This window comes from Ahaetulla prasina, chromosome 3 (assembly GCF_028640845.1).
Source record: "Ahaetulla prasina isolate Xishuangbanna chromosome 3, ASM2864084v1, whole genome shotgun sequence".
NCBI lineage: Eukaryota > Metazoa > Chordata > Lepidosauria > Squamata > Colubridae > Ahaetulla > Ahaetulla prasina.
In genome coordinates this window covers 143,339,643-143,461,146 of record NC_080541.1, presented here as the reverse complement: position 1 = coordinate 143,461,146, position 121,504 = coordinate 143,339,643, and the positions used below count along the sequence as shown (strand labels likewise).

General features: G+C 37.7%; 1 protein-coding gene and 1 long non-coding RNA gene across 6 annotated transcripts; one reads left to right on the top strand and one right to left on the bottom strand.

Moving 5' to 3' along the window:
* Positions 1–2,699: 2,699 nt before the first annotated feature.
* Positions 2,700–49,984, bottom strand: SLC44A3 (solute carrier family 44 member 3). 5 transcript variants are annotated; one of them, XM_058176102.1, is made up of 16 exons: positions 49,512–49,971; positions 42,073–42,180; positions 38,554–38,696; positions 38,008–38,153; positions 37,377–37,470; positions 36,671–36,840; positions 34,136–34,225; positions 31,696–31,820; positions 29,905–30,091; positions 26,391–26,556; positions 15,892–16,048; positions 13,286–13,369; positions 8,937–9,074; positions 7,882–8,118; positions 6,728–6,823; positions 2,700–2,902 (listed from the first exon to the last, which is right to left on the bottom strand). In XM_058176102.1, the coding sequence occupies exons 1-16, from the start codon at positions 49,536–49,538 to the stop codon at positions 2,897–2,899; spliced, it is 1,974 nt and encodes a 657-aa protein (XP_058032085.1). In that variant the 5' UTR covers positions 49,539–49,971; the 3' UTR covers positions 2,700–2,896. The 5 variants fall into 5 exon arrangements, 3 of the variants coding, with proteins under 3 accessions (XP_058032085.1, XP_058032087.1, XP_058032086.1); XR_009154294.1 differs by lacking the exon at positions 6,728–6,823 and having other exon boundaries at positions 7,882–7,985; positions 49,512–49,984; XM_058176104.1 differs by lacking the exon at positions 6,728–6,823 and having other exon boundaries at positions 49,512–49,984.
* Positions 49,959–105,827, top strand: LOC131194745 (uncharacterized). Its single transcript, XR_009154295.1, has 3 exons — positions 49,959–50,065; positions 68,716–68,837; positions 105,657–105,827. It is a non-coding gene; the product is annotated as an uncharacterized LOC131194745 (long non-coding RNA).
* The last annotated feature ends 15,677 nt before the right edge of the window (positions 105,828–121,504 follow it).

Here is a 121,504-nt window from a genome sequence, read left to right as displayed (position 1 = left end):
GAAGTGCAACACCGAAATAGGATTCTATTTAACTAACATTGCTGCTGATTAAGATGTCAATTTGCCTATTAGAAAATGCTACCCTAGTTAAATCACTTCTTTAAAAAAATTAGTTTTTCTGAAAGTATTGGATGTAGAGGCCACACTATCAAACTTTATAATGCCATTTTCTTTTGCTACCAAAGGATTTCTCCAATCTAACAACCATTCTTTGGGTTCAATTGCAGGTTTAATAGAAGACACATTTATTGGATTCTATTGGTGATTTTTTTTAGCTTGCCTGTTACATTGAAAATTTGAAAGTAATATCCCAGAATTTCTATATGAAATACTAAGGGGCTGCAAATTCCTAATTCAAAACTTTATTTCAAGGGTGATTTTGATACCCTGGGGATTCCAAATCAGTTTTCCAATTTCATCTGAAGGTATTTTGCGGGTAAACAAGTATCTTTTCTCCAAATCAAATCAGATTCGACTCACACAGATCTATAAACCCATCTTTCTTACAGAATTTCAAGAAAATTCTATCATCCCCTTCAGACTTTGTAAGTGTATCATTTTATTTATCAGATTGCCCAAGTGTATCATTTTATTTATCAGATCTGTCCATCTGTTGGGAGGAGGGGATTGGATTTATGAAAGCATACTTGTGGGACCCTCACAAAATGGCTGCTGGGTGTGTGTCAGAAATTACCCGTTTATTAAAAGCCAACATATTGCATTTTTGTTCAGTTTTTCATCCTCCTTCCCACTGATGGTCATAAGCGCTTCCAAATATAGTAAAACTTCACCATAATGAACAAGTCACAGGAAGGTTATACAAGTTAACTCTGCATGTGTGAAATCTAACTTTGTCGTTTCCTTCAGTTTATGTCATTTGCCTAAGTATGGGGTTGAAGTAAATAGCATCACTTGTATTAAAACATTTATATAACAGACAGTGCTTTCATAATATCTGAAATCTGCTAACCCAAGGATTTATTCCAGAGAACTTTAGTCATCCATCCTTTATTTTCTATAAATGACTTGGAGGTCACCAAGGGTCCCATGACATTCTGGTAAAAAACATCCTTGGTATCGTACCAGGTTTCCATTTAAAAGTATTTTTACAATATACATGCAACCCCCTACCCTAAGCATTCCTACAGTGTCTTCAATGTATTCTCAGCAGATATACATACGTACATTATTTTTGCAATTCAGCAGTTTCTGGTGCTTCTGCAGTCTTAGAACACATTCCTTTTCAATGAATAGAGTCTTAAGAAATGATTGCACAATCGTCTTGATTCTACTTGCTGCTTAACAAGTTTTGACAAGGACATTTTCCCCCAAATCAAACTTTAGAATCCAATTGTAAATACTGTACATATTTGAGGTGGACAATTTGAGGGGTCTTTCCAACCACATATCCCACAATTTTCTGCTGTTGCCAGACCTGTCTAAGAATATTGTCACTGATATTCCGCATGAAAACATCCATTTTTTGTACTACTTGTTTTGTTTTTTAAGTAGTCAAAGGCTTGAAAATGCCATATACTCTCCAAAGATATTGCTGTCCCAACACACTTAAGATTCTTAGAAACACTAGAAAGGCTGTCTACTCTTGATCCATAGGGAGCGGGATTACTCCCATTTCTCTTCTGCATAGTTACAAATAAGAAATGTATTGTGTCACTCTCGTAGCCTTGAAAATTAGGATTTGATTAAGTTGAAATTAATAGTGAAGTAAAGGAAGTCCTCAACTTACGACCGTAATGGAGCCTGCTATATATCTCACTGTTTTTTATCAGCCATTTTTTGCCAAAAACCAAAAATGCCAGTTTTCGGCAAAAACATAAACACGGGCCAGTTGCTGAGTGCCTGACATGCACCTGACTGGGGGGCACATCCACCAGAACTTTGGAACCAGGTGTAAGTAGCCCTGTAGAGCAGGGGTCTCCAACTTTGGTCCCTTCTTCAGCCAGCTTTGCTGGCTGAGGGACTCTGGGAGTTGAAGTCCACAAGTCTTAAAGGGACCAAGGTTGGAGACCCCTGCTGTAGAGGTCTGTCATGATTTCTAACGGTCTAAGTGACCTGTCACAAATCAAGGACTACCTGTGCACAGTTACATCTAAATACTCAGAAAAAAGGCATACGAGTAAACGCATTACTTCTGTGATATTAAAGCACATGATCCTCCCCATGCAATCTCTCTTTGTTCATATAATTTATAGTGAAGTGGTTAATTTTTCTATAGGTTCTCTAATATTAAATTTGTCCAATTTATATATCCGCCCATCTCACCAAACAAATGATTCTGGGCAGGTACAACACATTCTTGGTTTTTAACATTAAAAAATCTCTGAATTATCGTTTTCATTTTTGGGATGTTTGAAAATAAAACCAGGGTTCCTACTGAGCTGCTCTTCACAGAGGATGTACAACAAAAAAACCTATATGGTCATCTAAAAAAAAGCACCTTCATCTCCCAATGCATTCTTTAGTAGAATAAAATAGTTGCTGTGCCACTGTGTCTGAGAAAACAGCAGAACTTGTGTAGCAACACAATTCCCTCGACTTACGCACTTGGATGCAACATTTCAATTGAAATAAGAGAGGATGGAACTTGTGACACTGGAACAGATGTGTAGTCATTTTGGCAATGTAGTTAAGAATTGATACCTACGATCTAAATGAAATATATAAAATGGACACCAGAGTTGATGATTAATATACTTTAATAAAATATCTTAAATAAATTCTTAACAAAAATCATAAAAGCTGAAGACAATTTTCACAAGTGAAAGTGGACCAATTCATCTCTTTTAGTGCAAAATATACAAATCAATTCAGGAAATTCATTTCCCCTGATCTTCATCTTATCTTTGCTGCATGTAGTTTTAAAGCCATCTCAATATCAGCTCTACAATAAGGAAAATAAAATATGAAATTAGCCATAACAACAAAAGCGTCTGTAAACAACAGGAAAAAAAAGTTTTAGTATAACAATATTTTTGTATTCTGTCATTGCATATGTTAACTTTTTGAGGATTTTTTGGATGGAGGCAGAAATGCATAAAGAGCTGCATATGATGAAATAAGCCAAGCAGAGGCATACATAAACCTAATCAACTTAAAACCACAGATTCTATGCAGCACAACCTGCCTACTGTATGCTATTTCCAAACTTCTAAAAAAGGCAGAAGGACCTAAGCCCTCGAGTGTGCAGCATGAACAAAAAAAAATTAAATCCAGAAATATGACCCCTACGTGCAGATTTTCTTTTCTGGCATGAATAATTTTGGCAGAAAAATGATGGCTGCTACTGGAAATCCCCTGACAGCAAAATGATACTTTGGAAGCATCACAATGGCTTATTTTGCTCAAATGCAAAAAAAAAAAAAAAAAAAAAAAAGAACGAAAGAAAGAAAAGAAAAGAAAAGAAAAGAAAAAAAAGGCTGCACAGATGTTACTTAAAAAATTATGTTACTATTTTACAGTGAAATTATGTATTTGAAGTGGACTTTATGACACTTGGGAAAAGATTAACGCAGCCAGCAATGCAGTGATCATACCAGTGTTAATGTTAACAACTTAATACTACTGGAACCTTGTTATTTTTGCCTTCTTGTATTAATATATCTCTTAATATATCTCTCATAACTTTCCAAGTAACAACTTTCCAAACTTTCTAAACCCCCAGAAATCAAGGAATTCTGCTTCCAGTTCATCCCACTGTGAATTCTTTCTACCACAGAGGTTCCCAATCTTTTTCGGTTTGCGGCTCCCATAACACTTCGGATTTTTTCCGCGGCTCCCTTAATAGGTACATCCGATTTTTTTTTTAATTTTTGTCTTTTTAAGGATTTGGAAATCTACTTTTTAGATCGTTAAGGTTAGGTTAATTGAAAAATAAATTAAATATGAGCTTTAAATTCACAATTTATTGAACATCGTTTAATGATTTAAAATTATTAATGGGATGGATGGGCTTGTTGTTCGCTGCACAACTTCTCAAATCTTGGAATAAAATTGGAAATAGCGACTCTCATTTCTTGCTCGACGTTAATTTTTGAGCGATATTTACTTTTTATTACCGCGACTGCCGAAAACCCAGTCAAGACAAATAGGACGTTGCAAAAGGAATTAATATTCTTAGGGCTTTGCAACTAAGCAGTGGGTATTCCTCTTTACTGATATCCAAAATCAGAAAGTTCCATGCTAACAAATTTTAACTTCAATGTTGTGTCGCAAGACAACTCAATAAGAGATTCTTCTTCTGTAGAGGTAAATTCTGATGGAGCTTTGGCTCTAAATGGGTCTTGAATCCAAGTAAATTTTTCAATGTTATCTGCTTCAAAGTATTTTTGAAACCATTTGATAAGCTGAGATAAATGATCTTCAAAAAGAGATTTTAAATTGCAAGACAAACTGATTTCATTGGAGGTTAAAAACTGGTGCAACAAGGGAAAGCAATCATTAAGATCATCTTCATTAATTTTTAGTTTCCATAGCTGTAATTTTTTTCTGAAAGCTGAAATCTTTTCTGTTAACTTTAAAATGTGCATATTGCCTCCTTGTAAAGAGAGATTCAACACATTCAACTTTTCAAAGATATCACATAGGTATGCGAGTTTAATCAAAAAGTCTGTTTCTACAAAGTGTTTGGCATACTCATGTTTTTCTTCTTCAAGGAAAGTGTATATTTCTTGCCGTAATTGGAACGTACGAGACAATACACCCCCGCGAGAAAGCCATCGTGAGTGGCAGTAGTACAACAAAGATGTGTATTCACCTCCCATATCTTCACACATTCTTTTAAAAAATCTTGCTTTTAGTGGCCGTGTTTTTATATAGTTTACTATATTTACCACACGTTCTAAAACTATATTTAGTGGAGGACTTATATACTTTGATGCAAGTGCTTCTTTGTGAATGATGCAATGGGTCCAAACTGAATCTGGAGCTTTGTTTCGAATAAGCGCCTGCAATCCTCCATAAGAGCCGGACATCGAACGACCACCGTCAGTACAGACGCCAACGCACTTTGTCCAGTCTAAATTATTTTCAACCATAAATATATTCAGGATCTCGAACAAATCCTGAGCCTTTGTACTTCCAGTAATACTTTTACAAAAGAGAAGGTCCTCAACGATTGAATTACCATCTAAGAACCGTACGTAACAAATCAAGTGTGCGTCCTTATTATTGTCTGTGGCCTCATCGAGTTGCAGTCCATATTCACTTCCTTTTAATTTTTCAATTAATTGTGCATTGAGATCCTCCCCCATGTGCTGAATTCTGCGACTGATTGTATTGTTAGACAAAGGGACATTTGAAAGTAGTTTCACGATTCCCCAATCATATTGTTCACTAAATCTACAGCAGCCGGTAGAATGAGTTGCTCAGCAATAGTATGGGGCTTTTTACACTTAGCAACTCTATATGCAACTTTGTATGATGCTAGCAAAGCATTATTTGGTATTGACATATGTTTATAAATGCTGCCTTTTTGTTGTTTTAATTCCATTAACTTTCTTTTAAAAAAGTTGTGAGGTTTACCAACAAAGTTAGAATGGTTGGTTTCTAAATGTCGTTTTAACTTACTTGGAAGCATACATTCCGGTGCCAAAACTTTCATGCACAATACACACTGTGGTCTCTCTTTATCATTTTCGTTTATTGATGTAAAGCCAAAATCCAAGTAACTGTCGTCATATTTACGACGTTTTCGCTTCTCGGAACCCTTGCCACTAGTTTGTGGAACTTCGTCTATAGATTTAGCACTGATTATTCAAGTTTAATAAGAATTTGTCCATTTTAGGGTGATCAGAAAAATAGCTTTTGAAAAGTAACTTAACCACCACACTATTAAGTTAGCCCAACAAACAAAAACTTATGCGAGCACTGAGAAGGTGATAACAAACGAATAGAAATCTGACTTGTAACTGCGCATGCGCACTAGACGTTTCAGAAATGGCGCATCAGCGTTAGACCCAGCGGGCGCAGATATTAATTGAATATTTCGCGGCGCCCTTATGATGATAGCGCGGCTCCCTGGGAAGCCGCGGCTCACACTTTGGGAATCACTGTTCTACCAGATACTTAGGTTTGGTCATTCTGGTTAAAAATTACACTGGAGTGATTTAGTTAAAAAAAAACATACTCCTATGTTCTATTCGATCTAGATTTCATATCAAGGGAGGTAATACAGGTAAGTCCTCAATTTACAACCACAATTGAGCCAAAAATTTACCTTGCTCAGTGAGAAATACGTTAAATGATTTTGACCCATTTTACGACTTTTCTCACCACATTTAAGTGAATCACTGCAGTTCTTAAATTAGTAACACATTTGTTAAGTGAACCTGTTTTTCCCATTGACTTCGATTGTCAGATCATAAAAGGTCATCACATAATTCTGGGACACTGCAACCGTCATAAATATGAGTCAGTTGTCAAACATCCGAATGTAAATCACCTGACCATAGGGATGCTGCAACAGTTGTAAGTGTGAAAAATGGTCATAAGTAACTTTTTTCAGTGTCCTTGTAACTTTGAACGGTCAGTAAATGAACTGTTGTTATGAGGAGGATTACCTGTGCCATATACAAGAACAGGTAACTCCCTCCTCCTCTTTGCTACTGACCCACATTTGACTGGGAGATTTGTTATCAAATGTTTAGCAATGATCAACCCAGGGCAATCAACAATATCTACTGACATTTAGAATTGGTTTGTCTCTTACCATAAGCTGCAATTCAATGTTGTATTCATTGTTATAAAATATTCTTCTATTTCTTTCTTTGATCTTTGCAAGCTTGCTGTTCTGATAGACAAAATTCTGCAAATAATAGCAATACATTATCCAAACTTATTATATTTAATACTATTATTATTTGAGCAACCTCAAATCAATAGATTATCAAGCCAATATTAAAACTTTAACACTACTAAATTTTAACCAAAAGTTCTTTGTATTCTGGGATGAAACATATATCCCATAGCAAATGAAATTATATATTCTTGATGGGTAAAAAAAGAATACATGAAACAAAAACGGTAACAGAACGAATTTCCTATAAAATGCTGTTTTATTTGTCCTACAAAACGATTACATATGACATATTTTGTTGCACAAATTTAAAACTAAGATAACTTTCCATCAATATAGAAAATATGTAATTAAGCCACAGGTCTAGATAAAATGATTCTGAGCAATAGAATCTATAGGTCTAGTTTTAAGAGCATCGGGTGGGGTTTTAAATAAGAAATCCAAAGTATACTTAAAAGAAATCCACCCCCATTAAATGGGACTTATATGTAATTAATGCGATTTAGCACTGCAATTATTATCTTGAAAAGTTTAAAACAGATGTTTAGAAAATCACATTAAATGCCTAGTCTATAGACATAGCATTTGACATCAACAGGAAAAATCTTTTCATTAATACATTTTTTTTAACAGTTCAAATAAAAAATGGCTCAATTATCTGAAAAACATTAAATAAGAAATCCTGTTGGAGAATAATAGTAAGCTTTAGTTTTCGGGGAAAATATCTAAAGGAATGTGAGATGAAAAGAAAATAGTTGTACAATTGTGACTGATGGTTTTTTTTAACAACTATAATTTAGTGGGGAAAATTCTTGAAGTTTATCTTTATGACAGTCACTGAAGCATCTATGAAATTCTGAAAATCTAGAATATGTTCTAATAGAAACTCCTATAAGAAAGTGGAATAAGTTTCACAATATATTTGCCACCATGAATCAACTAGAAAATAGAACACTAAACTGGATGAGAATACAGGTATGTCCTAAAAATGTTTACTATCAACTTTTGACAAAACTACCTCATTTTAAAGAATTAAGACATTATAAACTGCATTTGGGAGCGCTTACCATTAAATCCTGATCCATTAGGTAGGGTTTATCTGAAGAGCCATCATTTGTTTCTACATCAACAGCAAAGCAAAGGAAAAGAACATCCACTGTAGTCTGAAATACTGATAAGAAGTTATGGGCAATGAAATAAGCCAAAACAGCAACCAGCAGCAGTGGCAAGGCCCAAACTTTTAATTCCTGGTGGTAGTTAAATGCCATCAAGCCCCCAAAAACGGTGAAACATGCTACGAACACCTATATTAGGATAAAATCAGACATATTTTAAAAGGTAACTCATCCAAAGAAGGTACCAACTGTATGTTAATGCTTATTATTAGGGTTGCTTGGATAGTGAGATGGACATATAAATGTAAATAAATAAGTGAATTAGTATTAAGATTAGGACTGTTTTCAAAAATCTGCTGGGACATTTTCAACTAAACCTTCCATGTTGTCTCAATCATTATCAACTATTTTCTTCATTTTTGTCTGGCCTTCCAGTCCTGCCATATGTTGCTTTAAGTTAACGGAAAAAAATATCTTCATTGTTTTAGTTCATTCCATGAATAAATCTGGGTTTCACATGAATCTATCTCTTCTTCCCGTCACTTGAACAATTGTTATCTTCTTTGAACTTTCCCCCCTCTAAATTCACAGATTTCCATTGTGATGGAAGCTACATCGTGGTGCGGGAACTACTGTAAGTCCCCATTGGATACCACATGTATGTACCAATTGTAGGTCTAATCTGGCTACAAACACATATTATGAACAGATGAATAAAAAAAAATAAGGGGAGTGGGTGGGTGGGTTCTGCCCACAGAAGGATCCAAGGCTAACATAACACCTCAATGCACACTATATATTGACACAATTACTAGCCCAAACAATACTTTCGCACTTGCTCTGTGATCAAGTCTTAAACATGGCCATGGATATCATATATATTTTACTGGCTTCCAGAGGACAATTTAATTTCCATAAAATATGAATTTAACCTTGAATCTGACTGAGGCATCATATGGACTAAACAAGATTTTCAATGAGGAAAAAAAAGGTTAATAAAGTTTTACCTTTGCAAGAAAGACAGCAAAGTCACTGAAGCTGTTGACTGCCATGGTGCTAGTTACGTTTTTTGATAAAATTACACTGGCATCTTTAGCCGAAGTACAAAAATTTGTCCCATTTATGATAGTTGCCGCATATGCGTTCTGCAATCAGAAAATTGATAAAATAGCAGAAGTAACAAGACAGTAGTAAGTATTTGGCCAAATTTATTTTTATAAATATCTATATTTTATCATACTGTGGAAATGAAATTACTTGCATAACTTTTAATCCAATTCTCAAAACCTATATATCATTCAATTAAAAATATTTTTAATATGAGGACAATCTTTTCTCTAGTTTATTTAGAACTGTGGAGATCAGTAAGCTTCATTTCTCAAGAACCAAAATAATTAAGCATATAAATAGGAATACCCAAAAGTCTACAACTACTTTTGCCAATAAGCTATAAACATCCTTATTTTATGTGGTGAAAAATAAGCCACTCGTCCTCTTTAAAAGAAGAATTTTCATGCTGGCATATTTAATAAGTACTTAATAAGTCCGCAAAAATTATTCTTAAAACAAAATGTGTAGTCTTCTAATGCTCAATTTGGAATTAAAATTCTGATTGTGGGCATGAATGGGACTGAAAATGCTCTCAGCATCTGTTTAAATACATCCTTCAACAACCTAAGATTAATATTCTGTTTCTACTTTTTTCCTGTGCTTAGTTCTTTGGAACCTATGAAAATTAAGTCAATGTACACAATGATTTATTTTCATATGAGAGTTGGGAAATATTAATACAGAAATATAAATCCACATGTCTATAATAAATCGTATTAAAATAATACAGTGTAAAACACACATACATGAAATCAGTTGTAATCCATGAAACTTCTACATAATATTTATGCTGCCATGGGGCCTATGACAATGACCTCCTGAACATACAATAGTGTATCAACAATTTAAAAAACCCAATCCCATCATCTAAAATATTGTGCTATTAATTAGCTCAACTTAAATATTTTAGTACTTTTAAAGAAATACATTCCAACATGGAGCTTTAATAGATATTATTCAACATCTTTCTTCATGGGATGAATTTTCTAAAAAGAAATTTGTGGGGATTTTGTCTTCTTCCTAATACAACTGCTTGCAATTTACTCCCAAGGACTGATAACATCTTGAACATTATACGATGGGTCAGAGGATGAAACAGCAAACAAGGGACCTCTTTCCCATTTCAACTAATTTTCTTTTCTCTCTAATTGCCTTCTGCATCCTAATTCAAGCTCCCACCCTTGGGAGCAGATTCCAGGTGTGCATAATCTAAAGTCAAGAAAAGGCAAAAAACAAAACAAAACAAAAACCTAGCATACAAATCCTTGAACTCTAAATAGCTATCTAGTAATAGTTACAATACTCTAGAACTAATACTTAAGTACAATATTTTATAAACTGAAGCAGCAGTCAAGATAAACACTGAAAGGAACAAACATTGATTCTCCTAATAATTAATATAATAATAACAACAGAGTTGGAAGGGACCTTAGAGGCCTTCTAGTCCAACCCCCTACCCAGGCAGGAAACCCTAAGTTTCCTAAGTTGATTAAGTTAAGGGCATTTTGTTAAGATTTAAATCTTTGTCTAATTTATGTATCATAACTAAGTTATCTTGATTAAGGGAACATCACAAAAAAGTAAGCTTCAGATATTGATAGTTTATATTTACTCTGGTTTTCAGAGTAAATTACTCTGGGTTTCACTCTTTTTTCCCCATTAATATGCATGGGAACCAAAGAAACAGATAAATAAGGAATGGGGTTATTTACATGCTTAAAGTTTACTAGGCAAAGAAAATGTTTAGGAAAAATACATCTACACTTCCCAACACAAACAGAATGTCAAAGGTCTTGGAAAAACTGACCTGATAGCTTCATGAGAAATGCTACATGGCACAGGTCCAACACTTGAAAAATCCTTCTTGTGAAAAATAATTGCTACTTTGCGTGACAGCCAAATTCTATCTTCCATTCTAAGATTCTAAAAATTATCCCAGTGAATGGAAGAGCACCACACCACCAGAATCTTCTTTAGAAAGAAACCGAAAACACAACTACACCCAGCTTCCAATCCACAGCCTGCCTGCATTTTTAGAGTGGTTGGCTATTTCTCACTATGTAGAGAGCTCTCCCAGAGACCTAATGGTGCAGCAAAATGAAAAAGTAATGATCCAGAAACTCTTGACAGATGGAAGCCATAGAAGGAAGTAGTTTTGTTTTATAGCAGTAAAGAAAAATATTAATGGGATAATAACATAGTCTCTTTCAGATATGCGCAGGGAACAAAATGGTTTTAGCTTAAAATAGCAAGATTATTTGTCTTGTCCCCTGCATACAATGTGAACATACGCACCCCAGCTCTTAACTGCATTTGGAGTGTATTACGCTGGACACTGGAAAGAATACCAGTCAATACAGCTTCCCAAAGTACTCATAAATTGCTAGATTGACTTTAAGCATTATTACTAAGAAATCTCTCAAATTAAGAGAGAACAAAACAACTGTATCTCTAGAACAGAAGTAGAACAAAATTATAAAAAACCTACAAGACAACAAATCTCCTGTAACCTTAAGTAGGTAATTATTTTCCTCTTTTGTCTTAGTGCCCCCCCCATACCTTCCAGACGTTTAGCCATCATTAATATGTAACCTTCTCTTGCTGCTGCCCAAACTAGGCAACTCCAGGGGCAGACGGAAGGGCTATAAAGTAAAGTATGTCTAATTAAAGTATCCCCTTTGTGATTCAAATTCCAAACAGTCCCTGCTGCTTGGACTCACCACATTGGGATTTGAAAAAAAAACCCTGGCGCTGTAATTATTGGGGAAAGTTTTATTAAACAGGATTCAGTTTATGGGCAATCCTAGCGCCTTCTTTCATGTCTTCCAGCTTCAGTACCTGTTCTGCAAATTCTAAATTTTCCAGCAACACAGGAAATTCAGAAAACAAGATTAAATGATCTAACTCATCGGGCTGGTACTGCAGAGAGTAGGCAGTCTTGCGGATATCCACGGTCTCAGCCATAAACGGATTAATAGGTTAAAACCAGCACGTTAAATTGCATCCAGAAACCATCTGGTAAACAATGCAGGATCTGCAAACTAGGCGTTATATGCTCCTAATGGCAGCAGCCAGAAAATATGCAGGCCATACATTCCGGACCAACTGTGGTTTCCAAAAAGTTTTAAAGGCAGACTCAAATTGTGCACTTTACTGTGGTCAAATTAGGTGGTTTATATCATGCCATATATGTAAATAAAGTCCCATGAAGATGTATCTAGAAGCATCCCCAAGCCATGAAAGCCATTTCTTGTGGCTGGGCAGAGCAGCTGGAACCCCTTAATAAAGACCACCACTCCTCCACACAAACTACCTACTAACTATTTAAGTTTATTGCCTTTTATAATATCTATCATATGGCCAGATATTAATTAACATTTCTACTGCTTCAACTGAAAAGAGTGCCTTCCACTGCTGAAATTACTTCTAAATTGCCTTCATCTTCCAATTGTCATCTCCCCTATTTTCCTTACTGCATTAAACAAGGAAATAATGTTTCACTCACACGAATATTGAACATGCTGTCTCACTGATTTTAATTTCTTTCCCACCAGAAAAAGCAACAGGAGAATGTTTCCTTTATGTCAAAGAATGGCAAGCAGCAGTCTTTAGTCAAAATAAGAGGAAGGCAGGAAACCAATCTGCCCATGTGTAAAAATTAGGACTCAAAGTAGTAATTATATTATTATATTAATGTACATTCCACCGAAGTCTAAAATAATTCTGGGGAAACACATCTGAAAAAAATGTATGGAATAATGATATATATTCCCAGATTACAGAGTAGGATAGAAATAATGCCATGAATGACACTGATTCCAATGAAGGAGTTTCCTTTTAGATTTTTACAGAAGCCGATTATATTATCATTTTGCGGACTATAATTCACTAGGTGCTTATGTCTGGCAGAACGAAATAATCATATTTAGATCCATTCTAGTTTAGTCATGTTAGTTAAATCAGTCATTATAAATCACAGTAGCTATTCTACCCCCCACGTATCAATGAATAGGCCTATTGAACTCAATGTGATTGATTTCAACTAAGATTTATAACACAGTCCTGCATGCTTTCTATAAAATCAGCTGGAATGAAAAGGGAAAAGGGTTCTTAAATAAAGATCATCTTTCTTTGCTAATTGTCACAAAACTGGGATAGTAACTGCCTTGGACACATTACTGATCAGCATTTCTTTTTCTTTTTCATGTTTTCATTTTTATGCATGTGATAAATTTATATAATGTACCTGGTTTAAACATCCGAGAAATCTTTCTAGGCACCAGAAACTGCAAAAACAGCATTTGAAAATACACCTTGCACACACATTCTCCTGGGGGAGGGGAAAAGCACAAGTTGCAAATTAATTATCAAAGATGCCAGAATCTGAAAAGCAAATGTTTCAGATTCTTCTAATCTAACACTTCACTTCCCATGCACAGAATATAAGATTCATATTCATCAATTATATTCATAATTCATGAAATAGCTTGAAAAGACTTTGGAATCTTGAAATTAAAGCTCCTGCAATGATAGATAGCAGCTTTGGTACTTATTTTATTTTAGAAATATAGGCTATTTTTCAATCTCGGAAATACATACCTAGTATTTTCAAATGTAATTTTCCCTTATTTCAGGACTATTTTCAGAGACAAGTATCAAATTTCTCTGACATAAATTTATTTATTTATTTATCCACATTTCTGTCGTGTCCATCTCCCTCAAAGAGTTAACATCTTCTTTACCATTCATCACCCAAACTAGGTACGTGTCTACATTGCAGCCATACCAAAGAGACTTCTGTTTTAATTTTTAGATTAATAATAAGCCTTGAACTATAATATATAATATTTCCCCTTTCTCACGGAGAAAATTTCTTCTTTTTGCCCTGTTCACTGCACTGCTTTTTCTTTTCTACCGGTGTTTCTGCAACATTTGCATCTTTTATTTTATTGCTTCTTTCTGAGGAAGTAAGCTAAGCAATTCCAGGCAAATAAAGTACGTTTAAATGAAGTAAAGTCAGATTTAATAATTGGAATCATTCATGACAATCAGACAAGTTTGATGATAGAACACTATACATGAATACGTAAACAAGTTCACCATTATTGTTGAAATACATTTAAGGGATCTTCCAGCAATATAGTGAGTAATTTTGGTTCTTCTACAAAACATGTCATTCATTTGCTAATGAACCAGAATAAAGGAATACAGTATCTAAAACACTACAGGGAATCTTTTGAGTTATTATGATTGTAATGGAGTCTGCCCATTATGGCCGTAAATAATGATCGTAAAATTCATGTGAGCAACCCAATTTTACACTTTTTTGCAGCAGTTGTTAAGTGAGTGCAGGGGTCATAAAACAAACACTGTGGTCATTAAATAAACAAAGGTTCGCTATGGGTTTAGTTCTGCCAAAAACCAGATGTGCTGGTTTTCAGCAGAAATGTCATAAACATCACCCATGATTTTGCAAATGGTTCCGGTTACATGACTGGGGGTGGGCTGGGGGGTGGGGTATAGGGTGGTGCAGAAACTCACCATCAGAACTTTGGATCTGGGTGGTAAGTCCCCTTTTTAGGGTCCATAGTAACTTTGAATGGCCGCTAAGCAACCAATTGTAAGTCAATTACTATCTGCATCACCAAACAATTTTATATATATAACTCATTTATGAAGTGTTATGAATCCAAAGAAATATTGACCAAGGTCATGCAACACATTCATTTGGAATTCAGGCTAATCAGATCCATGGAAATCACCAATTAAGAATAGAATAGAATAGAATAGAATAGAATAGAATAGAATAGAATAGAATAGAATAGAATAGAATAGAATAGAATAGAATTTTTTATTGGCCAAGTGTGATTGGACACACAAGGAATTTGTCTTGGTGCATATGCTCTCAGTGTACATAAAAGAAAAGATACATTCATCAAGGTTAATTGATTCATTGCCTGGCCCTCTTCTTCCTGGCTGGCATCAGAGTAAACTTCATGAGTTTACTCATGAGTTTTTTTAAAAACCTTAAGAAATAGATGAAGAGTGCCCCGATTATGGCCAAAATTACTAAGAAGGGAAAGTAAATGTCTAATCCTCCCTTTGCTTCCCCCCCCACAAGTTAAAATTCCATCATATGCACTTATGGAAAATGTCAATATGGTGAAGGAGTAGTAGTAGTTTTGGCTTGTCATGCAGATACACCCAATCAAACTACATCATTAGTTTGCAAAATATTATCAAAGAATACTTGTCTTTCCTTGACACCTAAATTATAGCTAAGGACAACATGAATGAGAAAGATGCAAGCCTGCACATTATTTTCCTGCTACTTTCTGGTTAACTTGATCTATGAGTATAAACTTAATATTGCATACTAGTCAACCTTAAATTTTAATATATGAAGTTCTGGAAGTCTCTTTCATTTTGTCTCACTGGAACTTTAAGTACTCCAGGGGTCATGATACGTTTAGATGAACAAAGTTGAAACATCAATCCACATACTCTCCATTTCTGGCCCACTCGTAATAGACATTTTCATCTTCCCCTCAAAGATAGTTAGTCCCTTAGCCTAAACAGACTTTTTTCGTTTGTGCAGTATTTTTTTCTAGCTATTAGGGATTAGGAGCAAATCATGAGGATATGAATCCTTTTCATAGTAAGTCTGTTACAATGGAATTTATTGCTTTTTAAGCTGTTGCCTGCTGAGATAAGACTAAGTAATAAAGTCCAATATAAAAGTAAGCAAATAAAGAAAGACTGCATTTGCATTCCTTACTTAGATATTACATTTCTACATTTATTTGCCCAATTGCTATGCTGCGGTGTTAGAAATAGAAAGTAGGAGCCTACCTTATTTTTCAGAAAGTTATAAAGAGACAATAGAATAATCCTTGGGACTCTCATGAGTGGGATTATAAGGGACCCTTTCACAACTGTTCCCAGATGATAACAAAAAAGAACCGATATGGAACACAGGATTGGGTGACTTGATAGTTTACTCTTATTTCTACAATGAAAAATAAGCAAGCATGAAAAACTGTACAGAAAATGAAACATAAACACAATATAACTATCAGAAACTTCATCCAATAGTTTGTTCCAAGTGTTTACAGTACTCCATTTTCTAATGCACTAAAAATGAATTGGGGTTTTATCCTTGCAAAAATCTCCAAGTCACTGAATGAATTGGGCGGCCATATACATTTTGTTAATAAATAAATAAAATAACACTTTTGATCAATTTAAATTTTGTATCATTTTATCATTTCCATTCATTCAGTCAATTCCATTTCAGAAGCTATATGATACAGGTAGCCCTCGATTTACAACAGTTCATTTAGTGACCGTTCGAAGTTACAAAAGCGACTTATGACCATTTTTCACACTTAACGACTGTTGTACCATCTCCATGGTCACATGATAAAAATTCAGATGCTTCATATTTATGACCATTGCTGTGTCCCAAGGTCATAGGATCACCTTTTGTGACCTTCTGACAAGTAAAGTAAACGGGGAAGCCAAATTCACTTAACAACCGTGTCACTAACTTAACAACTGAAGTGATTCACTTAACAACCGTGGCAGGAAAGGTCATAAAATGGGACAAAACTCACTTAACCAATGTCTCACTTAGCAACAGAAATTTTGGGCTCAATTGTGATCGTAAACCAAGGTCTACCTGTATCTTCCCCTTTTTCAACAGACCCAAAACAAACCTCAAGATGTATGAAAATCTGTTAAGGCAGATTTAGAGGCCTTGGAGTGAAGTTAGATAGCTGGCAGTGATTGAGAATAAAGGCAAAAGAGACGAGAATCGTCAGTGGGAACAGCAAAGGACATGCAATGCAGCTCCTAGTTCAGGTCTTGGTGGGTTCAATAGTGGGGAAAGGCCCTAAGAGAAACTTCCAGAATCTAAATGTTTTGCTTCTAAGTAGAAAGTAACTTACTGAGGTCCAAATGTGTATAAATAATCACAAAATACTGTACAACATCTCATACATGGACAAACTGCATTTATAATTGAGTGAGAAGTTTTCCTCTTTCAAATTCAATTCCTTTTCTGACACATTTTGAGAAAGGAAAAAATTGTGCGTACTACAGACCTCCCTTAAAAATGAACACAAATGAACAATGAAAACCATATAGTGAAGCTATTTTTTAATAAAGATATAAAAAAAATAAAAAACCCTGAATTTTGAATCCTTCCCTGGATTCTGCCTGCATCTTCTCAAAGCTCAGTTTGGAAAAACCTGCTGTAGAGGTTATTTTCCCATAGGAAAGGGAGCGACTATTACTCAGCTAGCATGAAGGAGGGGAAAAATGAAGACTTAAAACTTCTGAACAGGAGAAAGCAGGAGAGTTGACTGTTGAAGGTTTACTGTTTCCACACAAATTATCATGGGGCAGATCTACTCTTTACAGACAATTTTCATGGTAAGGCTCAAAAGAGAGAGAAAGTAGCCATGTGCAAAGAGAATCAGCCAAGCCAAGAGGGAAAATGCCAAATAGTGTAATTTCCACTCCATCTATCTCCAAGTAATCTCAGGTGAAACCTACCTACTTTGTAATCTAGGCGTCCTTCTGGATGCACGGCTGTTGTTAGAACATATGACAGCCGTCGCCAGAGGAGCTTTTTATCAGGTACGCCTGATACGCCAGTTACGTCCCTTCTTGGACCGGGATTCCCTATGCACAGTCACTCACGCCCTCGTCACTTCCCGTCTGGATTACTGCAATGCTCTCTACATGGGGCTCCCCTTGAAGAGTACCCGGAGGCTCCAGCTGGTCCAGAATGCAGCCGCGCGGGTGATTGAGGGAGCGACTCGAAGCTCCCATATAACACCTATCCTGCACAGACTGCACTGGCTGCCGGTTGCCTTCCGGGTGCAATTCAAGGTATTGGTTCTCACCTTTAAAGTGCTCCATGGCTTAGGACCGGGTTACTTACGGGACCGCCTCCTGCTATCGGTGGCTTCCCATCGACCAGTGCGCTCCCACACAGAGGGCCTTCTCAGGGTGCCATCGGCCAGACAATGTCGACTGGCGACTCCCAGGGGGAGGGCCTTTTCTGTGGGGGCTCCAGCCCTCTGGAACGAGCTACCCCCAGGGATACGCCAACTTCCTGACCTCCGGGCCTTCTGGCGTGAGTTGAAAACTCTTTTATTCCATCGTGCAGGACTGGCCTAATAGTTTTAATGGGGATTTTAATAGTTTTTAGTATATTCAGACTATCTAAATTATTCTTTTAAATGTGTTTTTAATTTTTGTATTTATTGTTCTTAGTTGGCTGTAAACCGCCCTGAGTCCTTCGGGAGAAGGGCGGTATAGAAATTGAATAAACATTAACATTAACATTACTTAGCCGTCATGAAAGCTGGCTAGGTAGCTGTGTGAGCCAGTCACTCCCTCTCAGCCCAACTCATCTCACAAGATTATTGTTATAAAAATAGGAGAAGGAAGGTGTATTAGCTTCTCAGAGTCACCTTGAATAGCAAGATGGGCAGCAAATAAATTTAATAATGGATTAATAATTAAGAAAAATTATGACAATGAAACATGCCCTTCATCCTTGCAACAATGTTGACAGACTCTACTTACAAAAGAAAATAGGTGGGCATGGAATGTTCCAAATACATCAGAATAATAGAGTAATAGAAAATGAAGACGTGCTCTGGGACTTCAGAATTCAAACAAGCAGCACCTGCCACACAATACCCCAGACTTAACAACTGTCGATAAGAATGACAAAAATGTCTGGATAGTGGTCATGGCATTATCTGGAAACAGTGAAACAGAAGAGAAAGAACTGAAGAAAATCATGAAATACAAAGATTGCAAATAGAAATAGACTGACTGTGGCAAAAGAAAGCAAAGATAGTAGCAATATGAGCCCTGGTGGTGTAGTGGTTAGAACGCAGTATTGCAGGCTGACTCTGCCCACAGCCAGGTGTTCGATTCTGACCGGCTCAAGGTTGAGTCAGCCTTCCATTCTTCTGAGGTTGGTAAAATGAGGAGCCAGATCGTTAGGGACAATATGCTGACTCTGTGAAACGCTTAAGAGAGTGCTATAAAGCAGTGGTTCCCAACCTTTCTGGCTCCAAGGACTGGCAGCAGGGGCAGAGGATGGTTTCGTGTGTGCAACCTAATTGTTGTGACCCAGGTTCCCGGACTCGGACTCCTGGAGGAGGAGGATTCAGAAAGTGAGGAAGAGGAACTGGCAAGTCCTGCTTCGCCTGGGCCCTCTCCCTCCCTGGCACCCACCCAGGAGGAGGAGGAGGGGCTGGCAAGGCCTGATTCCCCCGGGCCTTCTTCTGATTTGGCAATGCCCCAGGAACAGTCTTGGCTTGATGCAAGACTGCGCAGACATGACCAGTACGCGCAGCAGAGGCGGTGTTGGGACAAAGTCAAAGAATGATGAGTCACAGAGTGACACTCACAGGGGCTATAAAGCAGGAGGCAGAACTTCCTGGCTTTTTGTCTTGGACCAAGCAATGAATTTGCGCGGGCAAACTGTCATGATAGAAGAATCTGTTTGTGAGTGAATCGTGCTTTATCTATAATTTTCTGGTTATCTCCAGGGATTTTGGCAGGCGTGTGGGGAGACATCTCTGTGCCAGAAGGAATTCAGCCAAATGTAAATAAATTGGGAAAAGGCCTTTGACTGACTTTTTGTGGGGAGTGATGGGAGGGAGGAAACAGAACACTAATCCTATGCATGTGCATGCGCAAATGAAGCTTCATGCGTTCGCCCATTGCTTGTGAAGCCTTTGAGGCTTTTTAAAAAAATAAAAATGGTAAAAGAAGAACAAATTACCAGTAAATAAAGTAAGAAAAACAGAATTTAGAATAAAGCACACTCCTATTTAGCCAATACTGAATACTACAACATAGTGAAGTAAACTAAACTAGATTCAAGAAAACTTATTTTGCCAGGGCAAAAGAACACCCACTAAAATGTCTGTTCTAACATAAATTCCCAAGGACCCACAAAAATTTCTTATTGCTACACTACAGCTAAATGGCTGTACTGCTTTCCTGTGTTTCAGTATTTTCAATAGGAAATACCATAAAAGTGGTATGCATATATTTTAGTTACCAACCTACAAGTCTATTTAAGGATAACCACTGGATTTTTGTAAAAAATAATCGTTAACATATTTTAAATGGTTTTAATTCTCTGTTTGAAATAGTTTTTTTAAACCTCAGCTTCAATTGAGATAAATCAAAATGCCTCTTAATAAGCACTCACATTTGAAATTTCACATTAACATCTGAAGATATGATTTCACAGTTAAATTAATACAGAAACCAAGTGTACAATATTTGATATAAATGAGGGATTATGCATTCATTAGTAGTTAATTTCTTACGGACATTAAAAGAAGAAATTGTCTTTGCTTGATTACATATTACTTGTAAGATTAGATAATTAATGTGCACAAACTGTATGTTCTGAAATGTCTAGGAAAAGGTCTAGAAATTCCTTAAGTGATTCTAACCCATAATTTCCTTGCCTCTTTCTTGGCAAGGAAAAATGGGAAAAGACCCGATACTCTTCTCTGAATCTAAAATCAAGCCAAATATATAAAAGGTATAAAGCACTCAATCCTTAGCAGAAATAATAGGGACTTAAAGAATGCCATCAGCTGGTCTACTGACACATATAATCTTCTCTAGCATTGCAGATTCAAGGTCATGTAATATGCTGAGGCTAGAAACTAGGGCAATTCTCATGGTGTTTCTAGTAGTGCAATCATGTAAATCAGAGGTTCCCAATCTTTTTCGCCCGCGGCTCCCCCGGAAATCCGACCTGCAACTGCGCATGCGCACCAGACGCGCCCGCGGCTCCCCGGAAATCCGACCTGCAACTGCGCATGCGCACCAGACGCCCCAGAAATGGCGCATCAGCGCCGGACCCAGCGGGCGCAGATATTCCGCGGCGCCCCCATGACGATAGCGCGGCTCCCTGGGGAGCCGCGGCTCACAGTTTGGGAATCACTGATGTAAATATTGCATGACATTTAAGAGGAGTTGAAGTAAACACCACTATGAGAAAATGCTTCTGAGCTGCTGTCTTAGCAACATTTTCCTAAAAACTGTCTTTATGATTGATATGCGCTTTATTGTTCTTACTGTTACGATTTTTAAAAATACATTAATAACATTTGCTCTTTGTTTAAACCTGAGAGATATTTAATCCTAAAGCAGCAGCTTTACAAGTTTAAAGCTAGCTTCCAGTATTCCTACTACGGATTTTAGTAGGAGAGAATTACATAGTGCTTATTTTCCTCAGAGACCCTTAACTATCAAGCAATTTTTGCTACAAAATAGTACTGGGAAGAATATTATTCAAATTTTAGAAATGGTGATATAGGATAAAAGTCTTCCCCCAATGAGAATCAATGAATGTGATGGCTGAGTTGGGATCTCAGTGCATATTTATTGAAGTACTCTGCCAAACAATCAAGTTTCCAAAAATATATTATCTGTTAAAAGTAAAATTCTAGCTATATATTTGAATATGCAGAGCCTACTCCCACAAACTATATAGCAATACTGTTATCTGAACCCCTCGTTTTCATTACAGTTTCTAAGGAATGCATCTTTCATCAAAATAAAAAATAAAAAAGCAAAGCATGTTTCATTATTATTGTTTTAGGTCAAACAGATGTCTCCTGCAATAGGTAATCCAGCTGAAACAACTCACAACCCTCCCCAGTTTAATTCTGCTTAGGAGAAAAGAGCAGAGTGCCTAATGGCTTGTGTAGTAAGGAAGCAGATTTGTAAAACTAAAACCTCTCCAGTTTCCTGTAACTGCTTACTAGCTAAAAAAGAAAGCTTTACACAGACTGCGATAAACAAAAGCTCTTGTTCACGTCCCTCCCACAAAGTATGTGAATAACGTTGCTGTTTTTTCTTTTCTATATTTATAACATTGTTCTACTGTATCGATTCATCTCATTTTCTACAAGCTGACAAAGCAAATAATAGGAAGAGAGATCAACACCAGGGGGACTGCACATTTCCCTCTGGAAGTGTAAGGTTTTCAATTCAAATGCCTATCCTGTAACTTTTACAGTTATCAGTGGTATTAAGAGAGTCAAATTTAGTTCTGACATGATGTAATCATATTTGAAAGAGATTCAAACAAATGGCAAAAACAGAAAAGTATTCATTAGAGGAAATATTGGTCAAATCAACATTTCTTGCCGGAATTAAACTAGTCCCAAATTATTTATCCGATACATTCTGGTTAAAAGGATGATTATAGGATGCGGTATTAAAAATTAATGTTTTATGAAAATTTTGCTATAATTCTGTGTGTTCTAAAAGTACTGTATTTTTCAGACTATAAGATGCTCCGGACTATAAGACAGATCTAGATTTTGGGGAGGAAAACAAGAAAAAAAATCTACCTCTGAATAATTTGCCTCCTTGCAGCAAATAGCCTGGTCAGCTTCAGCACATCCTAATTTAGCACGAGCATCTGATTGGCTGTTGGATCTGCCTCTCGGAATACCGCCTATCAGCTGTTCCAGGCTGCAGGGATTGCCACCCAGCGCCACTGCCGCCTATCGCTGCCTCTGTGTGCCCATTTTCGGCCTCTGTGCATCCTGTTTTCAGCCCATTCCAGGTGATGGGGATAGGCGGCGATGGCGATCCCATCACCTGGAACGGGTCGAAAATAGGGCACACAGAGGTGGCAATAGGCAGCAGCAGTGATGGGTAGTGGCGATCCTCGCAGCCTGGAATAACTGATAAGCGGTATTCTGGGAGGCAGATCCACCCGCCAATCAGCTGCTTGTGCTAAATCAGGCTGTTCTGAAGCGGACCAGGCTATTTGCTGCAAGGAGGCAAATTGCTGGGAGGCAGAGGCCGAAGGTTGGGGCTGGCGGATAGGCAGGGCTTCGGCTGCATTTGTTGTATAAGACACACAGACATTTCCACCCACTTTTGGAGAGGAGAAAGTGTGTCTTATACACCCAAAAATACGGTATCTTACACAGTATTTGTCCTGTGTAGATGCTCAGATTCCTTAGTTATGTTATAAAAAGAATGTGTCTGAAAAATGAAACTTTTTCAGACACAAGACATAATATTTACATTTCTTTGCAAACTGAATACAAATCTAAATTACTTATTTTGTAGTAAAACAAAATTAAAATATTACGCATCACTGGATATAATTAGTGTGTAATTCTTTCTTTCTCCTCACCAAGCTACCGAAGTAAAATAATTATACCATGCTGAGATTTTACGAAAATTATGAAACGGAAAGAATTTAACCAAAATCCTTCATATCCAACGGGTGAGGCACCCCTGCTATAAATAGAACTGAAACCTTATGAAGTAGTGATTCTGTAATGCATGAGCTCAACACAATGTTACATTGCTTAACACAATGTAAGCTGCCCTGAGTCTTTGGAGAAGGGCGGGATATAAATTAAAACAACAACAACAACAACAACAACAACAAAAAACCCTAGGGCATTTCGTAAGGAAGCAGACAAATAGCAACAATACTTTACCAGGGTCCTCTTCTGCATCTTTTCTTAACTTTCCAAGCTTAGTTTACACTCATAGGATTGATTGGCGATTCCCATTCTGGGTACAAATGAGCTATTGAGCCATGTTTAAAGACAGAACCACGTGCCAAATGAACCTAGTATTCATAATCCAACAAATCAGCATCCTACAGACCAGGGGTAGTCAACCTTTTTATACCTACTGACCACTTTTGTATCTCTGTTAGTAGTAAAATTTTCTAACTGCCCACCGGTTCCACAGTAATGCGCTGTGTATCGTCTTCTGTGCATGCCTCTTGCACATCATGGATTGGGTTGGGGGGGGTGCCAGGTACCAGCTCTGCCTGTCTGTTACAGCTGGATGGTGTGGAGGGAGATGCGTGAGCTATTCTGGGACGAGGCTCTTTTGTTTGCAGTCACACTATAGCGCCATTTAGTTTCACTTATGTAACACGAACTAAATATATGCGCGGGCGATACAAATAGTATATTTTCAGAAATTTAAATTGTCACGGGGAATTTTATGAAACCCTAATGAAAATGTTTTTAAATAATGCTATAAAAGTTTTTTAAAAAGTCAATTAAATTTAAAAAAGGGAAAGTGCTTCAGTATCCCTGAAAACCCCTACCGCCCACCATGAAAACTGGAATGCACACTAGTGGGCGGTAAGGACCAGGTTGACTACCACTGCTACAGACTAACCATTCTGTGTAAGCCGGGCACATTAATTCAAACACATAAATCTGTTTACCTATGCAAGAGGATGAGAAACACAGGACAAAATCTAAATCTATTAATATAACTTAAAGCACATCGTGCTATTAACCAAATAGTAAAACATAAAAATCAGAATTCCAGTTCTAATTGTGGATAATCTCCAAGTTTCACTGAAACAATGGAGAACTGTGAAGCTTTTGGGGGTACAGAATATTTCAACATTTACAATATTTAATGAACAAGAAGCTTTTAGGGACTGCTATCTGATAAATTCTTCTGATACTACAGGTAGGCCTCGAGATATGACCATAATTGAGCCCAAAATTTCTTTTGCTAAGCAAGACAGTTGTTAAGTGAATTTTGCCATTTTACAACAATTCTTGCCACAGTTGTTAAGTGAATCACTGCACTTGGTAAGTTGGTATCACGGTGGTTAAGTGAATCTGGCTTTCCCACTGACTCTGCTTGTCAGGTGGCAAAAGACCCTGGAAAACTGCAACCATCATAAACACATACCAGTTGCCAAGTGTCTGAATTTTGATCACATGACCATGGGGATACTGCAATGGTCATGTGAAAAATGGTCATAAACCACTTTTTTCAGTGCCACTGTAACGTCAAAGAGTCACTAAACGAATGGTTGTTAAGTGGAGAACTATGTATAATTTATTCCAGGCTGAAACTCAATAAACCGTTGCTTGGATTGTAGTTTAATTGATCTCCCTCTTCCTTTTTGATAGAATTTCTAGAACGTAGAGCCTTATCACACACATTCACTCTCTAATGCACATACACACATATAATACACATGCTAAAAAAACCAGCAACTTATTGTATATTAAACAGACCAACAAATCTTATAGATTAGTTATTATTATTTCAAAATGAAACAGCAAACTTGATTGATTTAATTCTAAATAACTGCTTGTATCATTTATGAGTCTGATTTCTCACTTGTAAGTTAAAAGCATCTACTTTGGTTTTCTAACTAACTCTTGTGTTATGTTTCAAAACAATATGCAATTATTTTTTATGAGAAATGATAAGTAAACATGAATGGCTAATTTATCATATTAGAATTTTCTCAAAGAAAGTGAAAAATAAACTCAAAGATTTGACAATAAAAATTTTACTTATCGCTGGTCTTCTTATAAACAATTATCAGAAAGATCTGAAGTGAATAAAAGATATGACTGTTTGAACATAGGACTGAGTTTGAAACAGAACTATATATTAATGATTAAAATGTTATTGCTAAAATGTATAAACTTTTGTTGAAATATGTGACAAAAGAAAAAGTAAAAGAACGTATGATCTATGGTTGACTGGAAACACTTTTTTTTGCACAAAACTGAAAAGAATGCACTTATGATTTGTTGTTTTGATTAGAAAAAATGGCTACAAGGAAAAAGTTAGCTTTTTTTAATAACCATAAGGCAGAGGAAATCAGAACTTCCTCATATTTTCTGTACTTTTGTTTTTTCTTCCTCTCTCTTCTCCTTATTCTGTATTAGTTTGTTAGTTTTATATTCTTTTAAATATTTTTAATAAAATGTATATAAAACACAATCTGCGCTCATTTAACTATGGTTTAATAACAACCTTGGATTACAAACATGATTTGAGCTTTCTGGATACAAACAAATCATTAATTTAAAGCCCACTCTAATTTGTATCCAATGGAATGAAAACTGCTATTAGCTGAAAACAGCAAATGTTTCTCATCTTTTCCCCAAAGTCATGCCAGAATAGCATAAGTAGTGTGGGAAAGTCCAGAAGTCTGAATCCTGTTGATGTACTACTAAATTATAGATTGTTAGGCATGAATGAAGCCACTGAATTAATGAGACAAGCAAGATTTGAAAGAAAGCCACTTAGTTCACAGAATAGAACATCAACCAATAAAGATCAACTGCTCTCATCACATTCCTCAATAATTATATAATTCTGTTTATACTTACAGAGAAAGGAATCCACTGACTTTGAGAGGGCTTGTTTATATGTGCTTACAGGATTGTTCGATTCCCCCCCCCAATCTCTTAAAAATACAGTAAAAGTAAGCTAAGAAACACGTTTTTGGCAATTAGATTAACTGTTGTACATACCGGTTGAAGAAGCAAGCAACTACAGTCCCAGCCACAGTCATCTGCTGACATGCTAGAATAAATTCACTTGTCCAGATAAGCCCCAGTAAATGATACCACCACATGTAGCGGATTCCAAATCGAATTTTGTATTTCACTTGGCCTCCTGAAATGACTTGTGCACTGCCTATAAATTTAAGGCACAAGAATAGAAATCAATATTCTTCTACTGTCCTTTTTTTAGCTTATTCAACTGTTACTCAACCAATTGTTTATCGCATTTTAGAAACAATTTATAATGAAAATATTTGAAACTAATTATAGAATAAAAATTAAGACAATAAAAATGAATAAAAAGATAAATGTCAGACTAAGACACAATGTTTATGCTAAAATAAAAAATAAATATAATGGATAGGTTTAAAAAAAGGAACAATGTACAGCCACAAAATGTTTAAGTTACATCAAAATGAGCTACAATTATAAACTTTTAAAACACTGAGACAGCTTTGTATCGGGGTGAAATGCTCCTGGATTGGACCGGATCGTGTGATCCGGTAGTGATCGTGGCCGGTGGTTTGGCAATCAGGTAGCGATAGTGGATTGAAGCTCAGCCCACCCGCCCGGGTGTCATTACTTCCTGGTAATGAAGGTAAAAGATGTGTTTTTAACCTTCTGTGCATGCACAGCTTTTGCACATGTGCAGAAGGTCTGTGCGCTCATGTGACGCGCGGGCAGGCGGCGCGTCCACTTCCGAACTGGTAAGAAAGGTAAGTAGATTTCACCCCTGCTTTGTATATAGAGGTACAAAGAAAGCTACATAACAATTGCAATTGTGACTAGCAACTCCTTTTTATTAGGTGAAGTGGTCGCTAAGTGAAACAGCAACGAAACAGTCATTAAATATGAACTGCCTCTATCAATTATAACTTAAGATATTAAATATAGCTAACATAAAGCTCAACATTCCATGGAGAGAAAACAAAGATTTATAAAATTGAAAGGATTTCAAAAGCATACAAGAATATGCATCTATACTAGAAAATGCATACATAGAAAAAAGGCTGAATACCTTACCCTGGGAAATTTCCTGAATACCTTACCCTGGGAAAGAAATGCAAAACAAACAAGGAAACTTTCTAATAGATCTAGTGGCTGTTACCGTTCTATCAATTTCAGACATTAACATGTCCATTATGAATTAGAACCTCTAACTGCTTCTAAATGGATGGCTGGGCAGGGACTGAAAGAGAAAAAGCTTTATAAGTATTCTAAGCGAAGCACATTGTCTAGGAAATATGTGACCTTCAAATCACACTCCTACATATAAAGGCAAGCTAGCTGTCTTTTCAAGGTTATAGAAAGTGTTTCCTTGTAACCTAACAACACATTAGCTAAAGTCAGCTAAAGGAAAACTGCACACGACCATTGATAATGCCAATTTTCTTTTTCAGTCACACACATCTATTAATCTGTATTTCCATATTAAAGTGACAGAACACGATAAATAGTGTTATTTAAAAATACCTACTAGAGGTTTAAGTGGTAGAACAGAAAGAGCAGCATTTAATGTTAGTTTTCAGAACCCCCACTTCAAGCAATGGTTTGGCTTAGATGCTCATACAAGGAGCAAACCACATCCATTAGATTTATGGCATTGAGTCCAGAGCTACTTGAATCCTGAAACCTAAACCAGCATCATAATTAGATTTGGATTGGATCAGAGCAAGGTCACTTGAAAATAAGGCACATATCCCACCAAATGACTAGCATTGTGGATCAAAGTCCACATTTTTTTTTTCAGGAGGATGGTATCTGCCAGGGACACCTACATGGATATAGGTTTCACTGTAATATGGAAAATAAATGTCCATGCTATTTTACAAATCACCGTTTTCATTATCCTAATAATTCCCAGCTTGTAATAAAATTAATTATAATGCTTCACTCACTTCAATCCATAGTGTATTCTAGAGTCATTTTTAAATATCAATAAATAATTTCCCTCGTGGCTTTTATTCTTGCAGAATGGTTTCATTATTTAAATTTGGTATTTAAATCCTAGCATTGGCATTCCTTTTGGAGAAGGACACAGCGGCAGCATATAAAACTAACTTATAAAAAATATTATAAAAAATAATTGCTACCAACTTGCCTTCCATAGAGGACCTGTATACTGCACGAATCAAGAAGAGGGCTGTGAAAATATTTGCAGATCCCTCGCATCCTGGACATAAACTGTTTCAACTCCTACCCTCAAAACGACGCTATAGAGCACTGCACACCAGAACAACAAGACACAAGAACAGTTTTTTCCCAAAGGCCATCACTCTGCTAAACAAATAATTCCCTCAACACTGTCAGACTATTTACTGAATCTGCACTACTATTAATCATTTCATAGTTCATATCGCCAATCGCTTTCCACTTATGACTGTATGACTATAACTTGTTGCTGGCAATCCTTATGATTTATATTGATATATTGACCATCAATTGTGTTGTAAATATTGTACCTTGATGAACGTATCTTTTCTTTTATGTACACTGAGAGCATATGCACCAAGACAAATTCCTTGTGTGTCCAATCACACTTGGCCAATAAAATTCTATTCTATTCTATTCTATTCTAACTTGCATGGATAGTACATCAAGTTCTATCTTACACAATGTAATTTTAACTAGCTGGGGAAAATGAGGAAAACTTCATATAGCAGAAACAATACTAACAGGCGTATCTGTTCAGCTGCCAAGTTTTGATAATAGAAGAGCATCATTGTGACTTTATCCTTCAATGTTCTTTTTTTTAATTTGGGAAGGTTTGGGGATGTATCTACATCAACTGAATAGTTTTACAATTACTTTTTTATTTTGAAGTTTTGCAACTAGAAACAAAATTAAGTAATAATTGTTTCTTCACACTAAAGAGGCACTTAGTTGGCTGACTGTTAATTTTGCATTGCTATTGTATTCTCATACAATTGTACTCATACTAATCCTTACCTTATATATGATCTGTAGACTTCTAACCCTCTCCTTTATTTCCATAGTCGAAATAAAATACTGCCTTATTGGGTGTATTAAATCATACAATTAAAATTAATAAGTTTCCTTAATTCAAGCAATACTACACATTTTGAAGAAGTACGGGTTCATCAGTTTAATGTCTTGACTCAAGACCATAACCACCCAAGCCTCCTTAATTGCAACTATTTTCTCTTTTTGTAGGAAATGCTGTTTTTATCTTAAGGTCAAATAACAGGAGACCAAGAGAAGTAAATACACATGGCTAGGATATGCTGTTCATAAAATGACAAGCCAATCTATAATAATCAAATAACAATCAATGTAGGGTTTAGCTTGACTGGTTCTAGATCCATAGTAGAGTATTTTGCAACTCTAGAAAACAAAATAGCTTGTGCAACACTCATGCGCAAACATATTTACATACCTTGGGACAATTTTAATAACTTTTGATAATCAGAGAAAAATGAGATATTTATGTAGCAAAGAGAATTGATGTAACATTACTGACCTGCAGTTCCTAAGCTAAGGAGCACAGCCACCCAGTACACCCAGAATACAATAAGTATTACAAACGTCCAAATAGGCTGAAAATACAAAAAGGGGGCTTTGCCAATTATTTTATTGGCAACCTGAAAGAGCTGAATAATGAAGTGAATCTTCTTCCTTAATAACACTATCAGGACAATTAGAATCACCTATAAAAAGAAAAATAATGCATTAGAATGTTTCTATTACCAAATGAGAATCAAGTCTAGGAACTGTACCTAATTTTTCATTTGTCCACTAACCAAATAATTTTGAGATGGGTAGTCTTACAAATCTACATTATAAATGCACCAACATAGAGATAAAAATTTCAATACCATTATCATTGTTTTGCACCACACTTCTGCCCAAGAAAATGTGTAGAAGATACACTGTGAAAACCATAGATTCTATACAGAAAAGGCTCAAACATAACTTCAACAAATGAGTAAGTTTTGTTAGATACTTCTTTTTTAAAAAGTTTTCTTACTGATCTAAATATAAATAGCTACAATTATACAGCAGGAAAAGTCAACAATATAAAGACCAGTCATATGTATGATTAAAAATGAGGTGCAGTTTGTTTGATCTGTCACTTCTCAGACACTGAAAGATCATTAACAGTACAATGCTAAAAATGTTAAGTAAAAAAATTTATTCAAAAGATACTTTTGTGTATTGTTAATGCAGCTGTCTTCCTTGAGATAACTGCTGCCCCCTTGTGAAAAAACATTGCTACTACTGAAGCTTGGTGCCCAAGTTTTTGATGACACAGAAGCCTAATTCACATTGGTACAATCCACAAGTGCAGCAGCTGTGTGTTTTCTCTCTCTACAACTTAAATATGTCCTATTCCATTGTACCCTGACATTCATTAACTGGTAGAATCAAGTAATTTGATTTTAAAAACAAATACATTCCTAACCCTATTACTACAAGGTTTGAGTCAGTCATGTACAGTGTATTTTACATCAAGTTCCATTATTGACTAACTGGATTTTCTAAGTGTCTTCACTAAAGATTCTGAAAATTACAGATTAATTTAAAAAAAAAGTTGCATCCAGGCATCTCTGAAATCTGACTTATTTGGATATTATGACGGATGCTATTACTTTTCATGTATCAGTCCTCTTAAATAATTAAATAAAATCTTAGCAGGATTAATATAAGAAGGGTATAGTAATAAACAAATATGTCAATCAAATATAATTTGAAAAGTTTCAGATTGATGTACAAGAGATGTATTTATGACTTAAAACAACAACACCTTAGGTCAGGGGTGTCAAACTCACATCGTCACGTGATGTATCAGGACTTGCCCCCCCTTCACTAAACCGGACGTGGGCATGGTCAGCGTGTGACGCATCCAGTCCACAGGCCGCGAGTTTGACAACCCTGCCTTAGGTGGATCAGGTATTCACAGCAGGATCCAAGGTAACTGGACAGCACCATCTTTCCTAGCATTCACTAGTGAGCAACAGATAGAAGACAGAAGGTGCATGTTTCTGTTATTGTTGTTCAATAATAGCCATTATCAAGGAAAGATAATTAATCTGCAGCAAATGCCGATTTGTGTATATTCAACTGCACTAACACTGGCTTTTTACAGGTTATGCATACCTACTAGAAGCAATTTAATTGCTAAAGGCAAATAAAAATAAGAAATTAACTGTAGGCTGTCAGTTTAGCAAATACTTTTGATGAAGTCCTATCTTATTCTATATTAAATAAAGTATCCATAGAATATTAGTGATAATATACATAAATGCCTTACCGCAATAACTGAAGATATAATAAAAAGTCCATATAATAATTTCATATTTTCTTTTTCAGTTTCTAATTCTATGCTGGGCCCACTGCTGTTATTGTAATAAAGCCACCACATAACACCTGAGACAACTAGAACAAACACAGAAATCCAGCAATGTTTATTTAATTTAAAAGATAAATGGCACATTAAGCTTATCATCAAGCATTTACTCGGCATGATTCAACTGCAGTTCCAAAGAGACTAAAAAATTAGGTTAATACAAAAAAAGGTAACACAAACTAAAATTCTACTCTAGTTTGCATTTTTGTGACACAATAATATTGAGGCATATTACCTTCTATTCCAATTACCTGCTAAAGATGTTTGATTGTAACTGGGTTCTTATGAAGACACATGGGTTTGCATCTCCTTACAGCAAGGGTGTTAAACTTGCGGCCTGTAGCCCAGATGCGTCACACGCTGGCCACATCCAGTTTAGCGAAAGGGAAAAAGTCACAATACGTCATGTGACAACTCCGTGATGACGCGAGTTTGACACCCCTGCCTTAGAGAATCTTCAGCCAAGGAATTTTGGTTATCAGGGTCTAGAAGAAGATACTTTTCTGCCACAGCTCCTGCCCTCTGGAACATCTTGCCCCAGGAAGTCAGATCTGCTCCTCCCCTTTTGGCCTTGAACACCTGGTTGTGCCAGCTAGCCTGGAGCCCCAATTGGGGTGTGGCATTTTGGAGGTGGCTAATGGAGTAGGTAACATCCACTCTTCCCTGTGCACACTTTGCTCCCTCTCTTCTCCATCCTGCTTAATTTTATTTTAATTGAATTTTTAAATTTAAGCTCTTCATGTATTGTTTTAATATTTTACAGTGCATTTTAATCAATGCCTGTAAGCTACCCAGAGTCACCTTAGGCGAGATGGGCAGCATGCAAGTTTAATAATAAATAATGCTGGTTACAGATCATTCTTGAGTAGTAGAAAGATTGTTGGAAAGATAGTAGGAAGAACCACTAACTGGTTTAAATGAAAATCAAAAGCAACTTTTTGAGAGGAAACTTTAGGCAGAAATCACTTCCTCTCTGTGGAAGTGTGGAACTGAATGTCTACACAAGGAAAACTTGGAAAGCTCATGTGAGTTTCAGTAAAACATTTTTCTCAGTTTCCTACAATTCTTACTGTAATATGTGGTAGAATTAGGTAAGATTTCAGGTTCTTGGTAATGTAGCATGTTTTTTAGCTGCTGAAAAAGCTGATCTATTACTCCACAATTTAGCAATAAGGGAGAGGTTCAATTTCCCCCCTCCCAAATTTTATTTCATAGAACAGGGCGATCTATCCACAGTGACTTATCTTATCCTGCATTCTAAGAGACAGGACAGTCACTTGTCTTGAATTGTGGAGCAGGGGGTTGGACTAAAAAATCTCCAAGGTCTTTAGGTTTTCTTTTTGTAAAATGGAACAAAATAAATATATAAATAAAAAGTGAAATAAATAGTATTTATTTCACCACCACCTGCACTCTGAAAAACACTTACCACATTTTTTGAACTATAAGACACACTTTTCCCTCCCCAAAAAGTGGGTGGAAATGTGTGTGTGTCTTATAGACCGAATACGGCCCTGTTTTTGGCCTCCCAACCCCCCCCCCCACGTCCTGTTTTCACCAAAAATGAGTCTGTTTTTGGCTAAAACGGGACTTGTGAAGGGTTTGGAAGGCCTGCCAAGTGCACCTGGGGGCTGAGGAGGGCAAAAATGGGACGTGCAGAGGGCTTGGGAGGCCTGCAGAATGCACCTGGGGGCTGGGGAGGGCAAAAACAGGACATGTGGGGGGTTTGGGAGGGCAAAAATGGGATGCGCAGAGGGTTTGGGAGGCCTGCAGAGTGCTCCTGGGGGCTGGGGAAGGCAAAAACCAGATGCGCGAAGGCCAAAAACTGTTTTTTTTCTTGTTTTCCTCTTCGAAATCTAGGTGCGTCTTATGCCGGTGAAAAATACGGCATGTTAAACATGTTCAAAAGAGTCAGGAATGCTTGATCAAATAATTAAGAAGAGAGCAAGAGTTCTCCAAGTTTTCTTATGCTTCTGAGTCCCTTCAGATGTCAGAGACTTTCATATTCCAAGTACATGTTGGAGTACTAACCTACAAATCCTATTGAAGTTATTTTTCATTTGCTAGTAAACTAGATGTCAGAAGAATCAGATCTATTTTTTCATTGAATCACTTTATTAGTGGTTTTTGAATGAAATATAGAAAGAACCATGAATGTTCAATTTTTTTTCTGCAAGTAGCTCTTTACATTGTAAGATTTCTGATTATGTTTTTTCAGGATGTGGGAGATTTTCATCAGGATTAAAGGAAGTGGAAAAACCCTCATGTTCATGTATAGCTGATAAAATAATTTGGTATGAAGGCCAGTTTTCCTAAATTGTAAAATAAATTATATTATACTTACATAATAATCCAAATACAAACAGTGTAAGAAAAATATGGACCACGAGCATATTGATGCATCTGAAGGATAACATCATTAGGGCAGACAAAACTGCAATGAAAATAATGGAATAGATTGCTTATTTTAACAAGCTAATTAAGTGGAGTACATGGAAAATTTCTTTGTATCTAAGAGATGGAAATTGCATTTCTTGCCAATTTAATTGCCAAATATTACAGGATCCAATAGCAGACTTACTATGCACATGCGGTCTTTGAGTTTAACAATAAATTCTATATATCGTCATGCAGGTCTTATTACTTTAAAATAGAAATTAATGCAATTCGGTACCATATTTTTATTTAGATTCTATTATACTCATTATTGTTTATTTTTAAGGATACATGATCAACTTTCCAATTTTCTTATGCTGTTCATTTCATTTTCATTGCCTTTGCAGAATTATTTCCCTCTTTGTAAAAAATGAATTGCATACTGCAATTTTAAAATATCATGTATTAATCTTTCTGAATCAACAAAAAGTGTACATGATAATCATTCATAAATATGTAGGTGCATATATGTCTGTAAGAATCATGTGAGTGTGTATTTACATTAGCAGATTATCAATTGCTAAAGTCTGAAAGAAAGTAAAAAACATAATTTAGAAAAAGGGTTAGAATTCATAATATTTCAATAATGATTAAAGTACAGGTAGTCCTTGTTTACCAACAATAACTCGGGCTGAGAATTCTAACAAATGTGATCATAAAGTTCACCATCACATGATTCCACCAATTTATGACATTTCTGACAGTCTCAGTTGCTGCTATTAAATTAAGCGAATCCTGTGTCTCACATCTGATAGTCATTTTGTGACCTCCTGTTGGCTTCCCCCTTGTTGGAAGCCATCAATGAAGGTTGCAAATGGTGTTCACGTAATCGTGGGAGTCTATGATCGCTATAATTGTGAGTTGGTTGCCAAGAATCCGAATCGTATTACTGCTGCAATGGATGCAACCATGAAGACCTGTTCTAAGTCTCTCTCATTCATCACTATAATTTCAAAGTCACTGTACGAGTGACTGTTAACTGAGAACTACCTGTATTCTCTTTCTTGAAAAACTAGCATCTTAAAAACATGAAACCTAGTTCTTAGGAGAATTCTTATTATTAAAACGTTTTTGTTTTTTATTAATCGTATCAATTAATATTAAGATAAATGTGTTTTCTTACTTTACTTTGATATTCATATTGAATATCAAACTACTGAATAGAACTATATGCTCACAAGCACTTTCAATTTATACCCAAATCTCATTTGCTGCTCAATTCTGAATGTGTTAGAACACGGTGTCAAACTTGCAGTCTCACATTGCTGTCATGTGACATTTTGCAACATTCTTCCCATTCGTGGAGCTGGGGTGGGCGTGGCCTGTGCGTGACGCATCCAGCCTGCGGGCCGCCAATTTGACACCCCTGTGTTTAGAATGAAATTTTTTGACTACTGGTAGTAATTATCATGCACACCAGAGGTGGTATTCAGCCAGTTCACACTGTTTCATGCGAACCGTTGGTGGAAATTTGGCCAAGGTTGCCGAACCAGTAGCAATGGCCAGCTGCCCACAGGAACTGGTCTCCCTTGCTCACCCCGGTCACCATGTTTGACGCTGCCATGTTCTTTGCGCACACCCACCCCATTGCCTTGCAAGTCCAATGGGATGCGCATGTGTAAAGAACATGGCGGTGACAGCAGCAGCTTTTTCTGAGACCTCTGATACTTTTCAGCAGCCTGCAGCCAGGTGCTGCCTCTTTGAGAGCCACTTTCCAGCAGCATTGGCTAGCTGGGGGCCGCCAAAAATCCAGTCAGTTTGCCTTCTGGACCAGCCGCTGCGGAAGATAAGCAGACTGAAAAGAGGCGGTGGTGGGGGAGGAAGCGGGGCTAGGGCCAGGGCTGCTGAGGGGAAACGGGGGTGATTGGCGAAGGAAGGGCGGGGGTAGATAGATGGAAATTCCCAAAAATTTTCTACCTTTTCCTGTGGGCGTGGCTAGGTGGGGGGGGTCATGTGACTGCATGGGTGTGAGTGACATCACGTTGACCACGCCCACTCAGTCACATGCCCCCACCTAGCCACACCCACCCAACTGGTAGCGAAAATTTTTGAAACTCATCATTGATGCACACCATAAAGTGAAATTCTTCCCAGCAGCAGCAGTTTTATGAACAGATTTTGTAAAAATTACATATGAGCTCCTATTCATTCTCTAGTAGATTTTTTAAAATATACCATTCAGAGAAATTTCTATAATTCAAAAGTTTGCACACCTTTCTGGATTCATCTGGCCAGTCTTATAAAGGCTTGGCTATGATTTTGGATAGATTTTGTGTTTTTATCCCACTAAATATATGATCAGATATATTTTTCTTCAGGGGGAATTTTGCCTTTATTTGTTTGAAGATAAATAACAGCAAAGTTGCATATATCTTGTAATACACTAACTTTTTAAAAGATAAATATAAATAATGTTTACATGAAATAAACAGACTCAACTTACCTAATGAAAGGATGCACAGTCCCGTTACCGTATCTCTTCCTGCCATAAGCCCACCCAGAATACGATGAAAGTAGTCCACCTCATTTACCACATCTATTAACACAGGTGCGAAATTGGAATAGCATTGGACGTTCCGTGGAATACATCGATTAAACAGCGGAAAAGATAAACTGGGACAATTAAAAAAATATATATAATAAATGTTAAAAAATGAACACACTGGAATGAAAGTCACACACTCCCTCGTACCTTCATATACACTTTCCCATACTGTGTACAGCCTTCCTCTGCACCCCTTCTGACATCCTCCCCACCTGGTAGCAGCCACTTATTGCCTGGGACTTGCAACTTCCTGCTGGCTTTCCCATTGTTTGTGGGAATCTAGCAATAAATTGTTTCGTCTAACAACTGTAGAATTCAGTGAATGATGGCAAGTGGACTGCAGAGATTGCTATCGCTAAGCAATGTAGTTCAATTGCTAAGGAATATAGTTACAACTACATTGCTTAGCGATGGAAATTCCTGTCACAAGTGGCATTGGGAGTCAAGGACTATCTGTAGAGTGCTTAGAATATGCAGAATATTTTAAATATTCCTTCCTTGAAACTACTGAGTTTTGTTCTGAAAAAGAGCAACTTTTCAATGCAAAACTAGTGAACTGAATGTGTTTCATTCTATGTAAATAAATACCCACGATTGTCCTTACCTTGGTGGCACTGGTAGGGCGGGACAAAGTTCAGAAGCTTTGGATCCATGTATACAACTGCTAGCATTCAAACTGTAAACGCAAAGGCAAGATCCTAGAGAAAACAAACCCATAAAATAGATTCATAATCATCACAGTATTGGAATTATTTTTACTGATTTGTTATATTTTTTTAAGGAAAATATAGATCACACTTCATAATTTTTTAAAGATTAAAGTTATAGCAAAACTAAAATATAATTAAAAGACATAAAAATGAAAAAAGAAGAAAGCAGAATCAGTAAACTGGGCAAAATATTCATTTTATTACAAAAAATTATTATTGATAATTTTAAAGCCCATGTTAATTTTTTAGAAATTTTAATAAGCAATTGGTCCCATAACTCTGACCATCTTAAAGAAACTATTGTGTGATGTAGAATGGCAATAAAATAATGTTTATATGAAATCAATAATTTTATTCAATCTTTTATTAATTAAGCAAATATACACACACACACACATATACATACATACATATACACATATATACATATACGTATACGTATACACATACATATATATATTAGGTAAAGATAAATATATAAACAAAACCTTGCATATAACGGAACTCATATATTTGTCCTCATACCATTGTTATTTGCAAATAGCTGGATATCTTCCAAATAGTTCAGTTGCTCCTGTGGACAGCTTGATACACATAATGCAATTGATCTGATGTTTTTGATGTTGAAGTTTTTTCCCCCAAAACCACATGCATTCAAATAGAATACAAATCTAAGGATGGGAGAGAAAGTATTTAAGAATCAAAATGTGCGTTTTACTTTACCTACAAGTTTTACCTATGCATTGCAAGCAGATTTTTTAAAAACTGAAACCAAAAATGAATTTCTATTTGTTTCATATTGCATACTTCTGCAATTTTGTTCTGACCAATACTGTATATAGGATAAATTCTAATAATATATTAAACAAAAAGATGATTTTAAGGCTTAAGAGGATTTCCAAATATATTGAATCTTAGCAAAATATTGTTGTTGCTTTGGGATATTTACGCATTTTTTTTCTTTGTGTAAAATACCTGTAGCCACACCAATTATGGATTTCTGAGGAATCAAATTTCACTTCAAATATAATGGAGATAATGTTAAAATAGTATAAATGATAATTTGCTCACTTTTTGTTTCTCATATCTTGTCCTGACAAAGGTGCACCAACCACAGGTGTGTTCCTCCGACCACAAACATTTCCATAGCTATCATATCCAAATATAAGCCTTTCTGTAGCTCCAGCTGTTACAGCATAGCCTGTTATAAACATCTGTAAGCATATGCACATTACTTTATTCTTGGGATTCACATCGATCTGCCACACTTACTATATATCATTCCTTCTACTGAATATTAAGGGTTAACTATTTCACCCTTTAAGTATATTTATGCTTCCTTTACAATGCAATTACGTCAAGTGAAGCATTTATCAGAAACTGTAACAGATTATTAGATACGCATTTGGTCTATACTTTTCCATTACCTTCTGGTTTGTTCAGAAATATATGGTGCTTTTCCTAACTCAAATCCACAAGCCACTTAAGTGACCTCAATAGCTGATAAGATCAGCTTAAAGAATCCCAGATAATCACAAACAGCAAAGTTACTGACAACTGGATTCTCAACTATTTCCAGGAATCAGTAATTATACTGAAAAACAGTTTCGCTTTACATATTTAGTGTTTACAATTCCATAAACTTTTTGGATGAAGAGAAGAAAATAGGAAAGATAACAAAATATTCTGCTTACAGTTATAGGGAGATATATGATAAAGTTAAAACATTTTCTTCTCTGCTAATATGGAGAACTTTTTAATAATTTATTATATTTATATAATAGTTTATAATATATAATATATAATTTTATAATAGTTTAGAAAAGAAAACTTTATAAATAAAACTTTATAATATAATAGCCAATAAAAAAATTCTATTCTATTCTGTTTAACTTATCAGGAAAGGCAAAGAATATTTATTGATACCCATAAAATCTCTCCTCCAAATGAAAAGAGAAATAAAATGTTCAGATTAGTAACATTTGGGGTGGCTAGTTTAACAGAAAGTGACAACCTGATTTTCCCTTCCTTTCGTGAGCTTGCCCCAAACATGATGTTAAAATAACTAATAAAGGAGAATATTTCCTTTATTGGTAAATTTAAGGGGGGAATAGCACAGTGGAGATGGTTGATTGAGTAACAACAGATTCTACCTCTCCCCACTCCACCCCGCCCTCCCCATGTGTTCTTGGTTTTTAATTCTTGCTTTTATTTTTTAGCATGTATGTATAGATACATTTATGTATGTATGTATAGATACATACATACATATAGCATGTATGTATAGATACATAAGGCAATCCTTATGATTTATATTGATATATTGATCATCAATTGTGTTGTAAATGTTGTACCTTGATGAACGTATCTTTTCTTTTATGTACACTGAGAGCATATGCACCAAGACAAATTCCTTGTGTGTCCAATCACACTTGGCCAATAAAATTCTATTCTATTCTATTCTATTCTATTTTTATGGCTGTAAGCTGCCCAGAGTTACCTTTACCCAAACTAGGCAACATCATCAGTGCTAATTAATAGTAGGATTGCTCTCATTTTATATTCTAGTGCAGGGGTGTCAAACTGGCGTCATATGGGCTGGATGCATCACGCGCAGGCCACACCCATCCCAGCTCCGTGAATGGGAAAAACATCACGAAAAGTCATGTGACGGCAACATGACACCGTGACTTTGACACCTGTGTTTTAATGACTTACCCTGTCAGCATTGGGAGGGGGACAGTCTTAAAAGATTCTTTGGTCGGGCTGTTTACTATTGGCTTGTTTGGTCATTCCTTGATTGGGGTATTGTTTACTTGATTGCTGGTCTGATGTTAATTTTGGAGCTAATTAATCATGTTTTCTGAGTGCTAGTTGGTGATCATAGATGCATTCTGTCAGTCTTCTACCTGTTTGTAATAACTGTTGCAGCATTACACTGTATCGCGAGTGTCAAACTCGCTGCATCATGTGACATTTCACGACGTTTCCCCCCTTCGTGGAGCTGGATGGGTGTGGTCTATGTGTGATGCATCTGGCCTGCGTGCACTATAAGTTGCAGATGACTCCTTCTGGGGCTGCTAGGTCTTTTGGTTTACTTAGGATGTTTGAAGGGCTTTAGTTGGCTTGTGTGCTACGCTGATTCCATGTGGATGCAGTCAGAAGACATGATGAAAAATCTTTAATTCCAAAAAGTATGGACAAAATTAACCATACTTTCAATTGAGAAACTGTGACTATCCTAGACCAAGCGAAGTCCAAAAACGCTAGAAGTCTCATACTCTGACAAATTACCCATCAATAGACACATGGACATAAACAATATCTACTCACTATGCAAAAGAGAAAATCAACAAGCCAAAAAGGGGACAAAAAGACTAAAACACCTCCCTACCAGCAATCAGCACCCAAAGAGCATAGATCAACTCCAAAATAAACTGAGAGCAAATCCCACTCCTAACTAGCACTGATGATGTTACCTAGTTTGGGCAATGAAACATCTGCAAGAAAACAACCAACCTCAGAAAGGACAAGGTCCCCTGACCGTATTTATTTATTTATTTATTTATTTTGTCACAACAATATATGTAGGTATCATACAAAAAGATTATATAGCATATAAACATATATATGAGTAAATATTAGGCGGTATAAGCATATATATATATATAGGAAGAAGAAAAGAAAAACAATAGGACAGGAACGATAGGCACGTTTGTGCGCTTATGCACGCCCCTTATGGTCCTCTTAGGAATGGGGTGAGGTCAATAATAGAATGTTTTTGGTTAAAGCTTTTAAGATTATGAGAAGAGACCAAAGAGTCAGGTAAAGTATTCCAAGCACTGATGATTCTGTTACAGAAGTCATATTTTCTGCAATCTAGATTAAAGCAGTCGACATTTAGTTTAAATCTATTAGTTGCTCTAGTATTATTGCAATTAAAGCTGAAGTAGTCTTTAACAGGAAGGACATTACAATAGATGATTCTGTGAGTTAAACTTAGGTCTTGTTGGAGGCGACAGAGTTCCAAGCTTTCTAAGCCTAGGATTTCAAGTCTGGTGGGGTAAGGTATTTTGTTGTTTTCAGAGGAATGGAGAACTCTTCTTGTAAAATATTTCTGGACACGTTCAATTGTATTGATGTCAGAGATGTGAGGGTTCCAAACAGGTGAGCTGTATTCTAGAATTGGTCTATAGAAATCTGGGAGAGAGGGGAGGACCTTTTGCTAAAAAGGGATTAAACAGTTTAATGTCAAATTTTATTTCTCCATATCTATATCTTTATGTACAGCAATTTGGCAATGAGCTGGGCCTATTGGCAGAAAACACAGCCATTTTTCTTAAGAAAAACATATTAAATTGTGGTAAAATACTGAAACAGCTGTTACTGCACCCTGCTATAACATAATAAAATAGACAGTCACAAAACCAGGTTAAAATATTGTAAAATTTTGCTTCCGGAGAAACAGATATACTCGAAGAGTACCCACTGCAGTTGAATAAAGAAATATTTTTATCAGATTATTCACTAACAATTTCAATCACATGTCATTCTTTTCAACACATTTATTTCAACGGGAACTCTACTTACCAAACCTGCCCAAAAGAGGAAAAATATTATCAACCAAAATTTGTCTGTGCATTTCCTATGTATCAATGGTCTCCACTTTCTTGATTCAGGAAATCTGTCTTCAGAAACCTAGATTCACAAATAGGATATATTTTAAGATTCATTAAACATTAAGGATGGTTAGATAGACAATGTATTCTTTTTGCATGGCATCCAATGGATAGATCTTGGTCACTCATTTTAGTTTAATCTGCACAAAGCACACAAGTATCAGATTATAAATTTAAATGTTACGGGTATTAACAAAAAAAATTAACTCTGAGTCCCTAAATGAACTGGAGGATTTACCTGAAGAAATAACTTCTCTAATAGTGATCATATATACTTCAAGATTTTCCTATAACCGTGATGGCAAACCTGTGGCATGCAGAGCCCAGTCTGCAGGCATGCGAGCTGTCGCCCCAGCTAAGCTGGTTTTGGGGTCTCTGTCATGCATGTGTGAGGCACATTCACGGGGCATGCATGCACAGCAGTCACGCGCACATATATCGCATTATGGCTATCGGCACGCGACGACAAACAGGTTAGCCATCACTGTCCTATAAAGTCCTTGTCTTCCCTGCCAATTGAAATGTGCTATATGGTTTTAAGAGAGAATATCCTTGAGTTCTCTTGTAATTGAGATGCTAAACTTTTGCTACAGATTTTAGCGACATTTTTTGTACAATTCATACAATGCATTCTAGCGAGTCATTGTATGCCTTAAGAAGTGCTGTTTAGGTATGTAATAAATGACTGATGGACATGGGTGATTATATCCTTTTGTGGTTGTACATAAACATCAAAACACATGCATGTATACAGCAAGTATTTTGCTTTTCTCTCCTGCAAAGCAAAGTAGCAGTGCATGCGTATGCATGCAGAGACATATGGGAAGTACTTCTAAAGCAGCCTTACAAAATATGTGGCTGCTATAAAACTTCAAAGATTTTTGTTGTTGTTCCTATTCCTGCATGTTGCAAAGTACCTCTTTCAAATACTGTGAACAGCTTTATTGAGCTGTATTGCATAATTGCTCAATATATGTTACTGAAGCAAACAAGAACTTACAACTAGTCCTTGACTTATGACCACAATTGAGTCCAAAATTTATGTTGCTAAGCAATACAGTTAAGTGCATTTCCCCCTATATTATGACCTTTCTTGTCACAGTTGTTAAGTGAATCACTGCAGTTGTTAAGTCAGTAACACAGTTGTGAATCTGGCTTCGCCATTGACTTCACTTGTCAGAAGGTCCCAAAAGGTGATCATGTGACCCCAGGACATTACAACAATTATAAATACATGCCAGTTGCCAAGTGCCTGAATTTTGGTCACATGACCACATGAGTGTCAGTGGTCCACACTTCTCTTCTACCCCCCTCTCCCCTCTCCAAGAGGTTTTTTAGGTTTGTTAGGAAGAGGTCGAAAAAAACCTTATCCAAAATGACCACCAGAGAGAACCAACAACCACCATATCCAATCCATCTCCTAATGAACCACGCATCCCTAAAGCATACATGGATTTATCAGACGTTTTTAGCAAGGATGAATGTAACCTCTTACCCCCCCCACCGACAAACTGATTGCGCAATTGAATTGCACCCGGGGGCAAAATTACCAAAACCCAAAATGTACTCAATGACGCAGCCGAAATGTCTGAACTAAGAAAATACATTGACACTAACCTAGCCAGAGGGTTCATTGAACCAGCAAAATCACCTGTAGCTGCGCCCATGCTATTTAAACAAAAGAAAGATGGTTCGCTTAGATTGTGTATTGACTTCAAAAATATCAATGCAATTTGCATACAAAACACATACCCTTTACCACTTATGCACTATTTGTTGAACCACTTATCAAAAGGCAAAATTTTCACCAGATTGGATTTAAGGGAAGCCTATTACCGGGTCCGCATCAAGGAAGGTGATGAATGGAAAACGGTTTTCAACTGCCCCTTGGGCAGTTTCCAATACCGTGTCATGCCTTTTGACCTCCAAGGGGCTCCAGCTGTTTTTATGCAACTAATTAATGAAACCCTGCACCCCCATCTCTACAATGGGGTTCTTGTCTACTTAGATGATATTCTTATCTACACAAACAATATCGAACAACACATCAAATTGGTCAGACAAGTCCTTAAAAAGCTCCTAGGGGCCAAGCTATATGTCAAACTTTCCAAATGCGAATTCCATAAGGAATCCCTAGACTACCTAGGTTACCGGATATCAAACGAAGGTATCGAAATGGACCCAGGAAAAGTAAAAGCGGTGTTGGATTGGCAACCGCCACGCACACGTAAGCAACTTCAAAGTTTCTTGGGATTCGCAAATTTTTACCGCAAATTCATTCCTTCTTTCGCAGAAGTAGCTCTACCATTAACAGAATTGCTAAAAACTGGGCCATTACCCGCCAAACCCAAACCTAATCGACCCCTACCTTGGACAATGGACTGCCAACGTTCCTTTGAACACCTGAAACGCCTATTCTTGATGGAACCAATTCTTCAACACCCGGATCCAAATAAACCTTTTGTGGTCCAAGCTGATGCAAGTGAAGTAGCAGTAGTCTTATTACAATGGAATACCGACAACAATCTTATGCCCTGCGCGTACGTGTCTAAAAAACTGACGGACACTGAACGCAGATGGGCAGTTTGGGAAAAGGAAGCCTTTGCAGTGCGCTGGGCACTCCTCTCCTTCAAGACACTTTCTTGAAGGGGGAAAAGAACCATTCGAGGTGTGGACGGACCACAAAAACCTCGAATACTTAAAAACCCCTCAAAAGCTGTCTCCCAAACAAGTTCGATGGGCTTAGTTTTTCAAACGGTTCCATTTCACCCTCAAATACATCCCCGGCGACCAAAATCTACTGGCTGATGCCCTATCTAGGAAACCACAATTTGACAGCCAACGCGAAGAGGTAATACATGCGATGATTCCCGATAGCGAACCGGCCAGCCAAGCACTTACTCGACCGCGATCACGCCGTAGTACTAATATCCCACCAAATAAACTACTAGCGGAATTAAAATCAGCACTCACTGACGATGCTTGGTTTAAAGAAAACTTGCCAGACCTCACCTTAAAGGATGGGATACCCTGGAAAGGAACCAAGATTTATGTACCCGTCGCTATGCGGCTGCCTATATTACAGAGAAGCCACGACTGTCGCCTAGGAGGTCACTTTGGATTTTTAAAGACTCTCCACTTGGCTAGAAGACAATTCTGGTGGCCAAAAATGAAATCAGATGTCGAAGACTATGTCCGGAGCTGTGCTACCTGCGCCACCATGAAGTCCAGACCAGGGAAACCCCCTGGACTCCTACAACCCGTAGCCGAACCCACCAGACCCTGGGAAGAGATTGCCATGGATTTTATTGTTGAACTCCCACCTAGTGGGGGAAATACAGTGATATGGACCGTAGTGGACTTGTTCTCTAAACAGGCCCACTTCACTGCATGCAGCGGATTGCCATCGGCGAGAAAATTAGCAAAGCTCTTCGTCAAACACATCTACAGACTGCATGGAGTTCCTAAAAGGATAATATCCGACAGGGGTGTTCAATTCACAGCCAAGTTCTGGAGGGAGTTCCTACAGTCCATTGGGTCGTCTCAAGGACTTAGTTCTGGGTTCCATCCGGAGACCAATGGAGCGGCTGAAAAATTGAACTCGATGGTGGAACAATACATACGGTGTTATGTAAATTACCAACAAGAAAACTGGTCAGATTTGTTACCATTTGCAGAGGTCGCATATAATAATGCTGTACACAGCAGCACGGGGTTAACCCCTTTTCAAGTAACCACCGGCATGGACTTCGTTCCAATGTCTGAACTCCCCGTGCAACCCCCCACTTCCGTTTCCCTAACGGACTGGATGAATTCGTTGAAAAAAGGTTGGGAAAATACAAAAAAGGCCTTAGCTGTGACAGCTCGGAATTACAAAGCCCAAGCTGACAAACACCGTTCCCTTCAACCCCCTTTTCGCATTGGAGATAAAGTCTTTTTATCTACTAAGTATCTGAGGTTGAGAATACCCAGCAGAAAATTCGGTCCAAAATTTTTGGGTCCTTTCCCCATTGTAAAAATTATTAATCCCGTTACCGTCCAACTCAAGCTCCCTCGAATGTTGGGGAAAATACACCCGGTATTCCATACCAGCTTATTAAAACCTGCTAGACAGTCTGGTCTGAGACCTCAACCTGCCGCTCCCCCACCACCCTTGATAATCCAAGGTGAAACCCACTATGAAATCAAGAAAATCCTTGACTCTAGACTATACAGAGGTCAATTACAATATTTAGTCCACTGGAAGGGATATCCATTATCTGAATCTACTTGGGTCAAAAGTTGGAAAGTAAATGCGGACAATTTGATTAAACAATTTCACGACACTTTCCCTGACAAACCTAAAAAACCTCTTGGAGAGGGGAGGGGGGGTAGAAGGGAAGTGTGGACCACTGACACTCTTCTTTATTAACTCTTTGTTTTCTTTCCTAGGATATAGCTTCTTTTCCAAGGGGGGACGCCTGTCAGGCCTGGAAACCATACTAGACTTTAGGGTTCCAGGCGCTGCCACATTTTTCCCCTGAGGGGAAGAAGGGGGGTTGAGGGGTATGGTAACATTCTTCAAGCGGTCAAGGTCGGATGGTGTTCACATCTGCAGGAAGAGTGGCGAGAAGATATTCGAATGAACTGGGAGAACGTGGGACCATGTGACCAGCAAAGGGGTCAGGGGGGTGGGACTCTTGGGGTTTGTATAACTGGGAAAAGAATCCGGAAGTTCAGTTTTGGAATTTCACTCATCGTGTGCCAGTTTCCTCATGCTAGTAAAGAACTCTGAAAGACAATGGCTTCTGAGTTTTTTTTATGCAGAAGAGGTTTTTCTGGAACCCTGACACATACTACTGCAAGTTGTAAGTGTGAAGACAGTCGTAACTCACTTTTTTCAGTGCTGTTGTAACTTCAAACGGTCACTGTACTCTTAAAGACAGCATTCTCTAAGACTCAACTGATATGACATCATAATATGACTGTAAGACTGTAACTTTGTTGCTGGTAATCCTTATGATTTGTATTGATATATTGACCATCATTTGTGTTGTAAATGTTGTACCTTGATGAAGGTATCTTTTCTTTTATGTACACTGAGAGCATATGCACCAAGACAAATTCCTTGTGTGTCCAATCACACTTGGCCAATAAAAAAAATTCTATTCTATTCTATTCTATTCGAAAATGTAAATAAAATTACAGCAATTATATGGCATGTAAGTGTTTTGATTAAAGTTTCATGGCAAATCACTCCACTTCCCACTCGTGACCACGAAGAGCTAGAGACTCTGGTTCAGATTCCTCTTCATTTTTATTGATTTATTAAATTTATACAATGTCCATCTCATTCTGAAAAGCAACTCTGGGTGGCTTACAATTAAAATTTAGCTGTGGGATGCTTGGTGCTCTCTAAGTTTGGTTGTTTTCTTGCAGAGGTTTCATTACCAATCTAGGTAACTTCATCATTAGTAGTACAGAAGGGAGTGGAGTTTGCTCTCATTTTATATACTCTCAAGACCACTTCCACCAACATTGACAGGGCAAGTATATAAAATGAGAACAAACTCTATTCTATTCTATTCAACAAGAAAAACACAGACTTCAGAGGATAATTAGAACTGCAGAAAAAATAATTGCTACCAACTTGCCTTCCATTGAGGACCTGTATACTGCACGAATCAAGAAGAGGGCCGTGAAAATATTTGCAGATCCCTCGCATCCTGGACATAAACTGTTTCAACTCCTACCCTCAAAACGACGCTATAGAGCACTGCACACCAGAACAACTAGACACAAGAACAGTTTTTCCCCGAAGGCCATCACTCTGCTAAACAAATAATTCCCTCAACACTGTCAGACTATTTACTGAATCTGCACTACTATTAATCGTTTCATAGTTCCCATCACCAATCTCTTTCCACTTATGACTGTATGACTATAACTTGTTGCTGGCAATCCTTATGATTTATATTGATATATTGATCATCAATTGTGTTGTAAATGTTGTACCTTGATGAAGGTATCTTTTCTTTTATGTACACTGAGAGCATATGCACCAAGACAAATTCCTTGTGTGTCCAATCACACTTGGCCAATAAAATTCTATTCTATTCTATTCTATTCTATTCTATTCTATTCTATTCTATTCTATTCTATTCTATTCTATTCTATTCTTACTAAGCACTGCTGATGTTACCTAGTTTGCTAATGAAAAGGTAAGAAAACAACTGAGCTCAGAGAATACCAATACCAACCACAGTTCAACCCTGAGCTACAAAAACTGTACTCTCTTATAGCTGTAAAATTTAACTATAAGACAGTAGGTAAGCTGAGACTAGTCATTAACTCTCAATGCAATTAACTTTGGGGGGAAAGGGATTGCAGATTAGGATTTCCAACTTCCAGAAAACATGGGATAGAAGCTTAATGGATAAAAAAATAAGCTACACAGGTCTGAACAGAGTAAATGCAAATGTTTACCAATTACATTATTTTTATACCATGCCTTCCCCCCTCCCGTAAAGAAAACAGGGCAGTCTAGGTGATACTTCTTCATTCTATCAGCACAATTTTGCCGAAAGCACCAACGACGGATCCAACGCCATTCAGTGACTATCCCAGCTCAATGGGACGTAATCACACATCCACCGAGGTGCAAGCAGACCAGACCTTTTCACCCTGGGCAAGGCAGGGTAGAGCAGGGGTCTCCAACCTTGGCAACTTTAAGCCTGGCGGACTTCAACTCCCAGAATACTGGGAGTTGAATACTTCAATTCTGGGAGTTGTAGTCCGCCAGGCTTAAAGTTGCCAAGGTTGGAGACCCCTGGGGTAGAGGACTCCTTCTTTAAGTATTCCTGAAAAACAGTCGACCTTTGCTAGTTGCACCCATTCAGCTAGGGAGAAACTCTGCTTGAAACTCGCATTGCAACTTTGTGCCCCCCTCGCCAACCGGGCTGAGTTTCCTTGCAAAACCGACGGGGCTTGTCCCTTCCTCCAGCGGTACAAATGCACGAGGGGAAGGAAAAAAAACAAAAAAACGTCGCCGCGGGAAGAGGCCTCAATACGGTGGAAGCGATACCGTCTTTCCGTGCACCTGTCGGCTTGGGAGTCACGGCAAGTCCGCTTTGGCGGGCAGCGCCGCCTCCGCGCCGTAACCAGTGTGTGTATGGGGGAGGGAAAAAACGCCACTTTCCCGCGTCGTTAGCTCCGTCCCGGGTCGCTGCTAACCGGCCGAAGCGATTTTTTTCTTCTCCGACCTGCCCACCAAAGTTCCTCTTGCAACGGTGGAAAGGGGGGGGCACCACCACTTCATTCCCGCCACCCCTCTAAGCTCCCCTCAAGGAAATACCGCGCTTGGTCTCTTACCGAATACTCGCCCCTGTAGCACGCCATGCTGCTCCCTCCTTTCCCACCCCCGCCGCTTTGGGTGCTGGGGCAACTTGGGCGGCTCCTTCCTGCTTTGCCAGCCCCGGGAAGCCAGGTCGGGAAGGCTGGGCTGGGCTGGGCTGCAGCTGGATTGCGGGCTACAGGTTTAACCAAAATAGCCCAGCCTCGGGGTTTAGCGCGCTGCCTTCCCGGTCCGCAAACCGGCACTGGGTCTTTGAAGGGCCTCCCTGGCAAGAGTCGCCGCGCGCCTTTGCGCCTGGGTTTCTCTCACCGCACGCCTTGCCTTTTGTTTGCCTTTCCGGGAACGAGGTGCTCGCGGCGGGCGTGCAAAGTTTTTACCACAACTCCGCGCTGGAGGGAGGCGCGCGCGCCCAGAGCCAGCTCGTCTCGCGACCGCGAGGTGCGGCCGGCACGTGAATTAGAACGCCTGAAAATAAGGATAAATGGGATCTTCTTGGCGAAGGGGAGAAAGTGGCGCGTTTCCCATTCTCGTGTGTGGCTGGACTTCAACGGGTCTTTCGTCGGCGAGCAGGGTTTGTTTTTTGTTTTTTTCCCCCGCGTGGAAGATTCCCAGGTTAGGCGCGCGCGCGTGATTGCAACACCTGAGCAGGTGACTTTTTTTTTGGTATTTCCCTTCCTGTGCAAGCGACGGAAAAAAAGGAAATGTCCACCCAGTTAATAAAGAAAATCCTGTCATTTATTTATTTTATTTATTTATTTATTTTGTCACAACAATATATGTAACTATCATACAGAAAGGTTATATAGTATATAAAGGTATAAGCATATATATATATATATATATATCTCCCTTATGGTCCTCTTAGGAATGGGGTGAGGTCAATGGTAGAAAGTTTTTGGTTAAAGCTTTTAGGATTATGGGAAGAGACCACAGTCAGGTAAAATATTCCAAGCACTGATGATTCTGTTACAGAAGTCATATTTTCTGCAATCTAGATTAAAGCGGTTGACATTAAGTTTAAATCTACTGGTTGCTCTTGTACTATTGCAATTAAAGCTGAAGTAGTCTTTGACAGGAAGGACATTACAATAGATGATTCTATGAGTTAAACTTAGGTCTTGTCGAAGGCGACGGAGTTCCAAGTTTTCTAAGCCTAGGATTTCAAGTCTAGTGGGATAAGGTATTTTGTTGTTTTCAGAGGAATGGAGAACTCTTCTTGTAAAATATTTCTGGACACGTTCAACTGTATTGATGTCAGAGATGTGGTGAGGGTCATAGCCTTAGAAGGATTTCTGATTGCACCCTGGGTAAAAACAGGCATTCTGGCGTGGTGATTCAGGTGGAACAGGAGTCACCAGAGCTGCCGAGTTTTTCCTCTTGAACGTTTTTGGTCCTCGACTTACCACAGTTTGCTTAGTGACCGTTCGAAGTTACGACGGCACTGAAAAAAGTGACATGACCATTTTTCAAACTTACAGCCGGTTGCAGCATCCCCATGGTCACATGATTTACATTCCTTGACAACTGATTCACATTTATGACAGTTGCAGTGTCCTGGAGTCATGTGATCCCCTTTTGCGATCTTCTGACAAGCCAAGTCAATGGGGAAACCAGATTCACTTTAACAACTGTAGTAATTGACTTAACAAATGTGGCAAGAAGAATCGTAAAATGGGGCAAAACTCACTTAACAAGTTTCTCACTTAGCAACATAAATTTTGGGCTCAATTGTGGTTGTAAGTTGAGGACTAACTGTATTTATATCCTGCCTTTATTATTTTTATAAAGTCAAGGCAGTGAAGATATCTAATAGTTCATCCTCCTATTTCCCCACAACAACCCTGTGGGGTAGATTGGGCTAAGAGAGAATGATTGGCCCAAAGTCACCCAACCAGCTTTCATGCCTCAGGCAGGACTAGAACTCACGGTCTCTCACTTTCTAGCCTGATGCTTTAACCGTTACACCAGACTGGCTCTCTGTTAATGCTTCACCATTAGAATAGTCCTTGCAGTTTTCATGACAAGTTTTTTTAGAAGTGGTTTGCTATTGCCTCCTTCCTAGAATTGATAAAAAATGACTAGATCAAGGTCACCCATCTGGCTTTGGTCTCCTGATTTCTAGCTTGGTCATTAACCACTATACCAAACCATCCCTCTCTTCTTAGTGTTATCCTAACGACTGCTGTAAAAAAGTTTTAAAATTAGGTTGGTCATGCAATGATCGACATTATGACCATAATTCTAGGCTTAAGTCTGGTTGTAAATCGCGCACTATCTGTAGGCATGGTGGTGAGAGAAACGTAGTGTGAATTTGGTCATATTCTTGCAAGCCTGACCTGATCAATTTTTAAAAAAAATTATGATCACCCTTCTCAGTTACTTACAACACACAGTTTGAGAATCCCTCCTTGTACTTAGATTCTGCATAATATTTTCTAAGGCTTATCTATCTAAATATCACAACTGACTTTATTTATAATTGGATTTATCACTGGAGGTTTTTCTCAAAAATTTAAATTCTAAAAAGCGAAGTAAGGAAAGTTTTCTACAATTTGAAATTATGTAAATTGTTTGTACTTACTCTCATTCAGAGCTGGGATCTGTGTTGTCAAAATAACCTCCCCCCAAGAGTAAAACATTAAGATGTACTGCATATTTATGACCCAAAACTTGATGAAGTACATTTTCTTTTACTGAACTTTGACATTCATGTAAAGAAAGTAGAATAGAGGCAATCTATTCAAACTGCAATCTGGTTATAACCTCTCTAGCTAGAGCAAAGGTATAAGTCTAAGTCTAAGTTATGCACTGCTTGATAACATAAATCTTTGCAGTAGGAAGTAAGGTAGCAAAACAATTATCTCTTTTATTTGTTTAGCATCAAGTTGCTAATCATTCATGCAGTTTAAGCAGGAACCAAAATTTTACCAATTATAAAATTAAACATACTTCATAAAAAACTGTTTTGATTAATATGTATTATTTTTTATGTGCATTTTATTACTGTAAGTTACAACATATCTAGCAACACATGTTCTGTAGTGCAATCCTATGTTCTGAGGAAAATGAGATTCTATACTGCTCTAAGGCCTTTTTTGAAGGAGATGGGCAGTTCAGAAATATGAAAAACCAATGAATAAATAAATAAAATGGAAAATGTTTTTCTTTGTTTCTGAATAAGGCCCCCCCCCCAAAAAAGCCCCCAAAGATTTAAAAGAAAGTAGAAAAGGCTTAATGCTGGGGAAAGTGGAAGGAAAGAGGAGAGGATGATCAGCATCAAGGAAGATGACAGTAAGTATACAATTTGGAGATTTGAAAGAACAGGTTAGGAACAGGTTGTCATGGGGAAAAAAATTGATGTGGTCACAAAGTTAAAGATGACTTCAGGGAACATAATAATAAGCAGAAGAGAAGAAAAACGAGAAAATAGCAAAATACAAAGACTTGCAAATAGAAATAGAATGACTGCGACAAAAGAAAGCAATAGTAATAGGAGCACTAGTTAATTAGCATCACCATGGACAAAATCATCATCGGTCAATTGCAAAAGGGCATTTTTACTTAGGATAGCTTACATCCTGTGACAATCCCTTTAACATCTTCAAATAATAACATCTGTCTCCCAAGTCCTTAGGAAGGACTCAATAAGTAAATAAAAATGCCAAATCCAATCTAAAAATCTGGCTGATAGTGCAGTTGAACCATAATAAATAACAACAGTGGTTGTCGGCACACTGTCTGATACCAAAAAATGTTGGACATTAGAAAATCTCTGCATTGACAACATCTATACCTGTCAGTTACAAAAAGCCATTCCGCTTGGATCTGGAGATATACTATGCCAATACATTATGACATCCTAAATTCTTGGGAAGAGTTTGATGTTTATGAAGGCTAAATAATCTAAGTGATTTCACGTTGTGTATATTGTAATAATAAAAAGTAAATGTTTGCAGCCTAATACCCATTGAAATTTATGAAAATATAGTTATACATGCAAGTCAAGTTTCTGGATTCTGCCCAGAACATTTTTTTATCATTGCAAGCTTTAAATTATTAATATATCTAGTGAAATTAAGTTTAAAAATATGAAATATTTTCATGTTAAAAACACATCATTCTGATGCAATCTTGTAGAAAACTGGACATTTCTAAATGGTGCATTTTTATGTAAAAATAATTATTACCATGTGCTTATTAGAATATGTTTCTGCTAATACCATTACGTTAAGCTCTTTCATTTGTATCTTCCACTAGATTAAATGTGTTGAAAAACTCATAGGTGTTGTAAACACTTGTATTCTGGGTTTTCTTCCACAAGATGGTGCTATCTATCATTGAATATATAGCTGTTAAACTAGGTTGGCAAAAGAAACCCGGAAAAGTTTTTGTACCACTACTAGAATTGCAGGACTATGTTCACATATTTAGGAAGGACACTGGTTTGCAAAGGGAAACTAATTCATTTTGTTGACAAGTGCTGGTTCATGAAAGACAGATTTTCCTGATACAACCCATAGTCCACAACCTGGCATAGAATTAAATAGACATTTATTTGCATTGATTTTGAGTCTCCTGGGTTATGGGCAGTTATTTGAAACTAATTTTCTATTTGCCTCTGAGTTCTGACTAATGTAAGCAATTTAAAATGTTCATGTATTTCATAGAATTTTGAAAACTTGTCTCAGATTTTATTTGCCAGGTTATTTTTGAATCTGTAAATATAGCAGGTGGTAGCAACAAAGTTCAAGCATGACTTGGAGAAAATTCCCAAGCAAGTCTTATGACTGACAAGTACCAGTAAATACTTCAGCAAGAGTCACTTTTGCAGACACAGAATATTACCGTGTTTCCCTGAAATTAAGACCCTGTCTTTTATTTTTTTGAACCCTGAAATAAGCACTTGGTCTTATTTTTGGGGAGGTCTTATTTTGGGGCACATGGAGCAAGACAGGGCTCCTCTTGACATCTTACCTGATTTCCAGCTCTGTCTCCCTAACTAGAGGAAATGGCGGGGACTCGCTGTGCATGTGTTTAAATATTTTCAGGGGAGGGCTTATTTTTAGGGGAGGGTTTATTTTCGGGGAAACACGGTAGGATTCAAGATTTTATTAGCAATGTAATTTTTGTAGAAGAAATTTATCTAAGCAAGTGAGCAGTAGTCCAGTATTGAGAGTGCCATCGAAGTTTACAATAATCTGTAAAAAAGCAAGCTACTTGCCTTTCAGAATTCTCATCTCTTTGGAAGTTGAAGATTTGACCATGTTCATATTTTGTTTACAACTCAAAAATAGTTCAGTATACTAAAGAGGTGGTAAAATTGCTCCACAATGTCCGCCCCCAAGTTTACAGATTATTTAATTGTGTCCAGATGTCTGTGCATGGAGTTGTAGATGTCTGCCAAAAGCAATTACGCTTTATATCCTGATGGAAGCTTACATGGCCAAATTGTGACATAGCATACCAAAATATGAATATGCAGTTTTTCCTGGGATTTCCTCTGCGGAAATTGCCCAAGATCTCAGAAAAAGATGCCACTCTTGCAAACAGGAGCTACATTCATGGTCTTCATGTTTGAAGCGTGTTTTTGGAACTGAATTCAAAATACTGTGCAGCTCTGAAATGCACTCCCTATAATTTTCCCACTTTGCAGATAGCAGGCATCTATCATAAATCCTGCATTTATGATAGATGCCTGCTGTGTTCCAAACAAGCTAAGAGGTTTGTTTTTCTGTTTCTCATTTGACACTGTACTCATTTAACTGTTACCACTTTTGTTTCTAGAAATCCATTATGTCAATTTTAAAACTGAAAATGCTAAATGGGAAGTGAAATCGACATGCAGGCAGATGACAGGTAGTCTCCAACTTACAACTATAATTGGGACCGGAATTTCCATCGTTAAGTGATGCAGGTGTTGAGTCGTGTCTGATTTTACCACTTTTTTTGCTGCAGTTGCTAAACGAATCTGCTTTTCCCCATTGTCTTTGTTTTAAAAGTTCCCTGGGAAAAAAGCACAGGGAAATCACATGAACCTCGGATGCTGTGACCATCGAAAATACACAGCAGTTGCCAAGCACCCAAATTTTTATCATGGGCACACTGCCACTCTTCTTAAGTCCCAGTACCAATTGCAACTGTGACACTGTCATAACTTTAAATGGTCATTAAACGAACGGTTGTAAGTTGAGGATTACCTATAAACATAATTGGGGGACAAGTGAGATACAAATCTGTACCCTGGAGACAGCATCTTTCTTTAAATCCCTAAAAACTGCTTGCTTGCTTGCTTGCTTGCTTTCTCTCTCTCTCTCTCTCTTTCTCTCAATGCAAGTTGGAAACTAAGCGATCTTTAATATGCAGAGGTGGACATGGGAAAGTGACCTAGAAAAGAAGCCAAATCAGGCTGCCAAGTGCAGACCAGCTACCCGCACATTCTCTGGCTATATCCATGATACAGGACAAGGAGTTCTTGTCTGATAATTGAGTAGGGCTTCTGTAAGCCAGCACCTATATCAATAAGCATTCATCTCAAAGGAATGCAGCTGAACTGGACAGGCACCAGCCATCAGTGATTGTTTCTTAAGTACGAGAACAGAAGAGGAAAGAAGTCATGTACTTAAATGTAATGGTTTTTCATACTTGGAAGCAAATTATTTTTCTTTAGGTGTATTCATCCAATGTCTTTTCACACTTAAAAAATGGAAAATTCAAAGCAGTTACTTAGCTTATAAAACATTTGTGTCAATAGAAACACCACGTACCATCTGGTAAACACTGTGATTACAGACTTTCCCCAGAAGGAGCCAGCACAGGGTAGCTTTAATCTGTATTAGACGGATTTTGGATAGCTATTTAACATTAACATTTAAGAAGTACTTTTTAAAGTTTTCCATTTTTGAAAACAGAACTGAACTTAAATTCAGGAACAATGCGGTGAGACTGTCATATTTGCTAAACAAACAGGAACTCACAGGGGTAAGGAAAGGTCACATAAGAATCAAGATTAATGAATAAAGAATTTAACCACTCTGGCTCTCCTAAAAATTACTGTTTCCCCAGGCTATTGTTTCAGCAGGTAGACTAATCTTTGATCCAGAGACAGTACCTGACCAGAGTAGGAGAAAACCTTTCTAAATAAGTACTTAGAAGAATCCCTTCTTCTTTAGCGACCAATCCCCTGATTGAGATCAGCAACGAAGTCCTACCTGTGATTAAATTTGTGGGTCTGAGCTGGAATGTGGTGATTCAAGATAAAGTCTTGGTGATGGTTTCTTCTCAATAATTTTCAAGACCCATCCATTCTCTATTAGTAATCAATACTAACAGTAACAGACAAGGACTTACCTATTCACTCAATTCTTTGTTGCTATGCTTTTTGTTACAATTTTGTCTTATTTTCTGAATTTTTTTTTATTTCATATGAAGGATAAAGTAAAAATCTATAGCAAGATGGGTAGCATAGAAATCAAATAAGCAAACAACAAGCAAACATTTTTACTCTGTATTATAATCTACGTTGTGATTATTTAAAAACAACTTAATAGCAAATAAATGCAATTATAGGGAATAAATTAAGTCTCATAGTTATTCTCAGCAAAATCTTCCCCAGGTTCTGGTTAGGGATTGTATAGAAATGCAGAGTTAAGGAACTTGTACTTTACTCTAATATTTTGTCCTGCAACCTACGATTCATTCAAGGTGATACAACTTCAGTGAAGTTGGTTGTTATGGTCCTAAGGATGCAATCAGGGATCATGGTCAAATCCCTGGATGCTTTACAGGTGTTCTTTATCACTCATATTTGAGAAGGGAGGAAAGAACAAATGCCTACAAATGAAATTTGTTGGATTACCTGTAAAAAAAAAATTAAATTTGAGGAACCTAACTCTGGTTCTATTCTTAGGTATTTCTTCTTAAAAAGTCAAGTCCATGTCTTGACTGTTAATATTTTTTGTTATAGGATATTGAAATTTGGGGAAAGGTATGCTGGGGGCACATCTTTTAGAAGCTGCCACCAAACTATAGCTTTTAGTTTGTCAGAATGAGAGCATTATTAAATATAGTTGAAGTACAGTAATCATATCAGTTGTATTTAATTAATTATAATATATAAAATTTATGTTCATATTGAACATTTGTCTCTCCTTTCCCCTGAAAGAAACACCAACATTTATACACTCCTCTTCTATTTAATCTATCTTTGCATATATCCATAATATATCCATGACTTAGTATAAATTACTGCTTTATGTGGTACATTAAATCTTGTCCTCCTTGGTATAGTCCAAATATTTTGGACTATAACCCTCATCATTCACTGTCAGCAACCCCATTAGTCCAGACTGGGGAAGGTTGCTATATTTACTTATGTATGAATGCAACCTAGAAGCTTCCATTAGAAAAATGAAGGCGTGAATGAGACTAAATAGAAATAATATTGCAGAGAAGCAAAACCCTTATCATTTTGCACGGCTAAATTTTTGTATTTAAATTTCCATTCACTGGTGAATATTAGTTTTGTGTGTTTCTAACAAATCCTCATCTCGGAGCTGGTGTGTGTGTGATCATGAATGGTGCTATTACACCATATATTTCACAGGAAATCTATCCAGAGAGTAAGATTTTCTAAAGAGGAAGCTCTTGCCTTCAACATTGCGTGCTTTTTAATAGATATATTATTTTTGGTAACAGGATGTTGCATTGCTTTTTAACCCGCATGTTAACCCATGGCAGAACTTTAGAGCAATGGGTACTGCATTGCCACAGTCTTGGTTAAATCATCAGAAAATGACGTTGATAAGCTCCTGAGAAAATTCTTAAAAGCAGTAACAATATAAACCTCATAAATCCCCTGGACTCTGCATTCTTAATCATGCTAAAGTTTATTATGAAGGAAATCACTCCATTATGGGAAATGACTAGCCTTCATGAACCCATTCACCTGCACAAAATGTTAATCATGGGGATTTTTCCCAAACATTCTACACAGGTTGCCTACTTTAGTACCCCATTGGAAGGGTTATCACACAACTGCAAAAGCAGGACAGCTGCTTCTGCATTATGAATGAGGGGTCTAGAAACATGGGTGGGATGGAGAGCCTCCATTAGTCATGGCTCTGAAACATTATTCTGTCAAACGGAGAAATTCCAGCTTTTTCGTAGAGAGAGGATTCAAAAGAAATGTGTCAAGTCGAACACTCCTCTCTTATCTCTTGATGTCAAGCATTTTCCTGGAATCCTCAGTGAAGCAGAAGGGGTGGTGGGAATATCTCCCCTGTTTGTGCATCACATTCTCCATTTTGAAGTCCTGGTTTCTTTCTTTTTCTGTCTCCCTCAGCCCAGCTACCTCTTCATCTTGCCTCATCTCCTTTTTTTTTTTCTTGTTTACCCCAGCGTTATTTTTTATTTATTTTATTTTATTTATTTATTTCATCAAGCATGTATTAGATAACAGATATAAGTATAAACATGGTTAATACATGAAATGGATACGAATAAAAAGGGACATTAGGACAGGGACGGTAGGCACATTGGTGCGCTTATGCACTCCCCTTACAGACCTCTTAGGAATGGGGTGAGGTCGACAGTAGACAATATAATGTTAAAGTTTTGGGGATTTGGGGAAGAAACCACAGAATCAGGTAGTGCATTCCAGGCATTGACCACTCTGTTACTGAAGTTGTATTTTCTGCAATCGAGTTTGGAGCGATTTACCTTAAGTTTGTATCTATTGTTTGCTCATGTATTGTTGTGGTTGAAGCTGAAGTATTCGTTGACAGGTAGGACATTGTAGCAGATAATTTTATGTACTATGCTTAGGATGGACTGAAGATGGTGAAGTTCTAAGTTGTATAAGCCCAAAACTTCAAGTCTGGTGGCATAAGGTATTCTGTTGCGACCAGAAGAGTGGAGGACTGATCTCCTCCCCCTGTCTCTATCCTGATTTCTTTGCTACTTTTGATGGAAGGAGAGAGGGGGACCCATTAGGATATATCTCTGTGAGAGAGAGAATGATTTGTATGCGTATATCCAAATAGCAAACCAATTTTACAAATCTGGTATCTTATTTTATTGGCAAATATGATTATTCCTTATTCAAGACAGGTAGTTCTCAGCTGTAATGGGGCCTGTCATAAATTATGATGTTGTAAACATTATAAGACCAGATAATAAGTGAATATCATGAATGTTAAGTGATTTTATGGTCATTAAGCAAATCAATTGTTCATTATGGGGCATTTTTGCTAAAGAATGGGAGTAAATGCCACTTTGGTAAAAATGTCATAAATTGTGGTCACGTGACTTTTGAATAGATAGAATATCCTAGTGTTCTTCATTAGGATCATGAGAAATCTTCAGTCATAAGAATTGCCTGACTAGGTGGTTCAGTGGCTAAGACACTGAGCTTGTCGATCAGAAAGGTTGGCAGTTCGAATCCCTAGAATAGCAGGGGGTTGGACTAGATGACCTCCAAGGTACCTTCCAACTCTTGTTACTGTTACTGAAATCTGTTAATTGAAATAAACACAAATGTAAGGAAGGCCAAAAGCCAGGGCTAGCGGTAGTTGGCTATGAGACACATTTGTACTCAATTTGTACTCAAATAATGTATTTGTATTCAAATAATGTAATTTACGTATTGTATGATGCAATAACGTTATGTATTATGTTATATACAATTGTGAGTCAGTTTCCTGTAGTGGTCAAAGGCACTGGACTAGAAACTGGGAGATGGTGATCCTAGACCTGTCTTAAGCATGAAGTCATCTGAGTGATTTTAGGCTAGCCACTCCCTCTCAATCCTAGAGAGGAGGTAAAGCACTTCTGAAAATATTGCCAAGTAAACTGTTTGCATTTGCAAGAGTTTTAACTACAATTAGATGTCTTCCATTTATTTTTCCCCTTTGCCTCAGTGGAATTACTTATTACTTCTATTTAGACTCAGTGGAATATTATGGGAGCTAAAGTTGTACAGCACTATAGTCTTTCTACAACTGTCCAGCATTAAATTTAGTACCTAGCCATTACATCTGCTGTCACCCAAGTATATATCCAAGAACAGGTAACATGGCAATGGGACATGTTTTGTTTCTCACAGTAACAAGTTGACTGCTGCTTCAGCCCAACCACCTGAAGGAACTATGTTTAAAAACACACACACACACAACATGCAAAAAATGAAATCTAGAATAAGACATGACTTGGAAAGAGAACAAAGAAGATGACATAGATGTCGAGATCTAAATAGAGAACATAGAACATAGAATAATAGAGTTGGAAGGGACCTCGGAATCTTCTAATACAGGGGTCTCCAACCTTCAACTCCCAGAATGCCCCAGCCAGCAAAGTATTCTAGCCATCATGGCTCATGCTGTAAATTTAAGAGGGAAAACTGTACTTTGACATTACTACAACTAAGGATGTTTTAGGAGAATTTTCTTCCCTGGTTGAAAGGAGTGTCATGGGAACAAACCATAAAAAAGATGTACCAGGCAGCTTTGTACCATGGCTGGCAGGGTGACAGATTTGTGCTGCAAAATTCAGAGTACCGGTTCGTTTGAGAACAGGGAAGCATTATATTGTCCTGTATATCTTTGCAGCCATTCAGTAGTTATTGGATTTATGCAGCCCAGATATCGTAGCCTTAATGATTAGCTACAAGTGAAGAGAGCACAATTAAAGGTAGTTTTGGGGTTGTTCTTTAGGAAGGCCCTTAATACAGAAAGCCGAAGGTTTCAGCTTCCGCACCTCCACATGGAAGTATTGTATTAAGGAAGGACTATTACCATAAACAAATCAGATGACTATTTCATTTCATTTCTCTTAAAACAGCAGACAAACCACTCCTTCCCCAAATTATCTTCCCACAGTCAAAGAATCTAGTGCAACAAGACCTTAGGGGAACACATCTGGTGTGGTTAAATATGATACTTTAGTGTTGACACAGCTGTGATCCCTGAAAGAACCAAACACACTACTTTTTTCATTACACTCTTTGTTCAATTATTGCACATAAGCAATAATCAAGGCAGAGTCCAAAATAAATATATTACCACTCTTCAACAACATATATTCAGCATGTAGGAATATAGCTGAAAGAAACTCAGAGTTCTGGTATTCATCTCCAACGCCTTTGCTAAACACGACTGTGCTTCTGATCTCTGGCGCATCAGTGTTCTAGTAACCTCTTCCTGAAATGGTCAGATGATGAATATTTTTACATTTTTCCAAAAATAAATCTGTCCTACAATTTATACAACACAACAACTGCAGTGGGTGCACTCTGATCAAACAATTATAATTGACTTAATTCACTTAATAGGCTTTTTTGGAAATTAATTTTTCTTAATCTGATATTGCAGTAAACAATTTAGCAGGTTGTCTTTAGGAAAGCATAAGTACTGTTACTTCTTGATCATAGTAAAGATATGCCTTGTTTGGCATAGGATTAATTCTTCAAACATTATACAGTTTCTATTGTTCTTTTGTTCTCATATCAGATGAAAGAAGCTCGTGTGTGTTAATAGCTTGTTAGAAAAACAATGCTCAGTAATGTATAAAATTTCAGTAATTTAAGAATTCCGTCATAAATAATCAGGACTATCATATGTGGTCTGCAAAAAATTCAGATCATCACTAGATGAGATCAAAAAGATCTAGATTTTTGGGTAAGGGTAAATCATAGTTATCTCAGAACTCTTAACTATAGAAATGTTAGGCATTACTAGGTTTTGTGTACTGCAAAATCCAGCAAATACTGGAGGTTAAAGAGGTACAGAAAACTTTGCCATTGTCTGATGGTCATCCAGATTTTGTATTTTTATATATAGTAACCCTACATTTTAATTATGGCCAAAAATGTTTTTCCACTAATGAATACAATGAAATGATATACAGGTAGTCCTCAACTTATAACCTTTCATTTAGTGACCATTTGAAGTTACAATGAAAAAAGTGACTTATGACCATTTTTCATACTTATGACCATTGCAGCATTCCCATGGACATGTGGTCAAATTCAAACTCTTGGCAACTGGCTCATTCAGTGTCCCGTGGTCATCTGTTGTGACCTTCTGACAAGCAGAGTCAATAGGGAAGCCAGGTCCACTTAATTAATTTTATTTATTTTATTTATTTGATTTTTATACCGCCCTTCTCCCGAAGGACTCAGGGCGGTGTACAGGCAAGATAAAACATACAATGTACAAATTAAAATACAATTTAAAAAACTTATTTTAAAATTAGCCTGAAAAAATTAAAATATGCCATGAACTAAAAACCCCATTTAAAATTAATCAAATTTACAAAATTTAAAATTAAAATTCAATTCAAGCCAGCCCCGCGCGAGTAAAAAGGTGTGTCTTCAGTTCGCGACGAAATGTCAGAAGGTCAGGTATTTGGCGTAAGCTCGGGGGAAACTCGTTCCAGAGTGTGGGAGCCCCCACAGAGAAGGCCCTTCCCCTGGGGGCCGCCAGCCGACATTGTTTGGCGGACGGCACCCTGAGAAGTCTCTCTCTGTGAGAGCGTACGGGACGGTGGGAGGCATGTGGTAATAGCAGGCGGTCCCGTAAGTACCCAGGCCCTAATAACTGGGTAATAATAACTGGGTTACTACAGAATCTAGTGTTGCCACTGGTCTTTCCCCCCTGTCATCCCGTTCCCAGCTCTCCTCCAAAAAAAAGCTCTCTAGATCTTGGGCGTAAACATTTCCAAAAGCCTAAGATGCAGAAAGTTCCAACTCCTCTAGGAGAGAATTCTTCAGATCCATCTTTCTCCTTTGGAAGGAAGTCATCCTATAATCTGAAACTACTACCCTGAGCACAGCTCAGTTCTAAGGAGTGTAGGCTACCGAGAATGCAAACATAATTAATGGCTGGGAAAGGCATGCCTATCTGGAAAAAAAATATCCTTGAGAGTATTGGTTTCCTCAGTACCGTAAATATTTTCTTGTCAGCATACAGTAATTTTGGCAGATGACCCATAATTAAGCCTTGCTGGTTTGAAAAGTTCAGGAATGAGCCTTTAATTTCAGACTAATAAAACCATCTGATTTCTCTGCCTTATCCAGCCATTTTCCTCATCGGGAATTACAAAAATCTGTATGATAATTGGAAGGCAGCAGAGTTAGGGTTTTCTCTAGTGTTTTTCTTCTATTTTATGATTATCCTGGATTAAGCAGCTTTACACCTGGTAGCCTAGCTTCGCCATTCCAAATTTTGGACTTTTCTCCTTATCAGACCTGGTTCTGCCCCAATTCCTTCATCTAGATTTCTAGCATCTGCCACCTGGGGTGGTTTCCTCATGCAGAGGCACCCCACAAAACACACTTATTTGGAAATAATTTCCACTTCTTTTGAATGGGCTTTTCTTGTTTGATTGTAGACCAGTAGTTCTCCTGCAAAGAAGCAGAGACAGCTCAGTGCATGGACTTCTTAATGCTGGCCACAGGATAAGTGCCAGGACGAAGCCCTATACTAGAAAGGGAGAAGTTGGGGGCGGGGTAGCATGGATTTGGTATTTCCCTCTGCTTTTGTAAACATATCTGCTTGAAACTTTTCATTTTACTTTGATGGGATTGTTCTTTATATTATGTACGAGAGCTTTATTTATAGGATGGGTCCCATTGAATGAAAAAAAGAAAAACAGACTGTCTCCCTGTGTTTATACATGCACTTAGGAAAACTCGGCTGCCAGTTTTTGACTCACTAAAGTTGAACTGTTTATTCTTCCAAACGACATACATTAAAAAAGAAAGAAAGAAACAGGAAAGAGGGCGGATGAATGGTGGTCTTCTCAGCTTCCTTTATATTCTTTGAATTGCATTCTTCCTCTGGTGAGGTCTTTTGGAGCTTTCTGTCAAAAGAAAAAAAAATAATGATGCAAGGGAAACAAAAGAAGGGATTGGGGTGAAAAGGTGAAATGAATACTCATTCATCTCTAGTTGCATAATATCAAAACTTTCTCACCCCCCCCCCTTTTAAATAAGCACTAAATGCAGATAGTATTTTAAGAAGTAAAACTTTTACGTGCTGAATAATCAACAGAATATTCTGTGGCTCATCTGTTCACAGCAAGACAGAAAGCTTGAATTGAACATGCAGTCATACATTCAATGTTTAGTGTGTCTGTCTTTAAATAGTTACCCCCTAATGATGTGCACGTACAACAAAGATAAAGCCTATAAAATCTAGACAGGGATGGGATACTGTGTAAAAATCCCAGTCTTTATACAACGCTAATAAAGATCCCCCGCCAGAAATCAGCATTTCTTTCCAGTGAAGGAGGAAATTCCTGGGAGGTCTAGCATAGGCTGAAAAATTAACCTTTTGTTTTTTTTAACTAGGAATGAAACTTAATTTATGTTTGGAAAGGGACTGACTATACAGGTGGTCCTTGACCTACGACCACAATTGAGCCCAAAATTTCTGTTGTTAAGTGAAAGATTGGTGAGTTTTGCCCCATTTTACGAGGTTGCTTGCCACAGTTGTTAAGTGAATCACTGCACTTGGTAAGTTGGTAACACGGTTGTTAAGTGAAGCTGGTTTCCCCCATCAACTTCGTTTGTCAGGAGGTTGCAAAAGGTGATCACATGACCCCGCCAGGACACTGCAACAGTCATAAGTATGAACCAGTTTGCCAAGCACCTGAATTTTGATCACATGATTGTGGGGATGCTACAAAAGTTGTAACTGAAGAATGGTCATAAGCCACTCTTTTCAGTGCCGTTGTAACTTTGAACAGTCACTAAATGAACTGTTGTAAGTTGAGGACTACCTGTATTATATTTGTTTGTTCCTCAAATTCCTATATCTCGTATAACATCTGTGTACCTCTGGGTGGTTTACAGATAAGAGTAAAATGAAATAAAAGCTAAAGTTTAAAACAACGTTAAAATGAACAATTGCAAAGTTAAAAGGCAGAGGAAGTGCCTTCAGCCCACCAAGCACCCCAAGGGTTGCATGGCACTCTTGGATTCCCCCCAGGCCAGTTGGCAGAGCCCGATCTTAATGCTCTTCCAGAAGGCCAGGAGAGTGGAGGCTTCCCCTGTCTCCAGGGGCAAGTTATTTCATAGGGCAGGGGCAATAGCAGAGAAGGCCCCCTTTCTAGACCCTGCCAGTTGAAATTCTTAACCAACTGGACCCATAACATTCCCTCTCTGGCTGCCATTTCTGTTGCTGTTAAACAATGCTTAAAACCTTAAAAGTTGACTTTGTATATAATATACAAATGGATGAAGACTATTGCTTAACACAATGTAAGCTGCCCTGAGTCTTCGGAGAAGGGCGGGATATAAATTCAAATTTTTTAAAAAAACACCTCTTTTTACATGGTAGTGTGTGTTGCTATAGTTATTTACAAATGAACAAGGCAATCCAGTTGACCTCAATGGAAACACAATTTGTGCGAAAAACAGGAAGGGGCTTTGATCATGTTGAATGTAACACAATTCTAGTACCAAATTCCTTTTTTTTTTCTGTAATTTTTTTTTATTTTTTAGACACAGACAACACAAAAAACATCTTTTCTGAACAAAATATCTGCTCGGTACATGTCAACTCAAATTTGTTGTTTTCCAACCCTCCTTCCATGCCTTCATCAATATATTTCCTCTCATTTTCCCTTTCCTTGTTTACAATCTTCTTAGAAATCTAATTGCCTTTTGCCTTTTGCCTTTTCTGTTGCTGTTAAACAATGCTTAAAACCTCTTTTTACATGGTAGTGGGTGTTGCTATAGTTATTTACAAATGAACAAGGCAATCCAGTTGACCTCAATGGAAACACAATTTGTGCGGAAAAACAGGCTTTGATCATGATGAGTGTAACACAATTCTAGTACCAAATTCCTGTTGGTAGTTTATATATAAAGAGTATTCACCGTCCTAACCAAACCTGCCCTTTTGCTCTTTATCATGCAATCACTTTATCATGCAATTTCAATGCAATTATTTCATTTAACTCCTGTGATTATCTTTCTACTGGTTCCAAACCAACTGTGGGAGCTGCCTTTCTCCCCTCTCTTTATTTAAGGTCACTTTTAATTATAGAGTTAGCTTGCCTATAAAACATGTAGGAGTCCTGACCTCAAGAGTAAAATGTAATAATCAAGTTAAAATTGCATGACAAAGTGATTGAAAAGGACTGCTAATTAACTTCTTTCCTGGAAGAAGTAATAAATATTTTTCTCCAGATAACTTTGAAATGCGGATGCACTTTCCGAATTTCTATTTACCAAAAAATACTAAATGTAACATTTGCCTGATTAGGTAGGTATTTTCTTAAAGTAGTAGCTACACGTGAGTTAGTATAAAACCTACGTTTCATAATCATAAGTTTCATCAACTCCTCACCCTTAATTTGCATGGCCATACTCTCTAAAGGGTTGGCATATTATTATTACTATTATTATTATTATTATTATTATTATTATTATTATTATTATTATTATTATTATTATTATTATTATTATTATTATTATTATATCATCTACCTCTAAGGATATTAACATATGCACCTCAGGGCATGGATTAATTTAGTTGACTACAATATGTTTATTACCCACATTGAAAGTTCACAAGTAAGCTTTTTGTAGTAACCACAGTACAAGGAAAGAAGCCAGCATATGAGCTATTCAGCCCACAATTTGGAAAATATGCACTCAGATCTTAACAGAGCTGGGGCTTCCCATAAACCACCAACATAGAATAACTCTTGCACCTAATAGAGCAGCCGTCTTTGGAAGCTGCCCCATCTATCAGTGTGCTTCTGGAAGAATTGTCAAAAACTTGGCAACTCCAAATCTCAACCAGCAAATGCTCTGTCTTACACATTGGAAAAAAAAATCTAAACACTAAATACAAGCTCGATGGACGTTACTTTACAGATGACCCCCACCCTGTTAAAGACCTTGGAGTTTTCATATCAAATGATCTAAGTGCCAAAGCCCACTGCAACTACATCGCCGTCTGGAACCCATACTACATTTCAGACATCAATACAATTGAACGTGTCCAGAAATATTTTACAAGAAGAGTTCTCCACTCCTCTGAATACAACAAAATACCTTATGCCACCAGACTTGAAATCCTGGGTTTAGAAAATTTAGAACTCCGCCGCCTTCGACATGACCTGAGTTTAACTCATAGAATCATCTATTACAATGTCTTTCCTGTTGAAGGCTACTTCAGCTTCAATTGCAACAATACACGAGCACACAATAGATTTAAGCTTAATGTGAACCGCTCCAATCTTGATTGCAGAAAATATAACTTCAGTAACAAAGTTGTTAATACTTGGAATACACTACCTGACTCTGTGGTCTCTTCCCAAAATCCCCAAAGCTTTAACCAAAAACTGTCTACTATTGACCTCACCCCATTCCTAAGAGGTCTGTAAGGGGCGTGCATAAGAGCACAAAAGTGCCTACCGTTCCTGTCCTATTGTTTCCTTTCATTATATCCAATTAATATAGTTATTACATACATTATATATACTTATATATTGTATAGTTATTTCATGCTTATGCTTATATATACTATTGTGACAAAATAAATAAATAAAAATAAATTTTAATTTCAGGAATTTAGAATACATTGATCTTATAAATCAAAGGGATATGGATGGCATTCAAAAATATCTGTTGCAGTTACAGGCACTTGAACGGTTCCTCTGATTTTTAATTGGAGAAACTGGTGGTTTACAGATCCGGTAAACAAGTGGAAAATTCCTTCTTAGATTAAAAACAATTGTGGCACTATGAAGAGAAGTAATAAAAGTAAGCAGGGACTATCTTCATGTTGTGTCCACAGGACTTTGAAATGAGACTAACTGGCTACCTCCTCTTCTTTTCATCTATTGTATATTTCTGAAAGAGGGCAATAAAAGTAATGGACACTTCTAACCACTGTCTGGTTTCTAGGATACAAATTTAGCCTCCTCTGATATTATTTCTCTGCTAATAAACTGCTAATGTTCAAAATAGATCTCTTTTTTTTAAAGAACATAGTTAAAGAGAGCAATAACTGATCAAGATTTAAGAAAATGCATCTTGATGGAAATTTATTTATTTATTTATTTAAATTTTTATACCGCCCTTCTCCCGAAGGAAATAAAAAACTGTTTGGATGTGCTTGAAAAGGGCTAAACAAGGAATCCCCGGTGCAGTAAATAGAAATAAAAATAAATATTTTACACTAAATGTTACTATTACTGTTACTATAGAAATCAGAAAAACATGTTGGAGAATGAAACAAAAAAATCATAACAAATGAACTTCATAATCCAGCACCTGTTTCAAAATCCATTCTTGTCTTCATAAAACAGGTTCAACACCTTCCAATAAGGTGAGAATGCAAAATATTTATGAATTTCCAGATATTTCACTAGACTAATTCTTTGAATATGTTTTTTCTTTGGGGCCAACCCAAACATTTGCTTATAAGAAGACTTAGATCTGCATGATGTATAAGATTAAAAGATAAATTCAATAGAATATGTGCAAAATAGGTGGCCACTTCTAGCATGTATAACATGAAAAAAGTAAACATCCTCTTCTTAACAGCTTAGCCGGATCCACAGTATAATTTGATGCTTACTATTTGCTTCTGAAAGACAGCAAACTAATCTTAGTTACAAAAAGAGTTATTTTATATTGGTGGTTTATGGGAAGCCCCAGCTCTGTTAAGACCTCAGTGCATATTTTCCAAATTGTGAGCTGTATAGCTCATATGCTGGCTTCTTTCCTTCTACTGTGGTTACTACAAAAAGCCTACGTGTGAACTTTCAATGTGGGCAGTGAACATATTGTAGTCAACTAAATTAACCCATGCCCTGAGATCTTGGCTGGGGTAATAATGACAGCACAGGAGCCAAGCAAGGAATCCAGAAAACCACAGACCTGTCAGCCTTAATAAAAATGAGTGGTTAGTGCAAGTCACACAGAATGTATGGCTAGAATTCAAGGACAGATGGTGGACATGAGCAAGCACCTCATTAGTAGTTAGCTGTCTTTAAGAAACTCTATCCAGAATTTAAGACTCATGTTTTTTATGATTCTGCTCTCAACCATTAGAATAGCTGAGTAAGTACTCTGTGTTAGTTCCAATCCCATGTTAATCATCCATTTCTTTATTCACAACAGCACTGTTGTGCCTTAAAAGTTCCAGGACCTTAAACAGATTTAGAGGATGTGATTAATACCTAAGTTGTGTTCCATTTTGTCTAGGAATTAAAGACAGCTTTCAGCTGGTCTCCGTTCATTTTGTCCTCACATCCATATTCCTGTGAGGTGAATTAAATCAAGAGTGAGTAACTGGGTCTCCCAAGTGCAATTGCAGGTAGCCCTTGACTTAAAACCAGTCATTAGTGACTGTTAAAAGTTATGACAGCTCCCCCTCCCCAGTAACAACCTGATTTCCTACAGCTGCGAAACTCTCCCCAAATCAGGTGATCACATTTTGCAGGCTTGGCTACCCGTTCACCTTTACACTTGTTTACAGTGTCCCACAGTAATGGGACCATAATTTTTGACATTTTTTTTTTACTGTTTCTCCATTTTCCAGCAAAAAAATCCCACTGGATAAATTGGATTTTCTTAACCACTGTGTTTGCTTAATGTTCACCGCATTCACTAAACACCCACTATAAAAAAGCTTGGAAAATCAAGTTTGATTAATTATGATTGTTAAGTTGAGGACTACCTGTATTAACCATTCTGGATCTTAGATGATATTTTAAATATCCTACTGTGTTTTTGTCAAAACAAGCAAGTTAGCTGCCTGTAGATAATTTTTTAAAGCACTTCATATGTTTCTTTGCATGTTCCTAGACCTATGGAAACTACGTGGAATAGTATATGTATAGCAGACATTTAAATCCCTGTGGTTGGCATATTGTGAAAAATGTCTGTTTGAGACGTGGGAAATCAGGGATCAATGGACTGTGATAGATCACTGGTGGGGAGGTGGGGGGAAGGGAAGTTGTATATTCAATTTATTGCTACCTTATTAACTTTCCATATGGAAAGTGGTGTTATCATGAGACCTGTAATAAAGTAATACCAAAAGCATGCTTGGCCATTGATACACAGTAGAATTATATTACCCTCTCATCTTCTCAAGGATTATGCTGAGGAAGAAGCTGGGTCCTGATCCACAATATCCTTAATCCAAATTGAATGGCATGGTTTATATAATTTAAACCCCTGGATATAGTTTATATAACTGACTTCAATGCAACCACCTTTCTTTTCTAAATTTAGATGAGTAACAGTCTTCACCCACTGGAAATACTCTAGAGCCTTCCTCAGAATGAGCGTTCTAATTATGAAAAGTTTCTCTGAGCTGCCTTCTTCATTATATGAATATGTAATTCCCTCAGGCTCAGTTATGCTGTTATCAGTGCTAAATATCTATCCCACTTAAAATACTTTAGTCCTGTATTTACACTAACAACATCACTGTTTAGACAAACACATGCCTTATTAGGATGAAAAATATATTTCCTTTTTAAGAATCTGAAGGAAGTTTGAAAGGATAGTTCTGGGCGTGGATCTAAGTAAAAACCTCTGGCTACATAGCGGGAGAATCTGTTCACCAGTCACAAGAAAAATTACATAATCGTTTGATGGAATGAGTAGGCAGACAAACTTCTAAATGATTCCTGATGTTTAAATATCCGAAGAGCTCATTGCGAACAATTTTCTCATGGATTTAGCTGGGGAAAAAATGGGGATATTTTTGAATGAAATGTATTCTCATCTAAATACTGAAACCAAAAGTACATTAACACTCATTCCGCTTCCTGAAACAGTAACGGATTTCAACTGTGCAGTATTTATTTATTTAATTTTAACTCACCTTTATTGTTTTTATAAATAACTCAAGATGGCAAACATACCTAATGCTCCTTCCTCCTCTCATTTTTCCCACAACAAACCTGTGAGGTAGATTGGGTTGACTGGTCCAAAGTCACCCAGCTGGCTTTCATGCCTAAAATGGGAATAGAACTTTCCGTCTCCTGGTTTCTAGCTTGATGTCTAGGCCAAATTATAAGGATAGACTCTTCTTTTAGATTTCAGACATTGAGATTGAAGGTATTTTATAATATATTAGCTTATTTACAAATACTTATATTGCTAGCAGGCAAAAGCAGAGCCAGAACATTCTAGTCAAGGAGCCAGATCCACTCTTTTACATCTAATAGCCACATGGTGACTACCCAAATATATTTCGAATTTATACTTCTGTGAGTCTCATCTGAAAATTACAGATTTCTCCCATTCTTTTCTCAAATAGCTAATCTATTCTGTTTTTACTGTGTAGGCCTAGTTTTGTCCCATTCAGAACTGAAGAAAGATTTTCATACACATATAATAGAAATAGCTATTCAAATCTCTTTGAGTCTAAAGTTCTGCCAAGTTGTTGTCTAAGAACAATACAAAAGATAATTCTGCTCATGTTCTGGACATGAAAATAATCCAGAAATAAGGCAGAAAGACAATACTTAATAGAAAATCTGACTTCACCCCATTACACATCTTGGCTAGCTCAGCCACAGTTGTGCCAGACGCCATGAAGAAAACAAGCCAACTTGGTTTGGTACTCACTTCAAGGTGGCCATCATAATTATGGGCTGAATAGCTGCAGAATCATTTTTCTTCCTATATACTTATCTAGATCCAGCAATCTGTGGAAGCTAAAGAACCTCTGATAAACAGCATGATGTATTGATAAAAAGAAACAGCACTTGGGAGATGAAGTCCAGGCTATTTAATTCTGGAGATGTGCTAATTTGGAGACCACCTACATCAGTGGTGGGTTGCTACCGGTTCGCCCCGGATCAGGTGAACTGGTAGTCGCGGCGGCGGGAGGGTCTGCCCACCACCCGGACACTTCTGCGTATGTGCATGCGCTGAAGCATCGCATGCGAATGCAAGCGTGTGCATGCCCACGAGTGAACTGGTAGCAATGGGTTTTGAAACTCACTACTGACCTACATGTTTTTCTAATATATCATATCTTCCCTGGTCTTTTCATTTACCTTAGCTTTGAATGGCTTATCCTTTCTGTTATCATTTATCTGCACTAGTATAATGTTTTTCTTTTTTTTAAATCTTATTTCTGCTGTGAGTTGTTTTCGATTTTTCTTATGGAAAATCTGTACAGTATATAGTAAAATTAATAAATGAAGGAAATTCTTTTCCTTAAAGAAAAAGGATTTGATTTCTACTGTGAGATCAGAAGTAAAATGCCTTCATAAGACAATAAAGATAAGAGACACAATCATCCATTCCAGTAATTACAACACATCAACACATAACATGCTCAGCCAAAGAGCCAGAGATGTAAGGCCAGTTGGCAAAGCCCAAAGCATTTGTAGTTCTTTAGCTGTTTTTTTACAGAATCAGTTAGATAAGCTAACCAACCCTATACTTGAGTTACTTGCTCTGTGCAAGAGGTTAATGCTGGTTTCTACTACCTAGAAATCATAATAGTGAAAATTAATCCTTGATGTGTTTTTTTTTAAACTGTGTAGGCACTCTCTCATACTCAGAACTGGTGCACTTCATCAGCCACTTCCCACACACACAAAAAACATTTCCCACAAAAGTAATGTGGGGAGCCATTCCCGTATCTGTAGCTGCTGCTTGACATTCAATGTTTGGTGGTTTGAAATTAAAGCTAAACTCTTAATGATAGATTGCACAACTGAATGATTCAAACCCATCTGCAAAGTAAAGTCTCTTATATGCCTCCCCCACAGAGTTATTTAGCAATCTCAACAGGCACAGTACTGCAGACAAATATACAAGCAAACAATACTCTGGGAAGCAAGGCAGGAGACTCAAGTCAATCAGAAAATAAATCATCGTGCCATCTGACTCATGGAAAAGACAAAAATGGAAGCAAGAGGGATTACATAAGGGATTATTCAGGAGGAGACATCGAGCACATTAGTGAATGATACAGTCAGTTAAAGCAGGGGTCTCCAACCTTGTCAACTTTAAGACTTGTGGACTTCAACTCCCAGAGACCCCTGAGTTAAAGCGTAAGTAGAATCAACCCTGTCCTCTTGGGCCGCATATATTCTCCAGGAAACTTTCTGAAATCTATATACATAGGGGGTTTTTTTGGCTACAGAAAAGGAAGTACTGTAAGCAAGCCATAAAATATTTTGTTGCTTCCTGCTACTTTGCCTTACTGTAGCTTATTTCCTTTTTGGTTTGTAACAATGATGGAATTACACATGCTAATCCTGAACTGAAAGAAGCCCAGACAGTCAAATCCAAAGGGGAACAGCGCTAATCTCTGACCAACAGAATCAGCAGTGCTAGTGGGCAGTAGATCCAGTAGATCTCTTTATCCTGCTCAGCTTCTGACAGCATTTATAGAAACGGGAGGGGTGAAAATCGTATTTCTGAGAAACTTCTTCAATGAGCCACAAGCAATTGAGTTTTGAACCTCTTAGGTTTCTGAGAGCAAATATGACTCAAACAAGGTGTTTGAGAGTGAAAAACATGAGAACCTTAGTTCACCTGGCATATTATCCTGTGCCAATTTTGCTAAAACCAAAAGCCAGACAAATACATGTTTGAAACATTTTATTGCCATGACATAAACCACCTGATACTGTATTAGTCAGGAGCTGTGTAATTATCCAATTACTAAGACAATTAAGATTTAAAGGTTCACAGAGAACATAACTTGTCTTTTAACTTGAACAGTTGGTGTGATCTGCTAGGAGAAGAGAGGTAGAGCAGAAACAGTTGTCTGTAAAAATCCAGTTTGAGCCCCACAAAATTCCATTACCTTGTCTGAATAATGGGACAAGGAGCAAGGGGGATAAGAATGCATCTAAAGATCTAAAACCAGAGAGGCGGTTGTTATTGTTGTTTTTCAACAGAGGGACAAGGACCTGGAAGCTGCTCATATATAACACCATATGTCGGAACGCCTTTATTAGAGGCCTTGCTATCTGCTTCAAGGAAATATGCAGATTGCCTTTGTTCAATGCAACTATGTGCCTGCCAAAATCTGAATCCAAATAATCGATTTGGGTCTCATCTACTCAGGGTCACCTGATGCTGCTGTAGATATAAGATGAAATCTTGGCTCTTTGGGTTGATTGTCTGATTTGTCTCTTCGGCTTTGGTCTCAGAGAATTCCGAGAAGACCACAGCACACATTCTAACTGACCGTATATATCAGCTGCTTCTATCTATCCAGTCTGCATTCTTGATTGTATCCATCGCAGACGCTCATCCAATGGAAGGAAGCACAACTCAGGAGAATGATAGGTCCCGACTGTTTACCTGCAGCCGACTGTTTACCTTCAGATTTGTCTCCTAAATCTCATCTTTACCAGATCTCCAGACCCTGCAAGTGGGAGGTAGAATTCATGAATATTTCCCATTGCAATCAGAGATAGCTTTTAATGCAGGGTAGACACAACTGGAGACAGTTCCCCGCAAATCTTTGTGATCTCTAGAGTAAATATAACCTGAATGTGGAGGTTACCAGCTGGGCTCTGACCTCCCGATCCATGTTTCATGAGTGAACACACATTTTTTGAAATTAATGGGTCACATAGACATTTTAGAATTTAAATATGTTTTCTGTTCTCACATAAAGCCATTAATATCAAAAGTGCTAAGAATTCTTTGAAAACAGCTGACTTATTTAAGGTGGGTGGTGGCAGGGAGAATAATGATTTCTTGCTCTGGCATATTTCCAAGTATTTTAAATAGCTATACTAATATTTAAACTGTGAAAATTTTTGAGGTTTTATCCATTAATGTGTTTCAATGTAAAACATTCAGGACGTCCCACAAATAAGGTATGACAGAGGGACATTAAAGTTTTAAAACCACCATTGAATAAATGTACATAGTATGGAATAACAATAAGTAAGTAAGTAAATAAAGTACCGTGTTTTTCGGAGTATAAGACGCACTTACCTTTTTTGGTGAGGAAAACAAGAAAAAGAAAACTGCCTCTGCCTCCCAGCAATTTTGCCTCATTGCAGCAAAGAGCAAACAGCCTGCTTTACTTTCATTTTCTTTTTCAGCATAGCTTGATTAGCACAAGAAAAAAAATCTGCTCCCAGCAATTTACCTCCTTCCAGCAAGCAGCAGAGGCCCGTGCAGTAATAGGCAATGGCAATTCCTGCAGCCTGAAACAGCTGAGAGTCGGGGACAATCAACTTGTGCTAATTAGGCTGTGCTGAAGCTGAAATGGGCTATTTCTTCTTGCTGCTTGCTTCAAGGAGGTAAATTGCTGGGAGGCAGAGGCCAAAGGGTGGGGGCCAGTGGGTGGGAGGGGCTATATAAGACACACCCGAATTTTCACCCCCTTTTAGGTGGGAAAAAGGTTGTTTTATACTCCAAAAAATACGGTACGTAAATAAAAAGCATAGGGTCCCTGTAGAACATTTTGAATTCAAAACATCATTTTTAGCCATTCTGTCTTTTACTAAGAATTGGTAATGTTCCTTTTTATTTCATTAAATATTATGTCTAATAAAATTTAATATTCAGCTGCACTTAAGGTAATGTTGGACTTGAGTGATACATTTGGAGTTACATTAATTTCATAATGCTAATTGAACTTTTAAAAATTATAAAAAGCAAGCCAATTTGTGAACTGGCATGCAGTTAGACTATGCAGGAGAAGACTACTAAATAGTTCAATAAGTAGACTGAAATGCACATTGTAAGAGAATGAGTCATGCCTTTGACAGAGACTCCTGTGAATGAATCGCCTATTAGATTTCTCTGCAGTAATGAAGGGGAGTATCCTCTGAGGAGAAAATTCTCAGGACAACATGTTCCCTTTGTGTGTGTGTGTGTGTGTGTGTGTGTGTGTGTGTGTGTGTACTGAAGAGATGGTTTGGCTAGGATGAAATATGAAGTCCTCCAGATGTGCACATTTCCATCAGTCAGCCTCTTTTGTGAACACAAAGTAGACTCATACTCTGCGATGCTATTATCCAAGGCATTGCTCAGAGCTATAAATAAATTAGTTGCTATTAAAAATATTTCTGTTCTGAAAGGCTACCACTATTAGCCTGCTACTTTTCAGGATCATGCTTGATTCATATACTGTAGCAGTTTCTAGTGGGGTGGTCAAGATAACTTGAAAACATAAGGCCAAAAAGTCATATTGAAAATACAAAGTTTAGTAGCTGAGTAGATTGTAAAAATAGAATAGAATAGAATAGAATAGAATAGAATAGAATAGAATAGAATAGAATAGAATAGAATAGAATAGAATAGAATTTTTTATTGGCCAAATGTGATTGGACACACAAGGAATTTGTCTTGGTGCATATGCTCTCAGTGTACATAAAAGAAAAGTTACCTTCATCAAGGTACAACACTTACAACACTTAATGATAGTCATAGGGTACAAATTTAACACTTAATGATACAACACTTAATGATAGTCATAGGCTACAAATAAGCAATCAGGAAACAATATCAGTATAAATCGTAAGGATACAAGCAACAAAGTTACAGTCATAAGTAGAAGGAGATGGGTGATGGGAACTATGAGAAGATTAATAGTAGTGCAGATTTAGTAAATAGTTTGACAGTGTTGAGGGAATTATTTGTTTAGCAGAATGATGGCATTAGGGGGGGAAAACTAGTCTTGTGGCTAGTTGTTCTGGTGTGCAGTGCTCTATAGCATCGTTTTGAGGGTAGGAGTTGAAACAGTTTATGTCCAGGATGTGAGGGATCTGTAAATATTTTCACAGCCCTCTTTTTGATTCGTGCAGTATACAGGTCCTCAGTGGAAGGCAGGTTGGTAGCAACTGTTTTTTCTGCAGTTCTAATTATCCTCTGAAGTCTGTGTCTGTCTTGATGGGTTGCAGAACCAAACCAGACAGTTATAGAGGTGCAGATGACAGATTCAATAATTTCTCTGTAGAACTGGATGAGTAGCTCCTTGGGCAGTTTGAGCTTTCTGAGTTGGCTCAGAAAGAACATTCTTTGTTGTCCGTTTTTGATGATGTTTTTGATGTTAGCTGTCCATTTTAGATCTTGCAATATGGTAGAACTTAGAAATCTAAAGGTTTCTACTGTTGATACTGTGTTGTCAAGTATTGTGAGAGGTGGGAGTATGGAAGGGTTTCTCCTAAAGTCTACCACCATTTCTACTGTTTTGAGCGTGTTCAGTTCTAGATTGTTCTGGTCACACCACGAGGCTAATCGTTCAACCTCCCATCTGTATGCAGACTCATCATTGTCTTGAATGATACCGATCACTGTTGTGTCATCTGTGAACTTCAGTAGTTTAACAGATGGATCATTAGAGATGCAGTCATTGGTATATAGAGAGAAGAGAAATGGGGAGAGCACACAGCCTTGTGAGGCCCCTGTGCTAATTGTACAGGTATCTGATGTGATTCTGCTTAGCTTCGCCTGCTTCTTCCTGTTTGTTAAGAAGCTTGTGATCCACTTACAAGTCTGTTCAGGTACCTGTAGCTAGTTTAGCTTAGTTAGAAGCGTGTCTGGAATGATGGTGTTGAATGCTGAACTAAAGTCTACAAAGAGGACCTTGCATAGGTCTTTGGCGATTCAAGATGTTGTAGGAGGTAGTGCAGAGCCATATTAACAGCATCATCTGTTAATCTATTTGCTCAGTATGCAAATTGCAAGGGGTCTAACAGTGGATCCATGATGGTTTTCAAATGGGACAGCACTAGCCTTTCAAAGGTTTTCATGACTACAGATGTTAGAGCAACTGGTCTGTAGTCATTCAGTTCCTTGATGGTGGGCTTCTTTGGCACTGGGATGATAGTAGAGGGTTTGAAGCAAGGAGGAACATAGCACATCTCTAGTGATTTATTGAAGATACGGGTGAAGATGGGGACCAATTGGGCAGCACAGACTTTTAAGCAAGGAGTTATCTTGTCTGGGCCTGGAGTTTTTCCTGGTTTTTGTCTGTGAAATAGGTCTTGCACTTCCTTTTCTCTGATCGCTAGGGGTTGTGAAACCAATGGGATGGGGTCAGTTGTAGGAAGCTTGGCTGTTGTTGGTGTGTCTGAGATGGGGGTTGTGGAGATTGGTGGCTGCAAACCTGCAGTAAAACAATTTCAGGTCATCTGCCAGTTGTTGATTGCCTTCAGCCTGGGAAGGAGGTTTGCCATAGCCAGTGATATTTTTAAGAGTTTTCCACATGTTTGCTGGTTCATTTATTGAGAACTGATTCTTTAGCTTTTCAGAATAGCTTCTTTTTGCTGCTCTGATTCTCCCTTGTTAATACATTTCTGGCCTGATTGTACAGCATTTTATCAGCAATACTTTATAGAATAGAATAGAATTTTATTGGCCAAGTGTGATTGGACACACAAGGAATTTGTTTTGGTGCATATGCTCTCAGTGTACATAAAAGAAAAAGGAAAAAAAATACATCAAAGGTACAACATTTACAACACAAATGATGGTCATAGGTTGCAATTTAACCCTTAATGATAGCAACAAAAAGTTACAGTCATACTAGTCATAAGTGGAAAGATATTAGTGATGTAAACAATGAGAAGATTAATAGTAGTGTAGATTTAGTAAATAGTTTGACAGTGTTGAGGGAAGTATTTGTTTAGCAGAGTGATGGCCTTCAGGAAAAAACTGTTCTTGTATCTAGTTGTTCTGGTGTGCAATGCTCTGTAGCGTCGTTTTGATGGTAGGAGTTGAAACATTTTATGTCCAGGATGTGAGTTGTATGTATGAATGTAAATGTGTTTTACATTCTTAAATATGCATTGAAGATTAAGAGTATCTATTGGGGAATTTTAAAAAGTCAAAATAGTGCCTAGGACCATATGATCAAAACTCCAATCCTTTTGAATACTGTAGACAGATGTTTTGATCTTCAGCCAACATATTGACAAGTGCAAGACACTGCTATTTGGACTCTTTATGAAATTCCTTCTTTCACTATGAGGTATCTAAGATGTTGCAGCATCCCATGGTCACATGATTTACATTTCGATGCTTGACAATAGACTCACATTTATGACAGTTGCAATGTCCTGGAGTCATGTGATCCCCTTTTGCGTCCTTCTGACAACCAAAGTCAATGAGGAAATCAGATTCACTTAAGAACCGTGTTATTAATTTAAGAACTGCAATCATTCACCTAACAAATGTGGTGAGTAAAGTCATAAAATGGGGGGGGAAACTTACTTAACAAATTTTTCACTTAGCAACATAAATTTTGGGCTCAGTTGTGATTGTAAGTTGAGGACTACCTATATACTTCCGTCCTGACTTGTTTTATATTTGTACACATTTAATCTCTCTTCCTTCTTTATTCCTATGTTCCTCAGCTGTGGACCACTGAATTCAGATTCTGAAGATCAGATTACTTACCGTATTTTTCGGAATATAAGATGCTCCAAATACACCTAGCTTTTGGGAAGGAAAACAAGGTGGGGGGGGAAATCTGCCTCTGCCTCCCAGCAATTTACCTCCTTGCAGCAAACAGCAAACAGCCTGGTCAGCTTCAGCACACTCTGATTTAGCACAAGCAGCTGATTGGCAATTGGATCGGCCTCCTGGAATACCGCCTATCAGCTATTCCAGGCTGCAGGGATTGTTGCCGCCATCAATGTCCATTGCTGCTGCTGCCTATTGCCACCTCTGCGCGCCCCATTTTTGGCCTCCGTGCATTCCATTTTCGGTCTCTGCATATCCCATTTTCAGCCTCTGCACATTCTGTTTTGGCCAGTTCCAGGTAGCAGGGATTGCTGCCACTGCTGCCTATCCCCACCACCTGAAATGAGCCAAAAACGGGATGTGCAGAGGCCGAAAATGGGATGTGCAGAGGCCGAAAAAGGGGCACGTGGAGGTGGTGAGAGACAGCAACAGCGATGGACGCCAACGGCAACGAGAGGCAGTGGCGATCCCCATAGCCTGGAACAGTTGATAAGAGGTATTCCGGGAGGCCAAGCCAACTGCCAATCAACTGCTTGTGCTAAATCAGACTGTGCTGAAGCTGACCAAGCTGTTTGCTGTTTACTACAAGGAGGTAAATTGCTGGGAGGCAGAAACCAAAGGGTGGGGGCCAGCGGGTGGGCAGGGCTTCGGCAACATTTACTGTATAAGACATACAGACATTTCCACCCACTTTTTTTTGGGGGGGGAGTGCATGTTATAAACCCCAAATTATGGTAAGTCTTTCTCATTGTTGGCAGGAGGACATCAGCGTAACAAAATAGGGAGGGTTCTCTATTAAAATAATCTTTCTCAGTCCAGCTAGATACATTGACTTTCCTGGAAGATGAGTAAACCAATGAACTTTAGAAACTGAGGAAATGAATCCCAACATCAGTAGAGAAAGTATGGATACAACAACACCAATTTTAACTCTTGATCTCAACCTGAACCCAATGCCCATCTTACTGGCGGTGGTATAGAGAGAGTCTATACTGATGTTATTTTCGTTCTAAAAATTAAGAGTTCATACCAAATTCCACAGTTGGGTAATTGAATTAAACTAAAAACTTCAAATCTTAATAAAATCCATTATTATGATTAAAGATCAACGTATTAAATATAAAATAAAATTAGTGATATGAATCCAGACTGACCAATTTTGTCATATTTGTACCAGTTATTTTTTTTTTCTTTTCGCTGCAGCAAAAATACAAAATTTGTCTGTTTTGTGGGTAGTAGCACAGTTGGAGTCTCAAAGAAAAAGATGAGTGTAATTATGCTTCTGTCCTTCCTGGAAGATGTTACAGCAGAGATGATATATCATCTTTGCATAGATTCCTATAAAAATGACAGAGAAACTGCTACACCCATTGGACTATTTCTATTTACTCAGAATCACATGGGCAGATGTGGTCTGTTAGTGCAGTTTCGCTGAATCTGCCTTATAATAAAGTAGATAGACATTATGCCTAGCCCCAAAACTCTCCTTTCTTAAACTGCAGATGATTAATGTATAGTTTGCAAATTACCATTATGTCTATCAGGACTCTGCTGCTCCAGAAAAGGATGCTCACTTCAGTAACTGAAGGCTTTGTATATCATCCTACCTTATGATTCAGAGTAAATTAATATATTTGAATTTCTTAAAGAAATGAAAAACAGTGCTAATTAGCCTCCCTAAATACACAATATTTCAATTATATTCTGTATGTAAAGGCAATTAGTCATCCTTATTAGGCATAATAAGAGAACAATTGTTTTTGTAGATGGGGAAACATTAATGATGTATGTGAACTTTAGAACTTTTTCTAAAAATAGATGGTCCCAATTATAACTGAATTTAAAATGTTACTGTTACTACTTGTTTACAACAGCTATTAATACTTGAAGTAAAACATGAATAGGATTTTTATTTTAAAAAGTGATCTTAATCATAATGTCTCTAAATGTCAGTATCCCCAGCATAGAAAACCTGGAAAAAGAGAATATGCTTCTGATAAATGGCATGCTGCCATTTAGAAGAAATATATAAATGAATTTCAGTTCTCTACAATTGAAGTAGATATATTGGAAATGTATAGCAAGATGAATAATATTTATTTATATTGCATTATAGGCTGCTTATCTTTTTACCTATAGAGTACAACTATTTTTAAAAATCAGTAAGGATCTTGTTTATAACTAGTATTATAACTAGTAAATTCCAGTAACTAGTATTTTCATTTCCATTAATACTTTTTAAATATGTGTTTTTATGCACAAGTCAGCTGGATTCTAAAAATAACTACCTCTTTCTTTATGGATGGATGATAAAAAAAGTTGATGCTCGACCAAGCATACAAATATTTTTAATATAAACATTATCAATTGGATGATATAAATATGTATTAACTGCAGTCAGAAAACTACTCTCAAACAAAATACATACTGTATCAACAAGAGCTGTAACTTGTTGATAGGATAACACATGTGCTATTGATTAACCACAGAGAAGTGTGATCCACCAGCTAGTGCCTGGAAAGGAATAAAGTGGCTCTAAAAGGAAATATCTGCCTAACTTAAATAAGAAAATGTATTTATTTATTTATTTATAATTTAATTTCTATACCGCCCTTCTCCTGAAGGACTCAGGGTGGTTTACAGCCATATTTAAAAACACAAAATACCAACAAGTTTAAAACAGAATTAAAAACAAATATTTAAAAGGCCAAATCAAACTAAAACAGTCATAGACCGACATAAAACCCATTTAAAATTACAATTAAAATTACACTTAGGCCAGTCCTGCACAATGAAATAATAAAGTCTTAAGTTCCCGTTCGAAGGTCCAGAGGTCGGGGAGTTGGCGTAACCCTGGAGGCAGCTCATTCCAAAGGGCCGGGGCCACCACAGAGAAGGCTCTCCCCCTGGGGGCCGCCAACCGACATTTATGTGTTCACCGATACAATGTTCTTCTTTTCATCAAGTGCTGTAAAGAAGCAGAAGGAGAATGCTCAAACAGACATTAACTGTGAATTGTTGCCATTCCTAAGTGATTTTCAACTATCTGATAGAAGGATCACAAGCTAAGTGAGTGCTATAGAATTCTGGTTTTTTTCCCTCTCCAGCAGGATATTCATATGGCAAATAGAAAAGTGGGCAACTGGGGCTTATCAGGGCAACACTATAAGGACAGGTTAAGTCAAGAACATAACTGTGAGCTTCAAAACATCAATGTTCTTTCTTTAGGCAAATTTTAATTAAGAATCCAGGGTTTTCCTCTCAGCAACAATCACATGAGGCAGATTCCCAGTCCAAGGTGGTCAATGAAACTCAAGCCTAGAAGCCTTTTCCCACAGCGAAGCTGAAGTAGACTTCACCAATCCTTGAGTAAAGACGGATATTTGCCATGCCCACTGACAATCCTTACATTGCCTGCCCCCCGCCCCCCCACACACACCTTGCTGCCAGACACTTGATTTCCTTCCAAGATGAAACATGACAAAGCACAATAGATTTTATCTAACTAGACTTTTGGTGGTATTGGAATAAGAGGAAAATGGTATTTCGGCAGTGGTTGTAGCTAAGGATGATTTAAGCCGATACAACTCTAAGGATGAGATTCACATAATCAAGTGGGCATGTTAGGGGGGAAAAATGTTGTTGGGATGTGGTGTGGACCAAATGAGAAAAAGGTTTTAGAAGAAAATTGAGTTTGTCCACTGTCGTCAAATGATGAATAATAGCAAGCAAGAAAACAAGATGCCTTTTCCAAATAAATCTGCCTTTCTCTGATCAGTAAGTGTTGCTTGGCAATTTTTTAAAACACAGTCATAGGTCAAAGGATATTTTCCTCATTTCCTAGAAAACTAAAGCTTTCCAGTTAATGATGATGGCATGTTATGAATTCAAGTGGTATTCCTCTTTCTGATTGACTGGGCAGTGAGCATTGTTCTGCGATGGGATTCGAGTATAGAGACGCTTGTGGCTTTGCAAAGGCAACAGCTGATATTTACTACTGTACTCATTCACATTGTTGCACCAGACAGCAATTCTGATTGTAATTTCCTGAGTGCCAAGTTTGCCACGGACTTCCTTGACTCGTTCGTCGGAGTGGGGGATGGGACACAACAACTCTTCTTATTTTCACCCAACCCCAATGCATGGTAAAGAAAGAATAAGAAGCATACAATCATGACTAGAACAGAAGTTTAAGGTAAAGTGGGAATCACCGGTTAGATTCGGATACTTTCTCCTTGCTGAAGGTGGTAAATGGGAGGATCTGGTAGAGAGAGAAAACCGGATGGAGGAAAAGCTCGAAATCATTCTCTTCTAACATGTTGAATAGCTGTTAATACAGAGCCATCATCTAAGCAGCACCATGTGTCTCATCCAGGTGTGGAGCAGACATTTTGAGTAGTTCAGAGAACCGGTAGGGGAAATATTGAGTAGTTCGGAGAACTGGCAAATACCACCTCTGGCTGGCCCCAGAGTGGGGTGGGAATGGAGATTTTGCAATATCCTTTCCCCAAGAGTGGGAAGGGAGTGGGGATTTTGCAGTATCCTTCCCCTGCCATACCCACTAAGCCACACCACGTCCACCAAGCCATAGAACCAGTAGTAAAAAAATTTGGATTTCATCACTGGTCTCATCTGATTTCTTTGGATCATATTGCCACTTGTTGCCTAATGGCTACTTCCGCCTTTCCTTACAATTATCTTACTCTGCTTGTTTCTTCTTCCATATTTAAGACATTCGGAATAATTGAATCATTCGGAACCATTCACTCGAGTGGTGGGTTCTACTTACCTTTACTACTGGCTTGCAATGGGAGCGCACCCGCCTGCTTGCTTCATGCGCAGATTGTCGATTATGACATCTGGCGGGTGGGCGGAGCCTCCCACCGCTTTTACTACCGGTTCTATAGAACCGAACAGAACCAGGAGCAACCCACCACTGATTCACTCACTCACTGGGATGAATCCTGGGCTCATAACAGCATTGTATTGCAATGTGCTATGTATTCCTTAAATGCCCATCAGTTTGCTCTAAATCTCACTCAGGCTGAGCCAATAGTAGGAAAGACACGAATGGCCCAAAGAGAAGAATTCAAAGACAATGACAAGAAGCAGGGCAACTTTCTCACATCACCAAAACCTGAATTCAACCCTTTCTACTCCAACCAACCATATTTTGGGTTGCATCCAGAAGAAAGCACTATTGTTCCGGTTCATTTTCAGATCAAAGCATCTGAAATACTCATTCCATTTTGTATGTAAACCATTCAAACCAGCTGTTCCATTCTCAAAAATAGCTTTGCATTTCCTTTATAGTAAGGAATATGGTGTTGCTGCATGTTTTAAATTAGTAACCTAATAGTTCTTTTATGTTACGCCTTTGGGACATTTTTTTTGAGGAATTACAGTAATAAGAAATGAAAAGGCAACAGAAGTGTGTAACAATATGCTTCTGTCCAATGTCTTTAAAGATGTGGTAGCTGAATTTACCAGGTAAAACGTGATAGTTGAATGCAGTGGGGAATGGGCTCCTTAAGAAAATCTGTATGTAAGGAAGTAGAAGTAAAAATGAGGTCAGGAGTGAATAAATGATAATGATAAATGATAAATGAATGCCCACTGAATGCAAACATTAATGACCAGTATAAGAGAAGTTGTGAGTTGAATTGATAGAGGACTAAATTATAAATAAATATTTGATAGAACAGTGAATGAGTTCAGAAAAACCGAAAGAAGAAGTAAGTCGTGACTGAATCAAATTGATTAGATTCCCAAAAATAAAAGGTTAGTGAGTTTAAAAACAAAAGTCAGTGTATAAAATGAGTGGGTGGAAGCAAAAATGGTTGCAAAACTGTTACAGAATAGTTTAGAGAATGAAGTTGATTTAAACTAAATATAGCTGTATTTCCATTTTTTTTCTTATCTGACATTTTAAATTTCTTTTGCTTTGTATTTTTAAAATCATTTTTTGCACTTTGCAAATTTTTGCCTACTCTGAAAAGGAATAGGGTGTTGGGTGCAAGGGGCATGAAAGGCATATTTTCCTAGAAAACGCAAATGGACTCTTTTATAAGAGGGGATGTCAACTTATCTTCCAAAGCACCAAAAGGCAAGACAAGAAACAATGGATAGAAACTAATCGAGGAGAGAAGCAACCTGGAATTAAGGAGAAACTTCCTAACAGTGAGGACAATTAACCAGTGGAACAGCTTGCCCAGCAGTCCCAGCTAATCGGGAGAAAATGGGGATTTTGCAGTATCCTTCCCCTGGAGTGGGGTGGGAATGGAGATTTTACAGTATCCTTCCCCTGCCATGCCCACCAAGCCATGCCACACCTACCAATCCACATCCACAGAACTGGTAGTAAAAAAATTTGAAACCCACCACTGCCTCCAAATTTTGAAACCCACCACTGCCAGTTCTATTCTTCTTCTTTTTTATTATTATTATTTACATTTATATCCCGCCCTTCTCCGAAGACTCAGGGCGGCTTACAGTGTGTAAGGCAATAGTCTCATTCTATTTGTATATTTACAAAGTCAACTTATTGCCCCCCCAACAATCTGGGTCCTCATTTTACCTACCTTATAAAGGATGGAAGGCTGAGTCAACCTTGGACCTGGTGGGACTAGAACCTGCAGTAATTGCAGGCAGCTGTGTTTTAATAACAGGCTTCTTACAGCCTGAGCCACACCGCGGCCCTTTGATTGATTGATTGATCGACTCTTTCTATTGGCAACTATTAGAATGCCTAGAAATCCTGTCTGATTATTTCCTCATATCCTGCTGGGGGAAAGTACATATGATTATTTCCTCATATCCTGCAATGATAGAACATATCAGAAGGTATATTTCAAAATGTAGTATTTTGAGGAAGAGGTGGCAGAGAAAAGAAGCAGGGGACATGCAACAATTGCCAGTGATGACAAGGGATCCTAGTACCATTTAGACCACTTACTGGCAAGCATTTTCCTATCTACTTGCATGGAATCAATTCTTGATGATTTTGTTGTTAGTTGCGAAGTCATGTCCGACCCATCGCGACCCCATGGACAACATTCCTCTAGGCCTTCCTGTCCTCTACCATCCTCTGGAGTCCATTTAAACCCACGCCTACTGCTTCAGTGACTCCATCCAGCCACCTTGTTCTCTGTCGTCCCCTTCTTCTTTTGCCCTCAATCTTTCCCAGCATTAGGCTCTTCTCCAGTGAGTCCTTCCTTCTCATTAGGTGGCCAAAGTATTTCAGTTTCATCTTCAGGATCTGGCCTTCTAAAGAGCAGTCAGGGTTGATCTCCTCTAGGACTGACTTGTTTGTTCGCCTTGCAGTCCAAGGGACTCGCAGGAGTCTTCTCCAGCACAAGAGTTCAAAGGCCTCAATTCTTTGGCACTCAGCCTTTCTTATGGTCCAACCTTCACAGCCATACATTGCAACTGGGAAAACCATAGCCTTGACTATACACATTTTTGTTGGCAGGGTGATGTCTCTGCTTTTTAGTACGCTGTCTAGATTTGCCATAGCTTTCCTCCCCAGGAAATGATGATTATAGGCGAGCAAATACATAGATATTTACAAGCCTGATTTCAAAGCTTTCCCAAACTATATCTGACTGCACACTTCATGTGAGCGTGCCATTTCACAGCTTCTCTTGAATAATACAGTTTGACGAACCACTCGTGGAAAGTCAGTGACTTCATTTCCTTTTGGAAATTTACACATTTTAAAACAAAGAGGAAATGTTTTTATTACATGTCAGCATGTCATAGTCGCTGTTAGATTTTTTTTTTAAAATAGAAGATATTTCCTCGATGTGTTAACTATTTTAGGAAACTACAAAACAATTCTATGTTAAAAAAAACAAAAACCAACAACAACCACACGGACACACACCCTTGCACACATTTGGCCATTTGGAAAATAAACTAAATATAAGTCAAAAACGTCGGGAATTAACTCAAGGCTGAATCCAAAGCAAAATCCGGAGAGTCAAAAATTTGCACCTCACTTCAACTATCATGCAAAATATTTAATAAACTAGACCTTTGTTGTTGATTTATTTATTGTTTACTTTTAATCAGTTTTATAAGGTTTCCAGGAACATTTGACCTTTCTGGGAAAATACAGATAGTCCTCGACTTAGGACAGGTCAGCTACTTATGACCTTGATTCCAAGTTCCAATGGCTGCCCCCCCTCCAGTCACATGATCACATTTTGCATTCTCAGCAACCAGCTCCTTTTTACAGCTGTTTGCAACCTTCCACAATCATGTAACCACAATTTATGACCTTTTTTGCCAGAAATTGATGTTTACAAACGTTATGTCAAGATATCCTGGTCAAGTAGGGGGAAAAAAATCAAAAATAAGCATTGCACTTTTTACCAGAGAAGTTCTTTGAAATCAGATAATGTATGTCTTCCAAATAATGATGAAACAGTTAAAGCAAACCTCTTTAACACATTCTTTGGCTCAGTCTTTGTTAACAGTGATGGCTCATATCCAACATTCCCCAATCGTACCAACAATGAGTACAATGACTTAAGACATATAGACTTCACAGAAGATAATGTTGAATAAGCTCTTCACAACCTGAAACCATCTTTATCTATTGGGTCTGATGGACTATGTGCATACCTCTTAAAAAAACCTTTCCACTAATATAGCAGAACCCCTAAGCATAATCTTTGATAAAGCTTTCACGACTAGCTCCCTTCCCAAACTTTGGTCTCTAGCCACAGTCATCCCTATCTTCAAAAAAGGAGATCCCAGCCTAGTTGAAAATTACAGACCAATCTCTCTATGCTGCGTCACCTGCAAAGTAATGGAATCTATGATCAACCAATCCTTTACCCTCCACCTAGAGACAAACAACCTACTCTCTAATAAACAATTTGGTTTCAGAAAAAAATTATCATGTAACTTACAACTTCTCCACTGCAAAAACATATGGACTACTAATCTTGATCAAGGCAAAGCAATAGATGCAATCTACATAGACTTCTGCAAAGCTTTTGACTCAGTAGTAAATGATAAACTTCTCCTAAAACTAAAATCCTATGGCATTTCAGGACCTCTTCACAATTGGATAACTGCTTTCCTATCAAACAGACAGCAAGTGGTCAAAATTGGCAATGCTCTATCAAATCCTGTTCCTGTCAAAAGTGGCGTTCCTCAAGGCAACGTTCTTGGGCCAACGCTCTTCATACTATACATAAATGATCGCTGTGACTTTATCTCAAGTTATTGTGTTCTCTTTGCTGACAATGTCAAACTATTTAACACCACCAACAATACTACCACCCTTCAAAAAGACCTTGACTATGTATCCAATTGGTCTAAAACTTGGCAACTCCAAATCTCAACCAGCAAATGCTCAGTCTTACATATTGGAAAAAAGAACCCAAACTCTAAGTACAAGCTTGATGGACATTACCTTACAGATGACCCCCACCCTGTTAAAGACCTTGGAGTTTTCATATCAAATGATCTAAGTGCCAAAGCCCACTGCAACTACATAGCAAAAAAGGCTCTAAGAGTTGTAAACCTAATTTTGTGTAGCTTCTTTTCCAAAAACTCTACACTACTAACCAGAGCATACAAAACATTTGCTAGACCTATTCTTGAATACAGCTCACCTGTCTGGAACCCATACCACATCTCTGACATTAATATAATTGAACGCGTCCAGAAATATTTTACAAGAAGAGTTCTCCGCTCGTCTGAAAACAACAAAATACTTTATACCACCAGACTTGAAATCCTGGGATTAGAAAATTTAGAACTCCGCCGACTCCAACAAGACCTGTGTTTAATACACAGAATCATCTATTGCAATGTCCTTCCTGTTAAAGACTACTTCAGCTTCAATCGCAATAATACAAGAGCAAACAATAGATTTAAACTTAATGTTAACTGCTTCAATCTTGATTGCAGAAAATATGACTTTTGTAACAGAGTTGTTAACGCTTGGAACACACTACCTGACTATGTGGTTTCTTCTCAAAATCCCAAAAACTTCAACCAAAAACTGTCTACTATTGACCTCACCCCATTCCTAAGAGGACTATAAGGGGCGTGCATAAGAGCACAAAAGTGCCTACCGTTCCTGTCCTATTGTTTTCTTTCATTATATCAAATTAATATAGTTATTGCATACTTTTGCTTATATATATGCTTATGGGATGTGTTTTTGTTTTATGTTGATGCTTGTGTATGCTGTTGTGACAAAAAAAAAGTTGCCCAGGAAAGAGAGCCACTAAGGAGCATGCGGCTTAGGGATTCCATTTAGGGGACCAACTCCATGTAAGCATAGATGCTGCTGAAGCAGAGGTGAAATCCAGCAGGTTCTGACAGGTTCTGAAGACCTGGTAGCGGAAATTTTGAGTAGTTCAGAGAACCAGCAAATACCACCTCTAGCTGGCCCCAGAGTGGGCTGGGAATGGAGATTTTGCAATATCCTTCCTCCAGGAGTGGTGAGGAATGGGGATTTTGCATTATCCGTCCCCTGAGTGGGGTGGGAATGGAGATTTTGCAGTATCCTTTCCCTGCCACGCCCAAAAAGCCATGCCCAAAAAGCCACATCATGCCCACCAAGCAATGCCCACAGAACCAGTAGTCAAAGAATTTGGATTTCACCACTGTGCTGAAGCCACCCAGTATCACTGACAATGAGATGGCTGGCATAGAAATGTAAATAATTAATTAGAAGGAATACTGACCCCAAGATTGAGGAGTGTAGTGCAGCCAAGATGAAGGTCTAATGAAATTTCAGAATTAAAACTGAGGAGAGATAAGATGGTGGCACATGCCCATTTGAGAAAAATTCCGAAGTTGGGTAAACACTTGCTTAGCAGCTTACTAAAGCCAGTTTGGTAGTGTTAGTAGTGAAGGCACCAGGCTAGAGACCAGGAGTTTATAAATCCCACCTTAGGCACAAAACCAATGGGTAACCCTGGGTAACCTGGGGCCAATCACTCTCTGTCAACCCTGGAAAGGAGGCAAGGGCAAATCCTTTCTGAAAATAACTTGCCAAGGAATCTGCAGCGACCTGTCCAGGTAATTGCCATGAGTCAGCACTGACTCAAAGGCGCAAAAGCAACCAATCAAACTACTGCTTCTCTACCTAGATATAATAATATCCAAGTATTTTAATCGTACTTTTAACAGTATGATTAAAATGCTTGAGCATTATTATAGTTTTTTCCTTGCCTGCTAGTTTTCCAAATTTAATGGTATGCATCCCTTGACATCTTCACTGCACAAAGCAGTAAATGAGGCCTCTGATCCAAAGACGTTGTTTATTCCTGGTGTAAGGCATTGCCCATCCTGACATGATCTACACTGGGAACTCCAGTTGCTTGGTGGCAGTTGAATGAAGAAGGCCATTTAGAAAAAAGACTGTGAAAATAGAATAATGATTGGGTGGAAGGATAAGAGAGAGTAAAGATCAAAAACATGAACACTTCTCTTACATTATTTATGTATGCACGTACACACACACACACACACACACACACACAGACAAATAAACAAACTACTTTTAAATGCTGCACTGTGGACAAACAGATTAGGGAATTTCTAAGTAATTGTTCAACATGATTAGAAAGTAGATCCATTGGTTCATTTTGCTTCTGCTTGCTGTTCTCTACTATCTCATCCTGTGATGGTGATGAGGAGGAGGAGAAGGAGGAGGAGGAGGAAGAGGAGAAGGAGGAGGAGAGAGAGACAGAGAGAGATATTAGCACAACACACAGTCTCTGTAGTGCTTTGTTAGATTCTCTGTTTGTCATGCCCCTGTCGGAGTATGAATCCGAAGGGGAAGAGGAAGGGCTGACAGAGAGTGAGAGAGTGGATTCATTGGCTGTGGAAAAAACTGGGGAAGAGCAAAGTCAGTCTGGGCAGAGCAGGGAAGAGGTAGAACGAGGGAGAGGGGGTTCAGATGAAGACCAAGGCCCACCTCCTCCTCATCCTAGGCAGTGCAGGGAGGAACAGAGGAGAGCAACATGGGTTGTGTGGCTTACATGGGAGGAAAGGGACCCAATCTCCTTTACAAGACACAGGTGTTGCTGGAGTTTAAAAGGAAAGGCAAATGGGAGGGGCTTTTGTCAGGAATAAACACAGAGTTTATCTGGTGTTTCTTTGAATCCTGGCATCCTCCCAACTGGCTTGATTAATTGCTGTCCTACTTTACTTGTGGAATTCCTTATTTTGCTTGCCCTGCCGGATTAATTACCTTGTCTTGCCTTTGGATTTTTTGTTAGAAGTTTTCTGCTTACAACGTTTGGGACTGAAGTATTGCCAGCCAAAGACTATTACAGATTGGTGGAAGAGTTCTTTCCAGGCTGGAGAGTTGAAAGGGACATTGGGGCCACAGTTGGTGATAATAAAGGGACTCATATCGGTTCTCTGGCTATGTGCCTTTGTGTCACACCCAGGGTCATCACACTGTCTTTCTGACAGTGAATGCATGAATTTCAGAAAAGTTACGATTCCCTTCTAATAATTTTCAGTGCATTCCACTTTGTCAAAATTTATCCAGAGCAGTGGAGTTCTATACAAAATTCAGATTTTTTTCCCAGCTAACAGCTGCTTAGGTGAATCCGTGTTCACTGCTCCCTATTGTTCCAAAACAGGAATCTTACTCTCCCAATTACCATAAAGAGACGTCATCAAGAAGCAACCTCGTGAAAAAATTAATATCTATGTCATTCTGTAAGCTGCCCAAAGTCACCATAACAGTGAAATGGGCATATAAATTTAATATTAAGTTTACAAAAGAGATATCTGTAAATGGTGAGTATTCCATAAATGTAGCATTTTCTCTGAGCTAGTAATAACCTTGCTTTGTTTATCATTTAAAATCCTTTTATAAAATGAAAAGCTGGCATGTTTTATATTGCTATATATTATGCCAGGTCTCCTCCATTAAACAATGTCATCTTAAAAGAGTCATAGTGCTCTGGAACCCCATCCATTGCAGATATGTGCAGATCCCACCTTGAAAAGATCAAGCTGTATCTGAACTCCTAGTAAGAATTTGTGTGTGTGTGTGTACGTGTGTTAGTAGTATTTTAGATATTTTTTTCTGGACATACAGTACCGTTTTCCACTTGTTTTAAAACAAAATAATCTCTTTTACATACATAAGCTGTCCAGTCATTCAAGAACTGGGCAGCCTTCTAAGTCTAAATATTAATTAATTAATTTTTTATTTATTAATTAGAATTCGTCAAACAAAAAAGAGAACAAGAATAAAAGAATAAAAATACAATGACAGGGACGATAAATATATTAGTGCACTTATGCATGCCCCCTCTACTGACCACTTAAGTATGGTGTAAGGTCTATGGAAGTCACTTTGTGACTGAAACTATGAAAATTTGTAGCTGAAACAACTGAATCAGGTAGAGCCAGTGGTGGGATTCAGCCAGTTCAGGCATGTTCGGGCGAACCGGTTGTTGAATTGCTGGCTGTTCCCGCCCCACCCCACCACTTCCAGGAGTCCCCACATGCCTCGTTTTGGCTCCCAGGTAAGTGCAGGGAGGCCTACTAGGTCCCAGGTAAGTACAGGGAGGCGCAGGCACCCCTGCAGCCCGTTTTCACTCCCAGAAGGCTGCAGGGAGGCCTACTAGGCCCAAAACGGGGCACAGGGGGCGGTGCCCCCCTGCAGCCCATTTTTGCTCCCAGGGGGATGCAGGAGGCCAATTGCTGCCTGTCACACCCCCTGGTCATGCCGACCATGGCCATGCCCACCCAGCCTGTCATTAGGGCAGAGAACCAGTTGTTAAATTATTTGAATCCCACCACTGGGTAGAGCATTCCAGACTTTAACACCTCAAAATATAGAAATCATATTTTTTACAGTCATTATGATTGGCCATAATCAGCTGGATGCTTGTGACTGGATTTTGCATTTTTATCCACCTACCAAGTCCTTCCCCAGGATGTAAGTTGTTCCAAGTAAAGCTGCTTTTTGCAATTGTCTGCTGATGATTTTATCAATGCTGATTATTTTCAAGTATTGCTCCAGCTGTTTTGGAATTGCCCCCAATTACTATTGATACTACATGTTTGCTTTCTTTTGCCACAGTTGTTCTACTTCTATTTACAGGTCTTTGTATTTTAGATTTTTCTCCAGTTTTTCTCTCTTCTTTTCTGTCTTCTTCAGATATTGCCACATCTACTATCCAGGACGTTTTCTCTTTCTTATCAATAGTCATTAAGACAGGGGTATTAGCTATTTGAATTCTAAAATCCTAGAGCACTTTCTTCATTTTCTATTACTTTACTTGTCTATTTGTGGTTTCACTTTCACCAGTGCTTGCTTGCAGGAAATGGTATTTCTTATAGACCTTCCAATGCACTATTGTTGCTTCTTTTTCATGCTGTTGTTTGTAGTCAGTGGTGTTTTCTTGTAGCAGCTAACCAGGTGGTCCACAGTTTTTTCAGTTTCTTTGCCAAGATGGCACTTGCTGTCTGTTGCTATCGTCTCAATTCTGGCTTTGCATGGCTTTCTTCTTAAGGCTTGGTCTTTCTGCAGCCAGAATTAGCCTCTGTTTCTTTCTTCAACTTTCCTGCTCTTAGACCTGCCAGGCTTCGTTGTTATCTGCTTTGCCTGCTTTTTTTTTTTTTAATATAGTGACAATATAATACTTTGCCTTGCCATTACTTTCTTCTATTCTTCATTTGGTCTTTCTTGTAGTTCAGTTTGGCTCCTACAGACTCAGTAGGTTTTTCTAGTATGCTAGCTTCAATGCATCTTCTTCACTGTCCTTCAAATACTCTTCCAGTGCCCTTTTTTCTTCTACAGCTCTTTGGTGTACTTGTAACATTCCATGCCCATCAGTGGTGGGTTTCAAATTTTTTTTACTACCAGTTCTGTGGGTGTGGCTTGGTGGGCGTGGCTTGGTGGGCGTGGCAGGGGAAGGATACTGTAAAATCTCCATTCCCTCCCCACTCCAGAGGAAAGTTACTAAAAAATCCCCATTTCCTCCCAATCAGCTGGAACTCAGGAGACAAAGAAAAGATGGGGACTGGGCCAGTCAGAATTTTTACTACCAGTTCTCCGAACTACTCAAAATTTCTGCTACCGGTTCTCCAGAACTGGTCAGAACCTGCTGAAATCCACCTCTGGTCCTAGTTCACTGTGTGTTTGTGTGTGTGAGAAATTATTGTAATATTGTGATGAAACTTCTGTGAATGAGGATGTTGAACTTCTGTGGCTTCTAGTCTACCACAGGAAATCACATGGTTTATTTTAAAAGGTTTGTCCTCTATTTAAAAAGCAGTCAAAAGCTGTTATCTAAAGCTACCCATGCAAAATCCTGGGTAAACTAAAATGATTTAAAGACAAAACACAGGGCTTTTATCAGAGTTGGTAATGCAAACACACAGTTTACAGTTCAGGTCGTGCAATCTCAGAAAACTGGGTTAACCAAGCCAGTTATGGTTAAATTAAAGTCAGATTGTAAGCTCTCTCTGCCATGTTTCTGGTGTCAGGGATTGGTTCTGACAACGTAATACACACTGAGATTTCAAAGACTTTCAGCAGAAGTATTAACAGAAATCAAGTACCAACTTAAAGCTGCAAATCACTAGATCATTTATTGATTTCTGTAGCAAATTTCTCTTGCATCAAAGCTTGGGTATGTAAGCCATAATGATTTTAATGGCAGTCTCCCTACTCTGGAGGGCAATGTTCATGTGGATTCTTTATACACCTTCCTTTATGACTTCAAATTCAGCAGTCTTTTTAATTGCTTCTCCTAGAGCAGAAAGGTCATTAATAGTCACCTTTACAAATCAATGCCAGGTAAGACAGTAATATTTTCATTGCAACTACAGTAACAGTCCCTCCCCACCTATATCTCAGTGTGAACTATTTGTTTTTGTTTTTATTTTTTTTATTTGTCAATCATATATAAGATAATAGGTAAAAGTATAAACATAATTTGGATACATGAAAAGAGTAAGTAAAAAAGGAATATTAGGACAGGGATGGTAGGCACACGGGTTCACTTATGCACGCCTCTTACAGACCTCTTAGGAATGGGGTGAGTTTAAGCTTAAAGTTTTGGGGGTTTGGGGAAGAAACTACAGGGGCAGGTAGTGCATTCCAGGCATTGACCACTCTGTTGTTGAAGTCATATTTTCTGCAATCAAGTTTGGAGCGGTTTACCTTGAGTTTGTATCTATTATTTGCTGGTGTATTGTTGTGGTTGAAGCTGAAGTAGTCATTGACAGGTAGGACATCATGATAGATAATTTTATGTACTATACTTAGGTCAGATTGAAGTCTGCATAGTTCTAAATTTTCTAAGTCCAAATTTTGGAGTCTGGTGGCATAAGGTATTTTATTGCGAGCAGAGGAGTGGAGGACTCTTCTTGTAAAATATCTCTGGACTCTCGATTATATTTATGTCTGATATGCAGTGCGGGTTCCAGACTGATGAGCTGTATTCTAGGATTGATCTAGCAAATGTTTTGTATGCTCTAGTTAGTAGTACAATATTACCAGAGAAGAAGCTACCCAAGATTAGGTTAACAGCTGACTTTCTTGGCCCTCTTATCTGATCATTGGTAGTCATTCTTCTCCCTACCCTTCAAGGCCACTCCCACTTCTCTCTATATTAATAGTCCTGCACCAATCTCTTTACTTCTTAGGAGTGGCTTTTGCTGGGGCACACATTCATTATGGTTGATGCTTGCTTTTAATATAGATTAGGTTTGCATGTTACAGCAAGTCAAAATCTTTATCCATGGCTTGTTGAAACACCTACCCACTCTTTGGTGTGCATAACTTGCAAAATACAAACTGTACTTTAAAACCATCACAGGCAATGTTTTGGAATAAAAACCATGATATACGAGCTATAGCCTATTTCTGAACTGTTGATACGAAAGAAGGCAATGTGCTAGTTAAATGCTTCAAGCCTCTCCAGTTTTCCCTGCCAGAAGAAAAAATAGGTACAACAGATCTTTCGCAATTCCAAATCAGTATATTGGAGCTGGATTCCAAATGGTAATTTTTTTTCAGAGCAGCCTACAAACTGGCAATTATAAAGGAATGACATCTAAGAACAGCTTTACGTAGATCACGGCAACTAAAGTAGAAATTTTCTACAGTACTTGATTCATCTTCTTCTAAATAAAGATCTGAATTTATACAACCAATATAAATTGGCAGAGCCAAATGGCAGAGCCAATTTTCTGTCGAGCACTTTTACGGTGAAAACTTAAACAGTGTGTCATTAAGTAATAACATGGCATCTGTTACACTTTGTTCCCAGAGTTGTTTCAAACTTTTCCTCATGACCCATAAACAGTCATGAGAACCTTACAGGTCTTACGGAATATCAAATGGAACACATAACTTTTTTTTTTTTAATCTAGCACCTAGTGAGGTATGAACTCAATCTGACTATTAGCTCAGAGATGCTGAAATATGATAGGATCATTATTTTTGGTTTCAACATTTCGTCATATTGTTTAATCACCCTGAGCCAAACGAAACTGTCATCTATAGAATTGTACAACTGCAAGGATGGCTTTTTAAAAGCAAGCTAAGGAGCACTGGATTCAGATTGGATCTTGGCAGATCACATTAGCATTTGCTTGGAAGACCTTGGCTCACCGAGAAATAGAAAAATCATTCCAGAAGGTGGTCATAAAAAACAAATAGGACTGCCAAAAACCAAAGTGAAACTACATGGATATGTCTACGTAGGAAGCAGGACTCTGCTTACCACATAGATTCAAAGAGCTCTCTACATTTAAATATGTTTTTATTTCCTTGCCAGTGAGATAATTTTTTATTTTATTCAGTGAAAATAACAGGTACAGGACCTCATTCACATTCACAGTACATCAAAGCCTATCTCTACAAATCAGGAATGTCGGAATTTGTAATTGGCTTCCATGCAGTTGTTAATTACAGTGTTGACTTTAGCCCAGTTTTATTTTGAAAACTCAAATTGAAAATCCCCTTTAGAAAACTCACTTTAAAACTATTTTATTCTGACTCAATGATCAGAGGGTAAATTTCTATGGACCAATCCATGTACCTCAATAGATTAAAGAACCTTTCACCTTTTCACTTTATTATTTAATTTAAAATTTAAACTCTGTTTCTGGATACAAGACAGAGAGAAGGGGTCATAGGCAAGATATACAAGCGCTACAGTAATGTTGAAATAGATTTGGAGATTAGCATGTACCAATCAACAATTGGATTACACTGTAGCAAATAGCAAAGAAGCTATTTAAGCCTTAAACTGGGCAGGCTTTAGAACATGAAGGTATTAAATCCATATGAAAGTTCATTTCCCCCCCAGAATTATTTATTTCATTATATTTTTAAAGACTCAAAGTAGATTTTTTTGCATTACTATTGGACTCCATCTAGGTAGTTCATGTATCACATGGTTCTGTCTTCAAGCCCCATTCTAGGCTAGTCATAATGTCAAATATTTTTTTTGTTACATACAGTGTTTTCCCGAAAATAAGACATTTCCTGATAATAAGCCCAATCGGGCTTTTGAGCACATGCGCTAAAATAAGCCCATCCTGAAAATAAGGCCAAGTGCTTATTTCAGGGTTCAAAAAAATAGAAGACGGGATCTTATTTTCAGGGAAACACGGTATATTTAGAAAATTTTTATGTTTTGCAATCTCATCTATTACGTTTTGTGTGTACCGAACACTATATTTTTAAAAAACACAACTCAGATATAACAATGTGATCATCAGATTTGTGTGCATCTCTGTATGAAATACATGGACTCGACTAATGAAAGAAAATTATTTAAATTGCAATCATAAATCATTTTTTAAAGAGCATGGGAAAATTCTGTAATTAATTTATTATTTCCTAGTAAAATTTCTCACGGGGAAGAAAAATGGTGGGAAGAGAGAGAAGGAATGTTACCAGGGTCAATTTTAAGAGTCCAAAAGAAATGGATTGAAGTTCTATCCCATTCCAAACCATTTCAAATATGCATTATATAGTAGTATCAAGGAGTCCAGGCAAAATTAAAGATGAGCATGTGAGAATGGAATAAAAGAAAAACAAAGTATAATTAATTTATTGTTGCACATAAACACGAAGTAGCTTCCCATTCACCCAACATATTCATTTTTACTAGCTATTCTCAAATTGACTTATAGCTACTTAAAAATGTCCAAAATGTCAGTGAAGATTTGCAGCAATTATGACTCTTACATAAGAAAATGATTTTAGAACGTTTATATATATTTATGAGCATGCTAAGAGTTCAGAAACAGTAGCTTGGCAGTAATCGCAGATATAACAAATATGCATCCATTACACAAAAATCACATCATTTATTAGACCACAGAGCCCAACTCCATGAACAGTTTAGGAATCCAGATTAAAGCATCACTGACAAATTGGTGTCTAATCCAGTGGTGGGATTCAAATTTTTTTACTACCAGTTCTGTGGGTGTGATATGGTGGACGTGGCATGGTGGGCGTGGCAGGGGAAGGATACTGTAAAATCTTCATTCCCTCCCCACTCCAGGAGAAGGTTACTGCAAAATCCACATTTTCTCCCAATCAGCTGGGACTCGGGAGCCAGTGAGAGGTAGTATTTACCGGTTCTCCGAACTACTCAAAATTTCCGCTACCAGTTCTCCAGAACTGGTCAGAACCTGCTGAATACCACCCCGGTCTAATCTCACTTCCCCAAAAGGAACCTCCACTTATCTAGGTATCTAGTTTCACTCTTGTACTTACTGTTCTTAGTGTTGGAAAGGTTTTTTAAAAAAAAAATCTAATGAAAATATCTAAATTGAATTCATTATTCTGTATCCTGCAGTTTGGAATTATGAATACCGTAATAGTTCTTGCCAAAACATTCCAGGTATTGATCAATGTTATCACTGAGTCAATACTAAATAATTTCCAATTCCTTCAATGTTTGTTCATACAACTTCGTTTCTAGGCTCCTAATGATATTTTTTGTTCTTCCCTTAATTTGTTCCAGTTTATCTTAATCTTTTATTAAATGTGCTACCCAGATCTGGTCACAATACCTGCAGTTCAAAATAAAGCCTGACCAATTCAAAATAAAATAAACTATTACTTCTCATTATTTAGAAACACTAGACTTTGCTTTTGTTTTGTTTTTTTCAACAACAACAACAACAACATATTTCTGTCTCACTCTGCAATCAACTACTATTCTATTTTTTCCCCCCACAAGTACTACTACAAAACCAAATAGCTCCATCCAATAACTACAGTATATATTTATTTTTATATGAATAACTTTGCACTGACCTCTGTTAAATTTCAAATTCGATTTCTTTCCCCGGTTATTAACTAACCTACCCTATCTGTCTAATTATAGTTATCTGCAAATTTGATTTAAGTATTCTTGCCATCTTTATACACATTGTGGAAGAATAAAAAATGCTGAAGAATCCAGGGGTGAACATTGTCACACCATTTACCTGCAGTTGAAAAATAATTAATAGGTACTCCTGATTATGATTTTTGGGTGAACTAGATAGCCACATAAACATTCAATCCTTATTAGCTTGCTATTCAAAGTATGTGATAGCATATCTTGCTAATACTTTGCTTGCCATCATTTTATCTACAATATTCCCACAATCTACTGAAGAAATTACTCGGTGAAAAATAAGGTAAGGCTAGTCTGGCAATATGTGCTCTTCAATATACCTATGTTTTGACAAACCCATGCTGACTTTCCACATTCTTTTCAAGCTTGTTATAAATCAATCTTATGAATTGCTTTAGAATTTTTCCCATGTGTTGATGTCATGTTTGCCTGAGTCTCCCCAGCCCTTTTTTTTAAGACCTGGATAATATTCAATCTTTTCCCTTCATCTGTCCTCCAGGATTTCACAAAGATAATATTTAACATTATAATATGTATTAATATGATAATATTACACAGAGAGAATGAATTTGTAGTGGTTAAGGTATCAGGCTAGAAACCAGGAGACTGTTAGGTTCTAGTCCCACTTTAGGCATAAAGCCAGTTTGGGATCTAGCCAAATTTTTGCTAATCATAGCTCTATCAATCTCAATCTTCAGTTTCATCATTCTGCTGTCCATAGTTGAATGATACATAACATATCCTCTTGTGGGAGAAGACTGAGAAAAAATAGGAGTTGAGTAGCTCTGCCTTTTTTCTGGTTTGTTGTTACCTCTTAGCGCAGAGGTATCAAACTCGCGGCCTGCGGGCTGGATACGTCACATGCTGGCTACACCCAGCCCCAATTTAGCAAAGGGGGAAAAAGTTGTGAAATGTCATGTGACAACAATGTGACGCTGTGAGTTTGACACCCCTATGTTAGCATGTTGTTTAACAAATTACTACAGTAACATAATTATTTATGCTATGCAAACATTTATACTATGCACATGACACATACACCAGAGCTTATCAATTTAATATATCTTTATGCCATATTTCATTTTTGGGCATCTTGCTTTTCATTGAAGAATCCCAAATCAAAAGAGGATATGTTCCGATATATGAAACTTGAAAAATCTACCTAGATGATACAAAATGAGGAATTGCTATCTGATTAGTAAACATACCTTCTTCTTCTGCCATATCCATCATTGGGCATTGGCGATCATGTTGGTGATCCTATTTTTATTAACAGCCGCAAGAAAAAGTGCTGTTGAAACATACCTATAGAGAATTTCTTATTTATTTAAATAATTTTTATTAAACAGTTTTTTAAAAACAAACAAAAAGTAATTTTTACAATTTTCTTCTTTACAACATTTCTGCATCAGTAATCATTTCTTATATATCCATTTTTCTCCCTTGCGTCAATCTACCGTTTATACATATGATTCTAATATTCATTTATATATATATATATATATATAAATAACAATGTACTCAATTTCGATCATACATTCTGTGTCAATTTCATTTCCACTTGTTTGTTGCTACATTTCACTTCCTCATTTAATCTTTCCTTGCCCTTTGTACCTCTTCTCTAACCATTCATACCATTTCTCCCATACCATGTAGTATTCTGTCTCCTCATCTTGTATTTCTTTTGTGAGTTTATCCATCTCTGCCCACCCCAAACCTTTTCTGATCAATTTTTCTTCTGTTGGTATATTATTATTTTTCCAATTTTGTGCATATATTATTCTTTATGCTGTTGTAATATGTATGATTAAGTATTGTATATATTTTTTTTGTCATATGTCCCTGGAAGTATTCTTAACAAAAATATTTCTGGCTTCATCTCTATATGCTGTCTCGTTATCTCTTCTAAATATATTCTAATTTTACTCCAATATTGTTTTTACTTGGGGCACGTCCACCATAGCTGGTTATGTGTTCCCTGATTTTGTTTACATTTCCAACAGATTGATGAGGTATTGGGGAACTTTTTGGCCAGTCTCACCAGTGGAAGGTGCCATCTATAAAACATTTTATACATATTTTCCTTGTAGGCTACAGACATTGTCAATTTATAATTTTTGTTCCATAATTTTTCCCATTTCTCCAATTCAATGTTATAACCAAAGTTTTTGGCCCAAATTATCGTATTTTCTTTGTCACCTCCATTTTGTATCTCACTAAATAATTATACAATTTTTTTTAATCAATTTGTCCTCTGTGTCTTGTAGGATCTTGTCTAATTCGTGTGATTCTTTTTGAAATCCATATTGTTCTAAATCTGTCCTGTATCTGGACTGTATCTGCATGTATGGCCACCAACCAATGTCTGTACCCTGTTCTTTAAGTTCTTGTCTTGTTTTCAGTTCCCGTTTAGTAGATCTTTATATCTTCTACCTACAGAGAATTTCTAGTAACAATTTTTTTATTCAGTTATTGGGGAGAGTGGGGGGGAGTTTTTTCTGTGATAGTCAAAAAACATTCTAATGGAAGGGAAGGATCTGCTAAGCATCACTTCTAACAAGAAACTGTCTATTTTATAATTCTGTATATCACAAGTAAGTTTACATATATACATACAGTGTATATAGTGTATGTCATACACCCATAAAATAAAATGGAATTTTTAAAGCTAGCTGTTCTCATTTATGAGATGTTATCCTTCACAGTTGAATCCCATAAAGGAGGAGTGGAAAAATCTCCTGTCACTCAATGGTTGCATTATTTCCTAAAGCCACAGTAAAGAAGATCAAAGTCAAAACGAGGCAGAATGAGACTCACATAAATACTGTATAGACTCTCAGTCTCTATCTCACACACAGAAATCTTCCCTCAGCTCCAGAATGATCAGCAATCAGACCTGAAAAGGCTTAGCATTGAAACTGGTTTGCGGTCTAAATGGTTTCTTGCAGAGTTTCAACAAACATAGAAACAAAAGAAGAGCTCTTCCAGGGCCCATTTCAATCCAATATTTACTTTTTCACAGAGTGTTCATATGAACGGTTTTAAAATTCTCCTAATGCATAGAAGCTTAAATTTAGGCTTATGCCTTTAAAAGGATTTGGAAGGAAAATGTTTATTATATTTGCAGTCAATGGTTACCACACCCTGGTTTATATAACCAAACAGAATTTGCCCATTACCTTCTGAATCTTTAAAATAGTTCAGCCTTCTTAAGAAACACTTGATCCTAGTGAAACTAGTTGAATAATGCAGATTTTGTTTGCTTCTCCTCTACAGCAAATGGATTAGAAGTGGATTTAATGGGTCTAGCAAGAACAATCGTTAAAAGTTGAGTCAGTTTTTTAAATTAAAAAAAACATTTTAAGTTGAATTCCAGCACATTTGAGTTGTTACGTTATCACAAACTAAGAAGATTATGCTGTAGACTTAAACATAACAACCCAGAAATATATTAATCAATTACATCTATACTGTAATCAAGGTTTAAGACTTCAATCCTGAAAAGTTGTTTGAGCTCTGTGAATGCTTTCTAGTGAAACCAGATGCTCAGTCATGTCAAAAGAACATTTCAAAGTAATCTTGCTTAATTTATGCTAGAGGGTTATCTTAAAATACCCTTTAGAGACACAGACTTAATATACAACAAATTTCATGTTAGCAAGAAAATGAAATGTTATATACACATACAACACCGTGATAGCTCAGGCTGTGATAGCTCAGGCTGTTAGAAGCCTGTTATTAGAACACAGCAGCCTGCAATTACTGCAGGTTCAAACCCGGCCCGAGGTTGACTCAGTCTTCCATCCTTTATAAGGTAGGTAAAATGAGGACCCAGATTGTTGGGGGGGCAATAAGTTGACTTTGTAAATATACAAATAGAATGAGACTATTGCCTTATACACTGTAAGCCGCCCTGAGTCTTCGGAGAAGGGCGGGATATAAATGTAAATAAATAAAAAAAATACATCAAAATATGAGGAATTGAATAAATTGAACTAGAAAGCAAATAAAAAATGTTAAATTTACAGAAAGGAAAACATATGGCTACCAAAACTGGGCTGAAAAAAATGTAAATAACTATAAATTGGAAGCAGTGAAATTCTAAAACTTGTGCCTTGTGGTGGTTTGGATTTTCACAGTCCAGATTTGATAAATTTAATGAAAATAGCTTCCATTTACAAATTGTTTAAAACTGTTGTTGTTATCTAACTTTGCTGTTTTTGTTAAATACTGAATTTCAAATCTTTGTAGTTGTTTTTATAGGTCAGCATTTAGACTAAATTACTCATGAAAAATACCACTTAATTACTTTCAATGGAACTATATAACTAGCCATGAAATCTAGAGACAAGTTCCTTAGAAAAGCAATCTTTAAATATGCTGATTAAATACATTTATTTCTGTATAATATAGACCAAAAAAGAAAGATAGTTGTATTCTATTCTGTAATAATCTATTAAAGTTTGAAAAGGCAACCCCTATGATGGAATTTTCTCCAAGTAGCAAATCCAGATCATTTACACTTACTGTAGACATTTTACAAATTCAATTTCTTACAGTTTTGCCTCTAGCTCAATAGCTGAAGAGATGCAAATTCTTCCACTGACTTCTCCAAATATCTTTCTCACAATAGGCAACCTGTGATTGATTTAGACAGATAAAAAGTAGATATCCAAATTATTGGTATAACTTCCATATGAGTATTTGTAGTTTTCCATATAATCGAAAAAAAATGTCTCTATAGTCACTATGCTAACTTTCTGATTCAAAGTTTTGATGCAATAAAATGCTGTTAACTATTTATTCTTTGTTTCTTGAATGAAGGGCTGAAGAAACTTCTTGGATGAGAAGTGAAACGCCCCTTCAAAGAAAAACCAGAAAGTCCAGTTGCCTCTTGAAAAAATACCTTTGGGATATTCTTTGCTATAATATTTTTATTAGAATAGAATAGAATTTTTATTGGCCAAGTGTGATTGGACACACAAGGAATTTGTCTTGGTGCATATGCTCTCAGTGTACATAAAAGAAAAGATACGTTTATAAGGTATTATAAGATCATTCATTCGCTTTTTGAAAGTTTTGGTCCTGTGTGTGTATATGTGTGTGTTTCTGAGGCTTGAATAGGCTTAAGTTAAAATAAGTAAATTAACGAAACCTAGCTTTAACAATTTATTTTACCCTTTATTTCAATAAATTACCCTATCACCTGGGGGAACTTGAAAGACACAAAACATTATGTGCCACCAGTGTTAAAAATTGCTCATAGGATAAAGAAGAGAATATATGGGTTAATTATTGCATTGTTCATTGAATTATTGTTATGATCATTCTCATATTTATTACAGAAAGCATTGAACAAGGGCTAATGGTGAATTTGAAGTAGAATCCAACAGTAAGATGCTTATTCATCAGAATGTTCTCCTCCTTGATCTCCCAGCAGATTCCTAGGTGCCTTCAAAACCCACAGTAAAGAGATCCTCAAAAGATCTTTTGAGGTTGCATATATCTGTACACCAAGAATAGAAACTGTTTTCAGGGGGAGAAATCATAATACAGACTTAAAATCATTTCTTTATGACCATTCAAAGTCACAACAGCACTGAAAACAGTGACTTATGACCATTTTTCACATGATCACTGTAGCATCCATGGTCACATGATCAAAATGTGGGCAATTGGTGTTATATTTATGACAGTCGCAGTATCCAGGGGTCACGTGATCACCATTTGCGACATTCTGACAAGCAAGTCAATGAAGACGCCATATTCACTTGTTGTGTTACTAGCCTAACATTGCAGTGATTCTCTTAACAACTCTGGCAAGAAAGATGGTAAATGGGGCAAAACTCACTTAATAACTGTCTTGCTTAGCAACAGACATTTTGGACTCAGTTGATAGTAAATCAAGGACTACCTGTACTAAGTTGCTTCATTTATCTTTATTTTACAAATCCATGCAATAACTAAACATGTCTTTTTTCAAATCCTGATTTTTTAAAAATAAAAACAAGGTACTATAGATTAAACCGTGTATTACATATTAACTTTATAAGTTTTGGTACTTATGACACCGGGGTGCTTTAAACCTATTTTCAACCTGATATCAAAGCCTCCATAAGTCAAATTCTTGATTTAAAATTAATTTAACATAATTCTGAGTTGGTATATTTTAGTCCTAAATTGCGGGCACCAAATATAGTCGCTTTTCAATAAAACATTACTTGACGTCTCCAGTTCACTAGTTACTTCACCGGCTGCTGAAATCTTTCCATGCTAAATTCCTAAAGCATTATATTGCTTTGATTTATATCAACATAATTTCAACAAGATGCCTGAAGGCATATTAGTATTGATAACAGGTACCAGTATCAACTTTCTAAAATTCTTAAGCAACAGCATTTTTCAACTAGTTTCAACTTAACATACTTGCTCAAGTAGAGTGTGCTTATGAGAGTCATAAAAGCACGATCACCTAGCCAATGCAAATACAAGTTGGGCGGAAACGATCTCATAGACGACCCTCACTTTGCCAAGGACCTAGAAGCACTCATCTCAAATGATCTAAGCCCCAAAGCTCACTGTAACAGCATTGCCAAAAAGGCATTAAGAGTTGTTAACCTAATCTTGCAAAGCTTTTTCTCCAGTAACATTGTATTGCTAACTATGGCATACAAAACCTTTGCCAGACCAATTCTTGAATACAGCTCATCTGCCTGGAATCCACACTGTATATTGGACATTAATACGATTGAGTGGGTCCAGAGGTATTTCACAAGAAGAGTTCTCCACTCCTCTACTCACAATAATAATAATAATAATAATAATAATATTTTAATTTGTATACCGCCCTTCTCCCGAAGGACTCAGGGCGGTGAACAGGCAGATAAAATATAAATACACACAATAATTAAAAACAACCCTTAAAAAACTAATTTAAATGCCCAAAATGTTAAAAAACATACTCCCCCGTAAAATAACACAATTTTAAAAACCCATCCAATAAAAATAAAAATCAGGCTAGTCCAGCCATATGAAATAAACAATAGAATCCCTTATGCCACCAGACTTGAAATTCTGGGCTTGCACAGCCTGGAACTGCACCGCCTGCAGTCCGATCTAAGCATAGTTCACAAAATTCTCTGCTACAATGGAGAATTATCTGTCAATGACTTCTTCAGCTTCAACCACAATAACACATGGGAAAACAATTGATACAAACTCAAGGTAAACTGCTCCAATTCGATTGCAAAAAATACGATTTCAGCAACCCAGTGGTCGATGCCGGGAATGCTCTACCTGACTCTGTTACAGCCTCAAACTCAAACTGTCTACCGTGGACCTCACCCCATTCCTAAGAGGTCCGTAAAGGGGGCGTGCATATGCGCACCAGCGTGCCTACTGTCCCTGTCTTACTGTTCCCATTTATCTGTACTTACTTCCTTTGTTTATGTTTATACCTATACCTGCTATCTTGTGCATGTTTGACAAACTAATAAAATAAATAAATAAATGACTGTTTTTTAACTTTATGGCTATATTGTCTATACAGTCTACATTTATAGGGGCCATAATTTTCAGGAACCCTGGCTCCTAAAATCTGGAAGGCACCAGGCCAGTGGTGAAATCCAAATTTTTTTACTACAGGTTCTGTGGGCGTGGCTTGGTGGGTGTGGTGTGGCTTGGTGGGCGTGGCAGGGGAAGGATACTGCAAAATCCCCATTCTCTCCCCACTCTGGGGCCAGCCAGAGGTGGTATTTGCTGGTTCTTCGAACTGCTCAAAATTTCCGCTACCAGTTCTCCAGAACTTGTCAGAACCTGCTGGATTTCACCCCTTCACCAGGCTAGGAAATCTGTTCTATCTGTTGTCAAAACAAATGTGTTACTGATTTTTTTTTTCTTGTTAAATGTTGACTTTCAGAGCAGAAATATATATTGTCCCCAAGGGACAAGTAGCTCATAAATGTATTTGTATTTATTACATTTGTATCCTGATGTAATCAAATTAACTCTTATCCAAAGCTTTACATCATATGGTTAATTAAATGCACTGTCATTAGATTCTGAATACCTGTACCCAAAACAAAACTAAAATAAATAAAATAAAATAAAACACTAATTCACTAACATGGAAGAGAAAGATAGGGACATTTGCTGAACATGCAGCCAACCAATGTTCGCCCTTGCTATCTTTAAGCTGACCTTGGCACCTATTGTAGGTTCTGCCTTCCTAAGAGCCAAGAATGAGCAGATATTGAAGTGAGAAAAAAATATTCATTACTAATCTCTACAAAAACATTTGCTCCCTGTTTCTCTGATCTGTAAGCAAACTGCAAGGCCTTCTATCTAATTAAGAAATGGATGGAACACAGCTGGCAACTATATGGTACTACATGCAGAAACCGTATAATGCAGGCTTGATTGAATGTGGGCACCCTAGAATGAAATGCTATTTTTTGTGATGGTTGTCTCACCTGGTAATGCTGTGAGATAGTAATAGCTCAATTTTTAAAAAGTGAGTTTCCCTGAGGGTGGAGCTCAACTTTGTGTTTCTCCAGCATTATCCAGCAAGTCAACTATTAGATCATTCTGGCTTTTAGTTCGGTTGAAAACCAGATAAGTGCAACAAGGAACAAGGAAAGGAATCCAGGATCTCTATTCATGCAATGAATTCATATACATCTATGTAAAGAAAAAGTTACCGGAAGCCATGTGGCAAAGGGAGACAGGGCTAGAACGCACATATACAATTCAATAAAATTAATTAATTAAAAGTAATTAAATTGACAAAATTGATTAATTAAAATTTATTAAATCAAGAAAATTAAAATTGATTAAATTATGAATATTAATAAAATAAAATTAATTAAAATATCCTCAGTTAGACTGACATTTTATCTTATAGGCAATTTTAATCAACACACGTTTCCCATTCTCTATCATATATACACAAATCCTGGTCATATGTAGTTTACATACATATTCTCCTTCCTCGTTTCAATAAAGAAGAGGCAGAAAATATTTTTAATAGGGAAAGGCCCTCTCCCCACAAGTGCAGAGTCTGATTTTTTTCAAGAAAGAAATTTAAGGGAGGAAATGCGGGGAACAAAACTAGATGTGAGCAAAGGGAAAAAATGAAATCAGGGAATGGATGAAAATAAAAAACAGAAGCCTTATTTAGATCAACAAGTGGATGAAAGTTAATCTTCAAAGGATGCTTCAGATGTTTGCATCCACTTATACCTCTTACATATTCTTATATTTTCAATCATTCCAGAGATACCCTTTCACTCTCTCACAACTCATAGAACGTATGTGGGGAGTAACTTTTCAATAAGAAGGTTTTATATGTACTTACATAAATTACTGCAATAGGGGGATTTGACTGTGTTCTATTTAGACAACTTTTTCAGAGTTTTATATCTGTCACTATAACCTATCGTCCATCATTTCCTCAATAAGTGAGATAGTATATTTAGAGATGAGCAAATTCATGGAAATTTTTATCTTGACCTTTAAAAAAAACCTACATCATTTCTATTCAAATATAGCACTACCAATCCCTCAACTAAATCCAAATATCATGTGTTCTCTTTCTCATTCTTCAAATCATGGTTGCAAACTAAGCTTAAGGAGAAAAATGTCCTTCTTAGCTTTAGTACTAAATCATAGCAAGGAGGGAACCTTTAAAAGGGGCCAAGAGAAGGAAGAAAAAGAAATGCATAAATTTACAGTCTTCTTAACTAATGATAGGAGATTATGAATGGGCTCAACTAGACATACTCTCTCTCAGGGCTTTAGCTTTCTATTGAATTATTTAATTTCTCCCCTATTGATCTAGGATCCCCTCCTCCTGATTTGCTCATTTAGAACATCCAGTAAAGATATTAAAAAATTATGCTGAATTCCTGCTGGCTTTACTAAAAACTCTACTTTCATACATAAAACACAGAAATGTTACCAAATTAGTCCATGTAGCCCTAGACATATTTAATCATTTTAGTATGGCTCCAGAATTATTAGTCAACTGACAAAGAAATTATTAGTATACTTACATGAAATTTGGTCATAAAGAAGGAAATAAAACTTGCGGTTATAATGTCTAAGTACTTCACTATTGTGTCAGAAATTTTTCTTCTTGCCAGACAGGATAAACTGTCCTATATGTGCAAAGGCATAAGTTCTAATATTTGGAATGTTGGAACTGTTTTCTAAAATATATTTCTGCACAACTGTCTTTTCTAATTACACTTTCCCTTCCTTTCTAGTTCTAGCTTATATCAGTGCCTTATTCTAGTTAACACATTTTAAAGTTTTAAAGGAAAATGTATTTATTAATTCACTCAACAAGAATAAGCAAAGCATCTTCAACTAATGTGATTTCAACGTATGTTTGGTTAATTATTCTTTTTATGGAAAAGATAATCTTAATAAACTGCTCCATTCAGCAAGCATCTGTATGCATTAAAGTATCCTAATTCTCCTTCTGTATATTATGGGTGGGTGAGTGGGTGGGTGGGTGTATACGTGTGTGTATGTATATAAATAAAGCAGGAGCCATGGAATTCTTTTTGTTGTTTAAAACTGTTTAGAACTTTGGGGAACTTGAGAACACTCAAGGAATGTTTGTGTCAGCAAAAATATTGTCAGAGGAAATGCATCTAAGTCCAAGAAAAAATTACTGCGTAGCAGTAAACTTTTATGAAAAAATCAGTTAGGATGACAAAGTCATGAGCATGACCAAGAGCATAGGAATCACCAACTACAGAGACAGGAACAATTGTTTCCAAAAATAAAAGCGATGAATGTGCCATTCCATAATTATTTGGATTTGACAGAGTTAATAAAGAGAAAGATTCCTTCAAGTTGACCTCAACTCCTGCTGACTAATGGATATTTCGCTTTTTTGGCAACAGACTGGAAGTCATTTGCCTTCCCCTTCTTCCCAGATGCTTTTTTTGATTTTCTGGTTTAGTTGAAAGCCCTAAAATACGCTGATGTTCTCCCATATACTGTAAATACTAACCAGAATGAATTCTATTCATTTTTTTCCCCCAAAAAAATCAAGATTGGAAGGCAGTACTTTATCTCATTAAAAGCTAGGTCCTACCACCCAAACAAAACTTTTCAGAATGTAGAGTGGGAATGTTGCAAGTTTCAATTTGTTTTGCCAGTACAAAACTAATTAAACTAAGTCATGTGTTCCAATTTCTACATTGTAGAGGATATGAGTCAAAATGACAAATATTGATTATAATTTGTACCTTTACTATTTCGTTTTTTTTAGTTCTTTCATAACAATCTTATGTTTATTTTCCATTTCTCCAATTCAGAAATATTTCGCTGTAGCTTTTCTATACTGTTCAGTGATTTCTCTAATTGCTTTTTGGTGGGGGGAAATAAAATACTTTCCTTAATACGTTATTTGGACACGTTAGTATATAGGTATACATAAACCAACACCCACCCACAAAACAGAAGGGATTTTTCCTCTAATAGCAGAGGAGAAAAATAGAGATTTCAGGAAACAGATTGAAATCCCTGCTGAAAATCGTGGCAATCCTAATATTATTATCATATTACGATGAATCAAAACTTTATAATTCAGTCTGGGAGAGTCTACTCTGAGCTCAGAATAAATATGCAGTTGTCAAAGATAATACTTCAGTGCAGTATAATGGAAAACTCAGCAACAGTTATGTTCCTTGGTGTGAGCACACTCGTTCATCCAAATTTAGTTTGTGGAATACTAAAGAGAAAGAGAAAAGTGCAATGTTTAATGAATAAGACTGGGAAGATTGGAAAAAGGTGGGAATTCAAAATAAGTACTATGAAAATCTGGCTGAACATGAAGGGAACAGAAGCAAAGCATACAAAATTAATTCTGGTTCATTTGCTTACCTATGTTTTTATTGAAGCTTACTATGTCATTTGAGTTTGGCATTTGATCATGGCTTGCTATATTTATTCATTGCTTCATTGTTTGCTTGCACTTATATACCATTAAATCTGTCAAGGACGTCCTGCAGGTTCAAGCTATCAATTTAATTCAACAATTCAGTTTCTCTACTTAAATTATTGGTATTATCTACCAATAAATATATAATTTCATACACGTTTATTTATTTCTTTAGGTAAACCAGTTTGATCTAGTGATTAAAGCACCAACCTAGAGACCAAGACACTGTGAGTTCTGGACCGCTCTTAGGTATGAAAACTGGTTAGGTGACTTTGGACCAAATACTGTCTCTAAATCAATGATGTCAGGTTCAGATGACAAGTCAGTCAGTCATTTCAAAACCAGTCGATCAACATTTGGTTGTTGCAAAAAAAAAAGGGGGGGGGCAGAGCCTGCACTTATGGAAGAACACTGGGAAGGAAAAAAAAAATTCAATAGAACAATTCTTGTACAACATCATCATAACATAAGCAATGGCAGAACACTTTTATAATTCTCCCAGGAAGAAGCTCCATTTCTACAATTTTCCAGAATTCTATTAAGGAAAGAACAGGCCTGTTTTCTGAGGAAAAGCCATTGCATTAGACCAGAATCGGGAGGAGGAACAAAAAGTATCTCTTGGGATGTTTATATGTTGTTGTTGTTAGTTGTGAAGTCATGTCTGACCTATCACGACCCCATGGACAATGTTCCTCCAGGCCTTCCTGTCCTCTATCATCCTCTGGAGTTCATTTAAGCTCACACCTACTGCTTCAGTGACTCCATCCAGCCACCTTGTTCTCTGTCGTCCTCTTCTTCTTTTGCCCTCAATCTTTCCCAGCATTAGGCTCTTCTCCAGTGAGTCCTTCCTTCTCATTAGGTGGGCAAAAATATTTGAGCTTCAACTACAGAATCTGGCCTGCAAAAGAGCAGTCAGGGTTGATCTCCTTTAGGATTGACTGGTTTGATCCAAGGGACTCGCAGGAGTCTTCTGCAGCACCATAGTTCAAAGGCCTCAATTCTTTGGCACCCAGCCTTTCTTATGGTCCACTTTCACAGCCATACATTGCAACTGGGAATATAATCCTGTTTATATGTTTATATAATATTTATATGAGATAGTTTAGATAGATGGAATGTTTATATGCGATAGTCTAAATGCATCTGGAGAATATAATCCTGCAAGTACCCCGTACGCCAAGCCATTTAAGGATTTGTTTGTAAACATCAGCCCTTTGAATTACACCAGAAGCAAGAATCATTGCACTACCTGAAGTATGAGTATAATATGCTTGTGGTGCTGGGTGCCAACCAGTGGTGGGATTCTGCCGGTTCTAGGCGGTTTGGCCGAACCGTTTGTTAAATTGCCGGTTCGCCCCGCCCCTTCCCCCTCCCGTCCCCACCATTACTTACCGGCGTCGCAGCACCATTTGTTAAATTGCTGGCTCGCACTCTCCTCCTCCTGGGAGCACACCGAACCATTTGTTAAATGTCTGGCTCAGCTGCCCCTTGCCCGGCCCCACCCCACCACTATTTATTGGCCCCAGAGCACACCGAAGCATTTTTTAAATTGCTGGCTCGCCTGCCCATCGCCCCACCCCACCACCATCTATTGGCCTTGCTCACAGAGTTGCACAGTTTGCCTTAGTGACACACTGAGGCATAGCTGTAGCTATCGCTATCCTTTCACTTGTGGCCCAGCCTTTCCTACTTTTGCCACGGCCTACCATTCTGTTCCTCATCTCGGACTGCCCCCCTCAGACTGCCCGACTGCTCCAGCAGCAGAAGGCAAGTACAGCTGAGTGCTGCCCCTGGGGAAGTGGGACTGGGAAAGGTGGTTGACCTGCGCCCACCCGGCTACCGGCTGTGACCTACCCCCATCCAAGCACGTCGCTGGCCACGCGGCCGCCGACCAAAGCCTGCCACCATCCAAGTGTCTCGCTGCCCACCCGATCCATGCATCTCGCTGCCCACATGATCCAAGTGCCACGCGGCCGCCAACCGAAGCCTGCCTGCATCCAAGCCTCTTGCTAGTCAGCTGATTCAAGCGCGGCCAGTGAGAAGCTTGGATTGGGTGGGCAGCAAAGCGTGTGTCAATCACCTCGGCCTGCCGCCCACCCAGCAGGACTGTCCTGCAGCCGCCTCCCACCCACGCTGCACCAGCCTACCCTACCCCATCTGGAGAAAGAGTGATGGAGAGAAAGAGGGGGGCAGAAAATGATGAAGGAGAGAAAGAGAGATGAAGGATAGAAGGGGGAGAAAGATGAAGAAGAGAAAGGAGGGGAGAAAGATGGAGAGGGAGGGAGAAGGAGAGATTAAGGAGAGAAAGATGGAGAGAAAGATGAAGGAGAGAAAGAGAGATGAAGGATAGAAGGGAGAAAGATGAAGAAGAGAAAGGGGGGAGAAAGATGGAGAGAAAGAGGGAGGGAGAAAGAGAGATTAAGGAGAGAAAGATGAAGGAGAGAAAGAAAGATGAAGGATAGAAGGGGGAGAAAGATGAAGAAGAGAAAGGGGGGAGAAAGAGAAGAAGGGAGAAAGAGATTAAGGAGAGAAAGATTGAGAGAAAGAGGGGGAGAAAGATGAAGGAGAGAAAGGGAGGGAGAAAGAGATTAAGGAGAGAAAGAGAGATTAAGGAGAGAAAGAGAAAGATGGAGAGAAAGAGGAGGAGAATGGATTTGTTCTGGTAATTGGTTTAACAAGCATGGCACTGAAAAAGTGACTTATGACCGTTTTTCACACTTAAGAACATTGCAGCAAACAGTTATCAGGGCAAAGAAGCTATGTGACATGACCACCTGGACATGCCCACCCGGTCACATGAAGCACCGCAGTTGTGACATGAGTGACATGGTTATTAAAAATGCTGCAACAGGCATAAATGATGACCGGTCATAAGTGTGAGGACTGATCAAAAGTGTGAGAACCTGTCAGAAATCACTTTTTCAGTCCCCTGGGTAATCCCTATGTACATAGGGACTACCCAGAGGACTGAAAAGATGGCTGAAAAAAGTGATTTCTGACAGGTTCTCACACTTTTGACCAGTCCTCACACTTATGACCGGTCATCATTTATGCCTGTTGCAGCATTTTGTGTATAGGGACTACTCAGACGGCTGAAAAAGTTATTTTTGACCTGTCCTCACACTTTTGACCGGTCCTCACACCTACAACTGTCCTCACATTTTACATTTTGCGCTCTATCTTGTAACCATGGTGAAGAGAAGCAGTTGTGAAATGAGTGACATGGTTGTTAAAAATGCTGCAATGGGCATAAATGTGAGGATGGTCATAAGTGCGAGGACCGGTCAGAAATGACTTTTTTTAGCCCTCTGAGTAGTTTCTATGCCCATAGCCATGGCCACCCGGTCACATGAGCAGCTAGCCACGCCCACCCAGTCACATGACCACCAAGCCACACCTCAAAATAAACCACGCCCACAGAACCGGTTGTTAAAAAATTTGAATCCCACCACTGGTGCCAACCTATAGTTAATACCAGACCAATGCATTTTGCACCAGCTAAAACTTCCAAGGTGCTTTTAAAGGGTGTGATTTGAAAGAGATAACATATCCCCAACATTGCTAACTAGCAATAATGACATGAGTCACCACCATGAGGGTCACCTTTCTGTTCAAAGTAAGACCACAACTTGTCTATAGCCAAAGTTGGACAAAGGTCCTACCCATTCCTTCCCCCAGTCACAGTATTCACCTGCCATAAAACAGTAGCCATGAATCTGCTAAAGTTGCAGATCTGGTCTTACAAAGTATATCTATCTTATCAATAGACATAATTGGAAGTGTTAGAAATTGCCTAGATACAAACTGCATCCCTGCTTTGTAGGGATTTAGCCTCCAACCATTTTATCCCATCCAACTCTAGCAGCATCCAGATCCTGAGTCAAGACAAGAGCATTTCCTCATGGGCCAGGAAAAATATAGAACTGTATCTTTCGATATGCTCTGATAATAATATATCCCAACCAATAAATTATCTGTCCTGGAATCTTCATGTATCTGTTAAGAAGCAAGGAGGAAAGGGCTGAAATCTGTGGTATCCCACAAGGAAGAGATTGTCTGGTCAACCCTCTTCTAGTCCAGGGGTGTCAAACTCGATTTCATTGAGGGCCACATTAGGGTTGTGTTTCACCTCAGGGGGCAGGGTGGGCATGGCCAGCTCGACATCACTCCTATCGGGGGTGCCTGTGATGGCCTGAGCACTCTGCTAGCGGAAACAGACTTCTGAGCTCCGTTTTCAGCTGCCACAGCCTCCTACAATCCTCTGACATTGAAAATGGAGCTCGGGAGGGCCACATGCGGCCCTCCCGAGCTCCATTTTCACTGGCAGAGGGTTGCAGAAGGCCATGGCAGCTGAAAATAGAGCTCGGGAGCCCCTTTTTCACTGGCAGAAGCACCGCGGGGCGGTCCTTCATTGTTTCCAGGGACGCCCCATGGGCCAGATCTAAGTACCTCATGGGCTGGATCTGGCCCCCGGGCCTTGAGTTTGACACCCCTGTTCTAGTCTAACAAAGCAGAAGAACCATTCTAAAAAAATAAATAAAGGTCCATTGAATCCTCAGTGTTGGTAAACTGCCTAGATTCACCTCTTGGCGAGCTGGGCAGAAAACAAGTCTAATAAACAAAACAAACTCCTGCAGGTGATCCAGAAAGACACCATGGTTAATGGAATCAAATGCAAATGGGTTTAAAAAGAACAGGAATGGTGCATGGACGGCAGAGGACTGGATATAAAACTAAAAGCGTAATTGATCTGATTGTTTACGCTGAAAGACCGAGACAATTAGGGAAGCTTACAAAGATGTTCTAAATATGCTCTGAATAGGAGGCAGATTTTGTGGATCATAGGAAAAATGGTAAAAAAGTTAAAGAAATTTAAGTTTAAAAGGTAAGAAAAATGACCTTGACATAGATATACAGGAACTTTAACCTAAATTCAAGGTGCTGGTTACTACCTTTAAAGCGTTCCATGGCTTAGGGCCGGGTTATTTACGGGACCGCCTACTGCTACCAATTGGCTCCCACCGACCCGTGTGCTCTCACAGAGAGGGACTCCTCAGGGTGCCGTCCGCTAAACAATGTCGGCTGGCGGCCCCCAGAGGAAGGGCCTTCTTGGTGGGGGCTCCCACCCTCTGGAACGATCTTCCCCCGGGACTCTGTCAACTCCCTGACCTTCGGACCTTTCACCGCAAGTTGAAGACATACTTATTTATTCGCGCAGGACTGGCATAGAATTTTTAGCAGTTTTTAATATTTGGATTCTAATTTTATTTAATGGGTTTTATTGTTTTAAATGGATTTTAATTTGGCCTTATTTAATAAGTTTTTTTAATTATTGTTTTTATTGTGTACCTTTTTATTGTTTTACTTGGCTGTGAACCGCCCTGAGTCCTTCGGGAGAAGGGCGGTATAAAAGTTTAATAAATTGAATTAAATTTAATAAGTTGACTTTGTAAATATACAAATAGAATGAGACTATTGCCTTACACACTGTAAGCTGCCCTGAGTCTTCGGAGAAGGGCGGGATATAAATGTAAATAAATAAAATAAATAAATAAATAAAATAAATAAATAAATAAAGGGGGCTGAAAAAAAATTTTAAGCCCAAAACAAGATAACCTTTAGAAACAATTCAAGCAGAAACTTTCCTAATTCATGTACAGTAAGTATAAGGAGGAAGAGGTATAGCAGAATCAGAGTTGCAAGATTCTGTTTTATAGCCAATCTCAATAAAAGTAGTTTTAGCCTACCTGTAAAGTTGATTTCCTGGTCTGGTTTATCTGGTGAGGCTAGCCAAGTAAAGTGACTACAGAAAAAGTAAGTGCAAGTCCCTTCCCAATAATGAACAGAAAAAGAATGTGGAAAAAAGAGGATGTGGAAACTTCTTGGAAATTGCAAAAGAAAAAGAATTATATTACAGTATGTTAAAGAATTACAGTATGCTAGAAATGGAAAATCGGGGGGGGGGTGTTATTAAGTGAAATCAGCTGTGGATGAGAAACCATAGCTATATAAGAGAATAATTTCTGAAACAAATGAGGAGGGAAATAGATGGCATAATGTATATATAATGGAAAATATATTGGCAAACAATAGAGGAAGAAAATGTTAAGATTCAAAAAGGTAGAAAAAATGCAGAACAATTCTGATAGAAGTATAAAAAAACTTGAAAATAAATGAACAAAATTGATTTCAGCAGAATTATTGAACAATAATCATGAAATTATTTGGGATGAAGCTGCAATGAATGCCGGAAGGAGCACTGTAGAGATTTGTATAGGAATTGATATGGCATTGCAAAAAGTGCAACTGAAACTAAGACTATTAATGGCAGTGTCCAAGAAAAACCTACGATAGAAAACTAATAAATGCCCTGAGAATATTGAAAAATGCTAATTCTGCAAGTGTGGATGACATAACTAAAGAAACTTTAAAATATAAGTAGATTTTATTTACAGAAAGTTTGTGCAACCTGATTAATGTATTATGAAGGATGCAACCATGCCTATTCTTGGGAATATGCAATTCAGCAGTGGGATTCAAATTTTTTTACTACTGGTTCTATGGGCATGGCTTGGTGGGCATGGCAGGGGAAGAATAGTGTAAAATCTCAATTCCCTCCCCACTCCAGGGGAAGGTTACTGTAAAATCTTCATTCCTTCCCCACTCCAGGGGAAGGTTACTGCAAAATCCCCATTTCCTCCCAATCAGCTGGGACTCGGGAGGCAGAGAATAGAAGAGGGCAGGGCCAGTCAGAGGTGGTATTTACCGGTTCTCCGAACTACTCAAAATTTCCGCTGCCGGTTCTCCAGAACTGGTTAGAACCTGCTGAAACCCATCTCAGATGCAATTGCTGTTCTCTTTCACAAAAGGAATGGTAACAAAAGTGAATGTGATTGGTTTAGTTTATTAAACGTACCTGGAAAGGTGTTTGGAAAAATTCTGATTGAAAGATGTGACAATGAACAAAATCTAGGAGGTGCTGTTTGGCTTTATGCCAGACAGGGAGTGTCCTGAACAAATGTTTGCGTTTCAGCAAGGCATTGGGAAATGTGTGAACATGGGAAAGTTAATTGAATACAGTATTTGTTGTTTTAGAAAAAGCATATGATAAAATGAACCGGTCTGAAGTATGGAATGTTTTGTGTGACTATGGAGTTGAACGGTAGATCTAAATCTAGTCAGAATGGTACATTTCTTAGTCTTATTGTTGGCTAAGAAGCCAAATTATTTCCCATGGATAGATTTTAGGGAGCAACAAGTACAGATAATGCATGAATGGCACAGTAGTTTTTCTTAACCGGGGAAAACTAAATGAATAATTGCAAGTAACAGATAAATGAAGAAAAACTACAGCAAAATACATACATTTGGGAAATGTTTACTAAAGAGGGGGAAATGGTTGGAGACATTTGCAAATGCTGGTAAAGGAAAGTGAGAGTTGGATATATCAGGAAAAACATAAAAGGTGTGTCCAAAGCAGTTTGAATAATGGAATGCTTGTCTGTATTGTAACACAAAAGGAGATAGTGTCCAGAATGTGTGAATGCAAAATATTTGTGGGCTGAATATGAAAGTGATTGTCATGAAAGTACAATGAGGTTGTTTAAATATATGGAGTAGAGCGAATAAAGACTGAATCACAAAACCAATAGATCAGGAGTGTCAAACTTGATTTCATTGAGGGCTGCATCAGGGTTGTGTTTGACCTTGGGGTGTGTGTGGCCAGAGTAGGCATGGCCTACTCAATGTCGCTCATATTGGGGGATGGCTGTTGCAGCCTGACCACTCTGCCAACAAAAAGGGGCTCCTGAGTTCCTTTTTCGGCTGGGACAGCCTCTTGCGACCCTCTGCCAGCATGTGGCCCTCCCGAGCTCTGTTTTTGCTGGCAGAGGGTTGCAGGAGGCTGTCCAGGGGAAAACGGAACTCGGGACCCTGTTTTTGCTGGCAAAGGCACTGTGGGCCAGTCCCTCACTGTTTCCAGGGTGGTCCCGCTGGCCAAATCTAAGCACCCCTCGGGCCGGATCTGGCCTCTGGGCTTTGAGTTTGATACCCCTGCAATAGATGAAGGAAGAATGATTGGATCAAGTGAGAGGCAAAGACTGAGGAAGTCATGGGTTGGATATAGTTGATGAGATCCTTAAAAATTTCATTACCGAATAGAAGGATGTAGAGGAAACACAGGTGGTTTATTGAGATCAGAAAGATATGGAAAAATGTAGGGAATGATGCTGATACTGTGTAGACTAGGTTTAATTATATTTTCTTTTTTATATTCTTTTAATAATATTCTTATTATTTTATAAATTACAAGTTTATAATTTATAAATTTGAATTTACATATTTAACAATAATTTTTAAATTTTATTTCTGTAATTTATCAATTCTTTTATATTCTTATTTACATTCTTAGTTCATATCTTTATGGGGGGTGCTATTTTCTTACACTTTTCTTGCATTCTGCATAATGTTGCTTACATCAAAGAGATAGCACCTGGCTATATTTGCATGTATGTAATGCAAATAGCTTGCAGCTGTAACAAGGAAGTAACAAATGGAATGGAACATAAGAGGAAGTAAGAAAGTAGAAGAGAGAGTTTGAGACACTCATTGTACCCATGGCTTAATACCTTGTCTGAACTGGCCAGGTATATTTAATTGATACATACTGCAACACCTTCCATATTTTCCCAGGGTGGCTTATTTTATTTAATTGATTTTGATGATCGTTCAGTTTAAAACTTTTTGCAATCTTGCCTAAGGCTACAAACTGGGGAAGATTGAATTGCAAAAATAAGTAGGGATGGTCATGACCATGCTGGGATAAATGATTTCATTGTTTAGCAGATCTTCCCTCTAGGGTAAACAATTTTGTAGGATAACATGCAATAGCAACAACAAGCAACAAGAAATTGCGTTATGTAATCTACTTAGAGAATCATTAAAAATTAAGCAGCGTGACAGGAAATATATATATATATATATATATATATATATATATATATATATATATATGTATATATGTAGGTCTTTGGTTATTCAGGTTTTCTCCCGCGTAAAATTGGAAGTGTCTTGGCGACGTTTCGACAAAGTCTCATTCGTCATCTTCAGGCCGAATGAGACTTCGTCGAAACATCGCCAGGACACTTCCAATTTTACGCAGGAGAAAACCTGAATAACCAAAGACCTACATACAAACACCTGCGAAAACCTCTGAGGTTTTCACGGGTGTTTGTATAT

Coding starts and splice junctions, on each gene's coding strand:
- SLC44A3 (XM_058176102.1), bottom strand. CDS start 49,538: ATGGCGTGCTACAGGGGCGAGTATTCG. Junction 42,181..49,511: donor GCTACAGGGGCGAGTATTCG/GTAAGAGACCAA, acceptor TTGTGAATCTAG/GTTTCTGAAGACAGATTTCC. Junction 9,075..13,285: donor TTCTCGGATGTTTAAACCAG/GTACATTATATA, acceptor TTCTGATTGCAG/AACGCATATGCGGCAACTAT.